This window comes from Sciurus vulgaris, assembly GCF_902686455.1.
Source record: "Sciurus vulgaris genome assembly, chromosome: 18".
NCBI lineage: Eukaryota > Metazoa > Chordata > Mammalia > Rodentia > Sciuridae > Sciurus > Sciurus vulgaris.
The window spans coordinates 3,236,484-3,358,379 of NC_136479.1; the positions used below are offsets into that span (position 1 = coordinate 3,236,484).

Genomic DNA, 121,896 nt, shown 5'->3' on the forward strand with positions numbered 1-121,896 from the left:
TATGTTTTCCCTCATATGTGGAAGCTAGATGGAAAAAAGGAAAAGAAAGGTGGGAGGGGAATCTTATGAAAATCGAAGAGCCACACCCGAGTCTGAATTTTCTCTTTCTAAATAGTTGGGTTGAATTTTTTTAAAAAAGAAAAAAACAGCTGGGTGCAGTGGCACAGGCCTGAATTTCCAGCGACTCCAGAGGCTGAGACAGGAGGATTTAAGTTTGAGGCCAGTCTCAGCAAACTTTAGAGAGACCCTAAGCAACTTAGTGACATTCAGTCTCAAAAAATAAATAAATAAATAAATAAATTAAATGAATGAATGAATATATAAATAAATAAATACACAGGACTGGGGATGTGGCTCAGTGGCAAAGCACCCCTGGGTTCAATCCTCAGTACAAAAACAACAATAAAAACAAAAAAACAAAAAATTCCATGCTGGTCTCCTCCTAGGGAGAGAGCACACCTCTCTTTGCATCCCCCTTGCTAATCAGCTCCACACAGCCGTTTATCCAGAACAGCCAACAAAGTCACACTCCCAGTTAAGAGCCATGCACCTCACATCCCGCCCTGCTGGAATCGAATTCAAGCACATGTGGAACGTTCTGTGATTCCAGGGCCTGAGCTTGGTGGCTTGTTTTCAGCATATTCTTTTTTTTTTTTTTTCCCCCCCCCAGCATATTCTTAAAACCTAGGAAACTGGCAATCACACTTCTAAATTAAAAGACTGGGAAATTGGGCCAGTGAATAAATACTTACTTTGGATCTGAACTATTGATGAAAAATAAAAAATCACTGGGAAAAAATGAGCCTTTTTCTTCTATTTTTGTTCAAAGCTGTCCAAAAAAAGCAATCTTTGGTTCACTCCTGTCTATGATCTCAGTGCAGAACCAGCACCAGGGAAACCAGGCACGAAGCGGTGTGCACTGTGTGTCCCAGTCATGACCCCAGGCCCAGCATGGACTGGCTTCCCTGTTTCTGGAGTTGGGGAGAGAACCGGGGAGTAGGTGTCTTTCTCTTTAGCTGCCCTTCTGCACAGGTCCTTGCTGGGGGGAAGGGGCTACTGAACCCCAGTCCCAGGAGTGATGTTCAAGGTCCTGAAAACCTGGAGTCACACAGCACAGGCTGGGGGGAAGTGGAGGTGGCCCAGTGGGAGGCTGCTGGATGGAGGCTGGCACTCTGTCCTCCTGGAAACTCCCTGGACGGGCCACATGGCTGCAGTAGCCTCCCAGAACCCTGGGGCTTCAAGTTGGCAAACTAAAATGCAACCCCCAGCCTGTGCCCCTCTGCAGAGGTACCGAGCATCCATAGGCAGGTAAGCTCTGCGAATCACAGTTCTGCTAAAAAGAGGTTGCGGGGATAACCAATTATCTGACTGATAACTTATGACTATTATCCATTCGAAATTATGCCAAGCCCGCAATAAATCAACAACAAAGTTTGAGTTAATTATAGTATATTTCAAATTCTTTTCCCAGATTTTCTCAATCTGTACTATGAAATTTTCTCTGATATAGTAAAACATTTGAATATACAATAGATTGCAAGGCCTGCAGTAATGAATTAGATAATGTTCTTTTATCTATATACAGACATAGCTTAATACTTCCAATACATTTCTTCCTGTTTGTGGTTGACAGAGCACAGCAGGTTTTTTGATTAAATTTTATTTACAGTGAGGCTCCTGAACACCAAGCAACCCTGTTCCCTTAAATGAAAGGAAACTGAGTTTCCTGCTCAGTAGTGTTTTTGCCTTCTGGAAAAGAGAACACCGGAAGGTGTAGAGGGAGGAAGGAAAAACTAGCAACTTCTAGAAAATCTGATGATTAAGCAAAACCAACCCATGTGTGCACAGAGAGCCTATTTGTAATCTCCTGTGGTCTCTTTATTTCATGACAAGCAAGGTGCAGTGCCCACAGGCGGGAGCGTCAGCCCGTTTTAAGACTCTGACAGCCAGCAGCTTACAGGTTGGAAGGCAGCTGGCGTCACTGTCAGCCCCTCATGGGCCACGGACTGCCAGCTGAGGCAGCCCACGCCGTCTAAGGCAGCCCATCAGGACAGGGCGTGGCCAAGTGCCAACACAAGTGCCACGTGGCGATGCACCAGCCTCAGAACTGCTTTGGTAGAGGAGAGCTGGGTGGACGGTGGACATGGAATTGGATTTTAATGACTGGCTCACCTCAGGGGCGGCTAAGGCTGACAACATTATAAGCCATAAGAAAGAGACGAGATTCCAAGAGGGTGTGTTAAGGCTGTGGTTTTCTGCTTGGTCTCATCTGCGGTATTACCAGTGCTTTGGTTTGATGCTGTTGTGCCTGGCACACCCGTCTGACAGCTCGTGGTGCGCAGGAGACTGGGCTGGGGAAGGGCAGGCAGGGAGCTGTGCTGCCTCGTCACTGGATGCTGGTGACCTGCTCTTCACGGGTATCTGCTCTTCTGGGCACTCTCAGTCCAGCCCTCTACTGCCTTGACCCCTGCCCCAATTCCAAAGACAGCTCTGCCCCTGTTGGGATTGGGAGGCTCTCCGCCCGGGATCCTCGCTGGCCCGAGGGTATGACTCGGTGATGCCTGGCTGGCCCAGGAGTGCAGGAATGACGCTCCTCTCTGAACCAGGCCCAGAGCTTCTGCTGGCTATTCTGGCCGCTTCCTGTGGTCACAACCAGAAGGGCTTGCAGGTGATTTTCAGGAGGGCTATGGGATCACAGGCTTGCCCTGGGTGTGCGGCAGCTCACGGAGAGGGTTTTGGAGTGTCTCTGGCTGGGCCGGCACATGAGGTCCAGATCTGAATGTCACAGAGAGAACATGGAGTTCATCAAGAGGCCAGAGGGCAGCAGGATGGGCACTGCGCAGAAGTGCCAGGGGACTGCTCTCCTGCACTTTGGAGGAACTAGAGGAAGGGAGAGACTGTCCAGTGCTCTTCTGCCACTGTTGCTGCCCTGGAGAGCACTCCTTAAGGTCACCTACGGTACTACTGCTGTGCACACAGGTGGGGAGGCCTTGTGTTTGTGGTGGTGAGAGAAGCCAGTGGCTGCAACACAGGCCATGCTTTTGGAGTCCTGGTGATTGTCCCCAGGCAGAGGCCAAACGTGACATGTTCACCAGTCACACTAGGTTTCTCTCGGAGCACACGGGTCTGAGCCTATGGTGATTCTGCCAACAAGCCGGACAGCTGGATAAGGAGTTGTGAGATTCTAAAAGAGCTGACAAGGGCAGAAAGTGCTTCCTGGTCTCGGCTGTGTAAGAAGTGACTTTCCAATCGCTGTCCAGGTGAGCCTCCTTGTTTTGTCTTGTTCAAAACATTTTAAGAAAAAGGATGTTTTATCCTAAATCATGTGAATAATCACTTCAAATGTCTCTCATTAAAAAAAAAATAGTTGCAACTTATTTTCTTAGGTTTTCATTGAATTAGTGTCCACGAAGTTTCCATAAATGACATTTTTTAATATGTAAGGAAAAAAAAAAAACTCAAACACTTTTCAGGTGCTGTGATAGATGAGGGTCTTTAGACATCTTTGGAAGTCCTTGACTAGAATTCTTGAAAGTACTTCATCCCACAAGTAACGACAAAGCAGGGGACGGAAGTCTGCATCCTCAAGGAGGAGTGAGCACCATTTCAGCACACCAAGATCACCAGAGAAATCCCACCAACCAAGATCCGCCCTGGTATGAGACTTGCTTCTGAATCAACTACAGGCCTCCTCAGTCCTTTGCAAATAGTCAATAGTCAGGCTTTCCTACCCAAGATCTCCAAATTGCCAGGACAACTTTAAATTATGTTGTAAGATAATTCAAGTTAAATGGCCAAGTAATACTCTTTTCTTTCCTTCTCTTTAGCAAATCCCTAAAACACTGCAGATCTACAAATACATGATAAGCAGGCTTTAAAAAAAACTATCTAATTCTGTATATAATAAAGAATCTATTATATAATTAGCAGGGGAAGAAACTCTGATTTGTGTTGAAGGTCCATGTCTCTCTGTTATACTAGCCAGCAGTACAAGCCACCAACAGAACCTGTGCCACACATGGATCTTCGTGAAGGCACAGCTGAGGGGCACATATGCCCCTGCTCTGGGGTGGCCAGGATGACTTGGTCGGCACATGGACAAAAGTTCAGGGGTCAGAAAACAAATCATTTGAAAAATGCTCCTTTCTAAGCATAAAATAGATAATAAATATTTCACATATAACTTAAGTAAAAGTCTTAAGAAAAGATGGGGGAAGGACCCACACTGTTTCTTGTGGGTCCCTGGCTGAGCTCCTGTATGGTCTTGTGTTTTCAGTGCACAACATCACATTCCGCCACCTGGATCCCTTGTTCTTGCTTTGGGAAGAAAGGCTTGGGGGATGAAAGGAGTCAAATTATCTGGATTTGGTGATAGGCTCTGTTTTCTGCTTCTGCTCCCAACGGAAGGGCTGTGTGGCTGGAAATTATGGTTGACCTTGACTAACATGGGCAAGTGCCTCAGCTGCTCTGACCCAGGCTTCCTGATTTGCTCAGCAAGAGTGCTGCTGGCCCACCTGCTTCTACCAGGCAGTTGGGGCCCAAGTAAGATCCTGGGTGTTTTGAGTTACTTGGCAGAAAAGAGTCACATGCTATAATCCCAGCTACTCTGGAGGCTGAGGCAGGAGTGTCCCAAATTTAAGACCAACCTGGGTAGCATAGCAAAATCCTGTCTCAAAATAAAATAAAAAGGGTTAGGGGTGTAGTCCAGTGGTAGAGCACTTGCCTTGTGTGCAAGCCTGAGGCCCTGGGTTCTATCCCCAGTACTACAAAAAAAAAAAAAAAAAAAAAAAAAAAAAAAAAAAAAAAAAAAAAAAAAAGAAAAAAAATATTACCTAAAAAAAAAACACCGATTTTTGTATAAAAGAATGGAATTTAAGCTGGGTACAGTGGCATGGGCCTGTAATCCCAGCAGCTTGGGAGGCTGAGGCAGGAGGATTCCAAGTTCAAAGCTGGCCTCAGCAAAAGTGAGGCACTAAGCAACTCAGTGAGATGCTGTCTCTAAATAAAATACAAAATAGGGCTGGGGATGTGGCTCAGTGGTCAAGTGTCCCTGAGTTCAATCCCTGGAGCACCCCACCCCCACAAAAAAGAATGGAATCTATAGGTGAAAAAAAAATCATTTTCTTTATAACAGTAGTGCTTAACTTCAGAGTGCTGTCTGCTCCTCATGTTGCTGAGATTTATCTAGATTCCTGAAGTCAGAACTGGAGGTTGGCAGGGGAGGTCAAGGGGGCAGGCAGCCCGGGGAGCAGGACACATCCCAGGACTCCATGCAGGCCACTGTGTCCTTGGAGAGGAACCATCATCCTTGACACAGAGGACCAGAGTGAGAGCTGGGCTGCTCCAAGACCTGAAGTGCCCCCCAGGCCAGTACAGAGAAGACAGAGGCTGGAAAGTCAAGGGGACAGGAAGCGGGTCTGGAGAAGGGCAGGGGAACTACCCAGGCTCGGGTTGGACACAGGATGCTAATGCCTAGGAAGCCGCAAGCAGAGTGTGGGGGTCTGTTTTATTCCCTCCTCTGTGCTGCTGTTTCCCAGAATCACCAACTCCAAACCCTGCCAATCAACCTAGAGGGCCAAACTCTGGCCAGCCGAGGAGATGGAGCAGGTCAGAGGCTCTGGCTCCTTGGTGCAGAGCTGAGCCAGGCTGGCAGAGACATCTGGGCTTTGATCTTCAGCTCTGGCACAGGGTGCGGGGGAGTCTGTGCAGGGCAGGCTGTTCTTCCTGAAAGACTTGCTCTGAACAAGTCAGTCTGAGCCAGGACTGTTGGCCCAGCTTGGAGACCCTCATGCTGGTACCCCAGTCTCTGTCGGGAAGCATTTATTCTAAAGGTAAAACACAAGAAATGGGCTCCACTCTTCTGTCTGTTGTTTTCCTTAGAGACCCAGGGCTCCACAGAACCACCAAGAGACAGTAATCTGAGGGTCACAGATGACCTAAGGAGCCACTGTTTAAAAATGCAGTCAGGAGAAGGACATCACTATGGGACTAAAGGTATCTGAAAGCCCCTTCAGCTTACTGTTGGAATTCACAGCAGGACAGCAATCATGAAAAGCACCTCCGCTTCCCAAATGCGCTCAAGTGTTGCAGTAAATCTAATGACCTAAGTAAAGGGAGTTTAGGGGATTTATATGGCACATAGTAGGCACTCAATAAATATTGGCTGAATTTCACTTATCTGTTGAAAGTAATTTGACTTAGTATTTATATGTCGAAAAGTTTTTTGAATGACTCCTTAAATACACTTAGACAACTCAGACATAAAATTCTACATGATTTGATAAAAATATGTAATTTGATAAGAAATGCATCTATAGCTGGGTGTGACAGTGTAATCCCAGTGACTCAGGAGGCTGAGGCAGGAGGATTTCCAGGCCAGCCTCAGCAACTTAGTGAGGTCCTTAGCAATTTAATGAGACTCAGTCTCAAAATGAAAACTGAAAAAGGGCTGGGGATGTGGCTCAGTGTTAAAGCACTCCTGGGTTCAATCCCTGGTACCAAAAAAAGAAAAAAAGAACAAGCAAGAGAGAAAGAAAAGAAACAAGAAAGAAGAAATGCATCTATAATTGAGCAATATTACCATGTTGAATGGAGTTTCCAATGGAGACTCCAAAAATGGTTGGATACCTCATCTAAAGGTGGTCATGATTAAAACTCATCACTCCTCTGGTTACTGCAGGTCAAGGGTACTTCATTAGGATCCATGAACTCTTCTTGAAATCATATGAAACCTCAAGAGGGTTGATTTATAAGCATTTTTTTTCTGGAGGAAAAAAAACACAACTTTCATCAAATTATCAAAGGCTCTGGGATCCCCCCTGTCCCCCCAGAAAGGTTAAGAATCACTGTGGTTGATGAATGAGATTTCAACAGGCACTTGGATCACTTAACTCACTTCTCCTGCCGACTTTCAGACCTGGAGGAAAATAAGAAATCCCCAAGCTTATTACTTTAATGTTCAGTAACAACTCTTAGAAGCCATATTATTTAAAAACAAACATTTTCACAAAGGAATTGTATTTTAAAAAGACACTTGGGAAGATTTAGAATGTACATATGTAATGTTCACATGTGTGCTCTTTCTGAATCACTTCCTCTCACCTGCCTCTCCCTCCCATCAGCTTCCTTTTCCTGGTTCCTGGGATCTATTCCAGATGGTCATAATGATAGAGTACCACAGCAGGGAAAGGAAACTGCATGCAAGAAAGGTCTCCGGCAAAAGAAACCACAAACTGTAAGTTCTGAGGTTAACTGCAAAGACTGGAGGCTGCTTAAAATCCTCCAAGTCCCTGGGTATCCTGTCTAGCAGAGAGATCACAAGATCTTCCATGCAGCAGAGATCCTTATTCCCCAGCCTGGGGTGCCCGCTGCACACGGTCTCATTGGCACTGTGCCAGCCAAGTAGAGGGATCCCTGGAGTTGCTGAACAGTGCTGGAGGCTGAGTTCTCATCTCCCTTCTGAGTCCACAAGAGAATCTTTGTGCCCCAGAGTTGTTCATAAATACTTCACTCACCAGTGAAGTCCTTTTAGGGGAGGAGGCTCTAAACCCTAAAAGATAGTTGGGCCTCAGATTGGAGGTGCTGGGAACCCCTAAGATCTGTGCAAAATGGAGATGCATTTTTCTAGGAAGAGATTCTATTTTTTAATAGATTCTGGATAAGGCTGGGGCTTCCCCCAAATAACAGGCCCACCATGGCGCAGGTATCTGTGGTCACCCTAAGGGCCAATGCATAGACAATCTTCTCAGAAAACCTACTTTGTCTTCTCAGTTGGTTCCTTCAGTTGCTGCAGGACAACTATTTAAATAAAGTCCCAATGAAGTAGGGAATTACCACAAGCACAGTGTATCCTACAACCTGATTTTAATTTTTAAAATCCCACGTAAGAATGAATACATCTCAACCCATGTTAACCATGGTGAATGCTTCTATAAAACACACACACACACACAGACACACACACATGCACTCACACGAGGGCTCTTTTAGTTGCCCAGTTTTTGAAATTACTTTGTGAAGGAAAAGCAGATCTTTCTATTTCAGCCACAAACTGCAGAAAACATGACGTGTCTGAGGAGGAGGACTGCCCCATCTCTAAGAGGTGCTCATCTTTTCAATGAGGAAATGCCAGGCACCAAAGTTAGATTTTAGAATATTTTAATGTCCATTTCTTCAGTGGATGCATTTTGAAATTTTTGGAATTAACAATTTAAAAAGAGCAGAGCAAAGGAAATACGGAAAACGCAAACAGTGGGTTCTTGCTGATTTCGTTTCAGATTCTAGGCATGATGTGATTTTTGAAATGACCAATCAAAAAATGCTTACCTTGAAAACTTTAAAATTCAAATGCAGAAGTATCTTTGGAAAGTGCAAGTGATCACAGCCCAGGTGAGGGGTAGCACGCTGCCTTTGGCTCTCCCTGTCACGTGCAAATGTGCAGGTGCGGTCCCCACAAGTGAAGTCAAGTTGGTGTTGAGGGAGCCGTGTGCAGGCATGGTGTAATCTGAGGGACTCTCAAGCTTTTTAAGGGTTCACAACTGATGCTGTATATTTGTTTGCACTGGGTAAAATCATGTGTGCTTGTTGATCATATAGATATATAAAATTTGATCTGATCTGGGGCCATGAAGAAAATAGCATTTGCAACTCAAAGCGACTATTTACACACATTCAATTCTGACATATTGCTTCCTGCCCTAAGTTCCTAAGAAGTATTGCCACCTGCAGGACGCGTCTCCCTGCACCCAAGCCCACAGCCAGAAGTTTCGCTGTCTCCAGCAACAGCCACTTGTTCAGTGCCAGAACAAGATGCCGCAAAGATTCTGTGGTTCTGCATTGAGGTATGCTTTGGAGTAGGGCATCAGGGAGGTGAGGGAGAAGGAGAGATCGTCTGCAGGGTGGTTTAGGAAGCCCCAGTTCTTTAAAGACCATTTGCGCTCTGCATAAGTGGCCTATCCTCAGAATCCGTTTGCCCAGTGCTGAACGGGACCGCCCGAGGCTAATGATTTTCTTCCCTGGGTCTGTAGCTCAGGGGTTGAGGGGACGTGAGGAATCACAAACACCTTTGTAGCCAGAGGAGGGAGAGAGTTGGACAGGGAAGAAGTGTGTGTAGAGATGAACTTGGTAGAGCATTTATATTTTATTTGGTGGTACTAGGGACTGAACCCAGGGATGCTCTAGCACAGAGCTACGTTCCCCAGCCTCCTTTTTGTTTTATTTTGATAAGGGTCTCACTAAGTTGCTGAGGCTGGTCTCAAGCTTCCATTCTTCCTGTCTCAGCCTTCTGGGATTATAGGTGTATACCACCGCACATGGCTGGTAGGGCACATTTTGAGAGAGATGATACTGGCAGTCCCTCAGAGACACACAGCCTAGAAGTGGAAGGCAGAGAGAATGACCCTCAGATACACACCCTAATACTGATGGAGAAAGGCTGACATGTCTACCACCCCTAGTGCAAGGAAAGCATCAGGTAGTGTTTCTTAAGAAAAAAAATCTGTGGTGTTTTATAAGAATACATTCTTCAGAATTAAGAGGTATTGTCACAACCATCCTTTCTTTAGAATTGGAAGACAGACAAACTGACAATCAAGCCTGAAGAAAACTCTCACAGTCACAGTCCCAGACTGGGGTGCTGCTGGGTGGCCATCCCGGGTGTCGCGTGGGAGGTGGCAGACCAGAACAGAGACGTTGCCAGGCCGGAAGTGGCAGATTCCGTCTCTGGGGAGGAGTGATGTGAGAATTAACAGTGAGGTTCACCAGTGAGAGAACACAGAGCACGGCGTGCGGACCTCAGCGGGTGCCGAGCTGGTCTTCAGTGGTGTCACGAACAACACGCCAGTGTCACTGGGCAAAACGATCAGGACAGGGCGACTGAGTTCCTTCAATATCAACTTCAGACTCAATGTGGCAAAACATGACTGCAAGCTGGGGTGGCACCCAAGAGGACAGATGTGACTTTTCTTAGGTTTTCTGCCTCCTGCTGGCTGGACATTCCACTTGCAGGTCAGACAGTTCTGCCCCTCAGTACACAGTGTGAGAAGCTGGAGTCCATGCAGGAGACTAAATCCTGCCAAAAGTCGGCCGAGCCGCCGTGGAGTGGGAAATAAGAAGGAATTCCTTGAGCGTAGACACCAAGCACGGGCTTGCCTACAGCCAAGCTGGCTTGGCCTGAATCCCCACAAGGGGGAGCACCCTGGGCTACAGTGTGGCCCCCTGTGGCCCAAACACAAAGGGACATCTTGTTCTCCATGATCTGCTACACCCTTTTGGAACCACCTGCCCTCCCACAGCCTATTTCCCTCCACTAAAAAGACCCAGCACCCCATCCCCAAACACACATGTCCTGATAAATAAATAAATAAATAACTGCAACCCTCAGACGTTTGAGTTTTCCCCTCCGACTAGTCAGCTTCCAAGACAAACACCTTCACTCCCACTGGAAGACCCCTCGGTGGAGGATCAGGGTGAAGAAGGGCTTTGAGATACCTGAGGCCTGGGTTTACAAGCTTTGTGCCCGGTGAGCATTTGAAATCTTGGCCTGCATGCGGGTGAACCCTGAAATCACTCAATGTGGGGAGTGGTCCACCCATGGCCCATGCGAGCGAGGGCCCAGGTGCTGGGGAGAGCGTGGTGGGAGGGGCTTCTGGGCTTTCTCAGCCCACTCTCCCCTCTCCACCCCTTCCCAGCGAATTACTGGCACTTTATATCAGATTCATAGATGCAAATGTGTGTGCGTGTATGTGCTTACTGAGAAAGGCCAGGTGACTGGGAAACACTATTACATACACAGAAAAAAATAAACTTGGAAACACTGTATGAGCCAACAACAACAAAAGTGTTGTGAGAAAAGGCAATAAAAATGAGATCTTAACCACAGCCTTTGTTTTAAAAGTCAAACAACACCCAGAACCATGATTCCACTGGCCTCAGTCCCAGCCTGGAGGGGAGGCCCACCCTGAAGGCACTTGTTCTCCTCCAGCAGCTGGAAGGATTACCCCAAGGGGGCGATTTCCAGGGAAGGGAGCAAAGGAGAGAAGAGATGGATGGAAATGAACCCTGAATAACTGTGATCCACACAGAGTTAGGGCTGAAATGACCACATAACACCATGTCTGGGAAAGAAACTGTGGCACTCAGGAAGTGCCACAGCCAAATACAAATATTATTGTGTTTCGACGAACAGAGCACCTCGGGCAGCTCTGGTGCTGCCTCACACACTCTTGGAGACGTTGAGCCTGGTGAGCTCATTGGCTTCTTCTGCTCCCACATCCTCACAGTCCTCCTTCTCTATGGGTTTGCCAAATCGACACCTTTCTTCTGCCTTGATGGGCTCTTTCCAGGGTCTCTTAGAAGAGAGGTGCACATCCTTGGCCTGTGTGTTGTCTTCAGAGCCCAGGGACGTCTTGTCCGAGTAGTGGACAGAAGGCACCAGGTTGGCGATCTCGTCCGTGGGAGACCGCCCGATGCTGCCGTCCACCTGGACGCGGATGTCTGGGGAAATGGACAGCTGGTGCTGTGGCACCACCCCATTGTCCGTGCACTTTGGGTACAGGTAGGTCTTCATCTGCCCCTTGCCCTTGACGTTCACTGTCCCCCGGTAGTCGAAGTCGTAGCCCATCTTGCTCAGCACACGGTAGCTCTCTTCACTCACCTGGATGCGGCACTCAACCCCAGTGGTGTCCATCCTGCTGGCGATGTTGACAGTGTCCCCCCAGATGTCGTACAGCAGCTTGGTGGTGCCGATGACACCGGCCGTGAGGGGCCCGTGGTTAAAGCCAACCCTGAGCTTGAAGTTGAACCAGAGCATGTTATTGTTGAAGTCATCTACCACACGCATCATCTCCTTGGCAAACTCGAACAGGATCCGCAGGTGCTCCTGTGGGTGGCCGCCCTCCTGGCACTGGGCCGTGTTCAGTCCTGACGCTGCCATGTACGTGGCCCCAATGGTCTTGATCTTCTCGATGCTGCTGTAGTCTGCCTTGCTCAGCAGTTCATCGAAGTCCCCAATGAGCTCGTTGAGGACACGGTAGCACTCCTTGCCGCCTTCGTAGTTCTCCTCGTAGAACTCGCTGAAGTTGACGATGCTGGCGAAGATCACCCCTCCGCTGTCGTGGTTCTTGGAGTAGGTCTGGGAAACCTTCAGCTGCTCTGCCACGTGGTAGGGGATGATGTTCCTCAGCAGCCAGTCGGCCTGGTCCCTCATGCTCTGGATCTTGGTGCGGTGGAGATCTGCCTCCACGTCCCCATGATAGTGCAGGCGGTAGCTGACTTCGAACTCTCGATTCAGGAACCAGACCAGCAGGAGCAGGAGGAAGAAGGTGAGGATGAGCTCCTTGCCCACAAGGCTGGCCGGCCCGCTGCTGTCCTGTGGCAGCGAGCTGTTGCATGGGCTCCTCTTGGCACTGGGAAGCAGAAAGATGAGAAAGGACATCCTGCTAAATGCATCTGTGAAGGGAGAGCTCTGAAGCCGCCCAGCTAACCAGCACCCTACGCCGCAGGGGCAGAATTCAACCCTCAGTGACCTCAAGCCAGTTGTATGGCAGCCTGCTTCTGCTTATTCTGCAGGCTGCAGAGATGGAGTAACAGAGACCGACTCCTGCAACCAAGTCTTTAATCAGTACTGTGCGATGACTTTTGCCCCACAAGTCTTTAGCTTTGTTTAGAAATCTATTCCTCTCTCTCAACTTTTTCTTTTGAAAAATCTCAACTTTATAGAAAAATTAAAAGTCTAGTAAAGGACTCCTATATTCTCCACCAGGATCCCACAGTTGCTAGCATTTTGCCACTTTGTTTCTCTCTCTCTCTCTCTCTCTCTCTCTCTCTCTCTCTCTCACACACACACACACACACACACACACACACAGTTAAACTTTTCTCTCTATTTTTCTCTTTTGGCAATACTGGGGATTGAATGAGGACTTCATTTATGCTAGGCAAACGCTCTAACACTGAACTATAATCTTAGCCTTGCTAAGCATTTTAAAAGTAAGTTGCTGATAACATGACACTCCAGTTCTACTTTGGTAAACACCTTCCAAGACGAGGGCATTTCCCTGTGTAACCACATCATCACCATGCTCAGGAAATTTAATATTCTCTGACATATGTGCTTCTTAGGTTTCTGATCCAATAGAATTTTAATCTTAACAAAGAATTTCAAAAGTTCTCGACTACTTACTTGTATAAAAGTTTTGCAAAATACATTTTCCCCTTCTCTGGGTTAACTCTGTTTTGCCAAAGTAATTTAGGACAACTTTAACATTAAAAAAAACCAGAATATTGCCGGGCATGGCAGCACATGCTTGTAATCCCAGCTACTCAGGAGGCTGAGGAAGGGGGATCCCAAGTTGAAGGCCAGCCTGGGCAACTTAGTGAGAACCTGTCTCAAAATAAAAATTTAAAAAGGCTGGGGGTGTGGCTCAGTGGCAGGGGGCCTCTGGGTTCATTCCCCAGTACTACAAGATAGATAGATAGATAGATAGATAGATAGATAGATAGATAGATAGATAGATAGATAGATAGATATAATTTAAGAATACACTTTTAAAACTAATATATAGGCTTGATGTGGTAGCATATGCCTTTAACCCCAGCGTCCGTCCTTTCTTCCTCTTTCCTCCTTCCCTCCCTTTCATTAACAATACTGTGATTGTTCTGTTCACATGAATCTTATACCTTGAAGTATTGTAAAGTACCCAGAGTAGACTACTAGATTTTAAGTAATACTGGGCTTGGTCACTATATAAACACAATTGTACCTGGAACTGAAGCATCTTCCATTTAAGTAGCTCCTTGACACAGAAAGCTCAATTCTCTGGTCACAGTATTGAGTAAGTTTTACTGTTACTTGTGACTTAAGGTTATTTAAAAACAATGACTTTGACTGGCATGGCCATCAAGGTCCTCCTTAAAGCACTGTCTCAAAAGCCAGGGCCTTGGACTGGACCCCTTGGGCTATCCACAGAGTTCTGGAACCTTGGGCAAGCCATGCCATCTTACCAGGTCCTGATTTCTTCATGTGTAAACTGGGAAGATGGGCTGGAGTGTGGCTAAGTCCTTTCTGACCTGAGGTTATGTGCAGAAAAGAGATCAGCTGCCATCCTGAGGAGGTTCTGTTTGCAAGGTGGCCCGGGCTGGCCTCAGGGCCACAGGATAGGGGTAGGGGGTGATCCCACGACTTCCTGGTCAGAGTGGGCTGCGGTGCTTGCAAGTGTGTGTACAGACAGTGCAGGTTATGCTGAACTCCTGCTTTCCTTGTGAAGCCTGAACCTTCTGTATGTGCTGGGCACAGGCTGCCCATGTCCATCCTATTTACCTGTGCAGCGAGCCTCCCTGGGCTTCCCAAGTGTAGCCACGGCTCGTGGTGGGCAGTGAGCATGTTCCCTGTGACGCCCTGGGAGAGGGCTCTCAGAAGCAGTTTTCTCCTGGCTGACTTTGTTCTGCATCCTTTCACTGCAATGGCCTCTAGCCACGAGCACGAGGCTGTGCCCAGTCCTGTGAGCCTGGGACTGGTCTTGCGGCTCCTGACACAAGCTCTGGCTGAATGCTTAAGAATGGGGGTCTATAGTTCCTCTATGGTAAGACAGCCCATACTTATGAATTCTCCTCACGGTCACTGAAGCAAATGACACTATATACTATGAACCTCAAGTACTCGGCAAAGCAATGACTTATTTAGATGAGTAAAACGTGGATGGAACCAGCTCCTGAAGCCCTCTATCTGGCCAGATCTGAGATCAGAAGAAACACGCCTCCTGTCCTTGCAGTGCATCTCGCTGGGTTAGGAGTTGTGTTTCCTTTTGGTTCTCTACAGTGGTGACAGCGAGGAATGGCCCCGTTTAGGTGCCACTGAAGCTAAACATCACCTGAATGGTACAAGGAGGCATTTAAAATCTCCATGAAGAAACCGGGTTTCCTGGGTCTGCAGACTGCTCTCCTAACTTTTCCTGCTATGCTGCAAGCAAAGCCGCCTGTGGCAACTCTGGAGATGGGCATGGGCCAGTGCCCTGTGGGCAGAGGAGGGGAAGAGCAGAGTGAGGGCTAGGGTAGGTGGGAAGGGGAAAGGGGTTACAGATGCTACTCAACCTATGGGACTGTCCTGACAAACCCATCATAAATATCATAAGTCAAAGATGCACTTAAAACCCCTAAGCTCCCTGACCCCCAGGCTTGGCCTCACATACCTGCCATGTGCTCAGAACACTGTGTCAGCCCAGAGGTGGGCAAACTCATCTGATCCAAAGCCTGTTTTATAATAAGGGGCTGAACATCTCATGTAACCTATTGTGAGTTGTGCTGAAAGTGAATAAGAAGGGTTGCATGGGTACACTTTCCCGCCATTGTAAAGCACAAAATCCGCTTAGTGCAGTTGTCCAAGCTGGGAATGTCTTGGCACTGCTGGCTTTTCCGGCTGCCTAGACACAGTGTTCGTGTTTCACACCCACAGGAGTTCCAGAGCACACCTGAAACAGGCAGGCAGGAGAGGTACTGCCAGTCTGGGACCTCGCTCCCCTCCCCAGGCTGATGGAGCAGGGTGGTGACCCCATTCCTAACTTCAAGCAGCAAAGGTCAGTTTCAAGAAGAGGAATTTGGGGAGATTAAATGCAAGAGAACTCGTGACTGGATACTTGGACATTAAATCACATGTGGAAGCTAACATGAAATATAGTATATGCATTATCATGGGTAAGTGGGATTTAAAAACAGAGAAGAATAAAAAACAAAGATCACTTGCTGTCTTAACCAGCTCAATGTGGCATTTGTTAACATTTCAGGGTGTTTCGGAGCACTGTAAAATCTGCACCTGGGGCGGGGAGGGCGGGTGTCACCAGGCAGGGTTGGAGAGGGACCTGGTGTTGGTGATGTTTACTTGTGGAAATGCACTGAGCTGGACCATTAGGACCCAGGAACTCTCCTGTACCTGTGTCACACATCGCTGAGAAGGTAACTATGAAGTGATGCTAGATGTTTTGCTTTTAAATACTATAGTTGTTAATCATCACTTGTTACTTTATCATAAATATTATGATAAAGTAATCATAATACTTTATGGGGTCGTGGCTCAGTGGTAGAGTGCTTGTCTTGTATGTGTGAGGCACTAGCTTTGATTCTAAGCACTGCACATAAATAAATAAATAAATAAAATAAAGGTCCATCAACAACTAAAAAAATATTAAAAATAAATAAATATTATGTCTTATTTTTTAACAAATATAGTAAAATACAGTGCTTAGCAGTAGTTAAGAGTACATATACAGTTTCACATAATATCATAAGCATTTCTCGTATTGGCTGCATTTTAACAGCTATAGCAATTGGGTGTGTCATAATTCCTTTGTTACTGAGAACTGAAGTTGCTAATTTCAATTATTAACTTCAACTGAAGTTGCTAATAATTTTCAATATTATCCATCATTGTGATCAATATTTGGGGGTATTCAGCCTTTATCTTATGATGAATTCTTTCCTCAGCAAATAGGCAAAAATAGAATTATTAGGTTAAGACCTATAAACATTTTAAAGACTTTTTAAATAGACTGTCAAGTTACTTCTAGAAACTGCTTACATTCTGAGAAGTGGTGAACCTTGATAGAAAGACCATGGCCTAGGACTGAGGGCACCTATGGCCAGCTGTGTGACTATGGGCGGGTCCTCAGGTTCTCTGAGCTTCAGCTTCAGGGACAGGAACGAAGTCCCCTAATATGTCAGAATATGGTGAGGATTAAATGAACATAGCCTACTCTGGATATTCACATTACAACTTTTTGGAAGTCCAATTTAAAAGACCAAAAATGTGCAATGGCTTCAATAGTGACGATGTTGACAACATACCCGTATTTATCTTCCGCCTACATTTCCTCTTTTATGAACTTTGTTATTTTGTCTTTTATCTGTGAAGGTCTTAATTAGCTTTTTATATAATAGTCCCACATATATTTTTCTGTCTACTTTGATTTTCTTTTTCTTTCTAATTTGTCATTCAGTCTTTGTGGTCCTATGTATTATTAATAAGTCTAGAAAATTATCTCTTAGAGGCTTGAAAACTAATTTTGTTTTTTATAGATTTTATTTAGACTATTTATTTTTGACTTTTCAGTTTCTATAGAATTTATTTTGGCATTTATAGCAAAGCAAGGCCTAACATTGTTTCAGGAAAAAAAAAATTTTTCCTGATTTCTGAGATTTCTCTGTAAAGTCTTACATAAAAATAAACCAACTCTAATATATGTCTGAATAATTATTTTTAGTATTCTGGAGACTGAGGCAGGAGGATCACTTGAGCCCAGGAATTCAAGGCCAGCTGGGGTAACATAAAGAGACCCTGTTTCAAAAAAGCCATTTTATTTTTTTCAGTAAGATAATATAATACGATATTTAAACAAGTAGTAATTTCTACTTTCTTTTTAAAGAATGCATGTGTTGCTCACTTTATTTGTGACATAACTGTGTTCAGGAAGCTCAGAAATCAGTAGTGATGAGACAGCCACTCTCATTTGTCCAGGTTCAGACACCACCTTACAAGCTTACCTGAAGTTCTGTGCTGTATCCAGGGGTGAAATTATGATGGAACTGAAATTAAAATGCAGAAAAGTATTATTATAAGAAGCGAGAAGGCATGACAGAAAGCAACCTGAGAGGAGTTGAAACAACTTTTCTGTTTGGGATATCGTGGAAAGGAGGCTGTCCTTGCTGGGCCCACCTCTTCCTGCACTCCTGTGTCCCCAGGGCTGGCCAGCTTTGGCCCTTGAAGCCCCCCCCCCTTCTGTGCAAATTTGTTTTTGTTTCCCTGCCCACCTACTCCCCATCCTGGCTAGGCCTGGTGGTCACAAGGGGCTGAGTGGGCTCAGGACCTTCTGTGCAGAGGCATCCTGGATCAGGGGGAGTTTCACCTGCCAGACCCCAGACCCCTACGCAGGACCTGCTGCTTGGATTCTGGGCAGGGAGGCAATGCAGTAGGCCCTACCGCTTTGCCTTCCTGGACCCACGGGGAAAAGTCCCACAGCTGTGACTGAACATCACCATGATTGGCCAATGAGGCATTTGCAATGGCTCTTAGGTTAGAAGTTGGGGGCCAGATTTCAGCTCTTGGTGCAGAGTTTGTCAGGACCATGTCTTCAGGAAGGTAAAAGTGGGCTTTATTTGGCTTAAAGTAATTGAACTATTCATTACAGTTTCCTTTCAAATACCAAAAGGCAATTCAACTTTAAATTCCCTATTTGATCTTATTTGCAGAGAATTTGAATATCTTTCCTATCATTATCATTATAGTAAGTACATTGAGAAAGGACACTAAATCTGTGCATTTTTGGACACTGGTTGGCTAATACCCAAAAATGTGCTAGTAATATGACATTTGATACTGCCAGTATTGGGATGAGGTAGGCCATTATGTGCTTTTAAACTGACTGAAGCAGTGGTCCTCAGTGACAGAAGTGCCACCCCTAGAGGGGCACCTTGAAATGTGGGGTCTCTCTGGTGAACATAATAGTTTAGGGAGCTAGGATGCTAGATATCTTGCCAAACACAATGAAGAAGTGGCCCAAGCAACTCTAAATAATGTGCTTCTCTAAACCCTCTGAGAGTATGTCCAGGTGGTTCTTTGATACATGCTGGTAGTGAAACATTTTTATGAGAAGTTACAGAGGAAGGAGAGGTTTGTTGTGTAAGCAAAAGCTTAATAGGTTTAAGAGACCATTGACTTTTTAAAAATAAAATACTGTATGCATTCCACTGGGGTATTGTTTCCAAGTACATATTTAGCTGACAAAAGGTAAAAGCCTCAAAACTAGTTACAGATGTGCAACAAGCAATCTGAGACTCATTTTTCACAAACTGAGAACGAAACATTCAATAAGTAGAAACCACCAAAGAGAGGGGCCTCACTGGCCCCTGCTTGCACAGCGTAATTTAAATGTCCCTCTCATGGCCCTTGGACATACTTTTCGGTTTTCTGCAACCCCATGAGAACTGGTCCACTTGTCAGAGGTCACCATGGGACTCCTGCCTCTGTCCACACCATGCTCCCCAGGCCTCAGCACCCAGCAGTGAAGGCCATCTCAAGTGCAGGACTTTGGATCCAGGTGCTCACCTGCAGCATGCTGTTGTAAACTGTTCTTTCTCTTTCGCACAGTACCTTAGGGCACCTCACTACTCTTTGGATGCCATCTGTGTCCGAAGCTACCCTGGGTCTGGGTGGGGAAACATCTGCCTTGAGGGGGGTGGGCATCAGCACTACAGTGAAAGCACAGCCTAAGAGACATCAGGCAGGTGGTCACAGCCAAGGACACATCACATACCTGTCTGGGCACAGGGAGATGTAGAGCAGAAGCAGCGGCCCGGCCCCCACGATGGTGGCAAGGGAGGACCTCATCCAGGAGCTGAGCTGGCAGAAGTTACAGTAGTGTATGACAGCCACCAGCACTGCAGAGCTGGTGGACACAGTGAACTGCAAGAGAAGCCAGTGTCAGGACAGCCATGGTCACTCCCATGTCCCACCCAGGTCACCTGGACCAGCTGGCCTGCCACCAGCCCACAGCTATTTAGTAACGCATTCCTGACACTGCCGACAGCCTACCTGTGTGAAGTAGCTCTTACTAATGGTGAGCTTTATTGCACTTCTTTGACCTGTGACCCAGTGCTTTAGGTTCCAAATTTACGCTGGCACAGAGACTCTCCCAGAGGAGAGTCTCCTCTGGGAGAGTCTTTACAGTGGGAAGGAAAGTGCTCCCACCAGGGAGCACTAGGGGTAAGTTACTTTCCAAACACTTCTTCAGGCCCCTGCCACGAGCCTGCTGAGGTGTCATTTGGTGTTAAAGCACCAAATGCAATCAGCTTGCCCTGGTAGCTCACCTTTCACTGACTTACAACAAAAATATAATCTTTCCCAACAGCATTACCTATTAACCCAAAAGCTCTTTTCTTAAGCAGGGACATCTGATCCAGATCACATCAGTTACTTGTGCCAGTTCTGTGGACTGGTACAAGTACCTCGTTCAGAAAGGTGGGACAGATACTTCTTTGTAAAGCATGGTAAAAAATTCAAATGCTCCTCAACTTCCAATGGGGCTAAGTCCCAATGGATGTGGAAACTACTATTAAGTCCAAATGAATTCAGTCCACCTAACCTACCAGACATCCCCACTCAGACTGCCCCACAAGCCTTTGGCTGGGCAAAGTCAGCCAACTGCAAGCCTGTTTGATAATCAAGTGCTGACTATCTTCCGTTGATTTACTGACCACTTCATATCATTCCAAAATAAAAAATCATGACCTGAACTATGGAAAGTGGGGACTATTTGTACCTAATTTGACACCGAGAGAAGCTGGAGAGGATGTGTGCCCGCTGGGGAATCTTCTTTTCAAAGGTGCTCAGGCAGTGGTAGGACCTCTTTAAGGGCCTATATTTAAGTGACTATCCCAAATAATTGGGTTAAGGGTTGTAGAAGGTGCCTCCAAAGGGACCTTGGAGGGAAAGCTTGGAGGGCATGGAGATCACATTGCCAGCCATCACTTACGTGTATATTTGTCTCGAATTCAGAGGTGACATGTGAATAGACAGCGAGGGCAGGCAGGGACACCAGGACAGCCCCGACACAGTGGCGAGGGAGCCAGCCGGCAATCCACTCCAGCAGGCGCTTCGTGCATGCCATGACGTCCTCCAGGAAGAACACCATCCTGGGAAGGGGTGGGGGAGGGTCAGAAGGCCCAGTGGGTCAGCCCAGCAGAGACCCAGCCTGCACTGCCCTTGGCTGTCCTATGCTGCCGCCGCCCCACTCCCTCATGCTTGGTAAAAGGCAAGCAAACAGGCCTCACTCAGTTCATTATCTCAGACTTCAAGGACACCTGTTGCATTTGGGTAAAATGTGCTTGTCAGAAGCCAAGCTTGTACCTCTGTGGTCCCAAGGGAGCATGTAAGAACAGTCACAGGCCTAAGGAAGTTCACTGTGGGCCTCTGTCACTACAACCTGGCCCACTTGTGGGCAGGAGATCCCAAATGGGGTGGTCCTGGGGGCCTTCCTGGTGGAGGAATGGTGGAGGGCTGCTATCAGCCTCCAGTGGGTGCAGCCAGGGATGGAGACGCCCCGCTGCCCATTAGAAAGAGCCACAGAGGAGGCCCTGCCTTGCCTGTCGCACAACTGAGACATGGCCTTGGACACCCTCAGTGGTGAGAAAGTCAGCACAGCCTAGAGCCTGGTTGTGCTCCATGCACAAATAGGAAATTCTGTGTGATACTAAAGAGTGATTCTCTGGAAATGCAACTCCTCAGCAAATTAAGTGGAATTTGTCCTTCGTTTTGTTTGAGGCACTCAGCATTTCAGTCCAAACCCAGCTCATGGTGCTTGGCCCCCAACCCCACAGTCTGTTTCCAGCCATCACATTTGCAACAGCGATGATGGGCACAAGGGCAAATGGCGGACAGCTCTGTTACTCCCCAGATAGCAGCACCTGGCATGTCTGAGTAGAAGCACTGAGGGTTCCATCTCAAGTGACTTTCTTCCTATTTCTCCTTCACACTACAGAGAAACATTCCACGGACTCCTTGTGCAATTGTGTTTCTGGGTGAGGTACATCTCAGGAGCATGATGGTAACAAATAGTTTTTATGCAGTGTGGGGTGCAGTGTGGGCTTGAATATCAGATGAGGTGGATAACTGGCCTTGGCTGAGTGTGGGGCTCTCTGGGTAGGGGTGGGTGAGAGGCACTGGGGGGTCCAACTAGGACAGAGACTCACAGACATTCTGGGGAGACCAGAACTCTTTTTAAGCCTGCTGCCAGGGAGCTGAGGACAGGCCCACTGCCTTTGCCACTGGAGAGGTCAGGAGCCACTGATGGGATCCAACAGCACATGAGCTTCTGCTTGTGCCTGAGGTTGGAGCCTTTGGCCCTGAACACCTATAGTGCATCAGCGGCTTTGGCTGAGCTCAGCCACAGCCAAGAACTAGTGACTCTCCAGCCATCTCCCACATGGACTCAGGCATAGTCTGACCCTTTTAGTGTCCTGGAAGCTCTGGCTTCCTAATTGTAAAGGATAACAGAGGTTCTGGAATATCTCCAAGAATACCACAGATACACATGCTCATAGGCAGGACCCAGAAGCCCTGAAGGGGGACAGAGGGAGCTGAGTCATTCCTAGGAGATCATAATGGAGGCCCTTCCTGTTGGTCCTTGAGACCACAGAGTTCCAAGGATAAGACCAGCTGATGTCACCCTTGCCTGGTGCTGAAGTGGAGGAAGGAGACCCTGGATAGAGACATGGGAAGTCTTCTGGGGGAGGCAGGTGATAACCCTGGCCAGTCACTGAGGAAGCTGTAGAACTGGCTTCCTGAGGTGCCCACATTCTCCACAGTATGGGTACTTTTTGATCGAGGATGCTAAAAATGGCCCTTGGAAGGGCCAGAAGAAGCCATTCAAGTCCCACCCCCTCCTGGGCTTTGACGACTGCTGGCACACTGAATTCCAGCACCCCAAAGCTCTCGTGGGGGCAGAGCAGTGCCTCACTCTCCAGCTGCTCGAGGAGTGTCCCCTCTGCATCTTGGGAACAGAAGCTACAGGGTTAAACAGTAAGCTATGGGGACAATGCTAGATTCAGAGAGGCCAGGGGCCACAGGACCCCATTAGAGAGAAGCCTGGAGCAGGGTGGGAGCAGGGGGTGGAGAGTGACTGCACATGGCTATGGGGTTTCTTCTGGGGGCGATGGAAGTGTTTTAAAATGACATGTTTGTACAACCGTAAATTTACTAAAAACCACTGAATTCTATACCTGAATAAATGAGTTTATTATATGTGAATTATCACAATGAAGTTGACTTTTCAAAAATGGAAAAACAAACAAACTAGGGGCTAAAGACTGACTTGGTCTGGGTTTGGCAGAAGCAGACCCTGGGCAGGGTTTGAATGTAAGCAGCTTCTCTGGCAGTGAGAGTCGGGGGGCTGAGGTGGCAATAGTGGCATGGCAGGTGGGCAGTCAGGAGGGGTCCTTGCTGTGCACCATGGGCTTGTTCCTGGAAGGGAATTTTGGACATAGTGGAGACACTCTAGGGAGGAGGGTGTGACCTCTGCAGTCCCAGGAAAGAGCTTGCGGGGGGTGGGGGCGGGGGTCCTGGGAGTAGCCAGAGAGGAGGAGGCAGGGAGCCCAGCCTGCCCACTCAAAAGGGGAGAGATTAGCATACAGAAGTCTCAGGTCAAACCCAAGCTATTTTTTTTCCACACTGGGATGTTGGGTGAGACTAGCAGAAAATCATGGTCAAGGCCCTCCTCCCCGGATCTGTTTGACCCCAGCTCCTAGGGGCACTCACTGGTGGGCTTGCAAGGCTGAGGGCTGCTCTGTGGGGCGTGACGGGGCTGGATAAGGTGGATGAGGTGCAAGGATCGGCCAGCAGGCAGGCATGTGGTGCCACTGGTGCGTGCCCAAGTGGGACGCCCTCTGCGTTGCACCTGGTCAGAATGGCGGAGCTGCCCAAGGCTCTGGGCTTCCTGGAAAGGCACTGTTTTCTACGCAGATCCTTTGCTTTTTTAAAGTGTGCCTTTTCATTACTGAGCTGTGTGAACACTTCCTACCTGTTCTAGGTATTAGACACAAGTCATCGATGTGACCTGCCGCTGGGTTCTTTCACTTTCTCCATGGGGTTCTTCACAGCGCTTGAGTCTTGAATTTTGACGAGGTCCAATCTGTCTACTTTTTCCTTGTTGCTGTGCTTTTTGTGTCATATCTGATCCAAGCTTGTGAGGACTGACATCTGATTTCAGAGGGCTCACACTCACTCTCGTTTAGAAGAGGCACCTGCCCATCTGCGATTGCCTATCATTCGCTCCTGATGCCCTGAGTGGAGATTTGGGGACCTCCTGTCTCCACTGATTTCGCTATCCTGGACATTTCATATAACAGGGTTGTGCACCCTGTCATCATTCATGATTCCCCCTCCCACCCTGCATCTCCTGTCTTCCCTTCTCTGACTTAGGAGATCCGGGGATGAGCTGGTGGTGGGGGCACTGGAGAGGGCACTGGCCCTTTCCACTGAGCAGCTCCCACCTGTGCCAAGCACCAGTGTCTGTGGGGAGGCAGCTGTGCAGGGGAATGGGGGACAGGGAGAGGGGGGAACGAAGTTGTCCCCAGAAGCAAGCTTGGAGGGACAGCAGGCTTTCAACCCCAACCCGCTGTGCTGTAGTCAGCCTGTTAGGCCATGAGCTGTGGAGCCAGAAGAGGGAGCTAGAGGTTGGAGAGCTGCCCCTGCAGCTGATTACCTGATGGAGACCACGAGGGACAGCACCTCCAGCAGCAGGGCCGCGCTGAAGACCACCAGGGCGGCCGGTGGGGGAGGTGTGGCAGCAGCCCCGTACTTGAGGAAGCAGGTGACAGAGAGAATCAGGAACACTGTTGTGGACAGAAACACATCCAGGAGGGAGCTGAAGGTGGCACTGGCAAAAGTCTTCACAGGAGAGTTCTTTATGACCTGTTTAGAGCAGGAGGCGACTGGGGTGAGTCCATGTGGCCACAGACAGCCATGGAGTCTAACTCAGAGGTGAAAACACCCAGGTTTACCCACAGCCTGCCTAATGCAGCTGGGCAGGTGGGAGCTTCAAGTGGGCCATCTCCTTGCTACTGACCCACTTAAGATAAGGAAACTAAGGCTCAGAGAAGTTAAGAAAATTTCCCAGGGTCCAAGTGACTGATAACAAGCCATGTGCTCTCACCGACACATTACACACTGAGTCTGAAGGATGAGTTGCTGCTTGGCAGAGTTAATAAGTTCACATCTGTAAGGCAGTTGGAAGAAAGCAAAGATTGGAAGCTTCCAGCAACTGGCTGGGTTCCAGGCTTGGGGTGTGAAGGCTGGCTCCATGACAGAAGACAGGCGGGGATTGAGGCCACAGCCGAGGAAAGCTCCTGCATGTTGAACAGGAGAGCCTGCCCGTAGCACCTGCTCTTCACTGGGGAGTCTGCACTGGCCTGGCTGGGCACACAAGCTGTGAAACAATGCCTGTGAGTAACTCACAGCCCAGTGGTAGAAGGGATATGGACAGGAAGTGCAGGACGGTGTGTGAAGTAAAAACAGAGGTATGCATGTGCTGTTAGGGCATTAAGGAGGCAGGAAAGAACAATGACATAGCGTCCAAGAGAGGACTCCTCCAGGGCCTGTGGGCCCTTTAGGGGCATGACCTCGATCAGTGCTCATAACAGCCCGCAGAGAAGGAAACGTTGGCCTCAGCGTGCAGATGGGGAGCCCAAGGCTGGGCTGCCACTCCAAGATCACACGGCAAACGAGGAGCCAGGCCTCACTGATGCAGGCTGACCTTCCAATGTACCTGAAACCCTCTCTGCGCGCCTCTTGGGATGAAACTAAAGGCAGGGGCTACAGGGGGAATTAAGAGAGCAGCCAACCACCAAAGTTGCTTTCCATTGGGTGCTCCAACTCCAGGCAGGGCGCTGGGCCAAAGGGGCTGGAGCCCTGGAAGCAGGGGTCTATTGTGTGTTCCTCCAGGATAAACTGGCTTTGGAGCCTCAGCCTCAGCTCAGGACCCCTGAGCTGGGTGAACCTGGAGGAGGGGAGCTCAGCCCTGGGGGCTGAGGCTATTGGATGGCCATGACATCAGGCTTGGAAAGGGCAGAGGAACCTGAGGGCAGGGCTAGGTTCTAAATTCCCTCCAGGAAACTCAGAGTCTGTGTGGGTAGGTCTTGACTTGTGAAGTGCCCTCAGAAGACCTGAGAGTCTCTGGGGTGAGGCTGCCACACTAACTTTGTTCTTTCTGGGGCTCTAACAAGCTCCAGGAAATGGTCATGGCTTGCCGCAGTTGGCCCAGTTTGGGCAGTGGGGGACCTTCCTTTCCACCACAGTGCTAAGGGTTTCTACCTCCCCAACTCCCGGCTGGGGGTGAAGGCCCCACATTCCTTGCTTTAGTTGTTTACAGCCCTTCTCCACCACTACTTGCTGTGACAACTTGTCCCTGTTACCCAATCTGCTGGTGCCTAGATCCCTTTCTGAAAACAGGGATAAACCTCATGGGTGGTAGAGATGCTTACACGGGAACAGCCAGCACCCCAATGTGGTGTGGCTTAGAAGCCAGTTGCTCCCACATCTCTCTCCTCTCCACCAGCCCCTGTCTCAGGGCAGACAGCTTCCCACCCATCTTGCCCACCCTTCATCACCTTTCATGACCCATGATCTTCATGAAACACAATCTGATGGGGCCAATCGACCCCTTTGGCCTTCACATAACGTCAATTACATGGGCAGCCATCACCTGGACCCTGCCCATCTCCTGCCACGCTCACCCTGCTCTCCCCTTGGAGGCACCTGCAACTCCTTGGATGCACTAGGCTCTATCATATTTAAGGTTTGTAGGGGCTGGTCCCCCTCTCTCTGGAATGTTCCCTCCTCCTTCACTTGGCTAGTTCCTGGTCTTCCTGCTGAAGTGGGCTCAGGAGCCCTTCATCTGGATCAGAGGCCTCACTGTCTCCTTGCAGGGATTTACTGGACCTATGGCTCTGAATTCTCATTTCTAATTATTGCTCTCCTATCGTCGTACCTTTCATCTCTATAATCTAGCACCAAGAACCAAACCAGGCAGTGTGGATGCTCAATAAACCTTTGGTGCCTAGAGGACTGGCTGATAAATGTGCCTTCCATCTGGGGTCTCCATAGCACAGTATGAGGGGCTGAGATGCTGGCCTTGAGGCGTCCGCCTTCCCTATGGGATTATGGGCCACCTGCTTAGGCTTTCTTAGCCTTGGCTTTCTCTTTGGGATATTCACAAGTTTCCTTAGACGATTATTTGTGAAGAGTAAATGGGATCATGTTTTGCTTCCCAGGACACCAACTGGCCAGCTCACAGGTCCCCTGCAGAGCTTGTACATGGGATGTTAACTGATAGCCACTGTCCCTTGGAGGTTGACAGAAGGTGTTGCTTCCAACGAGGCACAAACTGGCTATCTGGTTCACATGGTTTCTTAAGAGTCTGGGCCAGTGCCTGGGCATAAAGATCTGCAGAATGAGCAAGTGGAATTTGAATGAAAAACCCTTTTGGTCCTAAGGTTGGGCCGGTGCGCCATTTTGAATTGAATGCTGGGTGAGGTCAGGTTCTGGCCCAAAGTAAAGAATGCAAGGACATGCTGCTAGAACCCCAACCAGGGTCCAGAGTCTTGCATTTATTTGAGGACCCCCCAATGAGCAATCAGGTGTGTGTGTTTGGCGGGGCTGTGCTGGGTGTGGAGATAGAGTGGGGTATGAGGGATGTGGGGAAGAGGCATGTAATCACAACTCCAACATGGAGTACACATGAAGAAGAGAAAGAGTAAAGGCAAAGTAAAATGCAGTTTGGGGTCAAGGGAGGTTTTATGGAAGAAATGACATGTTAGCTGAGTATCCAAGGACAATAGGAGCTAAGGCGGTGCCAGGGTAGGAGAGACACAAGTACATTTGGTGTCAAGATGAAAAGGTTTTGTGAGTTCCTAGGCCCACCTCCCAGAGCTCTGGGGAGAGGAGTGTTGCTCACAACCCCAGGGCAGGCACGTTCAGGGTGGGCACCAGTTGTACAGGAGGGGGTCTAGCAACTACGAAGCTTGACCTACAGCACCATAGGAAGCTTTGAGTTTTTCTCCCTTGCAAAGATAAATTCACACATAGCTGCAATTCAGGGCTTACAGATTGCAGGAAATCAACATTAGCCTTCATTTTCCTGCTACTCGCTAAAGCACAGAATGAATGGTGAGTTGCCCACGAGAACAACGGGCTTCTGTGGAGAGATGAAGAGCGCACCTCCTCCTGATAGCTGGTCCTGTAGCAGCGCTCCAGCTCCGCATCCAGGAAGTTGAGGCTGAACTCATTAATGGGCGGCTTGAAAAAATAATCCTTCATCAGGCTAGAAGACATAACAAATGGAATTGATCAACACCTGGCATGGTCATCCTACCAGGTCACAATCAGCTACCAAAACGCCACTCATCGAGTGCCTCACAAAAGCTGCACCTGGGGGGATACAGCTCAGTTGGTAGAGTGCTTGCCTTGCAAGCACAAGGTCCTGGGTTCAACCCCCAGCACTGACCAAAAAAAAAAAAAAGTAAGATTTGTGTACAACCATAGAAATGAAAAGTTGTACCCCATTTGTGTACAATGAATCAAAATGCAGTTTGTAAAAAAAAAAAAAAAAAGCTGTACCTGAGAGCCACTGTGCAATAGGTATTTCTCTGCTGTTTCCTTTAAAACTTATCTCTGGGAAGTCCCTTGTGTTCCTGGGTATAATGACATGTTCCATTACAGCTCCATTAAAGAATGACCATGGACACGATCATAACACACATCATTAGAACCTTGCTTTTGAACACAGATTCCTAGCATCCAGGATTAGAAGATATGAAAACAGCTTTTTTTTTGTCCTGTGAAATGATCTTTTCTGAAGAGTCAGCAGATCCATGTACTGAGTACTTGTATTGATTTGGAGGCTTCAAATGAAAATGTACTTCAGAACCAGCTGTCCTGTCACACAGAGCACTGAAAGTGATCACCACGTGACAGCTAACAGGCCGTTACCACAAAATGTGTTGACAGCTAGTGCAAATTTGGTGCTATTGTCATATATGCAGATTGTGCGTGAAACCTGAAAGATGATAAAGCTCAATGATTTTAATAGCAGAGAAATCAAATCTGCTTTACGTGATTCTTTCATTCTTTTATGAATTGCCAGCAAATAGTAAGATTCTTTTTAAACTGCAGAAAATTACTATAAATTAAAGGGAACAGTAACATGATTTCAGAAGCAAATAGAGCTGTGGAGAGCAGCCTCCCTCATACGGTAGCTACTAGCATAAAGTCAGACAAAACACGTGAAGTGCCTGGCATGTGCCTGGCACCCGGGGGGCCCCCGCCAGGCACACCCTTCTTTCCCTGCTGCGGAGTGGACTCTCCCCTGTGACCGTTCAATAACCTGTGCCATTCTTAGACTCAGGAGAGAAGCCTCTGTCCCCTGATGTGGGCCTCTCTCTCTCCCCTTCCTTCCAGTCAGGAAGCACAGATGGGGACAGGAGGGCAGCTGTAAGGAGGGTGTGTGGTGGCCACATCTTGACTGCTGAGTGGCAGAAGTGACACTGCTGTAAGCTGTGCTGCTCCTTCAACATTAATAGTGAAGTTGCACCTCTGGGAATGAGTGTGGCTCATTTTGGACCAAGCCCCTCACAGATAACAAATACACCTCTGGAAAAAAAGATGAAAAACAACTGCTGATAAGCACAAGAGAGGGACCAGGGCGGGCAGAGAACACAGGGGAGTCATTCTTGGAAGAAAGGAACAGCACCAGGTAAATTTCCCATTTTTGTGTGTGTGTGCACATTTGGCCTGAAGACACATTAGTCATTACCATACGCAGGGTGGCTAAAACTCAGAAAAGCCAGTTTTACTGACTTAAAAAACGTATTTTGGGGTGATCACAGTTAGAAAATGAGGTTATTAATCTCAGAAGGGAGAGAACTAGTGAAAGGGATCCCCAAATTCTGCATATAAATTGCTCAAATCTCTGGCTAATCCTTGTAGGTCATGCAGGGGCATGGCAGACTACAAGCAGCCCGCTTACAGCTAAAAGAACAAGGAGATGGAATTTAAGTTTAAATTCAGATAAGTTAACTGACTGCTGAAACAAAAAATAATATTACTCTTCAGAGTAATAAATTCAGAGTAACTAAATTCAGATTTCCTAAGCTTCACACATAATGTCTATAGCACAATCCAAAGTTACCAGGCATAGAAGAAGATAGGAAAACAGGCATATTCAACAGGAAAGCAATCAGAAGTGAGCAGCTCAAGGGCACAAAGGCCAGGTCGAGGTGGGGCTTATGATGGGTGCAGATGTGACTGCTACATGCAAGACTACAGCCAGAGGAATGAGAGAATAGGAACCTATAACGCTGCGAAAGTTCTTCATTTAAAGTGAAGTGATACAATAGTAAGTCTAAAAAGATTGCACAGACATTTAAGGATGTGTATCTGTAATTTCTAGAACAACCACTAAACTGTGGTCTGGGGTGTGGCCACCACTAAGCTACAACCCAAGACCACAGTTAGAGATGTTAATATAATTCTCTCAAGAACTGATAGAATGGAAGGAGGAGGAGGGGTGCCAGGGACTGAAATGGAATAAATTAAATTCCAGGCATACATGATTACACCAAAATGAACCTATTATGTACACCTATAATGCACCAATAAAGGAAAAAAACAATAGAATAATAGAAAATGAATAAAGAAACAGATGATCTGAACCTGAACTATCATACTGACCACAGGACTTAACTGACTTTTCCGGGTCACGGCATCCTACAAGCACAGAGCTCACTTTCTTTTCAAATGCCATGATAAGTTCCCTATCAGACTACATGTGAGGATATAAAACATGTCCTGATTAATGTAAAAGGACTGAAGTCACAGAGTATGTTCTTGGACTATAACATTAAATTAGACACTAATAGCTAATATAACTAAAAACTATTCCTCATTCAAAGGAGCCAGTGCTCCTTGGAGAAAAAGACTAACTCCTGAGCTGGCACAAGGGAGGTATAAAATAAGCCTGGAACATCCTACTGTGCTAGGAAGTAAGCAACTGCCCTGTACAAATGAAGGGGCTGAGTCTAAAGGACTCAGGCGCCGCCCTGAGGGGGCTCTAATTGGCCAGACTCAGACATCCAGACATAAAAAGTACCAGGATGGATTACCATTCATGAAATAAAACAAGAGTGCGTGAGTTCAGGCTAACAACGGATGGATGGAGAGCGGCAGTGCCACCTGCCTGTTATGCTAGTGATTTAGGAGGCTGAGGCAGGAGGAATGCGAGCTTGAGGCCAGCCTTGACAATTTAGACTCTATCTCTAAAATTAAAAAGAGAGAGAGAGAGAGAGAGAGAGAGAGAAAGAAAGAAAAAGGGCTGGGGATATAGTCCCTGAGTTCAATTCCTAGTACTGAAAAAACAAAAAAATAAAAAATAGATGAATGGGTAGCAAATGGAAGGCCATTCTTTATAGCAGACGCTGAGCACAAATGGTAAATGTGCTGGAAGTGCTGACGATGGAAATCAGCATTCTGAAACATCACAGTGAAGTCAGTTTCAGGCAAAACTCAATGGAGGTTAAATCTAGGGAAGTCTGATAAAGAACAGGATAACAATAAGACACTAAAGTACCTTCCCCCAGATTGCTTATTAGTCATAGGGAGAAAGAGATAACCACAGATTGGAGAAACTGGTCACACCTTGTGGGGTTAATCAAAAGGAATATCATGCCAGGTGTCCAGTGGCCCAGGACTCTGAGGCAGGAGGATCATGAGTTCAAAGGCAGCCTCAGCAATTTAGTGAAGCCCTAAGTAACTTAGCAAGACCCTGTCTCAAAATAAAAAAATAAAAAGGGCTGGGATGTGACTCAGTGGTTAAGTACCCCATTAGATGCAACCTCTAGTACCACACATACACACAAGAACATCACCACTGAGGAACCAGTGGGCCTTGTGGGAGACCCCTGGAAAGGACTGCCTCATCTCTGTGCTGTTTGGCCAGGGACATGGAACCTGAATCTAACCATAAGGAAATACCTCACAAGCCCAACCTCAGGAATGTTTTGTGATTTTTAAAACTAGCACATGGTGAAAGACAAGGCTTGGCTGAGGAAGCACCCAAGATTTTAAGAGCAAAGAGGCCTGACAACTAAGTGACGCAACGTGATCATGGACCCCAAGGCAACAGTGCTGCCAAGGACGAACCAGAACCTGGGCTGTGGCTAGATGAAGGTCGCACCGCGCTGGGTTAAACTGCAACTGTGCACAACAGCATCCTCGAGCTACCAGATGCAGTAAAGGGGCAACGGGCATGGTGCATGCCGCGTACTGTCAAATGCTCTGGAGAAGAGTACCTTTCAGAGTGGCGGGGGGGACCACAAAAACCAACACAAAATGCTAAGGTGGAGCCTGCGGAATTCTATTTGTGGAACTGTTTATGTTTCAAATTACTTCAGGATAAAAACAAAGCCATATACTGATGAAGGAGGAGAAACACAGGGACGGGGCAACTCAGAACATGGGAGCGACTTCTGCAAAACCCTGTCCCCGGTGTGGTGGCGGGTTTTCTCACCTATCTTCTTTGATAACGTCCACAAAATGTGCGTCTGTCTTCTCACGGATGTTCTTGAACCTCAGTGGGAGGAGGGCCGACTGGTCCAGGCTCACGCCTGCCCACCTGCCCTTCTCCTGAAGGATCTCGCACAGGGAGGTCTGGCTGTTGGTGAGCTTCTCCTCTGGGGGAGGGCTCAGAAGTCCGTTCTGGGTTTTGGAATTCGGTCCTCCAGCAGGCTGCCTCGAGACAGAGGAAACAAGCAAGTGTACTCAGTAAAGTGGCACCTGGGCTTGCACTCATCCCACCAGCCCTTGGCCAGGCTGCAGCCCTGCACCAAGTTGGGTGCCCTGCAAATCTGCTCCCATCAACACAACCTTCTGCCATCCTGCTTCCCCACCTCCAGCTCTGTCTAAGGGCACAGCCAGGTGTTCAGGCAGCAAAGGGTGAGACTGTGAGGAGATCTGTAAAGCCAAGGCAAGAACCAAGATTCAGGGGGAACCTGCTTACCACAGAACTGGGGCTCTAGGGGGCTGTGTGGAAGGTCTGGGGGAAGGTCTGAGGAGGTGAAGGATGGGTCCGAGAAAAGGAGTCCCAGAGCTGTGGGGCTCGGGCTTAGGAGAAGGTGGACGACCCGGATTTACATTTGGGAGCTCCCATGGCTAACGCGCACACAAGTCCTTTGGTAGATGATGGAGTGCTCAGGGTGACAGAGACAGGGCCTCCCGGGGGACTGGCCTTCGCGAGGCTTCCCAAAGCTCTTGGCTTTGGCATTTACCTGCTTTCCACTCGGGTCCTGCCTGGGTTCTTCCGCAGCTCCCTGCTGCTCACCCTGCCTCTGACCTTCTCTTGGGTGGGCTCTTCATCTGGCAGAGGCCCCTCCTTCCTTTGTACATCTGGATTCTACCATAAGCTGAGTGGGCCTTCCAGCCCACAAATCCTCCAGCCTCTAGTCTGCATGTTGCCTCACTCTTGCTGCCCTGAAGGGCGTCCCATCTGGTTCAGCACAGAGTACTCTCTTCACAGGGTTAGCTCTGCTCTACCCTGTTCTTTCCATTGCTAGGGAGGGAGCCCAGGATCTGTGTACATGAAGTGCACATTCCACACTGAGTACATCCCAGCCTGGCCATCCTGTTCTTTATGGTTTACTCAAAACCCTCAAAACCAGAAGGTATGGTTGGGCTATTGTCCAAGGGGAGTTATTCTCAGAACTGAGAAGTCCATGAGAAAGGAATGTCACCTTAGGAGATGCACAGGGACAGGAACTGATGGGAACAGGCATGAGCTTGTTACCTTGGTGCTGGTCTTGGGCTCGTCTTGACAGCCGTTTTGCACAGCTGCTCCTTCTGCACCAGCTTCAGGTTTGGGAACAAATGTAATTCCACAAGATGGACAGGTCTACGAGAAAAACACAGGGCATGGGAACACACCCAGAAAGCACAAGCATGATGTGTGACTCAAATGAGTTCGCTGCTGTAATTTGTTGTCACAAAGAAGATCGTGACCAAATCAGAGGCTTCCTAAGCCCCAGTGGGAGAAGCTGGAAACAAACTGGTAGGGTAAAGACGGAAGCAAGGAAAGCTGGGCATGACGCACGTGGCAGCCCTGTCCACAACAGCCAAAGAGCAGACCCTCAGACACCTACTGATGGAGGGTGGACCAGCAAATGGGGTCCACAGACAAGGACCCTGTTCTGCCATAAAAAGGAAGGAAGCACTAACATGCATCACAGCAAGAAGACCCTTGAAAGCACCACACTGTTGTTGAGAAAGTCGGACCAAAGAGGCCACCCAGCCAGATGAGATGTGCAGGAAAGGAGGCTCCACAGAGGCAGGAAGCAGACTGTGGCTGCGAGGGGTGAGGGAGAGGGAACAGAGAGGGACTGCTGACAAACATGGACTGCCATGGCCTGAATGTCCCTGTGCCCCTGGCCCACCCCACACAATTCGTATGTTGAAACCCTAATACCCAATGTGAGGGCATTAGGAGGCAGGGCCCTTGGGAGGCTGTTAGGCCCGCGGGGAGAGCCCTCACCAAGGGGATTAGTGCCCTGATACAACTCCCTGAATACTTCTACCCGATGGGCAGCTTATCTCTGACAAGGAAGCAGGCCCTCACTGGACCCTGAGTCTGCTGGCACCTTGATCTGGATTTCCAGCATCCAGGACTGTGAGAAACAAAGTCCTGATTTTTCATATCACCTGGTTGATGGTTTTTGTTATAGCAGCTAAACGAACTGACAGACTTTCTTTTGGGGGTGATGACAATGTTCTGAAACTAGCTGTGGTAACAGTTGCACTACCTTGTGAATATACTAAGAACCACAGAATTAAACCCCTTAAAATGTCCATTTTATCATCCGTGAATCATATCTCAATCAAACTAAGTAAACAAACTGGCCACTAACCTGTTCTAGAACACCAACTAAGCCCAGGTTCATTAGCCCTCTGTGATGGTGAGCTATTTTCAAATCAGGCTAAAAGATCAGAAGTAAATATTGACCTAGGAATTCTTCAAAATTTGTGGGGATTAGCAGACCTAGAAGAGAGAAGACACAACACTGAGGCTTGCCAAGGCTTTTTCTTTCATTGCTCATAAAGCAGAGTTAGTCTCAGCTCAGTACTTACTAGTTTACAGATGCCTCGGAAATCACCAAGCCTCAGTTCTCTCAGTAATAATAATAAATAATAATAATAATAAACACTTTTCTTAGAGGTAGTTTTAAGAATTAACTAAGTATGTGACTAGATTAGCATAGTTCTGGTGCTTGGGTATGTCCTTAAAATTTTAATAATAATAATAATAATAATAATAAGAAGAAGAAGAAGAAGAAGAACTGTTCCTGAGAGCTACCAACAATTTCCAAGGAAGAAGACAAACTGCAGTAGGGGAGACAATTTTCTTGTGGAGGAATTGTTAAACACTGGAATAAATTATAGGAGTCTAGATATTATTTTAGAAATTTAAAATATGTATCACTTGATGCTGAAGGGCAGGGATACGACCCAGATCATATCCTGAGTTAGATCACAGGCCCTGCTGTAATAGTAAAAGAATAAAGGCGCTGAAGAATTGTATAGTTTGGGAATGTGACACAATGTAGTTTGAACATTTTATTCATTCAAAAAAATAAAGTATACATGCTATTATGGTTTGGATGTGAGGTGTCCCCCAAGAGCTCACATGTGAGACTATACAGGACGTTTCAGAGGAGAAATGATTGGGTTGTAAGAGTCAGCCCAATCAGTGAATTAACCCCTAATGGGGCTAACTGAAGTGGTCAGGTGTGGCTGGAGGAGGTGGGAATTGGGGCATGACTTCGGGTATATATTTTGTATCTGCAGAGTGGAGTCTCTCTCTCTCTCTCTCTCTCTCTCTCTCTCTCTCTCTCTCTGCTTTCTGATGATGCAAGCTGCTTCCCTCTACCACGCTCTTCTGCCATGACATTCTGCCTCACCTCAAGCCCAGAGGAATGGAGCCAGCTGTCTATGGACTGAGAACTCTGAAACCACCAGCCCTCAAATAAGCCTTTCCTCCTCTATAATTGTGCTGGTTGGATCACTTAGTCATGGCAGTGAAAAAGCTGCCTAAAACACATGCCAAAATAACTAGCAAAATTGAGCATACAGTAGCGTCTAGGTAAAAATCTGCCTATAACTCTTTAAAAACTGTTATTAACGGGGCTAAAATGTTCTACTTGCCGATAATATAATGCAATAAATATTTTGAAGCACTTGGTGGTACCGAGTTAAATTCAGAACATTTGCCAATGGGGCGACTGATCTTCTCAAATACACACACACACACCCAGCCCTGATACCAAGCACACAGGGACCCTTCAAGTCCCCAAGGGGAGGAGTGTAGTAATGTGACCCAAGAGTCCACAAGACCCCAGGGAGCTCTGGTGGGAAGGGAAGGAGTGGAGAGCTGGGGCCTGGGTGCAGGGCGGTAGCTGGCCTGCTCCTCCAGTGGCACAGGGAACACGTCAGGTGCCAGCTGGTAGACCCAGGAGGGGAGTGAGACAGTGCGGTGTGCAAGGACAGGCCGAGGTCACGGTTTGAGAACCCCAGTCTAAGGATTCAGGGACTTTGACCAATCTCCTCAAGACAGCAAACCAGTCAACAGCTAGCTCTCTGGCCACCTTTAAACATGCAGACATCCGCCAGTGGTTGAAGGCACTGGCTCTGCAATCACACTGCCACAGACTGAGTCTTCTTTACACCACCTCATGGGCACGGGACCCCTCTGAACCTCAGTTTCCTCATTTGTAAATTGGGATACATCTACCTGAAGGAATTATTTTAAGGGGAAAAAACAAGGAAACGCATGCAAAGCAGGTCAGAGGTATTTCAAAAGCAGCTTCATGTCACACACCAGCTCTGTTCACATGGCACTCTCTTCACAGAACGTCGAGTCAAAAAAGATCATGAGGCCACATCCTGGCCCAGCAGGGAGAACTGACTCACGGTAACATGTGCCGTGGGCAACGAATGGACAAGAGGGACATGGGTGCAGACTGGAGGCCCTGCTGGCTGGGCTTCCCCAGGCAGGATCATCTCATTACACTTGGAAAATGTGACTCCTTGCTTTTCTCTTCCTTCCTCAGCTCCTATCCTGGTGGGAGCATGGAGGGGAGGGAGGGTACAATTCTTGTTTTGTGTTGTTGTTGTTTTGTTTTTCTTTTTGGTACTGAGGATTGAACCCTCAGGGGCATTTAACCACTGAGTCACATCCACAGCCCTTTGTTGTACTTTATTTAGAGGCAGGGTCTCATTGAGTTGCTTAGGGCCTTGCTAAGTTGCTGAGACTGGCTTGAACTTGCCATCCTTTTGCCTCAGCCTCCTGAGCCCCTGGGATTACAGGTGTGCACAACAGCACCTGGCGAGGGTGCAATTCTTGATTCAAACTTTAAACAAAATAAAAAAAAGAGAAATATACCTTCCTTGGTGGAGACATCGTCCAATCTCAACAAGAGGCCCCTTCTGCACCAGGAGGTTCCCACCATGCAATGGGGGGGTTATTTCCTTCCCCATGGCCTCTGTCCTAGCAACTTTCCTTTTAACTATTTTTCAGCTTAATTTTAATCTGGATTAAAACATCTTACAACCTGGTTTTTGCCAAGCACTGATCCCCCTGGGAAACTTCCCCAACCTACTAAAGGTCCTTCCGTCCCCACTGTGATGGCCAGAGTCTCCTGACCTGCCCAGAAGCCTTCACTGGCAAGAGCGTTCCTGCTCCTGGGAACCAGTGTCACCAGCACCTGGGGAGGGTGGCTCCAGGAGAGCACGTTGCAGGCACCTATCCAACAGCCACCCTGTGATGGCCCAGCTGCTGCGACTGAAACGCGTATGCACTAAGGTCGGCAGCCACCACAGCCACAGGGTGAGCAACGGGCCTTCTGAGACATGAGGGCGCCTGAACACACTCTAGGGCCCCTGGCCCCTGACCACCATGAGGCTTCACTCTAGTCTTCCTTCGTGGCGCAAGGATGGCCTGGGAATAATCCTGGCACTTCCATCTCTTGGACCTCGAATGACCCACGCTGCCCTGTCTTCCTTATTCTTCTAAGTGGCTGTATGGGCACAGTGACACTAAGGGTCCCCCAAACAGGGTGCTCTGCAGGCCAAGGAGGTTGCTGGCTGCTGCCTGGGCAACCTGGGCGTCCTGGGAGAGACCCAAGAGCACACGCTGGTTGTCCCAGATCAGGGGCTCTCGCCCCTGCATGGCTTGGCTTCCGAGGGGATGACTGACGACTTCTCCAACATGCATGGGCACACTCGCATTTGTTTTTAACACAGTTCAATACATGTACCCTGCATCCCAGAATGTAGGGCATCGAGCTATAAAAGCGTTCTCTTCGAGGCTATTTCACATGGCGAGGTAGAGCATCTTGAAGCCAACAGCTGTCCCTCTTCGTGACTGTCAAGGGATGCAGCAGGGAAGCCTCTGTGCAGAAGGAATTGTCAATGAGTCCTGGCTTCGCCTGTTCAGGCTGTGCAGCATCACAGGCTACAAGAAGTTCTGGTACTAGAAGAAGCACCCTTTGTATCCAAACTCGAAACTCAAGTTGGACATGGTGGGCAGGATAATAGCAACATTGTGATAACAATAACAACAAAGACAAGTCCCTGAGTGCCACTAAGCTCTTCATAGCAATTTATTTAGCCCTCAGAAGTACCCATGAGGCAGGCACTATGATCAATCCCATTTTACATAGAAGGCAACTGAGGCAGAGAAGACAGGGGCCCACCCGGAGTCCCACCATCTGAGGAGAGAGCAGGTGAGTGCGAGCCCAGGCAGCAGAGACCTCGGCCCCGACCAACACACAGGCCATGGCTAACTATGCCATTGGTGGACCAGGGCACTGTCATTTAAGCAAATGGATTAAGTACAGGCATGAACGCTTCAAAACCAAAGATTTCTGTTAACAAAATATTAGAGGAAAACAGAAATAGTAATTATCACAGAAAAAGAAAGCCTTCCCAGAAGCCCTGAAGCTGTAAGAACAGAAATCTACAGCTTGTAAATGCTGGAGGCAAAATAGACACACATCTGTAAATCTTAAGACACAGGATCTCAAAACCATGTTGCACAGAATCAAGAACACTGAACTTCTCATTCCATTCCTCAGTCCTACGTGCACACTGGGCTCAATAACTGAGGCTGGGAACAAAGATGCAAGTCAATAACAGGTCAGATTAGATAAAGCAAGAAGACTGTTACTATGCTGTGGAAATAGTCCATCAGAAAGCCAAAATAAAAATATTTGGTGTTTTGGGAGATTTCACGTGTGCAGCCTGCACTACTGGATGGTGCCATTAGATGGCGCTGTGCAGACCTTTCCATTCAATTCACACACGTCCTTATAAAAAGTAATTCTCGACTTCCAAGAGAATTGCTTGGGAACACCCTTCACCTCATATAACCACAGTAGAGTTATCAAAACTAAGACAGTAACACTGCACAATGCAGTGCTATTAGCTGAGCTGCTGACTTCATTCAGGTGTCCCCAGCTTCCCTCTAAGCTACATTTCTGTCCTCAGAGTCCGCCCATGGTCCTAAGACACATTTAGTTCTCACGCCTCCCGAGTCTCCTCCACCATGTGCAGGCAGTCCCTCCATCTGTCCCTGTCTTCTGTGATCTTGGGACTTCTGAAGCGTCTTGGTTGTGTTCTGCGGAATGTCCTTGGATTTGGCACTGTCTGATGCTTTCTCGCCAGCAGCTGAGGTTTGGGGCTGGGGGAGGTCTGTGAGAGGTGAGGTGGCCTTCCCAGTACACTGGGTCAGGCATGTGTGGTATCGCTAAGTCCCATCAAGTGCAGCCCCCCTTGCTGCCAGTATGGAGGCTCTGTCAGGCTTGTCCATCGTAGTTATGAGTCTTCTCTTTAGGGGGACTTGCTCAGATGCTAAGTAAGTCTCCCTTCCTCCTCAAACTTTTGCCCACTGATTTTAGAGTTTCTGGATGCAGCAGTTACTACCAGTGTCAGAAGGCTGATTTTCTATCATTTTCATTCTTTCTACCTCTATGACCTGGAATTCTGTGAGGAAGTGTTGTCAATTTATATTTTATATGATTTCTCCTTGCTGAGGGGAACACACGTGACTGAAGCTATAGATAAAACATGGAGATTCCTTTTTAAAAATCTTACTTTTCAGCTGGGTATGGCAGTACACACCTGTAATCCCAGTGACTCCGGAGACTGAGGCAAGAGGATTGCAAGTTGGAGGCCAGCCTCAACAACTTATCAAGGCCCAGAGCAACTTAGTGAGACCCTATCTCAAAATAAAAACTAGAAAGGGCTAGGGGTGTGACTCAGTGGCACCCCTGGGTTCAATTCTCTGTACCAAAAACAACAATAACAACAACAATTTACTTTCCATCTACACTTCAAAGTCAGTAGGTAGATCACTGTTTATTTTTAAAAACAACTTTAGACACAATTGGTCTGCCAAACAACCCACCCTCTTGAAATTTACACTTCAAAGATTTTTGGTGTATTCACAGGGTTGTGAACCATCACCATTATTAATTCAGACTATATATAAACTTCATATATGTGTATGTATGTAAAATAAAGCCTATTATCTCGTCAATTTCTATAATGAGCCAACTGAGCCTGTTCAAGATGGCTTGAATAAGGAGGTAAAACATGTGATCATTTACTTCATATCATTAAAAAAGTTACAGGGCCTGTCACAGAAGAATAGTTCCCAGGCTAGTGGCCTTAAAGGGCAAGTATGAACCTTCTGGAAACAGGACAGATCCTCTCTGAATCATCCCCATGGGGGCAAATCCACATCATTGGCTTCATTACTGAGTATAGATGTGTAGAAATGCCAGTGAGCATGGAGTCTTGGGGTTCTGAAAAAATAGATGAAGGGGTCTCACAAAGTCGAGCCAAGCAGGAGCTTCTTAGGCCTTTCAGAGATAAAACGAAGATGCTGCACAGCTCAAACCATTCATTGATAAGGACTAATGAGATAGAAAACATTCAATTCAGTCTTCATTTTCCTGTCCTTCACAAAGATGTCAGAAAAGCTATTTTCATTGACATGTATATCATCCATGATGATAATATGGGCAGTACACACCTCCTGCAGAGCTGCTGTCACACTGACCAGGCCGAGGTACCCACGTTCCTATCCACTGTCTGTGACGCAGCTGCATCAGAGTGTCCATCCTCGCAGCAACCAAGTGACTGCAATTACTCTAAGCCTCTTCCTCAAAGCAGAGCACCCGAGGTGAGACCCTTCCCAAAAGAGCCTATGACTTCCTGCGGGCAAATCCAAGAGCACCTCTGCCTCCTCCCTGGCTTTCTCTCCTGCCGTGGTGAGCTTCTAAGGCCCTGCGTGGACAAGTGCATCATGTCCCAGTGCTGATCGGGCTCCCACTCCGAATTCCAATTTGCTGGCATGGCCCCAGTTCATCTTGGACGACTGCAGAGGCCTCCTCCTCAGTAAGGAAAGCTGGGGCTCAGGAGAACCCTGTGATGCTTCATGGCTCCCAAGCCAAAGCGTCAAGAAGGATCGCCAGCAAGGCATTATGGCACATGCCTATGATCCCAGTGACTGGGGAGGCTATGGCAGGAGGATCTCAGACTTGAAGTCAGCCACGGCACCTTAGCAAGACCTCCATCTACTTAGTGAGACTCTGTCTCAAAAAAAAAAAAAAAAAAAAAAAAAGGGCTGGGGATGTGGCTCAGTGGTGGAACAGCTCTGGATTCAATCCCTAGGAACCCCCTCCAAAAACGAAAAGATCACCAGCCTGAAGTCATGGCCCTTTCCAGGATGCCCATGCTGCCCCATGATCATTGCAGCTCCCCCTTCCTCCCCACCCCGAGCCCTGGGGGATCTGCAAGCACAGCAGAGCTGCCCTGGTTCTGGCAGTCTCTCTCCACCCTTATGAAGCACCAGGTCCTCCTGGCAAACCCTCGCTGCGGGTGACTCTGAGAAGCATGGGAAGGCTGGGGTAAGGGAAGGATTCCCTTTGGGTATGACTTTGACTACAAAGCCCTTGATCTATGACAGCTCCATCATTTCCTAGGAGGTTGCTACAGTATTCAGAGTGTTTTAGGAGACATTGGACAGCAATTTTCTGGTCATGAACTGGAAGAGAACTTAAAGACTTATAAGACACATGCTGCAAGTAGAAAATAGACCCTTTCTGGATGCTACCTTGAGTCTAAGAAGTTCTTCAGGGGCTTCTGAGTTCTGTCCTGAGTCTGACTCTGCAAAGTTGCATCTCTGTTTTTAAGGCCAAAAGTGAAGTTGTAATCACCAACTGCTGCAGCTGGATGTTTGGGAAATGTGTAAGTCATTTAATTCATGGTCCCTGCATGTATAAAGCACACAGGAAGGCACAAAGGAGACAAAGGTTAGCACTACAGTCAGATCCAAGGTAGCAGGCTAAAGGAACTAAGAACTCAGAGAAGAGGAAATAATGCTACCAGCCAGGGAGGCAAAGGAAAATGCAGGAAGTGGAGCATGAAATCAGAGGGGTGTTCAGAGGCATGGGCAAGGGAGAGGGGCACAGAGGAGGCCAGGTGTGGACTCACTCAGAGGCCATTCCCTCAAGACCTTGCCCTAACATCTTGATCATTGGCATGAAACTCCTTCCACTACACGAGCCAATGTTCCTCCAAACGGTGTCACCCCATAGCATTTGCCCTGCAAGGTACAGCTTCAGAACTGATACCTGTGCTCAGAGATGGTGCACACCCATCCCTGGAGACTGAACAACCACTGGCACACTAGGAAGCCCCACGGTGGAAACTTTCTGTCTTGTTTAGTGCAGAGTTCCTCAGATCAGCTTGACTGAGAAGCCCCTTTTTGTACTTGACATCTACCTCTGTCCTGAGAAACTATCACTCAAGGGAACATATTGTGAAAGATACTGCCTTGCACCTGGCCTCTTCAGGAAGACATGGGAGGACAGGAATGTGGGGATGGGACAGAAGTCCACATGGAGTCCACACTCTCAAATGAGGAAGCAGCAGGGGCAAAGAAGCAGGTTGTCAACAGAAGGAGCCAACAGACCCTGGAAAGGATTCAGAGGGATGAGGCAGGGTTAGGCAGAGCTGACCTGAGTGCAGGCCATCTCACTAAGGCAGCAGACCAACACCACACACAAGGCACTGACCAGCTCATAGGATGAATCCACTCAAAAAATGCAGAAGCAAAAGATGGGTATTTGCTGTCTCTACTGTTCCACGCCCCTTGCGTGAGGAAAGGTCTTAGAGGTCAGATTGTAGTCCACTGTCTTTGAAGCAGAAATCAGGTTGTTTCTCGTTTGGAATTTAGTATCACAGTGCATACAATTCACTGTTATCCAGCACCTGAGATTCATGAGGTGCTTGGATGCCTGCTCTCCCTGAGCCACAGGAGATAGGACACTAAGCAGAGCCTCCCAGGGTGGCTCTGCTGCAGGAGACTAGGCCTTTCATCTCTTTGTGTTTCCACTCCAACTTGGAATTCAAATTATTTCAATGTTTGGGGACAGCCCTTGTTTCAGATATCCTATCTTCTTACCCAAACCATTAAAATATCCCAGAAATTATACTTTGTGATCCAATTCATCTTTCCCTCCTGGAAGGGGCACAAAGATCTTTTATTTTATTTTTTTTGTCAAATTCCTTTTGGTATTACAGTCAACTCAGTAGATCACAAGATTGTCAGATAACTTTTATATTATTTGCAAAATGTAGACATGGCAACAGAAGGTACTGAATAGTTCTTGCCCATCCAGTTCAAACATCTAAAACTAGAACAAGAAATGTTCTTTCAGGGTGCGAAAAAACCCTCATAAGGCAATTTATCATAGAATCACTGTCACTAAAACTGGAAGTGTGTGAAATGGTGAACTCAGCCACTGTATCCTCTGATGGAGAGAAAGACAATACAAATAATCCAAAGTGGCAGAAGAATACAACACATTGTTTCTGTGGGGCTTTGAGACTTATTTTTCTGCTTAAATGCAGCTCAGTCTGAACACTGGAGGAGACCATTTCTCCCCACACAATAAGACCACATTTGGAAAGTCACATTTTCGTATTCCTCCCTCTCGTGCTTAGTAAGTCTGTGAGCTGACAGCTCCTCTGTCTGACACTGCAAAGCATTCGCCCAAAAAGAAGGGCTGCCTCTAGGGTGGGCAGGCATGCAGGAAAGCTCAGTACACTGCCCTACACATGCAGAAAGAACACAGGGACAGGGCGTCCAAGAGCGTCATCCCCAGGGCTCTCACCCAGGGCTGGCTCTGCCTCCCCAGGGAACCCTAGGCAATATCTGGAGACATTTCTGGTTGGTATAACTGGAGGAAGAGGATGTTTCTGGCATCCAGGAGGCAGAGGCCAGAGATGGTGCTAGCCATCTGACAATGACAGGACAGCCCCATGACATAGGATTATCAGGACCCAATGTCAACAGTGCTAAAGCCAAAAAAGTGCATTAAATTAACAAAGCACACAGGGAGAATAATATGCAAGCACTGTCAATAATCCAGAAGAAACTGGATGACAGGCACGACAGCTTCCAACATAGTAGGATAACCCAGACACTGCAGCAGATGGCTACATTATGAAGACTGTTAAGCTCAAGGACCAACAGCTAGCTTTCGAATCTGCTAATGAATGTGGATAAGTAGGAACATACCAGCTTAAAGCAGGTAAGATAGGCTATCATCCTGACTACCAACGTTTTGTTACCTGAGAGCTAAATGGTGAAATAAAACTGTTATAAATGTCTCGCTATCTTTTGAAAATGGAAACAGCAAATATTTAAACTGTAAAAATAAACAGAAGGTACCAGTGGATACTAAATTCAAAGTGAAAAATGGGGAATAGCTCATAAATGAGAATGACTTCATATGCCCAAGGTCAAGTGTGTCAGTTCCTGGTAGTTCATTATGATAGAATGTCAACCCAGAAGTAGGCGCTTCTAGACTGCCACCAGGAGATCTCTCCTCCTACAATGAAATGCCATAATGTTCTCAGCAACATGTACTCTCTTCAATGAGCCACACTGCAAGATTCACCCACACTGACAAAATTTAAGATAATCACAAAATTTTGAGAGTCACAGGAGTATTTGAGAAAGTCGTCTCTGAAATAAAATAGAAATCAGCTCTTTGAGCAAAATGCAAGGAAATTACCTCTACCATCATTTATCAGTAGCTTTTAGAAATCCCCAAAGACATCACAGGTCGCAGAAAAAGATAATAACTAATAACTCAGGTGAAAAGCATCTTTATGCAGAAAGGAAACAGAGGTGCACAAAATGTCAAAAAGCAAGGATATTAAAAATGCAAAATGCTGCTAACTTTATACTGTCTTAAAATCATGAAAACCAGATCGAAAGGCATTGAGTCCTCTGCCACAGGCTGATCATTATTTCACGTGTTCTACTGCAGAATTAATATAAAGATTTAGAAGAAGGAAAACAAAACTAACCTTAAGGTTATCAAAGGTTTTGACAGTCTGCGCCAAGTCACTGGCACTCCCTGACGATGCTGTCCCCTGTCCCCTAGGGCCTGAGGACACCCGTGAGCCGTCAAGGACCTCAAAGCCAGAAAGCAAGGCCTCTGCACAGCTGCAGTGAGACTCCTTGGCTCTCTGACCCGATATCAGGTATGTCTTCAAACCTATGATGGATAAAAATTACAATCAGCACAGGTGGAATCCACGGTTGATTGAAACGCAGCTTGATCTTGCTCTCTGTAGAGAACACGCTCCTGAAAGGTGGAAGTAAAGTGAAAATGTGAGTAGGTCATTTATTAGGACTGCCTTGCAAGTTCTTCTCAGACAGATGTAGCCCCAGGGAGCCCGCCAGCCTCCAAGGAAAACTGTTTACTCGTGTTCGGTGTTCTTGGGATAATGGCTGCACGTTTCTACCTTGGGGGGCTGAAGTGAGCATGAGGAATTCCTCCACGGAGGGGGTCACGTGGTCTCTTTGCGAAGGCGGCCAAGTAGACCACTGGCTCTGCACACCACTTGGGTTGGTAAACACCCATTCCTGCCATCTGTAAGGGGCTGTCCCCAGGCCAGGGCAACCTCAGACCCAGGGACGGTCCCTCATCCAGGCAACTATTTGTCTGCTCCTTGTGCAACTCCAGCACTGCAAGAGAAAGTGCAGACAGCTGTGCCCAGAGGCCGGTGGCACCTGGAGCAGAGGAGGCTGAGCCAGGAGCCCCGAGGAGCCCTGGGCCGGAGCACAGCAAGGCATCTGTCCGCCAGGTGGAGTGCACCTCCACAGGGAGCGGGAGCTGCCTGTCTCTGTCACCATGAGCCCACGCCAGCCTCATTGCACACATTCCTAAGGTTTGTCGTCACTTGGTAATTGTGATACCAGGTTGTGCTCATTCACCAAACATTTATTAAGCACTTCCTGTTTACCACATGCTGTAGAGGGTGTGATGAGGATGGGAGTGGACATGGCAGCCATGCCTGTGCTCTGTGTAGAGCCCATCACCTGACAAGGGGCTCCGATAACAAGCAGATGTGAGTGTGGCTGGGTTGCTGAGGCGCAGCTGAGGGCGCTGGGGGACATGGGGTCCTCTGGGAAGCATGAAAGAGTAGCACTCTGCATAGACTTAGGAAGGAAGATGCTGTGGCCTAAATGTGTCCCTTCTAAAATTTGGGGGTTGCCAATGTGAGAGTATTAAGAGGTGGGCCTGCAAGAGGCAGTGAAGCCACCAGGGCCCTCCCGCATGAAAGGGACCAAGGCCCATCAGCTGCACTTAGCCAGCTCACCCTTCTGCCTTCCACCCTACAAGGACACAAAGTTCCTCCCCTCGGAGGATGCAGCCCTCACTAGACAAGCGACCCGATCTTAGACTTGCCAGCCTTCCAGGACTGTGAGACACAAACCTCTGCTCTTCATAAATGACTCGGGCTGTGGTATTCTGTTACAGTAGCACGGACGTAGACAGAAGGGCTCCCGAATGAAGCATCCTCTAAGTGAGGCTAGCCCAGGGCCAGGCAGCACCACCAGGCCGCAGGTGTTACTAGAACAGTTATGGAGGTTCCCCCAACAAAGGAGTTGTGGCAGGCACTGTTGAGGGGTGGTGCTAACCTAGGTGTGGCTGGGAAGAGAGTGCATGAGAACAGCCAGAGGGCTGTCTGTGCAGCGTGCCTGTAGGACATTCCCAGGAGTCTGCATCCTGGGAATGAATAGTGAACAGGGACAAGACTGAGGAAGAGCCAGGGAGCTGGTGAAGAAGCCAGTCAAGGGGTGGGAAGGGAGCTGGGGGACATGGAAGTCAGGAGGTGATGGTAGAAAGGGGAACCTACTCACAAGTCTGTGGGGACAGGCAATGCTTCTGTTCTAAGCAGCTGCTGCAATGGACAGGGCCTGGCTTCTAGAGAGGAGCCCAGGAGTTGGACTTGGGCTCTCAGGCTCCATCACCTTCTCTGTGTGGCCTAAGTAAGGCACTTCATCCCTTTGCAACTTGGTTCCCCATCCCTAAGGTGAGCTAAGAGCAGAATTCCCCCACAGGGCTGCTGTGAGGTTCAAATAGTTCATTCTCTCTCTCTCTCTCTCTCTCTCTCACACACACACACACACACACACACACACACACACACACACACACTCACACACACATACAGCCTCTCCAGCAGGGTCTGGCACATGGCACACACTCAATAGCATTAGTGGTTACTATCAACATGGTGGGGTTGTTGTTTTGTTTGTTTACTGGGGATCGAACTCAGGGGCACTAACCACTGAGCCACATCCCTAACCCTATTTTGTATTTTATTTAGAGACAGGGTCTGAGTTGCTTAGTGTCTTGCTTTTGCTGAGGCTGGCTTTGAACTTGCGATCTTCCTGCCTCAGCCCCCCAAGCCACTGGGATTACAGGCATGTGCCACTGCACCTAGCTCAACATGGTAGTTAACTGGCTTGTCACCAGGAATCTTTCTCATGCTCCTTCTATGTATAAAATCAAGTGCAGAACTGTTAAATCAATAATGGTTTCAAATTTGTTTCTAACTTGGATTATTTTCCTTTAGGGAGCTCTAACTGACCAACTAGTAGTGAGAACACAAAACTGCTAGTATTACAAAGGTAGGGGTTCACAGTAAAAAAGTTTGGTGGGTAGATTAAATCTTTTTATTATGCTTCAATATGGAAAGCTAAATTTAAAGTGAAGCTGTGCCCACACTGGAGGCACCACCTCCATGCACCACCATGCAGCAAGGTAGGGCTTAGCTGCTTGCTGGTACATACCTTGAGAAATGTGTCAGGACCCTGTTCCTGAGCTCAAGTCTAGCCAAAGCCTTAAGTCGTGAAAGTTAGTGATTTAATGAGTAACCACACACATGGGACCCAGGGTCCAAGTTCACAAGAATGGTTTTTCTGAAGAGAAGATCAAAATAAGACAGTAAAATTATTTTGTTAAATGCAGCATATGCAGGAGAATAATTAATACAATTTCTTATATCCTTTCCTGGTAATTGATTTTCACCTCACCAACACTTATGGTTTTTATTAGCTTGATTTTACACAGGCTGCAGAGAGGGATGGTGCTTCCTAGAGTGTTCCTGTCTGGGGGGGGGGGGATGTGCCTACGGTGGCGTGTTGGGACTGACGTGACCACATCCTTGACCCTCTTATGTACAATCAGCCCACTTTATTCACAGATTCTGTACTCATAGCTTCAATCAATTGTGGATCAGAAACATTTGGGGGAAAACACTGCATCCTAATGAACAGACTTTTCCCTTGTCTCTATTCCCGAAACAGTGTAACAAACACGTAGACAGCATTTACATTCTATTAGGTATTACAAGTAACCTAAACATACTTTAAACTATACTAGAGAATTGCACAGGTTATATGCAAATATTATACTTTTTTTTACATAAGGGACTTGAGCATCCTCAGATTTTGATGTCCACAGGGAGTCCTAGAAATAATCCCCCACTGCTACTGAGGGACAACTGTTGTATTAATTCTTTGAGGACAAAAAGTATGCCTTGTGGGTACCAGTGATTAACTTTTGTGAACTAAGTGAATTTTTGAGAGTGCCAAAGTACATTTTGGAAAAGAAAAATAATTCTGGCCTCCTTTGTCCTGGTCTTTTTTCTGTGGGACTCTTGCTTTGGAGTGAGAAATCCTCAATCATCAAGAATCAAGGGCCTGACTATCAAGGCAATAGGAAGAGAAGAACTAGCAAGCAAAGACTGTTTTAAGGCACAATGGGAGTTAAAAGTATAACACAACTAGTATCTAGAAGCTGTCATCGCTAATGACTTACAATCAACGTACGAATGCCAATCAGTTTGGGCTGGTTCCTAAACATTGTACAAATATCTTCTCATTTTGCATCACATATTTCCTCACCTCTAGGTCTGAAATGGCCAAGTAGCATGAAAATTATTTAAACTAAATGCAATCAGTCAACAAGGACAATTAAGTATTAAAAACACTTTTAAACTACCAAATACCCAGGGGCCTTCAAAGTTTTACATATATTTTACAATTATCTATTGTTCTGCTTGAAAAAAGCAAAAGTTTTGGTGAAAAAAATTTTTTCATTAAAATACTGTGGATAGGTAGAAACCCTCCCACTCCTGAAGCACAGATAATCACAAAGACCAGTTTGTCCTGGTTGGTACAATATTTGGTGATAAATCACAGGTTCGGACAGCAAATGGCTAGTGGTGAAATTTAACCTCTTTATAAAAAATGACTCCCAAACAATAAAATGGGAGGCAGATTTACTCAAGAAGGTCAAAGAAACAAAGGGAGGACAGCAGCCCTGTTTAACCTGACTTAAGACTTCAGCTGAATGAAGTTTGTAGAAGAAAACTTTCTCTCCTCCTCCCCCGACCACGGGTACTTTCTACATCCAGCTTCCCCTGCTCTTCTGGTCATTGGTAAGCACGTAGTCATCATGGCCAAAGGCAGGTGACTGGACAGCCGCTTGGTGACCATGCTGTGCAACCCCCTCCGGAGGCCTACAGTTGGTGTCACACTGCTGCCAGAGTTCAGAGGCCACGCCTCCCACCTCTGAGCCCGGAGCTGCCCTTTAGTCCACGCGCCTTCTGGAGGCCCAGACCCAGGCTCTGAGGATCATGTGTGGCTCACCGAAAACTGCCTGTCGGCTGCCCTTCTATCTGTTGTCTCATTCTCTCCTTCACGTACCCAGCAAACTACATCTGCATTTAGTCCCTACTGAGGTTTGGACATGACCAGGGACAAAAAGTGCTCCGGCTATAAAAACAGAGTCAGGTGAAAACTTCGACTTCAATGCTCTTTGAAAAGGAAATACTACTACTCCACTTCACAGGGCTGCTGAGCCTTGGGTGGGTACAGGTGCAGGGGTGAGATGAAACACACTTCTCCTGAGCAAGTCTCTAGCAGTGCTCGGGAGCAGGTGGGTTAACTGGGTGAGGGGCACAAGTAACTAACAAGACAGCTGCCCATCAGCAGAGACAGGGAAGATGGCAGGAGGAGGAAAGCACACAATCCCAGGCATGACTGACAGCCTGTTCAGAAGAGACCAAAGCATTTGTACAACGAACTGCAGACAACAAAAGGGAAATGAAGGTCCAGGATGGCCATGGGGTGCTGGGTGCACCAGTGCATGAGGGACCAGAAGAGGTGCAAATGGGAGGCACAGAAGGAGAGAGAGACAGGCAGCCACATACCACGTGGTGATTCTGAGTGCAGAAGAGGGGCCAGATCACCTGGGATATAAGAGGTCCCTCTCTTTTCCCAGAGAACTAAGAAGTGACAGTTAATTTGCAAGCTAAGAGGTGCAGATTTTAGTAGAGAATAGACACAATGGAAAACAGATTCTAAAAAGAAAAGAAATGGAAAACTACATTTAAAATCTGAGTATAGATGGCAGCTAATTGGAAAAATCAAAATAAGAGAATATGTCAAAAACAGAAATAAAACTGTATGTTGCTCACTGAAAGATGCCAGTCACAAAAGACCATATACCATGCACTTCCACTGGTGTGGTGTCCAGAAGAGGGGCACCTCTGGAGACAGAAAGCAAACTGGCATTTGCCAAGGGTCTAGCAGGGGGAGGAGCAACTACTGCTGATGGGCACAGGGATACTTTTTGGGGTGATGAACACATAAAATCAGATTGTGATGATGGTTTCACAACTTGAATATGCTCAAAACCATTCAATCAAATTGCACACTTTACAGGGGTGAATTGCATAGTAGGTGAATTACCCCTCAATAAAACTATTTAAAAAAATTTTTTTGTGGTACGAGGGATTGAAAAACTTTTTTTTAAAGAAAAGAAAGCAAGCTACATGAACTTCAACAAGATGCAACTGTTTTAAGATTCCAAGAAGAAATAAAATAAAGCCAGGAAGAAATCCACACTCTTGAGAATTCAATTTAAAGGGATGGGTGGGGGCAGGTAGAAGAAAAATATGGGTTTAGAAATAATGTGGCAGAGCTAGAATGGAAAACCATATAAATAAGAAATAAGGCTAAAGCACCTTGAAGAACTAAAAACTGCACATGGCAAGATTTCAGAAGTCTGGGAGAAATTAAATAAAATTTAACCTTCACAGGATAGTCCCAAGTATCACCAAAGCTGCAGCTCTTGCTTTTGCAGCATCATCCCAAATGGTGGGGCCTTCACCCCAGCTGGCATGTCATCCGCTTACATGTCAGCCCACAGCATGTGTGCATGGCTGGACTCACTGCCTTCTGGCCACACAGGCAGAAGGGCAGGCTGTCTTCATGGTGAGGGCACCTCTGGGAGCGTGGTCACGCAAAGACACGTTCTGCTGACCCGCCTGCAGCCATGGCCCCAAGGGGCACCTGGGCTGGGAGAAACAGTGTACAGATCTCAAGCCCCTTTCCTGTGGGCTTCATATTATGCAGAGGAAAAGACAAGTTACTGAAGGTTCTTGGTTAACCTCCACAGGAGGAGCTTTGCCAGGCCTCTTGCCACCTGCTACTTCGTGGAAATGTTTGCCACAGCTTCTGGTTTCCTCCCAGATTGCATGCCCAGCACAGGCACTTGGTTGCTGTGAATTCTGCACTTCTCAAATTACCGTTTTCAGCTTGCATTCAGGTTTTCTTTCCCTTGGTGAGTGTCTTGTGTATTTTCTGAAGGCAACTGAGGCAGTTTCTCAGACGGCATTTTCTTGTTCAAGGGGCATGTGGCAGATTTGCTTCAGCCCCCTAAACGAAAAACACAAAACTTTTTTCTTCTTATATACCTCCAAGGTCTCCAATTTCATCTCACCACCAGTGGTAGTTTTTCTTTTATAGCCCTTTTCAGGGGAATCAAAGCAGTGTTTGTGAGGTGATTTTGCAATAACCTCCAAAGTTGTTCTGTATTGGGCAAGAAATTGAGAGCAGGGCCACTCCACCTCTGGGGAGGTCTGAGCTGGGGATGCACTCCCACTCTGCACAGCTTGGGACCTCCATGTAAGCCTCAAGGAAGTCACAACTCTGCTGCAGGCTCAAGCACGAGCAAAACAAAAAGTGAAAGCAAGGTGGTGAGTGGAGGGTGGCCTGGCACAAGAGGAGAGGACTGGGGACAGGTCGCAGGGCACAGTGACATGCAGTGACCCGGCTTACAAAAATCAGTGACCTGGAGCTGCCATCCATGGCCCTCACTCATACAAAGGGGCTGGAGGAGTTCTCGGAGGGTCACCGATCACGTGGTAGAAAGCTAAGCTCTGCTCCAGGACATGGAAGAATTGCTAATATTAAAGCAGAGATGGAGGTGGGACAAAGTCCAAGAAGGAAGGTTCCGGAAGCACGAGGAGAGGTGCTGGGCACAAGACAGCTGAGTACTCAGAGAAGAGACATGATGACAAGCTAGCACCATGGTATTCTGAACAACACTGGACTGTACTAAAAACACACAGATATGACATGTCATAGGATAACAGGATTATGGAAGATTCATTTTCTATATCTTGAAATATTTTTCTTACTTATATTGTGTTAGAGCATGAAAATTTGAATTTATTACAAAATATATTTTAGACATGGAAATATGTCAGGAAAAATACACTGAAGCCTGGTGGTCCCAATGATCTGGGAACAGAATGCCACCCTCCGTTCAAGCCTCAAGGCACTGTGGGCTTCCCTCTGCACATGGGCAATGACAACCAAAGTGCAGCACCAACGTGTCCTTGTATCACTTCACAAGTAGTCTGAAAGTGGCCTTTTTGGATTATATTTGAGAGTCCCTCCATATTTACATGTGTGAGTCATGTTCATTTATTTTCAATATTAAGAAGTTTCCCCGTGAATATTCTACAATTTACAAAAGAAAAACTGAAAACATTAAATTAGCACCACCTATAAAGTCTGTGCTCTATTGAAAATAAATACAATAAACAGGGTAAAATATATTCAATACAAAAATACCATTAATTCAAAGATACACCATAAATATAAATTAAGGAAAGAAATGCAACTTGAGATAAGTTTTTTTAAAATATCAGGAGAGAAGCAAGAATGAGAGTAAAGTTACTGGAAAAAAAAAAAAAGTTAAATAACTCAAACTTGGAGAACATGGAGGGCCAGATGAGGCACCACAAATCATGTTAAAATGTTAAAATGTTAAAAAAATAAAAATTGGGAAATAAATAAAGAGAATATGATTTTTGAAATTCTAAGTGAACTAGGCTAAGAGGTGACAACTCCATTAACCCCAGTTAGACAATTCTCAAGACTGCTCTCTATGCAGACCACGGTGCCTGCTCTTGCCATAATGAGGACATGGAGTTGCAGTCACAGGATAAACCAAGACCAGGTTGGCTCGTGGCCATGGGTCAGGGGTGGCCCAGGCAGACCAGGGGCCTGTAGTACAGTTGATAAAAGGAGCCTCAATACTTCAGCCAGATGGAACTGGGTTCAGAGAACTGAGAGGTGGGACCAGAGGAAGAACTGCCAGAGGGGCTCAGAAGACTGGGGAGGCTTCTGGTCAAGGCCCTGGAAGCTCCTACAAATGATGAGCTGACAGGAGTGGGATGCTGGGCGGGATGAAGCATCTGTCACAGATTTGCCCTGTGACCATGTGCCTCAGGATTCTCCCGCATGTGTGGCTACTGGGCATTTGAAAGGAGGCTAGTATGAACAAGGAACTCAATTTGTGTTTCTTTTTATCAGGGGGCAGTTACTGGGGATTGAACTCAGGGGCACTTGAATACTGAGCCACATCCACAGCCCTATTTCATATTTTATTTAGAGACAGGGTCTCACTGAGTTGCTTAGTGCTTTGCTTTTGCTGAGGCTGGCTTTGAACCCGTGATCCCCCTGCCTCAGTCTCCCAGAGGCTGAGATTAGAGGTGTGAGCCACCATGCTGAGCTTGAATTTGTGTTTCTTAATTATAATTTAAATCTAAGTAGCTACACGTGGTTGGCATCACCATATTGAACGTCACAATGAAGACCCACATCCCTCCTTACTGGTGGAAAGGGATGCACTGCAAATGGAAAGCTCTTTCTTATTTTCATCAAATAGACATGGCCTGAAAAAGATACCCAAAGAAGAATGAGCAGGATAATAAGGCAAACTGAGTGTGAAATCAAGAAGTATCAGTTCTCACTTATTATAGATGACATTCAGTATGGATGATAAGGGAAGATTGCCCTGTACCCTAGTAGCAGAAAGAGCCAACTCAAAATCAGAAGAGCAACAGACACACACTCGATCAAAGAAAATGACAGTTGATCTCTAGGAATAAGGAAATGAGAGCTTGGAAACATTCGAATATTTTCCAAAAACCTTAAAATGGGATGCAAATGGACTAAAAAAAAAAATCTAATTCAGTCTAATTTTTTGATCTGCTTGACATATATAATTCTCCAAAATGTTTTTGATGTGAATATCTATAATATATACCATATTTTCCTCTTTTTATGTACTTTAAATTTTACTACATGATTCTTAAAAACAGGTCATAAATCAGTTACCCCACCTCCCTTTCATATCCACTGCTAGTGACACGTGTATTGTAACACCCCACTGTACAAACGGCCATGCCAGGGACTCTCTGATGCCTTGGGGCCAGAATGTTAAGTAGGCTATAGCCACAGTGCTAACAGGACTGGGCAGAAGCAGCCAGGCTGGGGGCAGGTGTTCCAGAAAAGGCTTTGCTCTGTGGTCCCCTAGTGCTGAGGCCTTGGTCCCAGGCAAATTCATGAAGCCAAAAGAATCCAACCCAGGTCACCTCAGCCAACCTCTGATGTCTACCTGCTCTCTCCGGGGCCCCTGTCCTCCTCCAACCTACTGTGTGATCCTCCAGCAGCAGACCATCAGGCCCAGAGCTGAGCAAACAATGCACAATTCCTGGCTCTGAGAGACTTGCATGAACACAGAAAGCAAGTTACTGTTGCCACCTCCACCTGGTCCAAGAAATCACCCTCTGCAGCTGGCTGACTGGCACATTGTGCCTTCCTGACATGAATGTGGATGACAATGCCTGGTGCATCCAGTCACGGGCCAGAAATCCCCAGATCACTGATACAGGTCACAGCCTCTGCAGGGTACTTCTAAGAGGTGCCTCCACACTGAGCAGTAGGTTCCACCGTAACATCTACCAGGTCCTCTGTATTCTTCAAATTCCCTTACGGACACCTTCTGGGAACCAGGTGGAAAGACACTATTTCTCAGCCCTAGCAGACCCCACATCCCCTTTCATTCATCTCTTACACCTTTATCACGTGCTCATTCCCTTCTTCTTTTTTTTTTCCTGAAAAGACAGTGTTTTATTATAAAATTAGGCAAATGCTGTTCGTCTCCATCCTCTCTTCTTCTGGCACGTGTACTTCCTCTCGCTTGCCTCGCCCCTCACCCCGTGGCGAGGGGAAGCCGATCACGTTTTGCAGTCTGTTAGCTGGCTGGCAGCCTGACCACACTGCAGAGTGGCAGAGGCTCTGGCAGCACCTCTGCACCCGCTCACTGTGCCTTGGAGGCAGTGGTGGTGGTAGAGGCAGCCCCACTGGCGGAGGCCACCGTGAAGAGCGAGTTCTGCATGGACTCTGCCGAGCTGGAGGCGGCGTGAAGGCTGGCAACCGGTGTGGAGCTCCCTATGGACGCTGCAGCGGCAGAAACCAAGCTGACTGGGTTGCTTGAATAGTTGCCAGTGTGCTGTTGCTCATCAGAGCTGGGCTGAGGGCACCGCCCAGGGTCCCTGGATTGAGGCTGAGTAAGGCACCTCCAGGTGCAAACTGTGAAGGTGCCATCAGGCCTGGGCTGAGCCCTGCAGCAGCAGCCATGGCAGCCAGGCTGGCGTTTGCTGGCAACTGTGCTGCTCCCTGGAGCGCGGCAGCTGTTTGCAAGCCCGATGCCGTCACCATCACCTGGCTGGTCCCAAGCGGGGAGGACAAAGGAGCAGAGGTGGTCTGTGTTGTGCTGGTCTCGCTGGCACTGGATGCCTCAGAGGTGGAGGCTGAGGCAGAAGGGGAGGGACTCAGAGACGGGGACGTGACTGCTGAGGAAGCTGGAGGTGCGGTGGAGATCACGGTGGCTGTGTTGTTGGAGGTGCTGTCTGTAGTGCCTGTAACAGGGAGGTTGGTCACTGCAGCACTGGTCAGGGGGAGTACAGGGTTGACTGTGAGGGTAGTTGCTGTACTGCTTGTCACAAGGCTGGGTGTGGTTGCCACCAGTGAGGTCGGGCTGGGGAAAATTGCTTTGATAGGCGAGCTGCTGGTCCCACCACTGCTTGGTGGGTTGATTCTTTTCTCCTTCTGGCGGCGGTTACAAAACCACACCCAAATCACCTCCTTTTCCATATTGAGCTGTTCAGCAATCAAGGTGATCTCTTCCGAGGTAGGCTTTTGATTCTCCAAGAAACTCTTCTCTAAGGCCGCACGGATATTGGTCTCTATGCTGGTGCGTTTCTTTCTCCTACGATTCAAGCCCTCAACTCCTTGCCCTGAGGAATTCAGGGCACTTGGGCTGGAGACGGCTGAATCAGATGAGAGGTTCTCTGCATCGTTTAACCACTTCTCTAAAAGTGGCTTTAACTTGCACATGTTCTTAAAGCTGAGGTTCAAGGCTTCAAAGCGAGAGATGGTAGTTTGGCTGAAGTCATTTCCATATAGTTTACCCATAGCGAGCCCAACATCACCCTGAGTGAAGCCGAGTTTGATCCGCCTCTGTTTGAAGGTCTTGGCAAACTGCTCGAGCTCCTCCAGGTCGCTGGGCTCCTCCAAGCTGGGAGTGTCGATGCGCTTTGGTGTGGTCTGGCTCTGCGGAAGGGTCTGGATTGGGGTTGCTGCTATTGTGCGTGTGGGGGTTGCTGGCTGGGAAGCGAGGGTGATGCTGGGCTGCGACTGCAGGAGGCTGGCTTGGCTTTGCTGAGGTAGCTGTGTTAGAAGATTCTGCGCTTGCAGGAGACCCTGCTGGCCCTGGGGCGTCTGTGAGATGATGAACTGCGCTGGTTGCAAGTTGGTGGTCGGATGAACCAACACAAACTGTTGCAGGTTGAGATTCTGCTGTTGCAGCTGTTGCAGCTGTTGAAGATCCCCCGTTATCTGTCCTCCAGCGAGCATGAGTTGGGTCTGGGGGATGGCCGCCTGCACTGAAGGCTGGGGGGAAGGCTGGCTTGGCTGCTGAGAGTCCCCTGACTCTTCATTAGATTTAGACTGTACACTTAGAGACTGAGCAGCAGACTGTAAACTTGTTCCGGCGAGTTGGACCTGATGGAGATGTCCAAGGAAAGCCTGGGCCTGGGCTGTTGAGATGGCTCCTCCGACAGGCACAGGCTGCTTCTGGAAGTCCAGACCATTGGTTTGTGTGCCTGTAGGGTCATCTCCACTCTCCATAGATGGTTTACTGGTTTCTGACGGATTGTTCATTCCTGAGTTATGTTCCGAGGTCTTGAATTAAAGAGTCACAGCTTGCTTACATTTGCCCGTGTTACCAATGTTTTGTTCCTCATTCCCTCGTGCATCTGGTCTTTCCTTCTGAGTTCAATTTCTTTCTCTCAAATACATCCTTGAAAAGTTGCTTTAGTGAAGGTATGATGGTAGCCAGCTCATTTTATCTGTTCGAAATGTTTTTTCATCTTTATTCCTGCTGCTGCCGCCGCCGCCGCCGAACTCTCATCTTGACTCGCTGCTCCTCCGTCCGCCATTTTGAATCTCCCTTCTTGAAATAAAACTAAGATTCCTGGTTAACATAACCTGTAGTCACTGAGACCATCAAAAGCATCTCTAGATTTCCAGAACACTCTCTGAGAAGCACTTGTCAGTTGCCTTTGGACATATGATGGGTACTCCATCAAGGTAGGTGGCACCAGAGCTGCAGGCTCTAAAGTGGTCATAGGACCCACAGCTCTCTGCACCCTTCTCCCTGCCAAGACAGGAGGAACTGCAGGATGTTCTGGACTAAGCATTCTCAGTTGTGTGTGTGTGTGTGTGTGTGTGGAAATGTGTACATAACACATGTTTAAGAAAGTGTCTGTGCATGTGCACACATCTGTGTGCAGGTATCTCTGCAGCAACTTAAAAAGGAGAGCATTTCTTAACGTCTATCTTGCTCATTCTTTCAGTAAATAATAAGCTCCTGGAAGGTGTCAAGAATGGGGCAGGCCAGCTGTTAAGTCCCAACAACAGCAATGCCTCTCACCAACTACACCTCAATAACTCAGTCCCTACAGAACAAGCTGAAGACCTAGCACAAAGGACTTTCAGATATGTAAAGAATCAAAAGCACATCTCTTCCACCATGTGCCTGCAAGCAGCCTGAAAACAAAGGACAAATAAAACAAAGTACCAACAGTACATTATTTCTCTGGAAACAGATAGACTTTCCTCCCATAGTAAATAAAAGGAAGTTGCTGACAGGTTCTGAGTGCCCACTATGGGCCAGGCCAGGCTCCAGTAATAAAACTGTGAGCATGAGATGTTTCATCCCCAACTCCGTGGAACCAGTAGGAAGGAAGACCATAAACAAGTCCACAAGTCACCAAAATCAGAGGCACCAAGAAAACAAAAGCTCTCTGTGATAGGAAAAAGCAAGTGAGCGGAGCACTGCTGGGACTGGAGTCAGAGGAGCTCTCAGGAAGAGATGTGAGGTGGAGAGCAGGAGAGGAGCCCACAGGGAGGCCTGGGAAGACACGCTGGCCGCTGGCAGGAAAGATCTGGAGATGGCCAGGGCCTGGAAGAAAGCTGGAGGCCCCTGTCCTCGAGGTCCATGGGAGGGGGGGAAGTGCTGGGTGAGGATCGAGAGCTGGGCAGGTCCCTGGGAGCCATCGAGGGGCGCCTGAGTTATGCACGAGGCCTGTATAGGCCTCTACAGAGATTTAACTAAGGGCGCACAATCCAATTTTGGTTTTTTCCATTTTAATTTGTTTTAAACTTCTCATATGAACTAATTTTAGGCATAGAAATCAGATGTAAATATAGCATATAGAGTTTCCTTACATCCCTCACCCTATTTCTCCTACGTGAATGTCTTATTGTACACTATTAAAAGCAGGAAATTAACAGTGGAACAAGATTATTAACTGGACTATGGACTGTATTTGGAATTTCACTAACTTTCTGCCCCAGCATCTATCCAAGAACCCATGATTCTGGTAGTTTCAGTTTTGTTGTTGTTGTTTGCAGTACTAGAGATTAAACCCAGGGAAGCTCTACCACTGAGCTATATCCCCAGCCCCTTGTATTTACTATTTTGAGACAGGTCTTGATGAGTTGCCTAGGCTGGCCTTGAACTTGCCATCCTCCCATCTTTGCCTTCTGAGTAGCCGGGATTAAGGCTCCTGTGCCTGGCTGGTTGCTCTTTTTACTAGCTACTCAAGCTAAGGATGGCCAATGACTTTGGAGGTAAGTGCAGTAGTGGGGGTTCATGGCAAGATTGTTGCTATGGTGGCAGCAAAGCAAAGGCGAAGGGGCCTGGCCCAGTATCGCTGCAGGACATAAGCAGGCAGGTCTCTACAGCTTTTGTCTTAAAGCCAAGGCAAAACAGACAGAATGTGGGGAACAGAAACAGGGACACTCCCAGGTTTTGTCTTCAGTACATGGATGGAGGATGCTACATTTACTGAGATGAGTTAGACCACCGGAGTTAAGTGATTTGGGTATAAAATCAGAATCTCAGTTCTGGATGCCTTGAGTTGAGGATACCAATTACATACTCAAGTGAACATATTCAGGAGGTGGCCACCTCATCAATACAACAGGGGAGATCTAGCAAGAGGTGAGATGTCCATCCTACCCCCACAGAGAATAAGAGAGAGGCCTGAGGAAGTGTGACATTCAGAAAGGGCAATGAGGGAAGATCCAGCAGTGGGCCTGAGGAGGGTCATGAGGGGTCAGGAGACAGGCGGAAGCACAGGATTCAGAGGCAGCCAGGAGAAGGGAAGACATCGAGAAGGGAACTGATGACTGTGTGGATTGCTGATGAGGACATACTAGGCAGCCTTAGAAATACGCCTAGACACCAGGAAGGCCATCAGAGACCGGGCTGGGCAGCGAAAGGTGCAGGCCACACAGGGCAGGCAGCAGTGTGAGGGTAAGCGGGGAAAAGCGGTGCCACAGGCCCTTCGGAGTGCAGCTGTGAAGTGCAGCAGTGGGACAGGGCGGGTGGCAGCGGCAAGGATCTGCATAGGGCTAGGGAGCTAGTGAGTGTTGGGGGCTGATGGAGGTCCAGGAGGGGAGAGATTAAAGATGCAGGAAGGAGGAGGCATCTAGAGACAAGGTTACTGGAAAGGGGAGAGAAAAGAGAACCCATAACGCAGAGAAGGGACTGGACGTCACTGTCCTTCTATCACAAAGGGAAGAAGAAAGCAAATGCAGACAGACACACCCATTTGTAGGCTTTCAGGGAGAGGGAGTGCACTTGGTTTGGTGGAGTGGGGATAGGAAGTGAAACCACCGAGGCACGGCTGTGGCACAGGTGACATGGGGTTCAGATGGGCATAGATGCTCTCGAGAGAACGACAAAAGGTTTTCCCAGATGGTCACAGTACCAGCTGGACAGGTGACAATGGAAGCCAGCTCTTTCAAAAGAGTACAGAGAAGATGGAGAAGCAGCAACGACAGAAGTGAGGCACTTTACTGAGTGACTACACAAACGGATGGATGGGTGAGCCCAAGCACTGAGAACACAATTTAAGAACTGAGCCCATTTTGAAGGTCAAGGGAAAGAAGACAAGAGAGTGGAGCAATGTGCCGTAGATAAAGTGTATAAAGAACTCCTATAGTGCACTGATAAAAAGAAAACCCAATTTTTTAAAAAGGCAAAAAGGATCTGAATTGACATTTCTCCAAAGAAGATATAAAAATGGACAATGAGTACACTATGCTATGTGCATATATGAATATATCACAATCAATCGCACTTTCATGTATGATTATTATAATGTACCAATTAAAACTAAATACATAAATAAGGAAGACCAGTTGAATAGAAGAAGGGATCAGAGAGATGAAGGAAGGGAGGGGAAAGGAAGCACTGGGGGCTGAAATGGAGCAAATTATGTTGTATGCATTTTTTAATATATCACAATGAACTCCACTATTGTGTATGACTATAATGCACTGATAAAAACTTTAAAAAGTAGCATTCATCTCAGGATAGATACCTGTTGTTTCCTTTGTTGCCAACTCCAATATATGCATGAAAAAATGCCCCATGTCAGTTCTTTAGGAAATGCAAATTAAAACCACGAAGACATAACACTATACAACTTTAGTGTATCGAATGGGAAATATCAAAGCTGATGAGGGTGTGGAGCAGCAAGAACTCTTCACACACTGCTGGTGGAAGTACCCTCAAAATGGAAGGACTAGCATGGAAAATCTTCAACAGTCGCTTAGATTCACTTTCAACCATACCTGAAGGAAGGAAACCTGGCCTTCACACAGAGCACAGCAGCATCTCCATTCAGAATTTCCAAACCCTGGCAACAAACTGCAAAGTCTTCAATGGGACACACTGTGGTCCATGCACTCAGCCTGCAAAGAATGAGCTACAGACAGACGCAGTTCCTGGGATGCACAGCAAAGGACCTCGCTAAGTGAAGGAAGTCAGTCCAGAGGCCCGAACGGTTCCCACCCAATGACAGGCTCTGCAGGCTGCTGCCAGGGCTAGGGTGGGGCCCAGAAGTGGGTCAACACATAGAGAAAAGACTTTGGAGGTGGGGGGTTGATAGAACTGCTTGGAATCCTGATTTTATTGGTGGCTCAGAATCTATACGTGTTAAAATCTATGAGACTGAATACCATGAGAAAAAAGTCATTTTACAAAAGATAATTAACAAAATTATAAATTATTTAAGCACTCCCAAACGATCTTGTAATTCCAACCCAAGTCTCTACTCATGAGAAATTAAAACATCTTTCCAAATGAAGATTTGTACACAATGTTCAGAGCAGCTTTGTTTCAGTCAAGATGTGGAAACAACCCAAATGTACAGCAGCTGGTGAACGGGTAAACAAACTGTGGTATATCCATATCCTGAAACTAACCTCATAAAAAGGAACCAAATGCTTGAACCATTCTACAGTATAGATGGACCTCAAGCACAAGGCTAAGTGGAAAAAGTCAGATGCAAAAGACCACACATTGCATCACTCCAGTTATCTGAAATGTCTAGAAAAGGAAAATCTATAGAAAAAAAGTAAGCTCATGGATTGGGCTGGGAACATGTATTCCTTGACAAAGAGCTGGGCACCTGGCGGGTGATGGCAAGGTTCCAAAACCGGATGACAGTTTGCATTTAGGGTATACAAATTATACCTTATGAAACTGTTAAAGAATTGTGCTCAGATAATTAGATTTCCCTACCAAAAGAAAAAAGAAAAAAACGAAAACTTGACCCCTCCCCTCCTCACAGTGCACACAAAAAAATCAATGTCACATGGATTACAGACATACATGTGAAATGCTAAACAAAAGAATATTTAGGAAATAATGTAAAAGTTTTTGACCTCAGAGATAAGAGAAATAGAACACAAAACGTACCAGCCTAACGAAGGACAAGATTAACAAACCTCTTACTAGGTTGTGCCATATGCCAATTGCCAACATTTGGCCACTTAGATCCACAAAACTAAGAGTTTCGTAGTAAAAAGACAAGTCCAGAACGGGAGGAAGTATTTGCTTCACATATAAGTGACAAGGGGCTAGTAGTCCAAATACAAAGAACTCCTTAAAATCAGTAAGGAAACAAACAAACAAACAAACAAAAACAGGCCTCTTGGTGGAAAAATGCACAAGAAACTCAAACAGGCACTTCACCAAAGAGAAAACCAGACAGCCAGTGGACGTTGTGAAAGGCGTCTGACCAGAGACATGCAGGCCAAAGGAGTATTGCAAATCAGAACCTCCAGAACCAGCTACCACTGCCCACCAGAGAGGCCAAGGTTAGCGGAGGAGAACTGGGAGGGTGCAGAGCAACAGGGGCTCTCAAGCCTCAGGGCGGCAAATAAATGGGTGGCAACGGGAAACAGCCGGCAACTATTAGAACTGAAGACACTCATACTCCACGGCCAGTGACTCTTTTTCTAGCCATTTGTTCAGTCAGTGGCAATACAGCACGTGTGACCAGGCTAATGTGCATCAACATTCACAGCAACTCTGCAAAAACCAAAGACGGAAACAATCCAAGTGGAAGGGGTGGTCGTCGTGTGACACAAAGAACACATCGCCATGGTGAAAATGAATGAACTGCAACCACAAGCAACAGGAACGAATCTCCCCAACAGAACTCAAAAGGCAGGAGAAGCCACAGAATACACATCAGATTCAATTCACATGGATTCAAACACAGGTAAAAGCCACGTGTGGTTCCAAAAGTCAGGAGAGCAGTTCCCTTGAGGAGGAGGAAGGAGAGGGCACTGGAATACACACACAGGGCCCTTCCAGGATGTTCTAGTTTATCTTGGTGATGATTATGGATGCGATGTTCATTTTTGGATAAGTCTTCAAACTGTACACGTGTTGCTCATTAATTGTTAAGTATGCACATCATACTTGAGTGCAAAAATTTATTTTAAAAAACAGGCATCCAAATGCTTCAAAAATGCCAACATCATTTTAAAAAATTAAAAAATAAGAGGCTGGGGCACTGTTCTAGATCAAAGGACTAAATAGATAGCATTATTATAATAGCAATATTATATAATCTAATAATAGATTAACCCTGACTGGATCCTGGGTGAAAGTAATAGGAGCTGTAAAGTAACCATCGGACAATGGAGAATTGGAACATGAGCTGTAATTTGAAGAGTATTTTGTCAATGTTAATTTTCTCAAGTGTGATAATTTGTTTAGTCTATACAGGAGGATGGCCTTGTTCTTAGAAGATAGATACTGAGGAATTTAAGGGTACAGGGTCACAACTCCTACAGCTTACTCTGCAGTGGTCCAATGGCTCAGTAAAGTACAAAGAGGAGAGAGAAAGCCAGGCATGCTGGCCTGCATCCGTAGCCCTGAGGCAGGGGGACCACCTGAGCCCTGGGGTTGGATGCTAGCCTGGGCAGCCCAGTGAGAACAATGTTAAAAAAAAAAAAGGATATGGCTTAAACAGATGTACATGCATATGTTTATATATGAAAACACATATGAAGGATATATGGACATATACATATGTACGTGTGCAAAACTGTACATTTAGAGAAAGTGCACAAACTTAGCAAAATGTTAACAATTAGTAAATCAAGGTAAAGTAGTATACTAGTGATCACTATATTATTCTCTCAACTTTTAAGTAGGTTTGAAATTTGTCAAATAAGTGGGGGGGGGGGAGCAAAAGCAAACTAAGAGTAACCCCAAGTAGAGTCACCCAAGCCACTTGCTCTCGGAGTTGCACGCTTGGCCAAGAAACCAGAAAGAAGAGCAAGGGAATGACTTCCTGTAACAGCAAGGCAAGACCAGGTCACCTTTGGCAAGGAGGGGACAAGAGTGGGTGTCTGGGAACAGGTGGCTGCTTTCTTTGACAACCTAGCTTGCAGGCACAGAATGGTCACTTTTCAAAAATCAGACTATATATTATTTCAGGTGGTCTTCCATATCTGTGACATATTTCACTATTTTTTAAAAGAGGTTTTACAAAAACACAGACTGAGCAAACAGAGTTGCCTGCCAGAGCATGAGAAGCAAGTCAGCATCTGACTTCAGAAGAGAGAGCAGCTCAGTCTATCAGCTCTAGGCCACCAGAGGCGTGGCCACCCCTGCACCCCCACCTACTGACAATCACATCAGTGCTACTGCCACTGAGCAGCAGGCACTCTCGCTGTTTGGCTGCTATGAAAACACGCCTAACTTGCATTTCAGATTGATATATTAAAGGCGCTACAAGGTGGTGGCGCTTTGTGAAACAGAGTTGTTTTCTAGGAAGTTATTTTGGTATAAATTACATATAAACACTTAACAAAAAAATATTCAAAACTTTCATAGGGTTTGATCCTTAATTCTTTTCTCTTGCTATTGCTATGAAGATAACAGAGATCAAAATACTTAATATTTACAGCTAACCCCAACTGAGCTGGTCAGCAGATTCATTTACTATAGAACTAAACGTGCCAGATTCCAAGCTAAAGACGAGTTCTCTCCATGTCCAGAATGGAGGGATCCCTGACACCCTCTCACTGAAGTCACCTCGGCAGGTTGACATTAGGATCAGTGTTAAACATCAGTTCCTGGACTTTAGAGCCAAACTGCTGTGTTTAGATCCCAGTCCTCCACAGATGGCCTATGTGGCCTGAAGTAGTTACTTAACCTTTCTGCCTCAGTCTCCTAGTTGGCAGGACATGACAGCACTGCTTCTATAGGGCTATGGAGGACTGAATGAGTAAATATTCATGAAATGCTCAGAACTGTGCCTGGCACATATCAGCACTGCCTCAGGACTATTCAAAAATATTATTACTTGGTGATCGGCTTGGCTGAAGACAGAGAAGTCATTTGTCACAGATGCAGATGGGAGGAATAACCTGATTCATGATGTCAATGGAGTTTCAAGACTGACAGCTGCTGACGCCAGCAAGGTGAGCCAGCAGATCAGAGTGATGCGCATCTGTCACAAACCCTCCTGTGGCCATGCACTGAGTCTGAGGGTCTGCTGCTGGGCTCCCACCTTTGAGACCCTGTGCCAATCATCTCTGGTAGCTCAGGCTACATAAGAGGTTCCAATTTAGCCAAGATGAAGGAGTATGACTTCAGCACAGTTCACCCTATCAAGCTGGCATCTGCATATACAATAAAGTGAACAGTAACCAGTTCCACCTGACACAGGGCTACTATCACAACCGGCTAACCCTCTCATCAAAAGAGGACCCAAATCTTTTTATGTCCATTTCACCTGGCCATTCCCAGCAGCCACCCTGTGGAATGAGGGGGTGACCGAGGGAAGCTAGGACATATGGCTGGACAGCAGACGAGGCCCTGAGCTATAACTGCTATCAATCCTGCAGCAGGCTTGTGTGCCGTGCTTCCGCTGGCCTCCACTATCCAGAGAAGACAGAAGCACAGAAGCACTCACCAGCACACCAGGTGCCAGGAAGCATGGTGATTTATTCCAGGAAAGAGACATCTGGCACATCAGCAGCAACTGCAGACACCACCCGGCTGGGTTCAGGATAGCCCAGTGTCATTCTCCAAGGCAGACAATGGCTGAGCACAGGTGTGGCAGGAACCACCACCCTTGCATCTCGCATCTTTTCATGTGCTTCCTGGTAGTACTGACTCTGCCATCCTAGAAATATGGTGATGCTTTGGCTGTTTGGGCAGGCAGAGGCAGTGCCAGTGGCTTCCACTTGGCCCTTCCATAATGGCCCTCCACCCCAGGGAACCAAGGTCGGAATTTTGCCAGTAGCTCAGTATGTACACTTCAATTATGCCTTCCAGAACTGGAGAACAGGATAGCTTGGTACACTGTAGTAATTATTTAACATACTTTGCAATAATATATGGGTATTAAAAATTAGTAATTATTCTGAAGTTGATGAATGTTAGTGTAAATGCAGTTGACGTGCTGAGTGATTATGCTCACTCAAAAGTCAGCCACACTCGTTCATTACACAAAAACAACAGCATATGTGCACACACACCCCCTGTGCCCTGCATAGCCTGCCTAGGTGCCACACCCCATCACAGGCAGGAGGACCGGGAGAAACCCTTGCATCTCTCTCCCTTCCCAAGGAGACTCTCACTTTTCCTGGTTTCCTCTGATGTGGTTTCATGACTGCCTCACTAGATTCCCAACTTCCCAGGTCTTGGGCTTAAAGATTCCAAGTGACTGTGGCTTGCTAAAGACATGTCGGTTGCTCGTAATTCATGCCTCCAGGACTGGAGTTGCAGGGGACAGAAGGGCCTCCTGTCACTCAAAACCTACAGGCTGCTTTTCAGGCTCCTGTGGCCTTATGAGCTTGTGATGTGGTCCAGGAGCCGGTGTCTCTCATGCTCATGTCATAAACCCTGGTCCCCTTCGACTCCTTTAGGAACTCACATACATACAACTTCACACCCTTAGGAGGGCTTGAGGACTGTGCCTAATGCTCTTGTTGACCTCAGCCATGTGGACCAGCTGTCTCTGAGGAAAGACCTATACTATTCAAGATCAGGGAGAAGTACTGGACACAGCAGCATGGAGGTGAGGCCTCACCTGGTACTAGGAAGGAGACAGCCAGGGACAGCTGATACTTCTGAAGCCCATGAGACTGTATAGTCTTCCAAGGACGAAGCTCTCAGTTTCCTCTGGGAAAGGAGGGACAGCACAGTTCTTATCCCTAGAAACCTGTTCTCCTCTGGGACGCATCATGGCTCCCCCATCATCTAAACCAAAGCCTGCAGTCACTTCCCTCTCTTTCTTATCCCAGTCACTGAGCCTGCATGTCTCCCTGCTGAACCCACAACTTCTCTCCACACATGCTGCCTGCACCTTAATGTTTCTCATCTACTAGCTTCCATCTCCAGTTCCTTCTCTGCCTTGCTGCCCTCTAGATCTGGTTCTACAACCTGTGATGATTATTTCTTTTACAAATAATAACGGCACTAGGTGCAGCGGCCCACGCCTGCAGTTCCAGTTGCTCAGGAGGCTGAGACAGAAGAACTGCTTGAGCCCAGGAATTTGAGGCCAGCTTGGGAAACATAATGGGACCCTGTCTTTTAAACAAACAAACAAACAAACAAAAAATTTAAAATAACACTAACAGCAACAACTTATAACAAATACTACAGCTACCATTTGGAGAACATTTATGATGTGTCCAACACTGTGAGGCACCATACACACGTTATTATGGTATTTAACCCACACTGGTCCTATGAAGGGGCACCACTGCAAATGACTGGGCACAACACAGCGCGAGTGGACGCAGCATGCCGAGTCCGCACCACCTGCTACGTCCAGAGTATGTGGGCTGCTGTTTCTCAAGTGCCCCTGCATTTTCAAGTTCACATGCCCTCGGCTGTCTCCTGGCCTTTCCAGGCGTTCCACTAATGTTATAGTCCTGTCACTTTAAGAATGCCAACTACACTGAAAAATTGCTTTACGAACAGGATTTCATACGTGAAAGGTACAATGTCTCTTGCTGAAACCAACTTTAAATGTGACATTTCATACAATGATGGTCTTAATCAGGTCTTGAATTTTGGTTTCTGTGAACACAAGCATTTTACTGATAATATGATGTTCATTTATATTCTAAAATAGATGGAGCTCCTGGATTTGCAAGTGTTTGAAGAACCCAGGTTCTAGGACATTAAGCTGGACAATTACCTCAAAGGACTGAGGCTTGGGATGGTGTGGCAGAGGTTTTTCTTCTTTCGTTTTTCTTTCACCAACAAAGCCTCCATACTAGGAAGGAAGTTACACATACTCTCTGGAAGTCTCCTTTGCCTGGGGACATGGCTGCTTTTAAGATAAACACTTGGTGAGGTTGCTGAGCACCGACATTTCCTGGTTCCTTCTTGACTTGAATAGGAACGGCTCCATCAACAAGTGTTTGAGGAATGTCTTCTGAGGGCAGGGTGTTGATTCCAGGTTAGATATTTTAAAAGTCTCTGAAATGTCCTCAGTAATGGTGCCTGTGCGGCACTTTTCATCTCCAGCACTTCTGCTGGTTTTCAGATAAGACAGGTGAGATCATGGCCCCAGGAGTGTGTGTGCTGGGTGGGTGGGGGGTCGAAACAATGGGGCAGCACTGACCCCAGCTCAGTTAGAGGTGAACAGTCACCCAAAGCTTCAGGATGCAAAAGACCACATGAGGTAAGGCAGAAAATCAGAGAGGAAGGTCACATACAGAGCACCTGAGACTTCCCAAGGAAAGGCAAGGGCCAGGAAAAGTCACCTGGATCCTGGTGTGCTCCCCTGCCACTTTTAGTCCTGTTTCTCCTCTTATTTTTTCCTTCTAAAAAGTTGGACTCTTTCCTAAGTGTTTAGATCTATTGACAAGCTCAAGGAACATTGTCTGCAACAGTACGTAACTGCAATCACAAATAAAATACTAGCAAATCCATCTTTTATAAAACTACTACTTTAAGGTCAATGCTAATGCTAAAAAAAAGAAAATCATGTGTAAAGAAAATGTTGATTTATAAGCTTAAACTAAAAGTTTTTGTTTTTGTTTATCTGAACTTAATAAGAAAAAGGAAAAGCAAGTGAGATTCCTTCCCCCTGTAATAAAGTGTTTTAAAGCACTCATTAGGGTGCTTAGTCTTTTTCTGTGTTTTATGGGAACAAGACCATTAATAGCTCACTATGAAGAGCACATTAAGAAATAATGAGAAGAAACATATTTCCTTTCCTGTATAAATAATAATAATAATAATAACTAGAAGAAGGAGGAGGAGGAGAAGAGGAACTACTACTACTGCTACTGCCACTATACTACTAAATGATTAAAAAAAAAAAAAAAGAAGAAAGAAATAAAGGAAATAACAAGGTCACTCAATATCTTTGTGACCCTGATCAGGATACTGAAGTTCCACATACCTCAGTTTCTTCCCTTTAAAAAATGAAATAGCCGATGTGGAATCATCTAAACTATAAAGTGTTTCTTACTGATTCTAAAAATATTAGGATTTATAAAATAAATAAAACCCTACGAGTTGGTGATTTTTTTTTTTTTTTCATTCAAGATGTTTACCAATACATGCCAAAGGAAATCTGGAGAAGGGTTCCCAAAGAAAAAGACTTACAGTAGAGACCTGGACTCCGTGGTTTAAACCTATGGAGTCACTACCCAAAATTGAGTTACCAAGAAATCACAGTTTAATTTCAACAAGTACACTGCATCTACTCCTGATAGCCAAGGCTTACAGCCACTTGAATGTAAATCAGTTCAGGCTCTGGGTACTTGTAAATCCCAACAGAGAAGGCTGCTCTGTTTTAAGAGAAACAAAGCAAGAGCGTATCACCTGTGAACCATCATGCATCTCAAGAAAGTCTCCAGACTGAAAACCAGCAGTGAAGTCCAACCAGGTTTCCAGGACCAAGCCTTGAGACCATAGGCGCACTCAGGATGGGTGAATGGGCTCTCCGCACTGCCCCTGCTGATGCCAGCACAATAAATCTTGCCCGAGACAAACGTTCCACTTCCCAGCCTCTTGGCCATTGGCTCCTGGCTCCCCTCTCTGTTAAGTTCTCTGAGAGATGAGACTGTGCTTGCACTGCATTGCTCAGAAAGCAAGCATGCAACAAACATTTATTAACATGAACTCATATAAATTAATTTAATCTTCTTAATTTATGGTATAAATACAAATTACCGAAACATCATAACTAATTTTTTGGGCAAAGGCCTGAATGGAAGAGCCTTGCACCATTTTTAGACCACTTGAAAATTCGCTAGGGGAAGCTGAGGAGAGAAATACCAAAATAAAGAGACTGCTAAGAAAGTTTAAAGCCTGCTTTTGATATCTGCTTCAATTAAGGAAGAGAAAAATAATTTTGCCTGCCAATTTTCTTGATCTGAACAAGAGGGGAAGATCCAGACAATAATGAGCTTTGAGAATCCTTATGAGTTTGCACCACACACATGCACAGTTCCTCCAGAGCCTGGAGTGTATATCCGTGGATGCATATGAAGCTGGTCTGTACGAGAGTATGGCTACAATTCTCAAATTAGCTTTGTATAGAAGGGGGAAATGGTATCAGTCAGCAAATGCTGCTGCCTGTGCATGTGTTCAAAGCACTAAGGACGTAAATGGGGAAGTCAACATCTCCACTCAACCAGCAAACTAGTGACTGTTTCCAAAGGAGGGTTAAATATGTATACTGTACTAGGTATGATGGTGCCTGCTCTCAGAAGCTCAGGAGGCTGAGGCAGGAGGATTTCAAGTTCAAAATCAGCCTCAGCAACTTAGTGAGGCCCTAAGCAATGCAGCAAGACCCTGTCTCAAAATAAAAAAAAAATATTTTTAAAAAAAGCGGTTGGGGATGTGGCTCAGTGGTTGAGCACCCCCAAGTTCCATCCCTGGTTAAAAAAAAAAAAAAAAAAAAGTGCATACTCCATGAAAAAACATCAAGGCTGTTTTGATTTAAACCTAGCAATTATGACTCTATTAGGATTCTTTTTTTTTTTTATTGTAAACAAATGGGATACATGTTGTTTCTCTGTTTGTACATGGCATAAAGGCATACCATTTGTGTAATCATAAATTTACATAGAGTAATGTTGTTTGATTCATTATGTTATTTTTTCCCTTCCCCCCACCCCTCCCACCCCTTCCCCCCACCCCTCCCACCCCTTCCCCCCACCCCTCCCACCCCTATTAGGATTCTGAATAAAATAAGATTCTCTAAAAATCTTGGGCCACTAGTCAATGTAGGTAACATCAAACCAGGAGTTTCCACACACTTACACACTTCACTTTTCGAGAGAACACTTCTCTTCCATGGACGACCAAGGGGTTGGACAAAGTCACCAAGTTTAAAAACAAAAAAACAAAACCTCAGTTCTCTTTGCAGGGCAATTGGATTGACAAAGATTCCTGTAAACCAGGTAGCTTCTGTGCAGACCCTCTGACACATGCCAGCATTCATCCCACAGGGAAAGCAAAACACACAGACACTTGCAAGATGGTGCTCAGGGATCTGCCAAGGCCAGACCTCTGAGGTTATATACAGGTAGGGGCCAACAGAGCCTGAAAACTGCAGGTTCAACTCTGAGGACAGGTTTCTGGGTGAACTCACACCGTTCCAGAATTTGCTGCTTCTGTCTCAATGGCAGACATTCCCCGCTTGGCCCTACACCTCTTCCCAGCAGCAGTGAGGCCCTCGGAAACAGTGGCTCTGGAGCCTGCACGCGCTCTCCCTGCCAGGGCTCACCTTCCCCACTGGGAAGCAATGCTACCAGGAACCAGTTCTCCACAAAACTGGAGTTTGGGAAGGAGACGTGAGGGAGAGCTTTACATTGGTTCTTTGTCCCTGTCATTTTGTGGGGTAAATGGAAACACCAAATATTCAGAAATTGTCAGAAAGATATCAAAGAAATCAAATCAATCCTTAGTACTGTTTCAAAGTTTTATTTGCACTGGCATTTTAAACTTAGAAAACATTAATAACATTAAAATAAAAGTGGCTATGTATGGTTCAAATTTCAATCATCTCTGTTCGACAGTGAAAACCTATCTAAACCAGTGCCACCTGCTGACTGCGGAACACGGTGTACCCTTCAGTAGTTCAGGCAACTTCTCTTTGTTCCACAGATGGCATTAGATGCCAAGGTGGAGTTTATTGGGAAGACCGGTCTCTTCAGACCTACGTGAGAATGCCACAACCCACAGCTCCTGCCCTTGCAAGGGGCCTGGTGAAGGTGAAAAGAAGCACCAACACACCTGCAGGAATCACAGAGACGTTCACACTGCTCCTGAGCGAGGCCCAGGCAGCAAGCAGCAGCAAGCACAGCAAGACTCCGCTGCCCACCACTTCCCAAGAGAGGCCTGTTTCCAACATGTCAGACTCTCCACTCCCTCCCCAGAGCCACCTGGTGCTTCACACTGAGGGCCTGTGCAGTGGATGTGGAAGATGAGACAGCTGATTTTTCCCACTAAGGACACTGTAGCAGGTTGCTCCTGGCAGCTCCTATTTCAGAGGGTCTCAAGTACCACCTGGCCAGGGCCTCTGGTCACTCACTGGAGAAGATCCAAAAATGTCGTGGTCAAAAGAAACCCCTGGTAACCAAATCCAAGCAAGTGAGCAGAGTTCCTGGATCCACCAGGACTTGAAATGATCAAGGGCCAGTCATGACTTCAGGGAAGAAATGACAATTCTTTACCAGGAAGTTGGGGGGAGGGGGAGTTGGTTCGTTTTTGGTCCTGGGGTTGAACCCAGGGGCACTTTACACCCCCAGACCTTTTAATTTTTTTATTTTGAGATAGGACCTCACTAAGCTGCTGAGGCTGGCCTTGAACCTGTGATCCTCCTGCCTCAGGCTTCTGAATTCCTGGGATTATAGGTGTGGCACCATGACCAGCCTGACCAGGAAGATCTTAAATAACGAGAAGCAGAGGGCTGCTGCGACAGCAAAGGTCACCCTCTGAAGCAAGTGACTCATAGCAGCTCACCCAGGAATTACAAAAGGGAATTTCAAGAAGTGCCACCAAGGTCACCCAGAAGCTGTGGAAAACCTGCCACCTGCCCACAAGTCAGCTTCAAACAGCCACGGACAATGGAGGGAGCCTCTCCTGCGTTCAGGAGCTCTGCAGACACTAACCCGGAACACACAAACCACAGCTACAGGCATTTCCCCTGTGATGAAGAAGGTCTGAAGGGGACAGCATCTGTCCCTGGCTGGTCATAGGTCATCAGGCACAGGTGCCCTCACGGTGCTGAACAGAGCTGCTGGCATATCCTTGACCAGCTCAGACCCAAACCCAAGGATCCTGGCTAAGCAAATATTGGACATCTTCTGCCAGATTATCCTCAAAAGCAGCGTTGACTTAAATCTCTCTAAACCACTTCTGAGTCAAAGCTGAGTAAAAATGGATTTTTCTTCTGGCTACGAAGTAGGGCAACAAAAGTGACCCTCTGAGTAAGAGATACTCCAGTGAACTTGCCACACACTCAATTCAGCTTTTCTATGCATCTCTCATCTCCATGGTCCCTTCACCAACAAAGCCAGCCGGTTCTTCAGTGTCAAACTCTTCCAGCTTGACTTAGACACGTCGATCAGGAGAACCTTATTCTCAGCTTGTGTCAAAAAGCAAAGGAACAGGGCTGAGGAGATAGCTCAGTCAGTAGAGTGCTTGCCTTGCAAGCACAAGGCCCTGGGTTCGATCCCCAGCACCGCAAAAAAAAAAAAAAAGCAAAGGAACAATTGGGATGCATTAAAGCCAGCATGAAGGGGCTCCCGCTGAGGAAATCTGGAACAATCTGAACATCAAAGCAAATGAAAACATTCAGGGATTACAACCCATAGTACAACATAGGCACCTGTAAGCCAAGTAATGAACAGAAGAGAGGAAGGCCAGCTATCTTTCTTATGGTGGGATGCCAACAGATAAATGCAAAAGACACACTTAGAAAATCACCATTTGTCAAACATCATGCTGATTCAGGCAAGGATCATCAAAGGATGGGCTGGGGATGTGGTTCAGTGGTAGAGCACTTGCCTCGCATGTGTGAGGCACTCGGTTCTATTCTCAGCACCACATATAAATAAATGAATAAAATAAAGGTCTATCAACATCCAAAAATTAAAAAAAAAAAAAAAAAAAAAGAATCATCCAAAGGATACTGAAACTAGTGGGCAAAAGTTTATTGAGAAACAGGATATTTACATAGTCTCAAATATCTCCCACTAAATTCTTATTACGTCTTAATCAATATTTACACAGTATGCTAATAATTTTACAGTGAGGAGACCTGGTAAACACACCACAAATGATAACAGTTAACATCTCTGTACGTGGGACAAATCACCGTGTAATGATGTGCCTGGGAGGTTGAGGCCCTCCCACAGTACTTCTGCCACAGACACACAACCTGAGTCTGGTCAAGAGGGAACAGGAGACAGACCTAAACTGAGGGACATTTTACAAAGTAACCGGACTGTTCTCTTTAAAAATGTCAAGGTCATGAACATAACAACTAAGGAACTCTCAGATTGAAGGAGACTAAAGATCTGTGACAACTAGCGAGGCTTATGTTCCTGGACGGGCTGTGGGGCCTCTGAAGGATGTTGGCAAGTCAACTGGCAAAACAAAAAGAGGCCTGTGGATTAGGTGGTGTGTCTCGACCTGGGTGGGAATACAGGGACTGCACAGGAGAGCATCCCTGTTTTTAGGAAATACACAGGCAAGTGTTCAGAGGCATAGTCTAAGATCTACTTCCAAATGGTTCAGAGGGAAAAGAACGTGCCCTCATGTATGGGTGTGCATCTGAGCACTTGCTTATAGAAAGACAAGCAGGTAAATGTAGCAGAACACTCATTGAGGGACTCCAAGTGAAGGGTATTTGGAAGTTCTTTGTGTTATTTTGAAAAACTGTTCCATAATTTGGAATATATAAAATTTAGCAGGGACTCAACATGCTCCCCCAAGGCCAGCCCAGGACTTCCCAGTCCTCCAAACACCTACCCATACAGTGCAGGTCACATCCACCAAGTGACAACCCTTTAGACAATCTGCTCAGGCAGGATAGCTAGACAAAGATGTGTGCTGGTGACTCCCTTTTTACTTTAAATACCATATGTTATTCCTTCACCAACAAGAGGAAAAAATAGGATATAGGAAATCATAAACCTCTCGAGGAAAAGATATGCCACTTTCCTGGAATCCCTACCCCAATTCCAGAACACTGTGGGTGCCTATGCTCAGCTAGGGGTGCTCAACAAACTCGTGCTCAATATAAGCAATGTTGAATCCCTCCAAAATCGTGGCCACCCAGACTCTCAGAATGTGGCCTTGTTTGGAAGTAGGGTCCTTTCAAGTGTAAGGAAAGACGGAGATGAGCTGCTCGATAGGAGTGGGTCCTGAAGGAGACAGGAAGGGACATGGACACAATGCAGAAGGTTGTGTGAAGAGGCAGAGGCTGGAGTGGTACAGCTACAAGCCAATGAAGCGAAGCCAAGGATGGCCAGCAAACTCACAGGGCCAGGGGAAGCCTGTGAAGGGGTCTCCTTCGGAGGCTCAGAAGGAACCAACCTTCCAGGCTCCTCCACTTCCTTCTTCTGGCCTCCTGAACTGCAAGGAGACATTTTTGCTTAAGTCACCCAGAATCAGGTACTTTGTCATAGCAGCCACAGAAACTAATAAACCAAAAATATTTAACATGGCTTTTTTGTGCTACACTGAAATCTCCCTGAATAGATTCCTCCTTCAGTTGAACAGATCTGACTTAGCATCTGAAGTCACACTACATAATCCATTTCTCTTTTATACTACACTGTTCTTTAACTGCACAGGGAATAAAGGAGACCTTGTTGAAGGCCAACTAGAGCCGCATACTGTATTTTTTTTTCTTGAGAAACTTTTTTTAAAGGTACCTTATGCAGTTTATGTCATACATAAAGTACAACAAACATTTCTAGGAATGGGGCTAAGATAGGGAATGAACATGATATTTAGAAGGCGTGTGTTTCCTGCTATGAACCATACTGCATGCTAAGCACTTTATTCGTATAAAGGTGGGCCACACAAACCAAATGCAATGAACTGGACCACTAGGCAACCATTACTAAGTAAGCTCGAGTTGTCTGCGTGATGGATAGCAAAGAGAGCACATACACTGGATCCGAATGGTGGGAACAGTTAGGCCAGGCCGTGCTTTCAAGTTGTTTGTTCAATTCAGTCACTGAACATAAAATAATATTGATCTTTGAGAAGGGCTTTCGACGGGAACAGCAGTTGGCATCACCCCAGTGCACTTGCCCTTCATCTGGAGCAGTCTGTGTGCAAGCCTTCCGTCTATTTATAACAGTGGGCACATGCCACTACAATAGTTGATTGTATTGTGCAGCTGTGTGTGTGTGTATCAAGAAGGGCAGGAATGGACAGCTTGCACTTTGATGTTTCCCTTTTTGGGAGATTTAAAATAACATTTAAAAAACTGCCAACTGACAAGGTCACAAAACATTTCTGGATGGCACAGGGAATGACTGCAAAGCTGCGGTTCACATCAGATACAGAGGCTGGGCGGGCAGGGAGCCCGACTGCACGACACCCGCCGATGCCAACTTAGGCTGTGCTTCAGAGCTCTCGCGAACAGCTCCTGCCAGGAATGAACAGTGTTCTGTGGATCTGCAAGGGCCTCCCTGGTGGGGTGCCCAAAGGAGCAAGGATCTCACTGGCTTCTCCAGTCACAGTGGGAGCCACTGCCACTGGACTTCTTGCTGCCCTGGCCCACTCACCCCACAAAGCCCTGCCCTTCCCAGCTTTATTCACCCAAAGTGCTCGCCTCTGCCTTCCTACATGTTTTTCTAGCCTGTGTTGATTTTTTACTCCTCCATTCTATTATGGATGGCCCTCAAGAGCAGGACTTAGTGTCTCTTTTGTTCACTAGCATATCCACAAAGCCAAGAAGAGTGCCCGCAACATGAGATTTACGGAGTGCATAATTCTGGAATTAATAAAGTAACAGAGACAATATTATCAGGAAACACATGGAAATACTGATGATCAGTACTAGATTCCAGAACTGAAGCAGCCTCCCTCCACTCCAATTCCAGTTTTGCTTACATATTTACAGAATGCAAACATGGAAACAGAATTTAAAAATGCCTGATTTTCTCAAAGTGTAGTAGAATATAATAATCCAAGATCTCATGGGGCTCAATTCTGAAATAATGTTCAATCAAATTGTGTCTCTACAACCCTTAAGATTGTCCTCTGTCCCCTGACAAACTTTCTTGGTGGAGATATCAGACACAGGAAGCATCCCTGCTAATGAAAAGTACAGTCCTCATTAGACTAAAACTTGAAAACTCATCAAGTTATGCAAAAGAATCTGGTACTTCATATAACTCTTGAGGTTTGCTTTTTTTCAGGGTTTTACCCTGTATACCATGCAACACTAACAAATCATTTTCAGTAAATGAAATTCAGTGATATCCACACAACTCAAAACCCCAGAAGGGCAGAAAGAAGCAGAAAGCAGGGTTGCCAAGGAAGGAGAGGGACACAAAGCAAGAGAGGCAGGACACCAGTAAGTAGGGGGCTCAGGCTATTGAAGCCCACTCTCAAAGCCATTCTCGCACACACCTGGAAGGGACAGCCAAGTCCAGAAAGCTGTTCTCTGCAGCATGATTCACAAGGGAAGAAGCTTTTGGGATGTTTCTGGGGGCGATTCACCAGCAGACTGGAAATATGTTTTCTTATACCCGGGAACTGCTCATCAATGACACTTGAGTGGATGGCAAAGCTCCATGTGTGAAGTGCCATACTGGTTCACTGAGCATCTGACAGATGGCTTAGAAACCACTTCCTTGACCCGCTGGACAATGCCTGAAACAAAGCAAGAGCTCAGCCTGCGAGGCAGCAAGATGACATGCTACCTGCAACCAAGCACTCAGGTGGAGCTCACCTACTGACCCTTCCCCTTCAGGGAAATCTGTGACACGGGAATTTTTAATTATTTCTCAAAATCAAGTCTTAACACATTCACAGAACATCTGCTACATGCCCAGCAGTTTTCCTACCTACATGAAAATGCTGTGGCTTCAAAGTGAAGTCTAAAGGGGTGTTATCCTCCCAGGAGTCAGGATTAGCCCTCCCTATAAAAAGCAGAATTCTGACTTCACAAACTGGTTTCCTGAGAATGAACACTGGGAAGCAGGGTATGTTCTGTAAGGCAGAATGGTTGCCACTAGGTTCATCCCTGTGTCAGCGCACTAGCACCAGACTTCGAAGAATACACAATATTGTCATAGTTGAACATGACAACTGATGGCCAGAGATGTGTAGTTTTATCAGTGATGAGGTGTCCACACCTGGTTTGCAGTCCCCAATTGCTGTACTCTCCGAAGCTGCCTCATGATAGCAACCACCACTTGTTTCTGGCCCTGGGATCCCTCAGGCACCAATCCCATGTGCTGCAGACCCATGGCTCAGCCCAGAGGCTAGGAACTGGGTTCTCCCAGGCCATCTGCACTGATGAAGCCCACCCCATCTCACTCTTGTGTTACAGTGACTGTGGGCTTGGCAGAAAAAAATAATAGAATCTTAAAAAAAAAAAACAAAAAAACCTGTTTGTTTTCTTGTTATAAAGGCAGTAAAATATTTTTTGCTAGAACTATCTAAAAGAGCCACAAAGATAGTATTATGAAAAAATAAATATGATCAGTGACCTCACCCAGAGAGATCAACCACTCTTGACTTCTTCAGAACACCGTTTACATGGAACATAGTCTATATAGTATTCTACCTTGCAGAAAAGGATTACTAATTTTCAGTTCAAACTAATGATTACTAATTAGGTTTCTCTCCTTGAATGGAGGGAAATAAGAGAAGTCTCTGAATTAGACAGTTTTGCAGTAAGGGGACACAACCCAAACCACAATGACTAGAGGACAACTTCTGGAATGACAGAATAAGAAATCTGGCAAAAATACCTTCCTTCAAAAAGTGATTATAAAACTGGACAGGAAATCTACCAAAGGCACAAAATGAATCGAGAAGTGTTTATTCAGAAAAAGTACTGACCCTCGAGTTAGAATGGAGCAGCCTGTGGGTTCAGCTGGTACTAGATCTACCGGGGAGACTGAGCTGGAAAACTGGTAGTCTGCTGCTGGAGAGGCTGGCTTGATTTGGAACAGAGCACATGCCCAAGGGCACTGTCGTCAACAACAGGGATCATGGAAAATTATAGAAGGTCAACATCTCAGCCAGCCTGAATCTGCAATGCTGGCAAGTGACAGGCCAGCTCGCTAGCCAAACACCTGACAGGTAGCTTCACAGAACAAGAGCCTCAGCAGCCAACAGTCTAGTCCAACAGGTCCCTAGTGATCTGGGAGGCTGCACACTTGGAGGGGAGACTGGAGCAGGCCTTGCTACTTCCTCATCCTGGTTATGGCAAGCCAACTGTATACACAGAGGCAAAAGAAAGCCTGGCAGTAGGTAAAAGCCAAGGCTAAAGTCTAGATGCCTGAACTCTGAACATGTTCCTTGACTGCACACAGAGCCTCCATAAACCATGAGAAGGCTTAGTGCCTCAAGGTATTTTGAGGATTAATTAATACCTTGAGGTATTAATTCTCAACAGAATTAATCCAGGCAAGAAACAAATAAAAATAATCAACAAAACTGGATTTTGTTAAAGGTTATTGTAATCCAAAGTTGCTACAATACGTTACTATATTAGCTAAAATTTCTACATTAAAAAATGGAATACAGCCAATTGCAGTGGCACAAGCATTATAATCCCAGAGACTCAGGAGGTTGAGGCAGGAGGATTATGAATTCAAGGTCAGCCTTAGCAACTTATCAAGGCCCTAAGCAATTCAACAAGACCCTGTCTCTAATAAAATATAAAAAAGGACTGGGGATATGGCTTTGTGGTTAAGCACCCCTGGTTCAATCCCTGGTAAAAAAAAAAAAAAAAAAAAAAAAAAGAAAGAAAGAAAGAAAAAAGAAATATAACCAGACATGGTGGTGCACGCCTGTAATCCCAGCAACTTAGAAGGATCTCATGTTCAAGTCCAGCCTTAGCAACTTAGAGAGAAAAATTCAAAAAATTAAAAATAAAAAAAGGGCTAGGGATGTTGGTCAGTGGTTGGGCACTTCTGGGTTCAATCCTTAGTATTAAAAAAAAAAAGAAATATAAACTATGAGAGAAAGAAACAACATATTGTGAGGAAAGTGAGCCATCACTAGAAATTCTGAGGGGGTCCATGTATTGGATATAACAAAAATTTCAAAGTAGCTATTATAAATATATTCAAATAACTGAAGGAATTCATTTTTTTAATTGTAAACAAATATTTACAATAAACATGCTGTTTCTCTGTTTGCACATGGAGTAAAGGCATATCATTTGTGTAATCATAAATTTACATAGGGTAATGTTGTTTGATTCATTGTTATTTTTTCCCTTCCCCCCTACCCCTCCCACCCCTCTTTTCCCTCTATACAGTCTTTCCTTCCTCCATTCTTGCCCCCCTCCCTAACCCTAACCCTGACCCTAACACTAACCCCTCCCACCCCCCCATTATGTGTCATCATCCGCTTATCAGCAAGATCATTCGTCCTTTGGTTTTTTGAGATTGGCTTATCTCACTTAGCATGATATTCTCCAATTTCACCCATTTGCCTGCAAATGCCATAATTTTATTATTCTTTATGGCTGAGTAATATTCCATTGTATATATATACCACAGTTTCTTTATCCATTCATCAATTAAAGGACATCTAGGTTGGTTCCACAGTCTGGCTATTGTGAATTGAGCAGCTATGAACATTGATGTGGCTATATCTCTGTAGTATGCTGATTTTAAGTCCTTTGGGTATAGGCCAAGGAGTGGGATAGCTGGGTCAAATGGTGGGTCCTTCCAAGCTTTCTGAGGAATCTCCACATTGCTTTCCAGAGTGGCTGCACTAATTTGCAACCCTACCAGCAATGTATGAGTGTACCTTTTCCCCCACATCCTCTCCAACACCTATTGTTGCTGTGTTCTTGATAATCGCCATTCTAATTGCTGGGAAAACTGGAAATACATATGCAACAGAATGAAATTAAACCCCTATCTCTCACCCTGCACAAAACTCAACTCAAAATGGATCAAGGACCTCAGAATCAGACCAGAGACCCTTCATCTTATAGAAGAAAAAGTAGGTCCAAATCTTCACCTTGTTGGCTTAGGATTAGACTTCCTTAACAGGACTCCCATAGCACAAGAAATAAAAGCAAGAATCAACAACTGGGATAGATTCAAACTAAAAAGCTTTCTCTCAGCAAAGGAAACTATCAGTAATGTGAAAAGAGAGCCTACAGAGTGGGAGAAAATCTTTGCCACTCATACTTCAGATAGAGCATTAATTTCCAGAATATATAAAGAACTCAAAAAACTCTACACCAAGAATACAAATAACCCAATCAACGAATGGGCTAAGGATGTGAACAGATGCTTCACAGAAGAAGATCTACAGCAATCAACAGATAGGAATTCATGTTTAAAGAATTAAAGGAAAATATGATGGCAATGACTTATCAAACAGAGAATACTAATAAAGAGAAATTATTAAAGAGACCAAATAGAAATTCTAGAATTCAAAAGTATAATAACTATAATGAAAAATTTACTAGATAGGCTTACCAGGAAATTTGAGATAGCAGAAGAACATAGTTCACATACAATTAATTATCCAACATGAAGAAGAAATTAAAAAGAAGAAAAATGAACTGAACCTCGGATAGGAGGGATAACATCAAGCACACCAGTGCACATGTCAAAGAAGTCCCAAATGGAGGAGGAAGAAAAATGAGCAGGGAGGAAAAAAAAAAAAACTTGGAAAAATTAATGGTAAAAACATTCTGCATTTATGGGCTAGGGTTGTATATCAGTGGTAGAGCACTTGCCTCACATGTGTAAGGAACTAGGTTTGATTCTCAGCACCACATATAAATAAATAAATAAAAATCTATTGACAACTAAAAAAAATCCTGCATTTAATTTTTAAAAATTAATATTCACATTCACAAACTCAAATTAATCTCAAATACCTCCAAGATAAACACAAAGAGATTCACCAAGATACCTTGTACCTAAACTGCTGAAAAACAACAAAAAATGCATCAAGAGAAAATGTAAAGGAAAACCATAAGACAGACTAGCAGCAGACTTCACCTGAAGACCAAAAAACAGTAAAATGACATATTCAAAGAGCTAAAAATAAAACTGCCAACCAAGAATTCTATATTCAACAAAAATATACTTAAAAATGAAATAGAAATAAAGATACCCTAGGTAAACAAAGACAGATAATTTGTTGCCTTATGAATAATACTAAAGAAGTCCTTCAGGTTGAAAGGACAGTAATTTCATAAGTAAAACAAAAGAGTTATAAATATTTTCTTCTCTTTTTGTTCTGAACTGACTTAAAAGACAAGTACATAAAATAATGGCCACAGGCCATTATAAAATATAAAGATGAAATACATGTTATTTCACATCACAAAGGAAGGAAGAAGATATAGAAATTTAATGAAGTAAAGTTACTATATTTTATTTGAGAAATGACCTGGTATTAATCTAAAGTAGACTGTGATGAGACACATATTGTAATCCCCAGAATAACCACTAAAAAACATAACGCAAGAGAAACAATTTAAAAAAAAAAAATCACCAAATGGGCAGTTAATAGTTCTTACTTACCATGAGTGAAGCCTTGGGTTGGATCCCCAGCACCAAAAAACAAAAGCAACTTACACAATGAATGAAAATAGAACACTAGAAAAAGCCTATTCACAAAAGAAAAAAAGATAGGATACAGAAAAACAAAGCACGATGATAGGTGTAATCCAATCATATCAATAATTACATTAAATGTAATGGATTAAACACTCTAATAAAAGGCAATAGCTAATCAGATTAGACAAAAAATAAAAACAAGCTCCAACTATATGCTGTCTAGAAAAGACACAAATAGGTTGAAAGCAAAAGGATGAAGAAAGATACACTATGCAAACAAAACCATAAGAAAGCTGAAATGTCTACATTAATATCAGACAAAATAAACTTTAGGACAAAAATAGTTTTAGAAAAAAAGAGGAAATGTTTACAGTGATAAAAAGGTCAATTCTTCAGGAACAAATAAACAGTATAAAGACATAAAACACTTAACAATTGAGCCCCAAAATACAATGAAACAAAAACTGACAGAATTGAAGAGCTAAATGAACAATTCAAAATAACATTTGGAGATTTCAATATCTCACTCTCAATAATACAAGAGCTAAACAAAATCAGCAAGAACATACAAGATTTCAACAGCACTGTTAACTAACGATATAACAATCATCTATAGACCATTTCAAGCAACAACAATAAAATATATATTCAAGTACCCATGCAACATACCCCAGAATAAATGATAGGCTGAGCCATAAATCAGGGGTCAATAAATTTAAAGGGATTAAAATCAATAAGATATATTCTCTATCAAAATGGAAACTGGAAATCAAGAATAGAAAGAAATTTGTAGAATCTCCAAATATCTGGAAATTAGAAAATATATCTAAATAATTCAAAGGTCAAAGAAGAAATCACAAAGGAAGTTAGAAAATATTTCAAACCAGTTGAAAATAAAAACTCAGCAGGGGCTATGGGTGTAACTCAGTGGTAAAGTGCATGCTTAGCATGTTCCATCCCCCCTGGGGATCAATTCCCAACATCACAAACAAACAAAAAAATATAGAAGATCAAAGTTTATAGTCGTATCTCTGGGAAGTGTTTAGGGAGAAATTTCTAACCTTAAGTGTCTGAACTAGGAAAAAAAGAAGTGTCTCAAGTTAATGACCCAAGAAACCTATTTTCTAGCTTAAGAAAATTTTAAAAGGAGAGCAAAATAAGCTAAACTGAAAAAAAGAGGAAGGGACGTCAATAATAAAAGCTAGAAGAGAAATCAGTGAATTAGAGAAAATCAGAAAACCAAAAGCTGGTTCTTTGATCAGGAACAAGGCAAGAATGTCCACTCTTACCATTTCTACTCAACACTGTATAGGAGGGTCTAGCCAGTGCAATAAAACAGGAAAAAGCATAAGAATAACAAAGTGGAAAGGAAGAAGTACAACTGCTCATTGGTGCAGATGACATGACTGACTATATAGAAAATCCTAAGGAGTCTGCAAAAAAACTAGAACTAATAAGCATGTTTAGAATATTCATAAGATACAAGCTCAATATAAGAAAAATCAACTGTATTTTTCTCAACAGTATTTTTAATATACCAATGGACAATCCGAAAATGAAATTAAGAAATAATTCCACCTGTAATAGTCATCAAAATGAATAATCACTTAAAAGCAGATTTAATAAAAGAAATGCAAACCTCTACACTAAAAATTATAAAACACTGTTGCGATATTAAATAATATTAATTAAATGGAAGGAGATACTTTGTTCTTGGTGTGAAGGACCCAATATTGTTAAGGTGGCATTTCTCCTCAAATTGATCTGTAGATTGAACACAATCCAGCAAACTCTTTAAAGAAATAAGAAGAGCAGCAATGAGTAGGTAACTGTTGGAGGCTTGGGCAGTTACCTGCATCTTTACTTTTGCATATGTTTGAAATTGCCCATAATAAAGTGGGTTTTCGTTGTTTGTTTTAGAGGAAATAAAAAGCGAATTCAAGGGCTGCCTTAATATTTATTCCTCACTTTATATCCTCAGCCTATATAACGTATCCCTGAGCTGATTCCTACTCCTAGTCCACTCTTAGCACATGCAGTTAGTGGATGGGTGGGAGGGGAAAATTAAGAGAGCAGTGACAGGGAGACAGGTGGAGCAGAAATGAAGGGTCTCAGGCAGCAGACACACTGCTCCAGTAATACAGCAGCACACAGTAACTCCATACTCCACACGTCCATCTCCAATCAACCTTGTGCCAGACCGGAAGTTGCCAAACAACCTAGGAAGATGCCCTTATTGTTATGTCATCTGTACAGTAATTTTCTGAGATCTGGGCCGAGTACAGTTCAGTGGTGTTCTAAGATCAAAGCACCAGGTCTTTCAAGTTGCCATCTTTACTCCCCAGCACTCCCTGCCCATCCTGTCCCCAACACCTGCACCCATGTTCCTTTCACTTTCAATTCCCAAGGGCACAATTCCCAAATCAGGTTGAAAGGGAAAGGAAGTCCTGTTTTTGTTTCATGACAAATATCTGGTACTTTACAGAGTTATTCTTTCTTCTCAAGTGGAATCATACTCTGCGTTGCGATGCCTTGACACAGCTAGAGCAGGCGTTAGATCTGAAATAGGGGAGACCTCTCAAGTCACGTGGCAGCACCCCCACCTACTGCCCAGGCCCATGACTCCATTAACGAGTGGAGTGCTTCCCATTTCCTGCCACTGCCTCTTAAGGCAAGGGGTACTCTCTAGTACCAGAAAAGGGACCCTATTCTGGGAATGGGTACACAGTACAAATTAAATAGTCTATGATGGGTAATCAGGAAGTTCTATCTACATCTCATTAGGGAACATTTCCCCCAGAAACCCTTTATAAAACCATATAGTCCTGAAATCTTGAAATGTTAAGTAGTCCTAAGATATATTTACTGGTAAATCTTTGTTAAAAACACACTTGGTCTTCTCATTCTGATCTACCCTTCAAGCTTCATTCCATTCCTTGGATATATTTACTTTTCTCTTTTCTCCTGGTAGGAAGCAACAATGTTACTTTTTAATGCCATCAACAGATTACACAATTAGATTTCCATGAGACCTATGAAAAATGAATATGAGTCTTTACAATAATGACTAATTCATACCAAAAACTTAGCTTTAAGAGATTCCCACAGGTAGGAGCTACTGGGATTTTTAAAAAGATGCCCAGTCAAATATAACCTTCTCCATCCCAACCCACTCATTTACAGAGAATTTTTTAAAAAGGGTTTACTGTTTCATAAATGTCAGATGTTCTTTAGCTGAAGGGAACACTCCTCCTTACATCAAAGCAAATGCAGTTTCACATTCAATTTCCTTACCTTTCATACAATTAAACTGCAAGTCATCATCTGAGACAGATTTAGAGAAAATTGCTGCTGATGCCCAGCTCTTATGAAAGAGTTCTAAGAACTGCAATGATAGTTTAAAACACCATTACAGTAATGAGACAAGGCAGGGGAGATGAGGAAAAATTCACACCAATTTAAAACTATGAACTCCAACCCAAAGTGTAGGGTCGATTTTTTTTAAATGGAATAATATTTATAACCAATTTTACTTCACAAGCCCAGTAAAATACTAATTCTTGGACTCCTTCCTCTTACACCGTGGCTGTTTTTGTGTGTGGCCAAGTGAGTTGTTTCCTTTCACTGGGCTTCTAACAATGAATGTGATTTGACAGCATATATTCCCACAGCTCCACAGCAGACCAGAATGGTTCTGGGTCAAACCCAAAATTCATGGTCCAAATTAGGATACTTATCAAATTAAAATAGTTCCAACTCAACTAAGCCACCCTACACAGGCAGCTGGGCCTACTTCAAAACTGAAGGCCTGCTCTGAGATAACCCTGCACAATCCAGGTGGCTGTAATTTAGGGTTTGTCCTAAACAGATAAGTCCTAAAACCAGCACAGCCCCCAGGTGACCCTTTGCAGCAGGTTAGTTCAGGGCTTTCACTGCCCAAGGGGGCCCGGCGCCCTCACGGGAAGGTGGTGGCACACTCCCCTCAAGCACACCTTCCACTGTGAGCCAGGTATGCAAATATTTGCTTCATGAACTTGTGTGTCTTTACCAAGTCACCAGAAGCAAATCTCTGAACCTCTTTGTGGTAACTGAACTAACTCCACAGTTTAACTTCCGGTGGAAGTAATTCCTTTGTTAGTTAAATAGGCTAGGGGGAGAAAACTAGCAGAAACATTCTTTCTTTTTCACTTTTGCTTCTGGGTTTGAAGGTCTTTAAGAAGAGTTTTTCTATGGGGAAAACAGAGCCTTTTAATATTATGATTTAAAATGTAAGCAAATTAGGAAATAACGAATACATGGAATATTGTGCTCTCAGGTTCACACCTGATCTGTCCCAGTATAATCCCGGGTTTACTTTGCACCAGTTTTCCATCACGCATCTCCATCAATAGGGTTAGCTCCTGTAATGGATACTTCAGAGATCACAGCTGCTTTTCTTCTAATAGAAGTAATACACATATGTTTTAGAACACAAAAGGTAGGAAATACAGAGTAGACACGCCTCCAATCCCACTCTTGAGGACAATCACTATATACAGATCCGAGTACCCCCCAACACACACTCACCGTCGTCTCTGTACGTACCCTCTTCAAATGCGTCTTCTCATGGGAAATGAGACTGTTTTACACATGTGCAGTCACTTGCTGTTTTCAGTTAAGGACTCGTGGTGGCCATTTTGCCCATGGCGCACACACAGATCTACCCTACTCTTACCAATGTTACAGTTCTGCTTTCTGGACAGACCATCAGTTACACAGCTGTTCAGATGGTTTCCAATTTTCTGCCATTACAAGTAAAATGGCAACAAAGACCTTTATGAATGCATTTTTACACATCATGCAAGTCTCACCGTTGGTAAATTCCTAAAGGCAGCCTTAGTCAAATGGCATGACAAGCTAAGTTCTGAGCAATGTGGCCACGTGCCCTCCAAGAAACCTCTCTCAATTTTTGTTCCTGCCAATTGTGTTTCAGAGTGCCCGGATCCCGGACCCTCTCCAACAATCGTAATCCATCTTTTTCATCTTTGCAAATGAAAGAGGTTTAAGGTTTTCTTCATTCCTATTTCAACCTGTTATCATGATCACTATTATTTTATAACTGTTTGGGGGTGCGGCTGCCCTTTTAGCTCTCTATCTACTCACTGTGTGGCCTAGGGTGGTTATTTAATCTCTCTGTGTCTTGCTTCCCTCCTTTGTGAAATGGGACAAGGGTACTGTGCACCTCTGGGGAAACTGTAAGATTTAATGAGATAAGGCATCTGGGAAACCCAGTACAAGGCTGAAACACTGTATGCAACAAGGGTTTGTGAACAGGAATGTGCATAATACCCCATCAGGGTAACTTACCCATTACCCCACCACCTGCTGATGGGACTTTGGATGCTGTTCAATTAGTATTATCAAACACATTCCCATCCACAAGATCATATCTGGAGGCTGTTCTCCCAGTGTCTGAAGCATGTTATAGTTCTTCCTCCTCTGTGATTTAGAAAAAATGATCCAGCAACATGCCACCAAATTTTAGAGTTCTTTTGCTGGTTTAAAAAAACACAGCTGTCCCCTTTTGCAGACATTACCGAAGCAGCAGTGGCCATAATGAAGTTCAATCCCTTTGTGACTTCCGATGGAACCATAAAAGGCATTTCAACGCACTTTCCAGCATTCACAGGAAGGGTATGTCCTCCCCTCTTTCCAAAGAGCAGAAGCACAAGGCTTGATTCATGCCAATCCAAGGGGATGATGCAGTTCAGGTGGCGTGAGGACACTGCAAAGGTCAGCAAGCTGGCAAAGCAGTCCTGGCTTGCAGGAAGAGCTGCGTCATCACACCCAAGGGTGCTGCAGGAAGAGGCTGATGGCACGACCATCTACGCAGGGGCTGCCCCTGCAAGTGGGCATCACTAGGAGAGGACCTCGAAAAGTTCCTTGAATGGGAAGCCAAAGCCCTCGAGCAGGAAAGGAAAAGGTTGCGCGAATTGCAGAAACGACTGAGAAGACACAGGAACGAGGTCCTCAGACACACAGCTACCATTAAAAACCACCAAGGTGAAAACATGGCCAAGGGTGAAGGCTACAGCAGTCCTCTAAAGCATCTGCATTTGTTCTTTTTAAACTACTAGCAAGAATATTTAGTTTCAATATCATTACTATTTGTACTTCTGAAAATAATAAGCTATGTCATTATAAATTTGCATATATATTTTTCACCAAATTATGACCTGAAAAAAAACTTTGTTGATAGAAACTGAAAAATTGGGTAACATATATTTATAAGGACACACATATTTCTTCTATGTGACTTTTCTTCACCAGTAAAGTAAGTAAAAGTTTAAAAGAATATTATATTATAAATCTCATATACTTTTTAAGCTCAACCAAGTTTCTGGACAATAACTAAGTTATTTTAAGAAAGCTGGAGCATTGTCTGCCCTAGTTTAAATTAAAAACAAGATATCCATAGAATAACTTTTCTTGACCCAACAGAGAACTGGGGTTCCAAGGCAACCAAGCAACCTGAAGTTCTAGACCCCTGTCACATGAGAAGAGGAACCTGCCTACCATCCTGTTTGGGGCAGAGTCCAGGGAAAAGACATGGCCACCACAAAGATGGAACCCACTGGAAAAGGTGGACAATACGCATGAACAGACTGAAAATTACAGCATGATGATGGAAAATATGAGGAAGAATCAAATGGAAATCACAGAAGTAATAACACGGTATCCAACAGACTTATCGACAGACTTGCCACAGCAAAGTAATAATCAGTAAACACATGGATCAGTAGAATCCCAGGAGAAAGAAAGAATGGAATAGCGGGAACTATTTGAAGAGATAAAAACCAAGAATATTTCAGACATAATTAAAGACATCAAACCACGGGTCCAAGAAATGTAGAAAACCCCAGACAAAATAGGTACCAAAATCACCCTGAGTCCAAATTGCTGAAAGCTAAAAATAAAGAAAGATCCTAAAGAGCTGCCAGGGTGGGGGGGTGTGAAGCGAGGATTCATGGTAGTCACAGGAACAAAGAGAAGGATCCCCACAGATCTCTCATTACACACAACACAAGCCAGAAGGCAGTGAGGTGACAGCCTCAAAGTATGGAAAGGAAACGTTTCAACAGAAATTTCCACATGTACCCCGAATGGGAAGTGAGACTTTTCCAGCCTGGCAACATCTGAGATCATTCACTCCCAGAGAAGTACAACCTAAGAGATGTTAAAGGATGCTTTTCATTCAGAAGGTGATGAGACAGAACCAACTCTATACAGGGGAACTAAGAGTTCCTGAAATGGTTTGAAAGAAGGTATGTACAAATCTGCTTACTAAAGTCTTTAACTGTTCTAAAATTACACTGGTCTAATATGGTTGCCAGCACCCACATTAACTACTTAAGTTTATCTTATGTAAAATTCAGCAGTTGAAGTCAGGTATGGTGGTGCATATCTGTTATCCCAGCAACTCAAGAGGCTGAGGCAGGAGTATCACAAATTCAAGGCCAGCCCGGGCAACTTAGCAAGACCCTGCTTCAAAAAAAAACATTATAAGGGCTGGGGATGTTGTTCAGTGGTAGAGCACTCTCTACCTACATTCAATGCCTAGTACCACAAAATATAAAACCCAGCTATCCAGTCATAACTAGCTACTCCCATTTATGTTTTTATCAGTGTATTACAGTAATTCATAATATTGAGGTTCATTTTGACATAACCACACCAGGATGGGATATAATTTGCTCCACTTCAGTCCCCAGGATGTCCCCCTTTCGGTACTCAGTGGCCACAGATGGCTGCCATGTTACACAGTGCAGATCAACTTCCAGAGTTTAAGTGGACCACACTGCACTCAGAGGTAATTCAATGTGAAAATAATACATTACAAGGTTTGTAATATATATAAAATGCAGCGTTAGGACAGTAGTAGCTCAAAGAACTCCCACGAGATTCTTATGCAATGGAGTAAGTGGTACCGTACTGGAAGGCAGACTGTGGAGGCAAGCATGCACTGCAGAGTTTGCAACCACTAGAACAGGTTAGAAAATGACATAATAAGAGGAGGAAAGGTAGAAAATGTGAAACTCCCAAAGGAAGGAGGAAGAAGAAGAAAATGGAACAAGGAACACGAAAGGCTGGAAATAAGGCCTGTTTCTCACAGAATATACACCTGAAAAGGCTGAATCTTAGTGTATGTCAATCACACCTCACACAACCTGGTATCATTTTTAATGACAGAAAAAAAGTAAGGAGTATTCATTCTGCCAAGTTAAATTCAGGCCCAAAGCAGGCATATGGGACTTGATGCTTCTTTCTGCTACTTCTATGAGCATTGTAGCCCTGAGCAATGCTGGCCGCTGGCTACTTCACTGACTGCAGGCCCCACAAGGCTAGCATTCACATGGCTTATACACAGTGGGATGAAGATACAGTTTAAGCCTAGATGCGTCTGCCCCAGAGTCCACCCTTTTATCACTACACTAAATCCAAATAGGATGCTGAATTTAAGGTTATGAATTGAGTCACAGGTGTACTTTAAGACCAGTTCTTGGTAAAACAGGGCAGGGGTCTTGTACAATTCTTCACCCCATTTTTGGCATTGGGAATACTGGTATAGTAAGCACTTTGCTGCTTTTGGTGCATTGGTCCTCCTAATGGGGTCCCTACTATTAGCTTAACAAACAAGACATGAAATTGGGAACAGTCAACACAGGTGCATGTGGGTGATCACTGCCAGACATCTACTGGTTGCTGGACAACTCCAGTATCCCAGACATGGAGGAAGGTGCCCCTCCCTGCCAAGGAGTGGAGCTGATCCCCTGCCTGTGCACCACCTGGCCTGCCCAAGGACATGAGAAGAAAACCCGGGAGCAAACTGCAAAGAAGAAAATCAAAAGTGACTGAGTAAAAAGCCATTCAGTATTTTTTAATATGGAAAATTCAAAAGGTTATTTTGAAATTAATAAAGACTCAAGTAACACTGTTACACTTTTAATGACCATTTTATGCAGAATAGATCAAAGGATCACACTGCCAACACTGAGAGGTACGCAACACTGTCACCAGTTTCATTATTTATATAGTTCAAAGAAAGTAAATATAATATTTTACTACTGTTAATACTTCATTTTAATTCCTAAATTTTTTGAACTGTAGAAGAACACTCATTTACAGCAGAAGTTTTGAGGGAAAACTGGATACAGTTACAAGAAATTTACCTGGCTACATGCAACCTGTGGACATGTGAGTATAGGGCAGGTGCTATGCACCATATAACCAGGACACAAAAGGTCGCAGTATGTGTCCACGTGAGCGCACACTCCAACTCAGGGAAGATACAATGCCAGAGACCCATCACAGCAACAGGAAGTGAAGCGAGACAGGGACGGTGAAGTCACTGGGAGGGGCGGAGTGTACCCCTGTGTACATGTGGGGCACTAAGGCTGCACCCCAGAAGGGCCGGACCTCCTAGGGAGGAGTGCAGGGAGGGGTTTGGGAGCCGGTGATGACTTCCAGGTCTAGAAATGTTGGCTGGGGTCCTATCATTGTGAAATGCATCAGTGCATCAGTGTCTTGTAAGGGAGAGTTAATGAGGAGAAAAGAAAGGCACAAAAACACCAACAGATGACAAACCGAATGCAAAACAGAATTAGAGCCAGTGCCTCAGGTCTGTGCTTAGCTGCTGTAAGACTAACCTGAGTGCAAAAGAAAATCCAAGTCAGATCCGGGTGGTGAGTCTATACATCCTTCCTTACCTTTAAAAATTCAACAAAACAAGAGTTAGGTTTTGCATCTCTGTGTCCAAAGACAAACACCCATTTGTATCTCCCATTCTGTCAGTTTACATCTTCTAATTCTTGACATTCAAAGAGGGATGAACGACTCCGCTTACAGATGAGGCATTTCCAAGCCCGAGGGTCTAAGTGCATCTCATGGTAATGGACATGAGGTGAGGCACCTGGAGGCTTACACATACCTGAAGTGGTTACAAGAAAATGAGACAAGCACCCACTGGCAGCTGCCTTCTCCAAGAGCCTGCCATCCACTTGACTGACAGAAACTGCATTGACAAATTAGTGATGTTTACTAGTAACACTTCAAAGAGATCCAAATGCCATTGACAATGAGCCTGCATGGCCTCCTGTGTACATGTTTCCATGGCTGGTGGGCAGACAAGCTATTTCAACAGACTGGATGAGGGGGCATGAAATGAAGCCAAAATCTAAGCCTTATTCAGGGAAGTTACAGTTTTGTTTTAAAAAAGGAAAGAAAAAGAAAAAAAGAAACTCACATGGGGAATGACCCAAGATCAAGAGGCTGAGTGGACCAGCATGGTCTCGTTCCTTCCTAGAACAGCTCCCTGGGCCATCAGAGTACAGACAGAAACCCATGCACAGGCCCAGAAGCATTTCTGTGGGATGTTTTTAGCTGCAAAGAAACCAAAAGTCAGCAGACAGCTATCTGGAAAGGAAAAACATAAACACACACACACACACACACACACACACACACACACACATCTAATAAAACTCTAATGCTAAAAAGAAAAGGTCTATTTGGGCTTTACATTTCAGCTCGATTTTTTAAAAATGAAATATAAAGAAAAAATGAAATAGGAAGGTATTTTAGATTTTTAGGATTTTTCTACCAAGAAAATCCAGACTACCTGATTTTCAAAAATCAGACCCAATAAACATTCAATTAAGTGGCCAATTACACAGAAAAATACCATTTTTGGCCTATGACTTCTTATAAAGTAAAACGTACTCAGCATGTAACACCCACACCACTGCTCTGCGTTTAACCAAGGAAATGAAAACACATGTCAACAAAAATTTGTGGATGTTCACAGCAGCTTTATTACTAATAGCCAACAACTGGGAACAACCAATGTCCATCACTGATAAATGGACTTTTTAAATTGTGGTATATCTAAACAAAGGAATGGTATTTAGCAATAAAAAGGAATGAACTATAAACTATCTGCAACAATGAGGATGAGCTTCAAAAGCATGAATGCCAGTGAAAGGAACGGGTCACCAAAGATAATTTATTGTATGATTCCACTTCCATGACATTTTGCAAAAGGTAAAACTACAGCAACAGAAAGCCCATCTGTGTCACCAAGAGCTGAGGGGAGGGGAAGGACTGATGGCACCAGTCACAAGGTTACTCTTGTTGCATACCTCCCACGTGCTAGTGATTACACAATTGCATACTTTTGTTAAAACTCAGAACTGTGCACTTACATGTGAATTTATTGTTTGCAAATAATGGAAACTGGCAAATTTCCTAAATACCAACAGTAGAAAATAAAATAGAAATAGGATAATATTCATCATTGAAAAACAGTAAAACCTAAATTTAAGAAAATGTGAAAGCTCAGGATAAAAGCTGCAGATCTTTACTGAGTAACATTGAGAGATTTGCACAAATGGAGAGGTATGCCAGCTTGCTAGGCAAAAGGACTCCAACTTGTCAAGATGTCAAATTCATCTATATAACCTGACAGAATTTGAATCAAAATGCCAATAGGATCTTGTAAAGAAACAAGAAGACTGACCTTAATCTAGAGGAATAAGTATATACAAATAGAAAAAAGAACCACAAAGACTCACATAAATCAGAATTCTATATATTCATAGGCAGCATATGCCAAAGTGTATATATCAATTAATGGTACATAATACTGGCCTAGCCTCTTGGACCACCCATACCCCACATTAATGTAATGTTAGATGGGTTTAAGGTTAAAAATACCAAAATAAAGAAAAAAACAGAAGCATTAGAAAAAAACAAGTTAATATTTTATATAATACAGGAAGGTTTTTCTAATCAAGTTACCAAAGGCGGAAACCATAAAAGAAAACAATGATGAATAAACCTCATATAAAATTTTTACATATCCATATGTCAAAAAATATGGCTGAAAGACAAAGTGCAAAATGGAGAAATTCGACAACATATATGGAAGACAAAGCTTACACTTAAATAAATAAAAAGCTTTGTAAATCAATAAGGAAAAGCTGAATACCCCAATTCACGGGTAACTCATAAAAGAAGTTCAAGAGGGAAGCACACGTGTTTAAAAACGGATTCATAAAAGTCACTGAGATTTCATCTCACGCCAGTCAGAATGGTAGCCATCAAGAATACAAATGATAATAAATGCGGGAAAGAATGTGGAGAAAAAGGAACACTTTTACACTGTTGGTGGGACTGTACATTAGTACAACCACTGTGAAAATCAATATGGAGGTTCCTCAAAAGACTAGGCATGTAACCCCCCTATGACCCAGCTACACCACTCCTTAGTATTTACCCTGAAGAACTGAGGTCATCATACTACAGTAATACATGCACACCCATGTTTATAGCAGCACGATGCACAACAGCCAAATTTTTAGACTAGGTCTGTCAACTAACGAAAAGATAAAGAAAATGTGATGTACATATACACAATGGAGTTTCATTCAGTCATAAAGAATGAAATCCTATCATTTGCAGGAAAATGGATGGAACTGAGACCATTATGTAAACCAAAGTAAAACCTAATTCAGAAAATGGAAGCTAGAGAAGAGAAAGGAGAAGAAGGGGGTGGGGGGTGGTCTCATAAAGATCAAAGGGAGACCAGTAGAGGAAAGGGAAGGGAAAGGGGAAATACTAGAAATGATATTGGCCAAATTATACTGATATATTGTGTACATGTATGAATATGTAACAACAAATCCCACCAATAGGTACAACTATAAGGCACCAATAAAAATGTGGACAAAAATAAAAAGGAATTTAGACTCACTAGTAATTAATATGGGCAAGAATAGTTACTGGTAAGGATATTCATTACATCATCATTTACAATACTATAGTTCATCAAATCTAAGATGCCAGTGATCATAAGATGCATCATTATTTTTCATTCCATTATGAAATACAAGAAAGTGCTGCCAATGAAACTGACATACCATTCAGTTGTAAGACATGTCCTGATTGGAGGGATGTCTGGAAAATGTACATCTTAGTATGATGGTGTATAGAAATACAATACTGGAAATGATCTAAATTTCTACAAGCCATCTTTCCTGAATAAACTGTAGTATATCCCTATAATAAAATAGTACAGTCATTTGAAATGTTGATGTAGATGTATACATACATTAACAGTAAAGAATTATGATCTATTTACGTTAAAAATATGGGGTTACAAAACAGTGCCTTTAACATAACACTATTGTCAAAAGATAACCATTGATATATACGTGCATCAACAAAATTCATAATGGCTATCTCTGAATGGTAAACTTTTTTTTTTTTTTTTTTTTTTTTTTTTGGTACCAGGGATTGAACTCAGGGGCACTTAACCACTGAGTCACATCCCTAGCCCTTTATATTTTATATAGAGACAAGGTATGCCTAAGTTGCTTAGGCCCTCGCTGAGTTGCTGAGGCTGGCTTTGAACTCTCCATCCTTCTACCTCAACCTCCCAAGTCACTGGGATTAGAGGCATGCACCCCCGTGCCTGGTCTCGGTGGTGAACATATTTTAGAAATCCTTTTGTTTATCTGTCTTTCCTAAAATGTTAGACCATACAGCTGTTTTATTCTTACTATAAAAATAAGTAAAAATTAGGTGTTCACCCGCCCCTTGTCATCTGCTTAAACATAAAGCTTCAAAAGTCTTACACTCCCCAAAGCTACAATATTTACAAGGGAAATTTTTAAAGCCTTGAAACAATCTAAAGGCTCACAAAGGAAATAGCTAAACTTTGGTGTGCTAATTCAAAGGAATAAACTATTCTTCTTCCAAATAAAAACTTGTGAATTATGTAGATGAACAGAAAGATCTACATAAAATAGTAAAAGTAAAGACAAATAGGTTGACATCAATTTTAACCCAGAAAAACATACTGTCTGTACTCAAGAATATGAAGAAGGTAAAAGGTCTCCTAAACAGAGGTAATTCATGGCAAGAGGATTCACAGAACTATGTATGTCGACCTTTTCATCAGCTTTTCATGGGAAGCTGGTTGGAACAAAGGCAGAATCATTAGAGCCACACGGGCCTCTGACATGAACTCTGCCGTCTTAAGTTTTAATTTTGCCCTCAGAAAACATTCCACAGGGCAACAGATAAAGCAAGGGCACGCTTTCCTCTTTGCATCTTTTCTACTGTCTTGATTTGCAATTTTGGTTTTCAGCAACCTGCTCAACAAGAAAGAAAATCTCACGCAGAAACGCCCGAGCTCCTGGGAAACGCAGCCAGGAGTCCCCTGCATCTGTGCGCGTTCTTCTGTTTTCTGCTTAAAGAAAACATTTCCAAGTTCATAAAAACAAGGGACTAAAATTAGATGGACAAGAACGGAGCCTTGCTCCTGGTAGGGAAAATGTTATTTTTAAACTGAGGAACATTTACAGGCCTGTGCTTTATGCAGAAGGCAGGCAGGAGTGCCAAGGAACATATGCAGGCGGCATGGCCTGGGAGGGCAGAGAGCTGGAGAAAGCCTTCCACTGCCCCAGTCGTGGCACCTCCAGTGTCTCCTGGCATGGGACACACATTAGAACTTGTCATTACAGAGCACCTGGAAAACCTCTGCTGCCCATTTAAGAAAAAGCTGTGTAATGCTCACTCCCACCCTGAAGCCAGGCGCCGGCCACTGTCACCTCCTCAACCCCATTCCTGCAGAAGGGCTGGTGCTTCTCAGTGCTCCAGGTGAAAGCTGAAGAAATGTACTTCTATGAGGACACACCAGTGGAACCAAAGACACACAGGTGGCTATGCAAGGAACGTATCTCCAGTGCTTAAACCTGCATTCATCTCCATATTCACAGCTCCGCTGGAACCTTCCAGGGGACTCTTCCTCCCACAGCAAGCTCAAAGATCTCCCTTCCACTCATCCACACCAACATGCTCACCATTGTGAGTGGGCTGAGTGGGGAGGATGAGGGACTCAGGGCTGGGGTAGGGGTCGAAAGAGGCACCAGGGGGTAGGGAGGTGCAGCCACTCCGAACTTAAGGCTGCGGACAGTGGGGAAGGGGAGTGTTCCCAGAGGATGGGCTGAAACTGCCTGCTGCACCTGCTGTGCTACAGGACAAAGAAGGGGCAGCTGAGTAAGAAGCAAACCCTGAGGTCAAAGAGCCTACAGAAGATGACACACACCAACCCTGAGTCAAGACCCCAGGGCTGGGAGTCACACACTGCCCGGGATTTTAATGAGAAAGAGAAGGCTCATCTCAGATGACAACTGATCTCAGATGACATGTGAGAATGACACACACACAGAAGGGTGTGTGAAGACACATTAGTATCCATAGAAAGCCCACTAATGATGACATTCAGTCTACTTAAGGAGAAGGGCTCATTCGTTTTTGTTTTGTTTTATTTTGTTTTTTTGGTACCAGGAACTGAACCCAGGGATGCTTAATGACTGAGCCACATCCCCAGCCCTTTTTGTATTTTATTTAGAGACAGGGTCTCACTGAGTTGCTAAAGCTGGTTTTGAACTGTGATCCTCCTGCCTCAGCCTACCAAGCCGCTGGGATGACAGGCAGGTACCACCAGACCTGGGAGAAGGTCTCATTCTTAGCACCAGGGCAAGACACAAATTTTATTCACTGATATTTCCATAAATATCTCTAAAAAATAGCCCAATATCATTTATTACATCAAAAGTAAATAAGCAATAATTCTTTAATATTATCAATCTGTTAGGTTCTGGTGATGCACCATGTTCAGAAATACCACCAGGAAGTGACAGGGAGAATCCAAGGGTACAGATTCAGCATAGTGGGATGAAGAGCTTGGAGAGCATGCTTCAGTAGCCTTCTCCAAAGTTCGGTGAAGATACCAGTTTGTTTTTAAAAGGGCACCAGGTGACATGCCCCAGTCTACATGGCCCATCCCTCACGTGATGCTGCCTTTCTCAAACAGGTAATTAGTAACCACCAGTGCCTGTCCTGCTTATCTGTCCACTGTCATCTACCTGATCACCTGATCACTCAGTCAAAACTTTCTCTCTAAGGGTGACTGACCAAACTTGAAGACTTGCCCTTATCATTGTTCTGTACCTCTGAAGGATAACACTGCCAGCCACCTGCTCAGCACTTCCACACTGATTCCATGGTGAGACCACCTCCTGTCTCTACACCCAAGATGGCTGCATGTCCATGCCACGTGAATAGATCAGATAGATCTACAAGATAACCTAGAGGCTACAATAGAGTTACCCGGCACCTGCTCAGCCATCTCTGCAGGGGTTCCTCTCTATGCCTCCTCATCTTCCACCAATTCATTTGCCTCTCCCCCTTCAAGGCCGAAGAACTGGCCAGGTCAGCCCTATTCTATTCTGGTCGGTCTGTGTCTTACATTCCATTATGTGACCACCTTCACTGCACACTGTTGGTTTGAAACCACCCTGGCTTTATTTGTGAAATTTTCTACATATATGTATGTGCCATATGAGGGAGGGAGTTTTGTCTTTGAAGGTGAGGTTGTGCCTTTTTAGTAGATTTGTTTGTTCTGTAATACCTCCTCTTCTTCACAGAGATCAACAGATAAAAGCTGGGCAGGGCTTCTCTGCATAATCCAGGTGGGCACTCAACATGGTGGGCATCGTTCTCAGTCCCTGATGAGACATGCTGACTGTGACACCCCCCAGTCCCTGATGAGACATGCTGACTGTGACACCCCCATGGCTGAATATATTGAGACCCTTTGCTCAGATACTACACTCCATTCAGTCATGTTGGTATTAGTTAGGCCTCCCAAATGCCTGGTATCATGGAGAGACTGCCCTGGGCAGCAGATATGGGTATTTTTGCCACTGGAAGAGTACATCCTATTCCTTAAGGTAACCTAATACACTGGCACCTAGTCTTGTGGTTGGCATGAATTAGTCCTCCTAAATTGCACAACTCTGAACTCTGACAGAAATGAAGACTCCAAATCTCCAAAACTGTGACCCTGCTCCCTGAAGCTTGATGATCCCAGAAGGATGTCTGTCTCTCCCAAGAAGCTGTGACAGCACCACCCACCCCACCCCCTCCACTCCACAATTTCAGAATCTCTATTTCTACTCTTATTTTTAAATTTATAATTGCCTTGTCCTGTAGTAAATTCTAATTAATGGTTAACATTAGAAAGGTAGGTTTGTTTTTTATAACTCCATTGAAATATAATTCATAAACCATGCAATTTTAAGTATATAATTCCGTGGGGCTTTTTGTATATTCAGAATTGTGCAACTATCACCAAAACTCATTTCAGAACTTTTTCATCACCCCAAAGGAAAACCCTGTCTCCAGTAAGCAGTCATCTCCCTTCTCCCCAAGCCCCACACCCGGCTTCTCTATCTGCTCTGTTTCTAGGAACCCCCTCTGGACTCCTGTGAGTGGAGTCACATGACAGGGCCGCGTGCCTGCTGCTTCACTGAGCACAAGGCTTGGGAGGCCCATCCAGGATGCAGGATGTGTCCATGCTTTCCTCCGTTCTAAAGCTGGATCGCGTCCTACTGTGTGGACACACCGTGGTCTTCATCCACTCATCCCTCGATGGACCTTTAGGAGGTTTCCGTGTTTCTGCTGCGATGTGAACGTGTCTTCCATGTTCTTGGGTAAGCACCTGGGAGTGAAATTGCTGGCGCCTCCTCTTCCACAGCAGCTGTGCCACCTCATACTGCAGCAGCAGTGCTGGGGAGTCTGGGAGGCTTTGACATAGTTCTGTGGTGCGTCCGTCCTCATGTTCTCATCTTTAATATGTATTCCGAAACTGCTCAGTGGATGGATGCATGAGAAAGTGGCTTTAAAAGCAGCAGCAAAATGAAGCCTAACCACAAAGTCACAGGTCACCTTCCGGAAGGAACAATTCTCTGCCTGATATCCATCAGGCACTCCTTTCATTCCTGGAGATGCTTCCCCCAACTCACCCAGAACATCTTTATCTGCCTTCATGCTTGAATATCCTACCCGACAGTGGTCGACCTTTGCTGAGACATTACTGGCCCAAGGCCGCCTGATGGCTTCAGCTTCGGCGGTCCTCCCAGCTGGCAACTAGAACTGGTTGTCCTACTGGCCACTCTGAGCTGCACCACCAAAGCACCTCTCCGGGTGGACCAAGACACACCAGTGGGGAGCCAAGCCCCTGGTTGGGAGGGGCGTCTGGTACGCCTCTTCCTCAGCTGATCAGAACCTCCATTTTCTCCTGTTCTACCCTAAACAGTACTGACACTTGGTTACATTGACAAGTTTACATATTATTCCTTGTTTTAACTACATGAAAACAAAATAAAAATGAACTATGAACCAATGACCATGTTTGGGAGTGGAGCTGTCTCAGTAGCCAATGTTTCTTTTGAAAACATTCTATATTAAGGAAGGGTGTGGGAACGCTGCCGGCATGGAAAGCATCCCACGTCCCAGCTCCCAGGACAGCTGGCAAGTGGAGGATCGCCCAGCTGGGCACCAGAGGCTCATGGGCTGCCTGACCCCCCCAGAGGGGAAGCCCAGTGTTACCACACTTATTTAGACAGTTTGAGTTCATTTGAACAAGAAAATTCCTAGAGTTGCTTGGGAAGTTTTTTGTCAATATTTAAAGAGTATGTTTTAAAAAGTTTGTTCTAGATACCAACTGTTTATCTAATATACAATTCCAAAGTGGCCAAATCCAAGGCCAGCTTGAGGGGCACAATCAGAACTCATATGTTAATCCAAAGAATCTCTAAGCTGTTAGATTTACATTATAATTTTAACCTAATCACATCATTCCGACGTATAGTAAACAAAACAATTAGGGAGTATTATGCAGACTTAAAAAGGAATGAAGCATTGATACATGCTACAACAAAGAAAAACTTTCAAACATTATGCTAAGTTAAAGAAGCCGGCACTAGAGGACATCTACTCTGTGATGTCCAGAACAGGGGAATCCTAGAGAAAGAAAGCAGATTAGGGTTGCCAGGTACAGGGTTCTGGAGAATGGGAACAACTGATTAATAAGGAACAGGGTTTTTCCTTTGGGGTGATGAAAATGTTTTGGAACCAGATAGAAGTGATGATTGCACAACACTGTGAATGTGCTTAATGTCACTGAAGTGTCTGCTTCTATACAGTTCAATTTATGTCGTGTGAATTTCACTTCCTTGTTTTAAAAAGGCAACAGAGCACCAGGAATTTGTAGGATCTCAGTAAGGGGGGAAAAGCAGCAGAATATGATCCCTGAAAAAGTTTTTATCTATAGCACCAGACATTCTGACTTCAAATGTCCAGCAACAGAGAAAGTTTAAGAAAGCAAAACGGAACAACCACAGCCTGCAAGGCGAGGCACGGCGAGGTAAAGGAAGCCCAGGACATCCCCACCCAGGCCTTTCCACAACAGCGCCACGGAGACCAGAAGGAGAGACATGGCCCTCTGGAGTGCAGGGCTGACCAGCAGCAGTAACTGTGGAAAAGGAGGCGCTGAGTGCCTAGCATCTGAGGAGGCATCTTTGTGTGTCAGAGCAGGGAGGCAAGGGTTGCTGCTGCATCCCATCCCAGATCAGCCTGACGTTAGCCAGCATCTACCGAGAGAGAGAAGCGCAGCTTCTGCCCACCAGATACAAAATCATTAACTTCAGGATCTAAGTCCTCATCCTGCTTTATTTTTCTGCACAGCTGGCATCACCAAGGGACACCGTGTCCAGCTTCTTGTGTATCTGTTTTTTATCTGCCTCCTTTACTGTAGGGCAAGTTCCCTGGGGCAGGGGCCTTTGTCACCATCTGTCCCAGGACTGAGAATGTGACCTGGTGTGCATTCTGTAAACAAAAGGTTGAACCCAGTGGCGCCTGTTCAGGGCTTGCTCTGAGCCGGTCAGAGCAAACAGCCCTGTGCCTGGGGGTCACAGCCTGGGGGAGGTCGTGGACACTAACACACTGAGACCAGGGCTCGAGGAAGCACCTGCCAAGAGCACAGTGAGTGCCAAAGACACTGAGGCCAGCTCCACTAGAGCCAGGGCTGCCTCCCACTCCCCTGAGCCTAGAGTGGGGGCCTCCATGCTGCCTCCTGCCAGCGCTGTCTGGCTTGAGGTTGCGATAGGTCTGAGCCCCGCCTCCCTGCAGCACTGCTCATGGGTGACACCCATACCTGGGTTTCAGTGCTGATGAAAAGAGGCTCGAGGGGAGGGGCACAGGGCAGCCAACACCACGCACGCCTACCCGCTGCCCGGTCGCCATCTCTTCTCATCCTCACACTCCCTGCAGACTGGGTGACACTTCTCCAGAGAGGAAAGGTTCCCACTGCCATTTTTAAAATAAACTACATGGCACTTTCAAGTGACTACTGATTGATTACTTTGAAAACCAAGACACTGACAACCCCCACCAGGCAGAACAAGCCTTCCTAAAACATCTGACAACACGCTAGCACTGTTTTAGCACTACAGAAGGTCATATTACCAAATTTCTGAGATGGAAATCCATAGTCACACTTTGAGTTTAAACCAAAGAGGAAGAAATGTGACCAGTCCTTCCTTCACAGTGTGTTGAAGAACACACACAATTTCTATACGTGGAAGAGTTTTAGAGTTTTCCAAATGTTTCTTAGAAAACTTGCCAAGTACTTTCCCAAAATTTTGGTACATTTTTATAAAAATCAATACTTCTCTAATTTAACATTCACATCATAGCTTTATAACTGATCGTAGAATTAATTAATTCTAATTAATTACCAATTTTGGACTCCAACCTACAAGTCCCATTTTCTATTTCTACATACACAAAAGAAATCTACTTTTTGGTCTTGTGGAAAACATACTCTATTTATTAAGACACAAATTTGATTCAAATTTTTCTTAATCTTCCTCTCCTTTAAAAATATGTTAAAAATAACTGTAATGACATCTTACTCATCCTGAACGCACATACCTAGCAACCTCATTTATTCAGAACATAGCTGACAACCAAAAAATATTTCATAAGGACTAAATTCTTAGTCCTTTCAATCAAACTATATCTGCAGGGTTAATGTTTTTGATTTATTTTGTTTTGTTTTTATGGAACAAAATAAAAACCAAAGGCAAATCTGTTACAGGAAATTGTACTAATAGCTACATAAGCTAACAGCAAGAAGGCAAGCAAAAAATTTAATTTTTTCAATGTAAGAACTGGAAAAACAGCAATCAAGGTTTCCTTAAAGCAAAGCAAAAAATTCTATTTTCACAGGGAAATTGCTATATTAGTAAAAGCCAAATAACAGTAGCAAAAATAACTGAGTCATCAAGAATATTACATTTTATTTATCATATTTAATTTTTTGAGAGTACAAAAGTGTTTGTACATTGTAAGAATGTGCAACCGAATACGTAGAAGTAGTTACAACAGGACAGCTTCTGATTAACTAGCAGGGACCCAGGCCTTCAGAACCCGAGGCCATCCAGAAGGACTGAACTGGTATTTATAGCTAACAACACATCAGTGAGCATGATTTCCTACTCAATAATGTGCATCCCCTAAAGCCCTCGACTAAGGAACTGGCTAAGAAAAGTGGGAAGATCAGGGAATTTAATATTTAATCAAACTGGAGCAAGCCTAGAAAAGAGCCTAGTTCTTTAAAAAAGAAAGAAAAAGAAAACAAAAGTAAACTGGTTTTTGGAAACATCTTACATCAGATTGTAATTTGGTAGTGAATCTCATTTCATCAGGCCTTTCAGGAAGACTTATAAACACTAGTGAAATGGCTAAATTTTAGCTAATGTACATTATTAAATAATTAAAATAGTGTATATTATTAAATAATTAGATTTTGTATCATTACAACTTATTTTCAATCCACTTGATCGTTGGTTTCAGTAAAAGAGTTTCTTTTACGCCAACCAATGAACAGATTAACAAAATGTAGTCCACCCATGCGATGGACGGCCACAGAGAGGAATGAAGCCCTGACACACAACCACCTGGAAGAACCACAGAAACGCGGGGCAGCAAAGAGGCCAGGCACGGTATACAGCTCCGCTGCGTGACACATCCGGGACAGGCAGACACACAGAGGCAGGGCAGGTCAGTGGCTGCCAGAGCTGGACGTTTTGGGGGAAATGCAGAGTGGCTGCTGATGGGTACAGAGTCTCTTCAAAGGTGATTAAAATGCTCTAAACTGGCATAAGGATGGTTACACAGGTCCATCAGTCCACTAGAAACCACTGAATGGTACACCTTAAATGAGTGCATCACATGGCATGTGAATTCTCTCTTCAAAACAATCTGCTACAGAAATAAAATAAACCGAAGAATAGCTTAAAACTATCACCCAGGCTAAGAAACTTGCTGATATTACTTGCTCGGGAAAGCGCTGCACACCACAGACAGAGCTGTTGGAAGAAACAGAAGCCCCAGTGCAGCCGGAGCCCCTCCAAGGGAGGTGTACAAACTGGAAATTTAATAGCTACTAAATAAAGTAACAGCATGACCAGAGCTGGGAAAGCCAACGTTTCCACTTGAAGTTCCAGTGGCAGAGGGACAAAGTTGACATCCTAGAACCATCAGCTCTCTGAGTGCTCATGATCAGTTTTCTTTCAGCAACCAGAGAGAACACCATGTTAAGTTATTCCAGCTAAGAAATTTCCTGTGATATATGTGGGAGAGATGATGAAAGTCTTGAGTTGTTGTTGTTGTTGTTTACATGGCCGTCCTACAAACTTTTAATAAACTTCTGCACATAAGTCTGCCCTAAGTCAGTCACCTCAGTCCTTAGAAAATGTGGCTCAGGCAAGCAGGCTCTGGGTAACAGATTCTCCTGGGGAAGCTACCATTTTGTTATCTGGGCCTTTGTGGAGGCGAAAGTGTCCACAGGTCAGGTGACACAGGTACCCAATGACATCACTATCTTTCAGGACCAAGTAGAGCTTTTCCCCTTTCTACTTCATTTCACCAGTCCTGCAGACCACAGCAAATCTTCCATTACTTGCCATAAGTCTCTTTGTTGTTCCCTTAGGAAAAGATAAGGAATCCACAGAGGAAAAAAAGATCACACTCAAATTATCATAAAGAGGAAAATTCAGCTCAGTAATGCATGTCTGTGATCCCAGCTGCTTGGGAGGCTGACAAAGAAGAATCATGAGTTTGAGGCCAGCCTACGAAAAGCAAGACCCCATGTAAAAAAGAAAGGAAGGAGAAGGAAGAAGGAAGATGTAGTCAATCCAGAAAATAAAATCAGGAGATAGATATCTAATCCAACATGCTAGACAATGTCCAGATACCTTCTCACCCATGCCACAAGCTGATCAAGAAGGAAAAGCTTTTGTATATTCATGCATTTGAGCAGAATGGACAGAACTCACAGAGAAACTCAAAGGAAATGGAAAGGAGGGTGGCAGGTAGCCATGGATTCCATCCCCAGTTCTGTTTTTTAAAAAAGGCAACCTGGGGTGGGGTGGCCCACACTAGTAATCCTAGCAACTCGGCAGGCTGAGGCAGGAGAATCCCAAGTTCAAGGCCAGCTTGAGCAACTTAGCAAGACCTTAGCTCAGATTAAAAAATAGAATGCAGGGGCTGGGGTTGTGGTTCAGTGGCAGAGCGCTTCCCTAGCAAGTGTGAGGCACTGGGTTTGATTCCCAGCATCACATATAAATAAATAAATAAAATAAAGGTCCATCAACATCTAAAAAGAAATATTTTTTAAAAATTAAAAATAAATAAATAAAAAGGGGCAGGGGCATAGCTCAATGGTACAGCACCCCTGGGTAATCTAGTACAAAAAAAAGAAAAGAAAAATGATGATAATGATGATGATGATGATGATGATGATGATGATGAAGAAGAAGAAGAAAATGAGAGGAAATCAATGCTCTGCATCAGAGATCTTTATAAAGAAAAACAACAGAAACCACACTAGGCCTTTATGACACCAGAGGGTTTTGAGTTCCCTCTCCAGCTCTACAGACAGTGAGCAGACCCCAGAGCAAGCAGGTCCTTTATTGATGGAGTAACTGGGAAGAATGTCAGTAGTCCAGTACCTGATCAGGCCCAGTAACGAAACCCACCATATTGGCAACTAGCCTTCTCAGCTCTCCCAATGTCATGTTCAGGCAGGAATTGAAGCACACTTGTTAAACAAATGTACTCGTTTCACATTTTCTCCATTCCAGTAGTGTTTCTCAAACGTTCAAAACCAAGTGGGGTTTCTCTAGCAATACCATACTTTGTACAACACATATGATCCTGAAAAACCACATTTCTAGAATTATACTTCTAGAATTCAATCTTATTTATATTCAAAGGAAGTAAAGAACCCTTTATAAAGAATCTCACACATACCCTGCAATTTAGTGGTTCTGTAAATCTGAGTTTCCCTATGCTAAATTTGTCTAAATGAGGGTTTGTAGTTTAAACAAATGGACAAAGGAGAAACCACTTCTTCATCTTAAGGCAAGTACTACTTCCCAACCGTGAGAGAATCTCAGCTCTTCTTAGAGAATGGTGGGATCTTAAGGCACATTCAGTTCAAAGTTCACATTCTACAAATATGAGGAAACTGGGAACCAGCAAGATTTAGCAGAACTAGAGAGATTTTTGCCCTAGTGAACTAAGCTTGGTGAAAAAACATTTTAGGAAGGAATGTTATTTTATGAGAACAAACTCATTTTTTCAAACAAGAAAATTCTATCATAGAAATTTATAATTTCTGAACAGAAATTTCAGAAACTTTCCCTTCCCTCGGTTTCTAGACAGCTCATTTACAAGACAAAAATTAACATTAATGACTATAAGCAGAAGCAGCAGTTTCTCAGGGCAAAAAGAATTCAGTTTGGGCTGGGCGTGGTGGCACACGCTTGTAATCCCCACAGCTTGGGAGGCTGAGGTAGGAGGATCAAGAGCTCAAAGCCAGCCTCAGCAAAAGTGAGGCGCTAAGCAACTCAGTGAGACCCTGTCTCCAAATAAAATACATTATAGGGCTGGGGATGTGGCTCAGTGGTCATGTGCCCCTGAGTTCAATCCCCAGTACAAAAAAAAAAAAATCTGTTTTGAAGTTACAAAACACAAGGCGATCCACACTTTAAATAGCAACACTTATGGGGCAAAACTAATCAAATCAATATGCAAAAGCCCCTTTTACTTAAAACTGCAGAGTAGTATGTTGTATTTTAACATCCACATACAAGAAAATGAATCACAGGCCTATAGATTTTCTTACTCTCTCCACACTAGATTGTTAAAAAACGAAATTAATATTTTCCCAACAATTCAAACATGAAAATAAATAATTCAAAAGCTGCTTTCTGTACTACATTTTTCTCTAGAAGGGAAAAAAAACCGAACAGGATTTAATGGCATTACATAAAAATCCTGGAAATTATGCATAAAGACCATCCTGGAGCGTTGCCCATAAAGGGTTTGCTGGTTTTTCATGTGCATAAATGATAATCAAATAAGAATTACCAGGAGCTACAGTATTATTAAAGATAAATACACATCTCTAAATCTCCATTTTAAAAAGCTTAAAAATAATTGCCTGCACTAAGCCATTCAGCCCACACTCTCTGGGCTCTCAAGGAGCCCGGGGTTTCCAGCCTGCGCTTTCCTGTGCTGCAGCCCACACTTGCTGTGCCCAGGCCCCATCTCAGGTCCCCAGGCACTCCCCTCCACAGCCTTCTCTAGCTCCTTTCAAGGCCCTACCCACAGCCTCCACTCAGTCAACCACTCACCTGTTCCTGCAAAGCCTCATCATCTTCTACCTTCAGTTTACTCTATGCCAATGTCTGGGGTGTGGTCTCACATCCCAGAGTGCCCAACTGGAGTGCGAGTAGTAACGTTCACTCCTTCCTCCATTCCATGCCAAATTCCAACCTCCCTCGGTATTTGGGGGGGGCGAACAACTTTAGGAGTCCTGTGGACACCAATGTCCATGGACACCCCAAATTCCTTGTGTGAAATGCCATCGTGTTTGCATATGACCTGTGCATATCCTTCTGAATACCTCAAATCGACCATAGATTACCCTGAGTATCTCATACAATGAAAGTGCTACATAAGTAGTTGTTAAACTACAGGGAATAAGGACAAGAAATAAAAGACATGTGCAATACAGTTTTTTTTTTTTTTTTTTCTTTTTCTGAATGTCTCCATTGATGTTTGGCTGAGTCTGCAGATGAGGAGCCCACAGATGGAGGGCTAACTGTATTATTGAGCATCTACTACATGCCAGCTTCTATTCCTGGCACTAGGCATATGGCAGTATATAAAACATTGAAATTCTCACTCAAAACACACTGCAGTAGAGTCAAGATAGAACATGAACAAAACCAGTCGAACACATGTGGTACGTGAGGAAAGGAGAGTGGTCAGTCCTTCCTTCCAGAAGGACCTTTTCAAAGTGAGACTCCCAGAACAGAATCCCTGGAGCTGGGCCTCTGACACCTTCCACAGCTGTCCTAGAGATGGAGCCTGCTGGGCTGGGGGTACTCCTGCACACAGGTCCTCTATATTTTGGTTTAGGGTTTCTTTCTCTTTATTGTTCTTTATCACTGTTTACCTACACTCACAAGCACCTGTTCCTTAACAGGATTAGTGGGAAGATACCACAGAAAAAAACACCACATTGCTCTTGTAATTGCAAGCTGTAAGAGCCCAAATTAAAGCCTCTGAAGAGCTTGAAGATGCACACGGCCTCACTTCTGCATCTTATTCTTTCATATAAACATGTATAGCCTATTAATTTTCTTTTCAAAACAGGAGAGGGTATACTTCAGTTTGGTCTCTCTGAATAAACATATCAGGAAAACAGAATTAATGAGATACCAATACCTGTAATTTCTCTCTGCTCCTTAAAAAAGCTACTGAGTACAAAAACTATTGAAGACAACTGGGGTTACATGAAATGGACTCAGGGGTCCACCTGCAGGGGCCCCTATGGGCCCAACATAGGACAATTTGGGTATCAAAAATAAAATATCTGTCACAGGATGAAATGCACTAAATAAGTTAAGATCCAGTAGTCCACATGAACTGCTGAAGACAGCCTGTGGCCACTTTTGAGGGTATTAAGAAACCAACCCAGTCTGAAAACTGGTCTATAAAGCAAAGAAGTCATTGAAATATGAACCTCTGAGCACACACATGTCCCTGTCCTAAGATCAGGCAGTGGCTGAGATGACAATGTGCACAGGAGCATGCTGTGTGATTGGAAAAAAATGGAGAAAGGTATGGCTATTTTGGCTGCTGCTGCTGCTGCAAAGAAAATCGGCCCACTTTCAATGACACTACTTAGTAAGTCCATTCTCTGTTGAGAGCTGCCAGGGGCCAAGTACTTAACGCGTACTTAACATTTAATCCTTACAAAAATTCCTTCTGGTGGGTACCAGCATTTTCTAACACAGTCCTTTGGATTTAAATATTGGCCCCACCTTTAGCAGTTTTTCCTGGCTGTGAGACCACCACAAGCTACTCTCTTTGTGCTTCAGTTTCCTCACCCAGGTGAGGTGATAAGAGTGCCTCCCTCCCAGCTCTACTCATAATACAATCAGCCAGTTGGGCGCATATCCACTTGGATGATTGTTTGATTTGGTTGGTATCTCCTTACTGTCCTAGGCAATACACTCCCAGGGGCAGGGCCAGGGCTGTCTCCAGCACCTTGTCCAGTCCTCCCAAGTGGTAGGAACTCATTCGATATTTAATGAATAAGTGAGTTTGCAGTGCAATAAGTGCTCTAGATCAAACTGCAGCCAATACCTCCAGGGTCGCAAAGCTGGGGATTTTCCCATAATCCCTCGACTATCAAAGGCCTCATCATGTAAGTACTTCAAAACTCTGGGGACCTGAAGCAACCCAAGAACAATACTGCCTGGGCTCCCCAGGGCTTCAATAAAACAGCTGCCAAACTCAGCAGCAACAGTTTAACCAGGGCAACCTATCAGTGTTTCAGGTTTTGAACACTTGCCCTTCTTCATCTGAGAAGCCGACACAATCACAGTCCCTGGTGTGCTCTGGGTTTCAGCACCACATGGTACCGGAGGTGCCCCACATAGAGCAAGCGAAGGAGGAAAGACGCAGCCTGCAGGGCGGCACGGAGGGCCTCCTGGGTGGCGTCAGCCCTCACCGACTGAACAGCAGCTTCAAGTGCTGGACTGGAATCACCTCACCTGGCTCTCCCTCAGCCCTCTGCCAGAGGTTCTCTCACTCCTAAAGCCAGGCAGCCTCCACCAGGCAGCCTAATGCCCACAGCTCAGAAACTGCAGAACTGAGACTTTGGTCCAAGCATGTCAGAAACCAAGCCCCATAAACCTGACCACTAAGCTATACTGCCAAGGGGTGAGCCCTCCAAAAAACTTTACAAAACGAAGTCGAGGTTCAAGGTTCTTTATCATGAACCTTGAACACCAGCAACAAAGATTTGGCAGGAGTTTTAGGAACCAGGTAAGAAAAAGTAAATTTTTTAACTAGAGTAACTTGTTACTTTCACAATAAATGGGAAATGCCTGTCATAATTCCAATTTGGGTTGATCCATATCCAAGAGAGCATGTCTGTGTGGCACATACAGCGTGCTCCATCCTTCCTATCTCACAGCTTAGGGAAAAAGTTCTCAAAGGAGCATCCCCAGATGCTGGGTCCCTAACACCTTTGCAGCTGTTAGGTCTAAACTATTTTCTCAATAACATTAAGTCCTTATTTTCCTTTTTCAGGGTTAACATTCATGATGATGGCAGGAAAGCTATGTGCGTGTGTGTATGTGTGTGTGTGTGTGCGTGTGCGTGAGGGAGAGAGGGAGAGTGAGGGAGGGGGGGGGAAGAGGGAAAGAGGGAGAGAGGGACAGAGGGAGAGAGAGGGAGGGAGAGAGAGAGAGAGAGAGAGAGAGAGAGAGAACGAGAGAGCACTAATGCCTGAACACCAACCAAGAAAGAGGCACCAAACTGTCCTGGTCCTGTGTTCTTGCCCACCGTATGCTTGCAGGAAGAAAGGGTTTCACTGAAGCAGTATAAAGTAATGACTGTGCTATATCTCAACCTTGAGGAGGTGTCTTTCTAACAGTCTGTGATAAAGTGTGAAACCAGCCCACAGCACTTGTGCTGCACAGCAAAGCCCCATGGCGGTCAGGAGAAGCGGCTGTGCAACCAGGGCTGCAAGCTGAACTGGCATCATTGTTGGGGGACATCATCTGCACTTGACCTAGGTGGTCATTCAGACTGGAATGCCACCAGACCGTGCCTGAGAAACAAATGAAACGAGCCTATTGCTTCAAGTAAAGCACTGACCGTATTTGTTGCTAGTGATAAAATTCAAACCATCAAGTGAAAACTGGAATTTTGGAAAACGTACCAGCCACTCTGCAGTTGGCATCCACCCGGTATTTTAAAGCCGTTCCTGATGTCAGCACTTGGAGCATCTGCATAACTCAAGAAACCAGCATTTCCAAATGTGTAATGAATAATGGTACAAAAGTATACCTGGGGAGGAGACCCACCGAAACCTGGTGGGATGTAATACAGCAGCGGCACAAGACTCAGGGTCGGGTCTCAGGTCCCGTGCTGCAGCTCATCTTTAAGGAGCTACTGCCTATTGCGTACTGGCGCAGCATCAAAAACATACACCCACAGTTATCTAAGACGCTGTGACAGTACATTTCCACTTTCCAGCTGCACACCTGTAGGAAGTCAGATTTTCTTCTCAACCTTCAACATCCAGGTACAGACTGAATGCCAAACAGTTAAGAAAATCCAGCTGACCCACTAAAAAATGGCTTAAATGATGTTTTTGTTATGTATACTTTACTTTTTTTTAAATTCAGTTTTTGATCAATTCAAACAGACATTAAACCAACAAGCAAAAATATAAAGTGGTGTCCCCTTCTCACCAGGTTGTTTTAATAGTTACTTTTTTAAATAAACATTTATTTTTATCAAAATGTTATTTACATTAACATGCAATGGATAGAATAGATTTATTATTATTTTGAAAAGAATTAAGAAAATACTTAAACTTCCCAGATAGTTTCAGTTTCTAATATAATAAATATCAATAGATAACTTATATAAACAAAAGCTCTTTTGTGTCCTTAGTAATTTTCAGGAATGTGAAGGAGTCCTAAGACCAAAAAGGTTGAGAGCCACTGGCTTACAGAGGGGCTTATGAGCCGTTCTGGCTCCAGGACCTCCCCCCACCTTCAAATCCCTTCTGGCTCTCTGGCTCCCCACCCTCCAGGCCATAGCTGCTGCCACCAGTACTGCTACCTGGCCTGCTTCTGCCTCCACTGCCACCAGCACCTCAGGAGCAGGGCTAATATTCCCACCTGTTCTATGGGGAGAGGCTGCTGGAGAGTGCTGGAAAAACTAAAAAACAACAACAACAACAAAAAAAAACCCCACTTGATTTCCAAAAGCAAGCAAATTTTAGAAAGTATGGCTTCGGTCACCAAAACTGACCTACTAAGGCATGGATTGGGCTGGCATGGTTAGCACATGGCTCAGTTCACTAGGTTCATCAGCAAACCGACAATAATATCACTGACTTCTCCAGTCTTCCCATCTCCCTATCTGTGCAGGCCTGACCATTGCTGAAGTGAAGGTTCCCTCTGATGCCACTCAGTTTCTTCCCTTCTGTTCTGAGCAACATCTGAATCTAGAAGTCACTTCCCTTCCTGTTTCAAAAATGTATATCCCTTTATAAAATTCCCTCCATGATGCTAGAGCCTGTTGGAATGGGTCTTTAGGTGTCTCATGTGCAAAGTGCAAATAGTGGTCAGAGCTAAATGAGTGAAACAGCGCTCAGTCAGGGTCTTCCAATGGTCAGCAGATTCCTAACACCACCAGCAGAGTGGATCTTCAGAATTTAATCATATTACTATAACATCAAATCCCAAAGAAATATCAATACTAAGACCACCAACTCACAGAAAGAGAAATCAGCACACAGCTTGATCACACTCAAACATTCATACATGGAAAATTCAATATGGTGGAGTTTTTTTTCAAAATTATTATTTTATAACAAAGTACATAGGTGACACTATTCAGTATGTCGAAGCAATTACTATTTGAACCAGGCTGCCTAATAGATGAGAACTCTGAAACCTCTCTACTTACTCTATTTGTTCCTTTTAAAATTTTCCCTTTCTTAATAACTCTACCTGAAAAGATGACCTTCCTTCCTTTGCATTACACCAGCAGTTTGGCAAATCTTATCCTCAACTTTCTTTGCCAAAGTTTGATTCTATTCATAATCTTGCCTTCAGAATCAAAAGCTGTGTGCAACTTACTGGAAGTCATATAATTTGGTCCCAAAGACCCTGAAAAAGCTTCTGTGGGTGCTAGTTGAGCATAGACTCCACAGGTAGTCGTCATCTCCCGTCCTCGTCACTGAGTCACATTTTCTGCTTCATCTCTCTCTGCCACTTGCCACTAAGAGACTGTGTTTCAACATGCACAGGAGACCCGGATCAAGAATGCAGGCAAGCACAGAATTTCCAAGAGGGGAGGTGGAGCTGTCAGCTAATGAGCTGGCACCACAGCCACAGGCTTATATGATTAGGGGGAGACATGCCTCCCACACTATTGGAGAGAGAAAGGAAAGCCCTGCACATGCTAGGGCACCCAAAACCAGGACCTGGGCAGTGCTGGTAGCTGTCAGGAACAACACGGAGCCCAGACACCCAGTGTGGGACAGGGTACCGGCAAAGGATGATGCATAGACTGCTTCAGTCCACCTGGGCGCAGCTAAGCAGGAAGTCTTCTAAGTGCCCCCTGCAGAAAAGGCGAAGGCCTTGGTCCCTGAGGTGGCCAAAGGATGATGATGCATCTCAGCCCTGAGGGCTCCAACAGCCCAGAATTTGGCTGGGACACTCTTTTCTTTTCTAATCTCTGCATCTAATGATGCAATTTGCCAGACACTCTTTTCTACAAGGGTGTAATCAGTGGTGTGGACTCGGAGGCACTGAGCATCATGGTTCCAGCCCCCTCATATCCATGAGGAGAAGAAAGCTGGAGAAGCTTCTTAAGTTTCACTTTCTGTCCCTGTGACTCTACAGCAACAGGAAAAGCCAACAGCTCTGGATAATACTCCTCATCTTTCTTGTCACTGCCCACAGCAGAAAAGAATGGCCAGGTCCCCCACAGGCGTCAGGGTTCACCCCAAAAGCTGCAGAAGGGTCCTTATTCCATCACTCAGATCAGGCTGCTTCTCCTTAGCTCCTCGCTTTGTGGGTCATTTCCAAAACCCTATCTCTATGCCAAAAAATCCTTCGGCTTTCTCTCTCGGTGACTGGGCTCCCTGTCTAAGATTTCACACACACATTCCACAGCTCCCTTCCTTCTTTATGTTTTCTCCTTAGAAATGAACATAAGACAAACACCAAATATTATATTCATTGTTGGAGTCCCCTAATGACTCCACTATTGGAAATTCCCCATAAAAGGCCAAATATTAATTCAAAATTCCTGTTCCTTATCATCAATATAGGATTTTTGTCTATTTTGTTCACTGCTGTACCCTAGAACTTAGCACTGTACCTAGCACAAAATAACTCGTGAATGAATAAACGAATAAGACAGAGCTTCCAAGCCTGTTTCATCTTCAGCAAATCAATCCTGCAGGCTCCATTCACACCACGGACATGGCCAAAGGCATCTCAATCCTTCCTGCTTCCAGACCACCTCCAGGTCAACTCCAGAAACTGAAAAGACCATCTGCCATTAAAACCATCAAGCCCCTCTTCTTCTACCAGCCAGTTTAAGTCTGGCATGGAGTCCCATCCGGTTGATCTTCACACTGCTCACACCTGCCCCATCATCTCCAATGCCACCTCAGTTATCTTCACTCAGGCCATCACCCCATCTTGGATTTGCTCAAACAGCTCATTCATCCTTAGTCTCATACCTTGCCACACCACAGTCCCTAGAATTGAAAGAGAGCTTTCTAACCTGCTTTGTGCTTCAGGGATGACCAGTGACTTCCCTCAACAACAGAACCAAATCTAAAGCACCTTCCTGCTATATACTTCCTTGTTCTGATGAAATAAGGACAAGTACCCTGCCCCATCAAGAAACACCATTCCAAGTCACTGCCCAGGACTGTGCATTCCACACAAAGGTTCTTCTTTGTCCCCCTGGAGAGCCGAGGTTTGATCTCAGCACCTTCTCTAAAGCGTCCCTGACTCAGGGACATAGCCTACAGCAAGACTGGTAATCAGGAGCTCACCAAGGTCAAGAGCTGTCATGGGTCCATCTTCACGTCCACAGTGCCAGGCACACATGGCAGAAGCAGAGCGTGGATTTTAGAGAGTGAGCATACGGAAGTAATACAATAACACCTCACAAAGCCTACTCACATCAAGGGCACGGAGCAGCTTCCCTTCATGCCGCCAGGTTAATCCTAGAATCCCTACTCAGCCCACTGATGCTCATTTCTAGAGTTCTCTACTGGGTACTTTTATCAGGAAAGGGGTAAGATATAAAGGTTAACACTCACCATTACACAGAGAAACCTGCCACAAGTTCAAAGACGGAATGCTGAGAAAAATTTTACATTCTAAGCTCAGCCTTGTACATGAAAGGTCTTCGACAAGCTATGCTCATCTCACGTAGCAGCTTTGTATATCAGGACAGTTGTCAGAGTCAGGAAGTCGTGTAGACATATTCTATTACTGGAGTCCTGTCCACAAAGGTTTCAAAATGAACTGAAGAAAGCAAAATCACAGTCTTGGGGAAACAGTTAAAGGGAGGAACACTAAATTTAAGGACCAATTAGCTAAGTCTTCTATGTTTTCCTACCTCTGTTAAGTACTAAAACTTTTCCTTTATAAGTACACAATGTACACAAATTTAAAGAAAAAACTAATTTACTCTACTTGAGACTTAAAAAAAAAAAAATCAGCAAACCCCTCCAGGCTTTCTCTTTTTTTTTTTTTTTTTAAATATTTGTCAGTGTCTTCGGTCTATACATTGAAAATAAAAATAACCAATGAACTAAGAAAAGTGAGTATTGCCAAAGGTTCAAGGACTTGGCAATTTTCCAAATTTGACACTTGATAATTGTACCTGCTTTTATTTCTGAAATTCAAATAACAGACCATATAAAGTACAACTTACAAAACTGATACTGTTGTCCTTTAGCCCAATGTATCTGATTATTACCTACAATGTGGCACAGCCCAGCACCACTGTGTAGAATCTCTCATAATCCCCGACAACAGAGCCTGTAACTCTCAGGTCCTACAGATGCCAAAATGTCAAGGCGGGATTACATCCACAACCCACTCCACTGACACTTCCAGGCTCAAGAGCAGGTGCCACCCTCATACTCGGAAAGACACTTGTCATGGCAGAAGCTTTCAAGTGAACTGCAAAGTATCATTTCCAACCTCGACAACACAGTAATTAAAGCCCACTAGGTCAAAGGCAATTCTCAGGTGAAGATATTTTGCTACTATATCCATAAATTCTTCAACAACTAACAAAACAAATGCAATTAAAAAAAAATTAGGAGAAAGATAAAGCACCTTTCCAGACAATAAATGTGGAGCTCAGATCACAAACCAGAGAAGGACAATGCCCATCCAGCACACGGCAGTGTTGCAAGGCCCACAAACTATACAAGCCCAACACAGCCACTTAGCTGCCTCTGTTTTACACTCTTGCTTCTCCCGTGGTTGATTTAAACTATTCCTTCTTCTGAGGATTCCCTCTCCTGGGACTCTTAGCTGTGTAATTATGCAGCGTGTGGGCACCACAAAGTACAATACAGATTCACAAATGCAGGCTTTTAGAAATCAATGTTATTTTCTCTACATATTTGTAAAACAGAAGTTCCCCTCAATCCAGAAGACTTTTAGTAAAACATGAGAACTGTTTCAAAGAGCAGGGAGGGGTAAGAAAAACAGCAAATGACTTAGAATCCTTGTTTTTGGTCCCACTTATTTATATGCCACTTCCCAGATCCATGAGGAAATTAAAAAATAATAAAATATCCAGTTCAGTAAAAACGACAGGAACATAAGACCAGGGACAGGAGCCAGATACAAATCAGAGGGCTGCGGGAGGGGACATGGGAGCTTCTTGGTGCCTTTTTCACCTTCAGATCACCTGATGGCTGGTAAAGTTCAATGGTCTAAAATGCTGGGGTCTATGTGGTAAGACAGGTAGCAGGAAAACAAAGCCCTGTTCAACAAATGAAGTTGAAAGCTGAAAATGAAAACGTGTTTTAAGAGATTCAGGCAAAAGGGAGTGTGCACTGAGAGGTGTGAGATTCCACCTAATTCTTGAGGGCCCTGCAGGGCACAGCTGACTTCCCATCTCTATTTTGACAATAAGCAAAGTAAGGCCTTGAGAAGAAAGGTTTTGTCAAAAGGGATAGAGGAACATGGACATGGGACTTTAAGGCAATCTCTGGAAGTGCTAAGAAGTTCTGACTGCTAAAGGGTTCTAAAACCCTTATATGCATGGGACAGGCTCCTGGAATTTCAGAAATGTCAACAGCTGACTGGTAGTGAAAGCATTTTCAAGGTGCTCCTTCTTTCTAAAGGTCTCACCTAGGTCAACACTGTCTCAGTGTCCCTATCCACAGCATGACTAGGTCTGTGATATTTGACTCACTGGAGAAAAAGTCACACTGATCCTGAGATTCCCCCATGGTCAGGTATCCTGAGACAGCTGAGCTGCCTCCAGACACTGATGCTGCAGAGAGATATTTTTTATTATTCAGTACAAACAGGATGGGGGAGGGAGATGCCAGGGTAAAGAAATGCACATACCTTTCAACTGGTCAGCAACCACACTCTGACCAAGGCGTTCAATAACTTTTCCATCTTCCATTTCGTACCGGTCATCTAAGTATTTTGCAGTGGCCTCAGAAATGTGAACTTTGCCAGCCACTCCCAGCTGCTCCATGAGATTGGCCAAGTTCACGTCATTAGACCACACGTCAAATTTGAACCTCCTCATGCCCAAGATGCCACACAAGACAGTCCCTGTGTGAACCCCGACGCGCATGTTCACCATTTCCTTCTTCTCTTGGCAGAACTGCTCAATGGCCTTGATCATGCCTAGGCCCATTTCAATACAACAGTAGGCATGGTCTGCCCGGGGCTCAGGACACCCTGCCACACAATAGTAACAGTCTCCCAGAGTGCTGATCTTCTCACACTTGGTCTCCTCACAGAGTCGGTCAAAGCGACCAAACAGGTCATTGAGGAGCCCCACCAGGGCATGAGCAGACTTGTTGGCACTCATCTTGGTGAAGCCCACAATATCTGCAAATAAAATACTGACTTCTTCAATCTGCTGCATTTTAAAAGGGCGGAAGGCTATAGGAGCTTTCTGTATGGAGAATTTTTTCTTCCTGTTCTTGGGGCTGGAGGTGGCATGCCTCTTGACAGAATTCTCACTCTCCTCATCCCCCTGTTTCATTAAGTCATCCGCTATGATTCTTGGCATCACAGAATGAATCATCCTCTCTTTGAGGGCCTTTTCTACTTCCAGATCTTTTCCGTGCATGATGGATTGTCCTACCTTGAGGAAGGTGCTCCTGGACCTCACCTGAGACATGACAAACAGGTGGATCCCAATGGCATGGATGCAGAGGTGAAGCAGAGCTTGGCTCAGCAGCTCCCAGTGCAGGGCCTGGGCTGCGGGGGAGGGGAAGCAGTCTTCATCTCGGAAATGATAGCCAAATGTCTCAAAAAGGACTGAATAGGCCACCCCCAAAAACAAGCTCAAGTACAAAGGTAAGTGCATGACGGTGTAGAGTAAAAGGAGCACTTCGACGCACATGGAAAAGCTCCCCACTTGGGATAGGCAGGTGTCTGCGGGCTTGGCTGCGGGAGTATGATTGGAGCTGTCTACTCGTCCTGAGAGGGGTGTCAAAACCTGAAACTGGGCAGCCAGGGTCAGGGCAAACACCAGCAGGGTGAGAGCCAGCGAGGTCCACGCATAATGCCGGGTGTACAGCTTAGTGAAGGTAAACAGGAAAAAGCCCACGCACACCAACAAGAAACACAGAGCGGGGGCCACCATGACAATCAGTTTGGATCTCATGTGGACAGCGAAATAGATGCTCCAGAGAAGGCAGGCAAAGCCAACATAGAAGAGCGCATACCGGAAGCGGCGCTGGGTCTGTGGGAAGCAGCGCTCCAGGCAGGCCTCTTCCAGGTTCACTGAGTCGAACTTGGGGTCCCACCAGCGGCTGGAGGCCCTCTCGAACAGCTGGGGCAGCTTCTTCTGCCTGCGCAGGCGGCCCCCGCCGCCCACTCGCCGGGGAAGGCCCCCGGAATCCCCGGAGCTGCTGCAGCTGGAGGAGATGCTGTACTTGCAGTGCTTGGGGTGGCTGTTGGAGGACAGCTGCTTGGGGTTGATCTTGACCCTCACGCTGTTGCTGTCTCCGCTCGAGTCGCAGCTCACCTCGGTGCTGTGGTGATGCAGCAGCTGCTGGTGGGGCGGGGAAGCCATGTTGCCGAGGTCTCAGAACCTTCCCAGCCGGGTCAGGGGTACCTGCAGGCAAAACGACGAGTTAGTGACCCTACAACACACACGTCCGGAAGGCCACGCGACCTGTGCGTGTCCTGGGTGCGGCCTCCAACAAGGGACTCGGGAAAGCCACCATATGTTCACAAAAACTGCCGATAAAGGATAGTCAATGTCCCCACCGCCCCACCTCCGGGGAGCAAGAACCACCCAAGACGGACCTGGTGCTCCCGGGGGCCCCGGGTCCCGGACACAGAGCGCTCCCCTCGGGCGCCCTCGCCTGCTGGTGGCCTCTGCGCCGCGCGCTTCCAACTGCGGCTCCGGAGGGAAGTTCAGACCTTGAGCGCTCCCGGCTCGGCGAGCGGCTTTCGCAAAAACAACTCCGCCGGCAGCGAGCAGCGCTTCATCCTGCAGCAGTGGCGCCCGGTGCGTCAAAGGCGCGCGGGCCGGACCTGCGGCGCCGGCCGCGTTCCCCTCCCGGCGCGGCCGAGCCCGAGCGGGCGACCCCGTCCCGTGCCCCTGGCAGCTACCCCCGCGCTCCGCCCCGCCCTGCCCGCGGCGGTGGGTGCGCCCCGGCGGCGAGTTTGCGGAGCCCGGAGGCGGGCGGGCTGCCCCCGTCGGAGCGGCCGGTCTAGCGGGGCCTGCTGCCCAGCCGAGAGCGCCTGGCCCCCGCTCGGGGCGGACGACGACCCCGGCCGAGCCGCGGGGCTGAGCACAGGGCGCCGCACGAGCCCCTCCGCGGGCGGCGGTGCGGGCTGCCGCAGAGCCCGGCTCCCGCGACGCGGGCCCGGACGCCCGCCCGTCCGCCCGCCGCGCCTACGCCCCGGGGTCCCCTGCCCGAGCTAGAGATGCAGCCGCGGCCGCGCCCGCCGCCGGCCCTCCCGCGGCCGCTGCCTCATGTCGGAAGAGCGGCCGCCGCCACCATCTCCGGCCCCCTCCCCCTCCCGCTGTCACTGACAGACGCGCGCCCGCGCCGCCCCTCGCCCCGCCGCAGCGCGCACGCGCGGCCCACGCACGCCTCCGCCCTGGGCGCGCGCACGGGCCGCGCGCCGCCCCGCCTAGGAGCGCGCGCTGGGCTCGGGGCTGCGGGGCGGGGAGGGGCACGCTCGGCTCCGCCCCCCGCCCGGGGCCTCACGGCGCCCAAGCGCCTGCTGCGGGCTTTGCGGCCCGGCCTCTCTCCGCAGCGGCCAGACGGTCCGCCGGGCAGAGGGAGAGAGCAGCCAGTGCCACGTATGGGAAGTCACCTTTTGATACATCCAGGTTTTCAACCGCTAGATTTGACTAAAGGGAGGCGCCCCTTCTACAAGCAGTGAATGCATGCGCCGGGTGGCACTAGGTCCTCCCTGAATCCGCTCACCATGCGACCGCCATCCGTGGAGGCCTGGACAGCGCGGTGCCACTGAGAACTGCTTGCACCCCATTTTGGGCGCCTCTTCCTGTCCTCCTGAAGGACGTTTTTCCCTTTCCACAAATGAAATTTTCAAAGGAGTCGCCCTCCCATAAACAACTCTATTCGTTGACTGCTGCCTGTAAATACAATCCTATACTCCCCAGAACCATCCTGACCCCCTTTCTCACACAACACAGCACTTCCTGCCAGTCACAGGACTCTTCTTGCCGTCCCCCGCCTCCCAGGCCATCCCAAGTTTCCAAGTCAGCTCTCACTGGAAATTAAAGA

General features: G+C 45.5%; 2 protein-coding genes and 1 long non-coding RNA gene across 3 annotated transcripts; all 3 read right to left on the reverse strand.

The window, feature by feature from the left end:
- Window positions 1-10,369: 10,369 nt before the first annotated feature.
- On the reverse strand, window positions 10,370-121,181 carry ADCY9 (adenylate cyclase 9). Its single transcript, XM_079121345.1, has 11 exons — window positions 120,440-121,181; window positions 118,511-120,245; window positions 45,023-45,213; window positions 33,372-33,476; window positions 32,100-32,317; window positions 27,755-27,857; window positions 24,243-24,451; window positions 20,517-20,676; window positions 19,299-19,447; window positions 17,530-17,571; window positions 10,370-12,404 (listed from the first exon to the last, which is right to left on the reverse strand). The coding sequence occupies exons 2-11, from the start codon at window positions 120,201-120,203 to the stop codon at window positions 11,213-11,215; spliced, it is 4,062 nt and encodes a 1,353-aa protein (XP_078977471.1). The 5' UTR covers window positions 120,204-120,245; window positions 120,440-121,181; the 3' UTR covers window positions 10,370-11,212.
- LOC306649904 (POU domain, class 2, transcription factor 1-like) lies at window positions 55,356-57,658 on the reverse strand (the record flags this gene model as incomplete). Its single annotated transcript, XM_079121370.1, is given in 3 exon segments — window positions 55,356-55,649; window positions 55,652-57,382; window positions 57,592-57,658. Coding segments are annotated over 3 exon segments (1,971 nt in total). The 3' UTR covers window positions 55,356-55,476.
- On the reverse strand, window positions 67,648-80,480 carry LOC306649905. Its single transcript, XR_013760734.1, has 2 exons — window positions 71,246-80,480; window positions 67,648-71,035 (listed from the first exon to the last, which is right to left on the reverse strand). It is a non-coding gene; the product is annotated as an uncharacterized lncRNA (long non-coding RNA).
- Window positions 121,182-121,896: the final 715 nt, after the last annotated feature.

Coding starts and splice junctions, on each gene's coding strand:
- ADCY9 (XM_079121345.1), bottom strand. CDS start 120,203: ATGGCTTCCCCGCCCCACCAGCAGCTGCTGCATCACCACAGCACCGAG. Junction 45,214..118,510: donor GGTTGCTGACCAGTTGAAAG/GTATGTGCATTT, acceptor TATCCATCATAG/GTTTGAAGACATACCTGATA. Junction 12,405..17,529: donor GATACAGCACAGAACTTCAG/GTAAGCTTGTAA, acceptor TCTGCTTCCCAG/TGCCAAGAGGAGCCCATGCA.